At 46.4% G+C, this 140,753-nt stretch overlaps 6 protein-coding genes, 1 non-coding gene and 1 pseudogene across 9 annotated transcripts; 5 read left to right on the forward strand and 3 right to left on the reverse strand.

Annotated features, from left to right (window-relative positions):
* Positions 1 to 15,459: 15,459 nt before the first annotated feature.
* NOTO (notochord homeobox) lies at positions 15,460 to 21,219 on the forward strand. Its single transcript, XM_054586926.1, has 3 exons — positions 15,460 to 15,847; positions 18,679 to 18,893; positions 21,001 to 21,219. Exons 1-3 carry the CDS (start codon positions 15,460 to 15,462, stop codon positions 21,217 to 21,219), a joined length of 822 nt encoding a protein of 273 aa, XP_054442901.1.
* A 2,590-nt stretch (positions 21,220 to 23,809) lies between these two features.
* On the forward strand, positions 23,810 to 35,982 carry SMYD5 (SMYD family member 5). The gene is made up of 13 exons (XM_054586863.1): positions 23,810 to 23,919; positions 27,618 to 27,726; positions 28,451 to 28,590; positions 29,060 to 29,181; positions 29,575 to 29,644; positions 30,248 to 30,352; positions 31,136 to 31,198; positions 31,399 to 31,469; positions 31,783 to 31,889; positions 32,277 to 32,333; positions 33,212 to 33,306; positions 34,180 to 34,250; positions 34,346 to 35,982. The coding sequence occupies exons 1-13, from the start codon at positions 23,824 to 23,826 to the stop codon at positions 34,488 to 34,490; spliced, it is 1,251 nt and encodes a 416-aa protein (XP_054442838.1). The 5' UTR covers positions 23,810 to 23,823; the 3' UTR covers positions 34,491 to 35,982.
* A 188-nt stretch (positions 35,983 to 36,170) lies between these two features.
* On the reverse strand, positions 36,171 to 40,656 carry PRADC1 (protease associated domain containing 1). Its single transcript, XM_054586864.1, has 5 exons — positions 40,497 to 40,656; positions 37,990 to 38,090; positions 37,376 to 37,485; positions 36,935 to 37,102; positions 36,171 to 36,716 (listed from the first exon to the last, which is right to left on the reverse strand). The coding sequence occupies exons 1-5, from the start codon at positions 40,561 to 40,563 to the stop codon at positions 36,596 to 36,598; spliced, it is 567 nt and encodes a 188-aa protein (XP_054442839.1). The 5' UTR covers positions 40,564 to 40,656; the 3' UTR covers positions 36,171 to 36,595.
* A 1,012-nt stretch (positions 40,657 to 41,668) lies between these two features.
* On the forward strand, positions 41,669 to 61,392 carry CCT7 (chaperonin containing TCP1 subunit 7). The gene is made up of 12 exons (XM_054586862.1): positions 41,669 to 41,813; positions 47,989 to 48,142; positions 48,781 to 48,887; positions 52,620 to 52,745; positions 53,522 to 53,574; positions 53,893 to 54,064; positions 57,066 to 57,230; positions 58,019 to 58,207; positions 58,826 to 58,923; positions 59,281 to 59,413; positions 59,887 to 60,093; positions 60,976 to 61,392. Exons 1-12 carry the CDS (start codon positions 41,808 to 41,810, stop codon positions 61,195 to 61,197), a joined length of 1,632 nt encoding a protein of 543 aa, XP_054442837.1. The 5' UTR covers positions 41,669 to 41,807; the 3' UTR covers positions 61,198 to 61,392.
* On the forward strand, positions 49,118 to 49,519 carry LOC129081359 (protein dpy-30 homolog; annotated as a pseudogene).
* A 1,386-nt stretch (positions 61,393 to 62,778) lies between the features above and the next one.
* On the reverse strand, positions 62,779 to 89,271 carry FBXO41 (F-box protein 41). Of its 3 annotated transcripts, XR_008530299.1 has the most exons (16): positions 89,154 to 89,271; positions 86,342 to 86,514; positions 82,759 to 82,966; positions 75,150 to 76,188; positions 73,406 to 73,631; positions 72,878 to 72,951; positions 72,244 to 72,602; positions 71,193 to 71,434; positions 70,837 to 70,952; positions 70,576 to 70,728; positions 70,302 to 70,397; positions 68,760 to 68,878; positions 68,420 to 68,578; positions 66,995 to 67,110; positions 66,334 to 66,852; positions 62,779 to 62,911 (listed from the first exon to the last, which is right to left on the reverse strand). XR_008530299.1 is itself a non-coding variant. In XM_054586866.1 (15 exons), exons 4-15 carry the CDS (start codon positions 76,049 to 76,051, stop codon positions 66,790 to 66,792), a joined length of 2,625 nt encoding a protein of 874 aa, XP_054442841.1. In that variant the 5' UTR covers positions 76,052 to 76,188; positions 82,759 to 82,966; positions 86,342 to 86,514; positions 89,154 to 89,271; the 3' UTR covers positions 64,531 to 66,789. The 3 variants fall into 3 exon arrangements, 2 of the variants coding, with proteins under 2 accessions (XP_054442841.1, XP_054442842.1); XM_054586866.1 differs by lacking the exon at positions 62,779 to 62,911 and having other exon boundaries at positions 64,531 to 66,852; XM_054586867.1 differs by lacking the exons at positions 62,779 to 62,911; positions 86,342 to 86,514; positions 89,154 to 89,271 and having other exon boundaries at positions 64,531 to 66,852; positions 82,759 to 83,000.
* A 7,197-nt stretch (positions 89,272 to 96,468) lies between these two features.
* Positions 96,469 to 98,315, reverse strand: EGR4 (early growth response 4). The gene is made up of 2 exons (XM_054586946.1): positions 98,171 to 98,315; positions 96,469 to 97,769 (listed from the first exon to the last, which is right to left on the reverse strand). Exons 1-2 carry the CDS (start codon positions 98,298 to 98,300, stop codon positions 96,469 to 96,471), a joined length of 1,431 nt encoding a protein of 476 aa, XP_054442921.1. The 5' UTR covers positions 98,301 to 98,315.
* Positions 98,316 to 127,095: 28,780 nt separating this feature from the next.
* LOC129081412 (U2 spliceosomal RNA) lies at positions 127,096 to 127,286 on the forward strand. The gene has a single exon (XR_008530311.1). It is a non-coding gene; the product is annotated as a U2 spliceosomal RNA (small nuclear RNA).
* The last annotated feature ends 13,467 nt before the right edge of the window (positions 127,287 to 140,753 follow it).

Below are 140,753 nucleotides of genomic sequence, written 5' to 3' on the forward strand. Positions count from 1 at the left end.
GAACAGACAGGTAGCCACAGCAGTGATTCTAGCAAGAGACAGGACCCACAGTAGGGTCAGTGGAAGTGGCTGGATGAAGTCAGATTGGGAATATATTTTGAAGATAGTGGCTTATGAGAATTATGCTGATGAACGGGATGTGAGGATGAGAGAAGAGCTGGATCCAAGGATGACTCCAAATTATTAGCCTTAGCAGCCAGAAGGATGAAGTGGCCATTCTCTGGGGTGAGAGGGCTGCAGGGCAGCAGGATGGGGACACCTGAGAAGTGAGGCTCCCCCAGCTCTCACAACGCAAATGTGCACAGGCCTGACATAAGCCCAGCTCTGTGACCCCAAAGCCCTTTGCCCTTCCACACCTGTCTGCCCCAGAGACAGGGCAAAGCAAGAGGGGTCCCATCCCTGCTGTCCTCTGCCTTTACCCCGGCCAAGCATATTCTGGGGAAATTACACCTTCAGACTTTGGATTGTTGTTAGATATTTTTACCTGTTGCATCCTGTGAGCTGACTGCATCTTCAAAGATCCATCCATTTAACAGACAAGCATTATCACTTATCATTGGTCTTAGTCCGTGAGATTTCCCAAATTATTGAACCTGCACTGCCTCCTCTCACAAATCTCCCATTCTATGAAAGATGTAGACCATACAAGGTGTTTTGGTTATCTACTGTTGTGTAACAAACCACTCTAAAACTTTGTGGTTTAAAACAACAACTATTTTAGCTGCTCACAACTCTGAGGGTCAGGCATCTGGGCAGGGCTCAGCTAGGATGTTCTGTTTCAATCATGGCAGCCAGGATCTCTTATGAGGCTGCAATTAGGGCTGGCTTAATGGCTGTGAGACCTATGCAGTTGCATACGTCTCACGTTCAGAGAGACCTTGCAGTTAGTTTAAGGCTCTCCTGTTGCTGTCTTGAAACTCTTAATAATTTTTGAACAATGGAGACTATGTTTTCATTTTACACCAGGTTCCGCAAATTATGTAACCGGTCTGGGTTGCAATCAGATAGATGGTGGCTGGGACTAGAACAGTCAGGATAGTTTTATTCACAAATATAGGGTCTGGGCAGGGTTGGCTGGGAGCCTGGGACCTCTGTCATCCTCTCCGCACGGCTAGGGTTTCTTCACAAGAGTGAACATCCCATACGGTAAAGGGGAAACTTCAGCTCATAAGACCCAATCTGAGAAGGTAATCTTCCTCCACATTCTGTTGACCAAAACAAGTCATAGGGCTGGCCCAATCCAGGAACAGGGGATGGGGAAACGGTCAGGACGCTTCGCAGTAGAGCATATGAGAAGAAAGGTATTATCACAGCCATCTTCGGAAACATAACCCTGCCACACAATATTTATGTCCTGTCTGCCCAACAGGCCCAAGTTTTCAAGAGGACAAAAGAAGGATGTGCCTGCTACTTTTGCTTCTGCCCTCTCCCTGCCTCTGTCGTACTCCCCAGCTAAAACTAGTTGAATTGGTTTGTTGCAGGTAGGGTGAGGGTTCTGTATGGTCTGCTTAGGCCCTGAGAATGACTAGAAGTCTGGCCTTGGCCAGAGAGACTGTGTGAAGCCTGTTGATCACTTTAACAAGTAAGGTGGTGGAGAAAGGGTGGGCTAGGAGAATAGGCATAGGGAGCTTGGGGACATGGCTCTATACCCTGACCCCCGCCCGCCCCACTGAGCAGTGAGGACAATTGGAATGAGGAAACTAAAGCAGGTATAGAGTTGGGCTTCTCAAGGTGCGGTTCCCCAGAACAGCACTAGCTTACCTAGGAGTGTGTTAGAAATGCAGACTCTAGGGATCCATCCCAGAACTACTGACTCAGGATCTACAACCGAACCTGATCCTGAGATGACCTGTCTGCATGTTAGGGTTTGAGAAGCTGGTAGATCTGGAACAGCGGTTCTTACCTTGGTTGCACAGTGGAATCACCTGGGAAGGTTTTACAGTTCCCAGTGTCACACCCCAGACCAGCTAAACTAGCATCTCAGAGGTGGGACCCCGACACTACGGTTCTTTGTCCCTCACTAGGCAGTTTCCCTGGTCAGTGAGGACCCCTCCTTGGACAAGCCCCACCTGGCTCTTCTCCAGGAAGTGGGAAGCCGGGGCAGTCCAACCCTCCCCTCTTCTCAACAGGGGCTTGTGGACATTGATTTTCCCAGGTTATTCTCTGGACCCTGGAAGCTCTGAGTTGGGCCCATAATCCCCCTTCCCACGCCCACCCCTATGTTTGAAGCCTTGACTCCCAGGGAGGTTCTCCATGTAAGTGTGAACAGCAAACAAATCAGCCTGGACACAAACAAGGGCACTTCCTAACAGGAACCTCAGTTGGGTGCTGAACAAACAGGCAGCCTGAGCCCCCCACCCTGCGCCTCGGCCCCAGCTGGCAGCCAGGCCCGGCCGCTGCACCTGGCCTGGATGATGAGGGTTCCCGCGACCTCCAGCCCCCTCCCCACGCCAGTCTTCTCCCAACCGCCCCCCAGCCCCTGGACTCAACCTCCTAGACTTACTGGGCGGTGGCAAAGGCTTGGTGACAACCCCAGAAGCCTGCTTGTGGAAGAGCCTTAAAAAGGTTACCAGGGGCTGAGGGAAGGTCTGGACTGGTATGCAGGGCCTGTGACAAGTCTGTCCTCGTCTCCCTGGCCAACACCACCTGTCATCTCCCTGCAAGACACAGGCCCACCCCCCACCGTCAGTACCACCAGGCCATCATCGCATCGCCATCGCCACCTCTCTCTCTCATTCTCCCTTCTGGGCACAGAAACCTCTTTCCAGGGCTCTCCCGTCTCCAACTCCACCCGCTTACAAGACTCTGGGAAAAGTCGCGCACCTCTCAACTCAACTCTTTTTGTGGCTTTTTATTTCATCAGGGCCCCTGAGTTTTTGGACCCTCGGAGCACGTTCAAATGTTGATGATGCAGGTGCAGAAAGGGGCTGAAGCTAGATAGGCAATGACTTTCTAAAAAGAGCCAATAGGTTTGTTTGCCTCTTGGACTGGTGCTGGAAGTTCAGCCAGCTCTGAGGAGTTAAGAATAGCTAAAAGGATTTACTCTCTCACACACCCTCTTCGCTTACAACTCCATCCCCCATTCACCCTCAAAGGAAAAAAAAATACCCCTTCTTCCTCTAAGAGCTGTGAGCACAGTGAAGGAATCAATTCAATCAAATTCAATTTCAACCATTTAAATGGACACTCTCATGGAATTTAGTGTCAGTCGGAACTGGGTTTGAACTCTAACAGTTCACTAGCTATAAAACAACCCACCTAGCTCTCCAAGACCCAAAATGGGAATAACAGCATGACTGTGGGAATCGGCAAGATGCAGAAATACGTACCCTGCACAGCACCTGGAGTATAATAGGGGTTTGTCTTCAGGCTGAAGAAATAAGGGAGAAACATAATTTAATTCAGGAAATATGCATTCCTGAATGTGCTAGGCCCTATGGTATTCATGGCTCGTAAATAAAGCAGCAAATAAGGTGCTGGCCTGAGTTTCGGGTTGTCACAGGGGCATGGTATAGAGTGAGCTGGAAGCTCAGAGCCCTCGACTGAGTTTTGCCTTTTGGGCAAACCACTCCCCACTTAGATGGACCTCAATGTCCTTCCTTTTCTGTACAATAAAGGGCTTTGACTATTTGCTCCTAAGGTCCCGGCCAGCACCCTGAGTGGGTAGAAAACAAACTGGTCTCACTGCACAAGGGTTGTTTGCCCTGGTCCTGGTCCTTCAGCTCTGATCCCACCTTCCTTCCTCTGCCGCTGCACATCCTTAACATTGGAAGGCCCAGTGGGTCCATAGTATAGCCTTTCTCGCTTCTCTTGTAGCATTTTCTTTCTGCATAATCTCTCCCACTCCTTGTCTTCCTAGGTTTTCCTCTCTTTGGTGGTATCTGCAGAGAAAAGGCCTACTCCAAGGAGCCTTTCTCAACTTTGGAGTTATAACTAATCTCTGTCCTTCACAGTCCCACAGAATCTGCCCCTTTAGGTTGACAGTTGTGTTGCATAGTGGTGGATGAGTCTCTCTGCTCTCCCTCCCCCACCATGAGATTGTGAGTTCCCCATGTACCCCTCATAAACCCAGCACATAAAGTAAGCCTCAAACAAACAGATGTTTGCTGACTCCAGTCTAATTGAAGAGTGTAGAATTTCAGAGAAAGCCTTAAAGGCAGCATACATAAGAAAAAGTTCAGAAACAGTAGGTAACTGCAAAGTGCAATATTTGTTAGCATATACAGTGCCACCTTTGTGTCGCTGTGCATTCCAGGGAGGGAGGAACAAACAGCCTTGTTTGCTCTTGGCTGGTCAGGTGCGCGGGACGCAGGAGGGGCTCAGGAGAGGAGGAGCTTGTGTGCAGGAGCTGAGACACCGGGTCGAGGGAGGAGGTGCTGGGCTCCCCACAAGGTAACCCTCAGGCCCTCGCATTCTGCAGGCAGGGCTTAACCTGAGGCCTTATTGTGGGGGTGCCATGTCAGCTCCAAAGACCTGCACAGCCCCCAGTCAGCACATCTCTTTTGAATGAAAAAACCTCCCTTTGGAAAAATGCAAGAAAAAGAAAGAGATGGAGAGAGACCCTGTAATAGAGTGAAAAAGGAAAAAAGGGATGAGGATTCACAAGGGTTTTGGGAGAAAAGGCAGCAGAGGGGCCTCTCAACGTACCTTCCACAGCTTGCTAGGTCCCCTTACTAGGGGATCCTGAGGGCCCAAAATGTTCATGTGTATAGATAGCTATGCTTCTCACCTCCGCTGCAAGTCAGTGCCATCGAAGTAAAAGCTTGAGCTGACCAAGTATTTGCTTGAACATAATAATTAGAATGAGATTGGGAAGTTGTTTTCAAGTGCCGTGGAGAACTTGGGGGAAAAATAGGAGTCAGGGCCTTACACTCCCAGCTCAAAGTCTAGGTAAGGAACAAGGTCTTATGGGACACATGTTCCCAACCTTGCAGGTCTCTTTCATTAAAATTAGGTAGTTGTTTGAAAAGGACCCTGAAAGTTAGGATAGAGGCATATGTGGGCAGATTCCAGGGGACCTGTGGCCCTTGAGTTTGTAAGTTCTGCTGAATCTCCTTTCTACGGAGAAACAGCCCGTCCAGCCCTTTATGAGAACTTCAGTCTCCCCTCGCCTGAAGGACCCACGATGGCTTTCTGGGGGCAGGGGGCGGGTGATGATCTTGATTTTCTCAGGATCTACCTGTACCACCTTTCTTTGCTTAAAGACTCAAGGCCAAAGGGTGAAGTCCAAAGCACAATCTGTGAAAATGCACAATATTCATCAAGATAATTGCATGATTTTGCCAATTTATATCAACAGAGACCTAGGGAAATGTACAGATATGGATCCTGAAGGTGTGAGATCAGAGTGGAAGGAATATAAAGTCAGATTAGGCTAAATTTCTTTATGAAGGTTCAGTAAGCAGAGATTCCTGATTCACTGTGTTAATTTGAGTGGTTCTAACAGTTTGCTCAGCTGGTTGATTGAAATCTGGAGGCTGAAATGACCGAACTTCTTTGTATACTACAGAAGAAAGCATCCAAAGGCTAAGGAAGATTGGAATGCTAGATTTAACAGATATGACCTGTTTACCTGTTCCCTAGATATGTGCCCAGAAAGGTCCAGAGGATACTTCTTTCACCAAGCCTGTGAGATATACATTCATGAGGAAAGCCCTGATATGCTTGGAGAGCTCTCCCATGGCTATCCTCTATATGCCAGAAATGATAGCAGGAATTTATGCTATTGAACCAGGCTCCCTAAATTCAACGGGGATGACGGGATCCCAGGTTAGTGGGGACAAGTATTGGTACTTAATCACCAAAGACAACTCAGGGTGGTCACTGTAATGCGCTCATGAAAATGTGGATTCCCACTCACCGAGACCAATCTGTCTACAGCCATTGCTGAGAGCACAAGCTGCCAACAACAGAAACCAACCCTGAGCCCCCAATTTGGAAATCAATCAGCCAACTGGTGGCAAGTTGGTTACATGTAAAGGCGGGGGTGGTTTGTTCCCACGGGAGTATCCAGTTATTACGACATGGGTTTGCCTTCCCTGCCCGCAATGCGTCTGCCAGAATCCCACCCGTGAAGTTACAGAATGCCCGATGCACTGTCAGGCCGCTCCGCAGCCATGCCTCAGGTTTCCGTACGTACCTGGGTCTGTTTCTGAGGTCGGCATTCTGTTCCGCTGGATATAACTCCATTTTTTTTGTCATCTTTTGACTTTAATTCTTCCCATTCATTTATGCAGATCTTATTTTATATCCTTCAATAATGGAAGGACATTACAATAATAGACATACATATCTTATTTCTTAATTTAATTGGAAGTGGTTCTGAAGTTTCATGTTTAAATACGATTCTTGCTGTAGGTCTTTGACGACATTTTACTCTTTAGTCTGGTAAAGGGTATGCTTTTTAAATAAATAAATGTTAAATTTTATAATTTTTGTGTATCTACTACAATCATTATATTTTTTTCTTCAATCTATTTATGCGGAGTACTACTTTGATGACTACTTTTTACCCTATGGTTTACCAAGAGTTTTCATTTTTTCAATGATTGTGAAACTTTATCAAATGTTTCCTTCTACATCTATTAAAAAGTGTTATATTTTTCTTTAATCTGTTAATATGTGTAATCCTTAATAGATTTTATGTTGAACTTTCTTACATTCTCAGGATAAACCCTATTTGATCATGATTAATTATTTTTATTTTTTTAAAAGATTTTATTTACTTATTTTCAGAGAGAGGGGAAGAGAGGGAGAAAGAGAGGTAGAGAAATATCAATGCGCAAGAGAAACATCAGTTGGTTGCTTCTCGCATGCCCCCAACCAGGGACCTGGCCTGCAACCCAGGTGTGCCCTGACTGGGAATCAAACCAGTGACCTTTGGGTTCACAGACTGGCACTCATTCCACTGAGCCACACCAGCCAGGACATGATTAATTATTTTTATATAAACTACCACATTTGATTTACTAATATCTTACTTAACATTTTAACTCCTTAGCATCATAAGGATAATTAGTTTATGATTCTCTCTTAAACTATCTTTTTCTGGTTAGGAGATCAAGGTTACACTAGCCTCAGAAATGGTTAGGGCAGCTTTTCCTCTTTTCAACTTGGAAACAGTATAAAGTCAGGATTACTTATCAATAAATCTATTGAAACTGTGTGTATTTTTTGGGAGGGGGGTAAGTGGTTGATAAAATTTTGATTTCCAATTAATGATTAGTAGTATATTGTTTTCTATTTTTTTCTAAAGTCTATTTTAACAATTCATATTTTTCTAAAAAATTATTTATTTCATATAAGTTTTCAGGTATAATAACAATGTTATTCATAGTATTTATTTACAATAGAATAATCTCTATTTTATTTCTAGCCTTACCCTATCATATCTAATAATGTTTATTATGCCTTTTCTCTTTTCACTCTTGATAAATCTTGATAGTAGTTTGTTTATCCTATTATTGTTTCCAAAGAACCATTTTGGATTTTATTGAAGTTTGCAAGTGTATCATCTTTTTTTATTTACTGTATCAGTTTTTCTATTTCACTACTTTATGTTCTTATCCATATTTTTTCTTTTCTTCTGTTTTTTTATCCCTGTTGCTTTTTTCCCTTCTTACTTAAGTTGAACACAATTCCTTCATTGCTGGTCTTTATTTGTATTGTTACTTTTTGTTATAGAAAATTTTAGATATAAACAAAATCAGAAAGAATACTATCATGAAACCCCATGCACTCTGCAGCCAACTTCACAATTTTCAACATATGGCCAATTTCATGTTGGCCAATCACCAATCTGAGATTATTTTGGAGCAAATTCTGACATAATATATTTTCATGTATAAATAATTCAGTAGGTTTTTCTAAAATGTAAAGACTCATTATACTTAAGAAATATTATTATCATACCTTAAAAATACCATTATCATACTTAATAAAACCCCACCAATAATCTTTCATGTCCAATATCCAGTATTCAAATTTCCTCAATTACTTCATAAATACTTACACAATTTCTTTGGCTCCTAGTAAGGTCCAAGTATTGCAATTGGTGAATATGACTCATGACTCTTTTAGCCTATAGGTTCTCCCTTCATCTTTTTTTCCCTTATAACTCACTTCTTGATAAAGATGGATAGTGTGTCCTACATTCTGGATTTTGCTGATTACATCCCTTTGATGTTAAAGATGTTACTCTGGCCATTATATTTCTATGAATTGGCAGTTAGATCTAAAGATTTGACCAGATTTGGGTTTGGGTTTTTTGTTTGTTTGTTTTTCTTTGACAACAAACTTCATAGGTAAAGTTGTATACTTCCATCAGAAGGCACACAAATTCTGGTTCCTTCTATTTGTGCTGTTAGGAGCCACTGATGATTATTGCCATTATATATTATGCTGTTTTCTGTCCTGTCTTTTCGGTTGCCTGAAGTTCTTTCTCTAGTGGATTCTTCAGGCAGAGATGGTGGGAACAATATTCCCTTTTTTATTTTTAGCCCTTCACAAAAGCATCTTAAAAGCAAACTGAAGAACCATGATATTAGGAAAACTACCTTGACCTACCCTCACTCTGGAATAGAAATACTCATCTCACTTAAACATAGGTTAAAGGTCTCTGTCATTTATATTGTAGAGTGAATGCTTCTCTATTTGAACTTTTCCCCTGGTTTTTCATATTTTCTGTTTACCATTTTTTTAAATGTATCCATTTATATCTTCTAAAGAACTGTTAAAATTTTCTACTTACATCTTACCTCTCATTTAAAAATGTTTTGCTGGCTTGGAAACTGGATTGTATTTCAATTCTTAGTCTTTCCCTTTAAGTGTTTTGGTTTTTTTAAACCACACAAACAATTTCAACTGTAAAGTTACAGTCAATAACCACTCCTAATCAGAACATTTCTGCATTAAGAAAATCATGATACACTTATAAAAACAGCCAGCTGTAACAAAATAGCTGGTGTTTTCATAGCTGTAAACTCATAAAAAAGAAATACACCTTTATACAGGTGTAGCTTTAAAATTGATTGTAAACCAAAGAAGGGCATATTGCAAACATCAATTATTTTTACATTAAGTACATAATTTTCCAAAGTGATCTATTAGTTTAATTTAATTAAATTAATGAATTAATTTTTAGAGAAGGGGAGGGGAGAGAGAAAGAAAGGGAGAGAAACATCAATTTGAGAGAGACACATTGATCAGCTGCCTCGCATACCCTGACTGGGGACTGAACCCACAATCCAGGCAGGTGCTCCATCCAGGAATCAAACTGGCGATTTTTCACTCTGCAGAGTGATGCCCAACCAGCTGAGACACACTGGCCAGAGGATCTATTGGTTTTATTTACCTAAGTTTAACTATTGTTTTTGCATACTAATAAATAAAATTGGTCAATATTTTAAATTATTCACCTGTCATGACAATGACCTTAACAGACCCATTGTTCAATATGCTCAATTTTATTATTGCTATTATCGCTTATTATTTTTTACCTAGTTGCTCTGGTTAAAACTTGCAGTACTACGTTCAAACACAGTGGTGAAACTGGGTATTCTCCTCTTGTTCCTGAATCTTAAAGGAAAAGCTTTCAGTTTTTCACCATTGAGTATGATGTTTGCTGTGGGTTTGTCATAGTGGCCTTTATTTTGTTGAGGTACTTTCTTTCTATACCCGTTTTATTGAGAGTTTTTAAAAATCATAAATGTATGTTGTATCTTGTCAGATGCTTTTTCTGTATTTATTGAGATTATCATATTATTTTTATCTTTCATTTTGTTAATGTGGTGTATCGCATTGATTGATTTGAGGATATTGAGCCATCCTTGCATCCCTGGGATAATTGTAGTGTACAATCCTATTAATGTATTGTTGTGTTCAATTTGCTAATATTTTGTTGACTATTTTTACATCTTACGTTCATTAGAAATATTGGCCTATAATTTTATTTTTTTGCATCATTCTTTCCTAATTTTGGTATCAGGGTAATGTTGACATCATAAAATCAGTTAGGAAGAATTTCCTCTTCTTCAGTTTTTTTGAAGAGTTTGAGAAGGGTAAATATTAAATCTTTAAATGTTTGGTAGACTTCAGCCCCGGCTGCTGTGGCTCAGTGGATTGAGTGCTGGCCTGTGAACCAAAGTTTCGCCTGTTTGATTCCCAGTCAGGGCACATGCCTGTGTTGCAGGCTAGGTCCCCAGTTGGGGGCTTGTGAGAGGCAACTGATCAATGTATCTCTCACACACCAATGTTCCTTTCCCTCTCTTTCTCCTTCCCTTCTGCTCTCTCTAAAAGTAAATAAATAAAATCTTTAAAAAAATCTGGTAGACTTCACAAGTGAAGCCATCAGCTCCTGGGCTTTTCTTTGATGAAAGATTTTTAAAAAATAACCGATTCAGTCTCCTTACTAGTTATATGTTTATTCACATTTTCTATTTCTTTATGATTTAGCCTTGGAACTTTTTGTGATCTCTATTAATTTGTCTGTTTTATCTGTGTTACCTAATTTGTTGGTGTACAATTGTCTATAGTACTTGCTCATAATCCTTTTTTGTTTCTGTAGAATTGGTAGTAATGTTCTCACTTTCATTTCTAATTTTAGTAAGTTGTCTTCTCTCTTTTTTCTTAGTCCATCTAGGTAAAGGTTTGTAAGTTTTGTTGATCTTTTCAGAGAATCGACATTTGGTTTCAATGATTTTTTTCTATTGCTTTTCAATTCTCTCTTTCATTTTTCTCTGCTTTAATCTTTATTTTTCCTTCCTCTGCTAGCTTTGGGTTTAGTTTGTTCTTTTCTAGTTCCTTAAGTTGTAAAGCTAGGTTGTTGATTTGACTTCCTTCCTGTTTTTAAATGTAAGCACTTATAGCTATAAATTTCCTCCTTACCACTGTTTTCACTATGTCCCTTACATTTTGGTAAGTTGTGTTTTCATTTTCATTCATCTCTAAGTATTTTCTATTTTCCCTTGTGATTTCTTCTTCAATTGATTTGTTGTTTAAAAGTGTGATGTTTAATTTCCACAATTTTGTGGATTTCCCAGTTTTCCTTTTTTAAAACATTTCTAATTTCATTCTTTTGAGGTTAGAGAACATACTTTGTATATCTATATTTTGAAATCTACTGAAACTTAATTTGTGGCCTAATATAGTCTATCCTGGAAAATGTCCCATGTGCTCTTCAGAAGACTGTGTATTCTGTTGTTGTTGGGTAGAGTGTTCTATATATGTCTCTGTCAGATCTAGTTATTGTGTTATTTAAGTCCTCTATTTCTGTATTTACTTTCTTTCTGGTTGTTCTATTCAATCTAGTGAGTGAGGTTTTGAAATCTCCAACTATTATTTTTGAACTGTCAATTTCTCCAATCAGTTCTGTCAGTTTTTGCTTCGTTTATTTTGATGGTCTATCACTAGGTTTATAATTATTATACTTCTTGCTGTATTGAAACTTTTATTAATATATAATGTCCTTTAGGTCTCTTGTAACCTTTTTTATTCAAAATCTATTATTCATATGTCTCTGTGGCATAATGGGCTCCTAAAATCTATTTTGTCTGATTTTAGTATAGCCAGTCCTACTCTCTTTCAGTTACTATTTTCATAGAATATCACTTTCCATCTTTTCACTTTCAACTTGTTTTTGTTTTTAGATCTCAAATTATTCTCTTATAGACAGCATATAGTTGGCATCCTGCTTTTTTAAAAAAAATCCATTCTCTCCATCTCTGTCTTGATTGGAGAGTTTATACATTTACATTTAAAGTAAATATTGATAAGAAGGGACTTCTGTCATTGTGCTATTTGTTTTCTATGTACCTTATAGCACTTTTGTCCCTCATTTCTTCCATTACTGTCTTCTTGTCTGTTTAGTTGATTTTCTTTTGTAGTGAAATGTTTAAATTCATTCCCCATTTCCTTTTGTGTATATTACATAGTTATTTTCTTTATTACCATAGGAATTACATTTAAGATTCTAATGTTATAACACTCTAATTTGAATTTATACCAACTTAACTTTAATAATATACAAACACTCTGCTCCTTTACAGCTCCATCCCCACCTCTTTTGGTTGTTGATGTCACAAAATTACATCTATTACTATGTGTCCCAAAACATAAAATAATATTCTTTTAAATGAATTAGTTTTTTAAATTATGTAGAAAACAAGATTTGGAGTTACAACCAAAGTTGCAGTAATATTAGCTTTTACACTAATAATTGGGTTATATTGGTTTAAATGTATTAGTCTCTTAAATCATGTAGAAAATAAAGTACAGTTAGATACAATTAATTTTAATAGATTTAATAGATACAGTTAATTTTTGTATATTTTAATCCATCAGTATTTCCTTTATAGTTTCAGATTTTGACTCCACCTTTTAGTCTTTCCCCAAAACCCATTCAAAGATTGATTCTAGAGCTAAATGTAAAAGGTTAAATAATTAAGAATAAAAAAAAAAATCAGGAGACTATCTTCATGACTTGGGATAGGCAAAAGTTTCTCTTCAAGGAAACAAAAGCAGATCATTAAACTTTATTAAAATTAGTAATTTTGTTTATTAAAATATTAAAAAGAATGAAAAGGGAGACTACAGAGTAGAAGATACTGGCTTGTATATATATTGCAACAAAGAACTTGATTCTAAAATACCCATATATACCTATACATCAATATTTCAACAAATTAACAAGGAAAAGATAGCAATCCAACAAAAAAAAAATATAAGCAAACCACTTTAGCAGGCACTTCACTGGATATCCAACTGGGTATCCAAGATGCTCAACTTGAACAGTCTTCAGGGAAATTAATGCAAATTAAAACCACATTTTGCTAAAAGTCACATAGCTAACGGCTTGAACCTACGTAATCTATTAATTTCTCTTGCCCTATTAACTCATATGTAAATTGGGAATATTAATGTTTATCCTCAGGAACTTACAGTCCAAGGAAGAATAAGTGAAATAACAGAAAATAGATAACTGAAATGTCTACTGAAATATAGTTATGTACTGAAAATCCAAAGCTAGATATACACTGATCATATATATTTTACCTAAAAATCAGCACAAGTAGACTTAATGAAATGTTCATAAGCCTTCCATTGTATCAGTTTTGTTGTCTTATTCTTTGTGAACTCTCTTGGTTGCAGGGCTCATGCTGCTGCCAGATTAACCCATTGAGAGTCTCATTGTGTAAAGGACAGAGAACAGACACTATAAATCTGGCCCCATCCTCTCTCTCACTGCACCCTATTAAGAAGCTTAGTCCAGCACGTCTACCATTGTAAATAGACATTTTCCTCCCTATAATAGCTACCACTTGGCCCTGGCTGTGTGGCTGAGAGGACTGATTGCTGGCCTGAGAACCAAAGGTCCCTGTTTCAATTCCCAGTCAGGGCACATGCCTGGGTTGTACGCCAGGTCCCCAGTAGTGTGTGCATGAGAGGCAGACACACATTGATGTTTCTCTCCCTCTCTTTCTCCCTCCCCTCTGTCTAAAAATAAATAAATACATAGAGGTTTAAAATCATTTATAAAAATAGCTACCACTTTGCTACTTTAATACTTAGCTAAAGACAATCTCATTTAATTCTTGGGAAAGTCCCATAAGGTAAATGATCTCACCTAAGAGATCATTTCCATTTTATGAGATTGAAGCAGTTTAGAGTGAATAAGCCACTCATTCAAAGTCACTGAAATGTACAGGGACAAAACTGGGATGTGAAGCCTGTTTGTCCCACTCCCAAATCCACATTTTCTGTCACTGGGCTCCACTGCCACTACCAGCTTGAACTGTTGCATTTGTGGGTCCCAAAAGGTGGGTCCTCGTTCCCCTCTTCGCAAGGCATGCTGTTGGTGTCTTGGCACTGATGTCTTGGGGGCTCCTGGGGGTTGCACAGCCCTTCCTGCTGGGTGGAAAAAGCTCCTCTAAAAGAAACATGTTGAGGAAGGGAGTGGTGTGTGTAGGATTTAGGAATTCTGGGGATGGGAGGACCCTAGAACTTTTACCCAATCTGTCAACTCCCACTGCATCTGATGTTAGGTAAATAAGAGCCCCTCTTTCGAGTTTGCATACCACCCACGTCCCTTCCCCAGGGCTGTCCTTGTTGCTGTTCCCTCATCTCTGACCCAGCAGCCCAGGTGGGACCACAGTAAGCCTAGACCTAGGACCACTCGCTCATCATTTCACCCACTGCATCCGGTTCCAGACTATCTGCTGGCGGGGGCGGGGCGGGGGGGGCGCGGGGGGGAGACTGCTCAGAAGGTGGAGCCAGTATTTGTTGAAGTTGAGCGGGGAGGGGGGGGCGGGGGGCGCGGGCAGGCAACTGCCCATCCAGCAAGTTTCCTCTGGTCCCTACTTGGCAGAGCAGAAGGGGAATGTTTGTGTCCCAGCTGACACCTATTGACAATGACAGGGAACTGCCCTGCACCTGCCTGAGTAGTTTCAATATTAGGAATTGATTTGGGGAGACAGAACGCAGTGGTTACCCTGGCAGGCGGTAATCCCTCTGAGCCCCACGATCACAGCACAGTGCTCACCATGCACAGGCCAATTCTGAATGCTTTGCACGTGGTATTCATAATCTGCACAGCAGCCCCAGGAAGTAGCTACTATTATCAATATTTTACAGGTGAGGAAATACAAACAGTAACTTGAACTTAACCAAGAACAAGAGTAAGTCCTGGTTATATCCGTTTGTAAATAAGGGGATAGAATGCCTGCCCATCACCTACACAAGGCAAGGAGGTTTGTAGGCCGGTAACTCCCATGCATTGACAATAAATTAGCATTTTAAAATCTGGAACCGTTACAATTCTTTCCCTTCCACCTGTTTGGGTATAGGAAAGACCTTTCCAGTAGAGCCCAGGTAATGTGGATACAGAAACTCCCTGGAAAGATCCAAAAGAAATTGGTAAAAAACGGTATTGGTGGACAGAGAAGGTGGCTGGGGGGACAGAGTGGGAAATTTACTTTTCACTGTGCTTATAAACAAAATATTTAAATTTAATTAAAAAATTTAAACGTCTGTGCAGTGACAGGTCAATCTGGGTGGGGCTTCTGCCTCAAAGACGACGCCCAGTGCCGGGTTAGCTCGCGCAAGATCACCAACGAGCTACAGGGTGCCTCCCCCGCACCCACACCCCATGGCACCAGGGTGAGCGTTTTTAAATGAGGAAGAACGGAGGGAGTATGATCCTTGGCGCTGTGCTCCCCTCGACTCGTCCAGGACTGGGGCGTCCTGGGCGCACAGGCTTTGGAGGGTGGGGGCTACGCAGATCACGGGAGGCCCCGCCTAGGCCAAAGATAGAAAAGGCCGTCCGCCCCGCCTTGTCCCGCCCCGCCAAATTTAAGAGCACTTGCCGACGGCTGGGCTGGCCAGCAATCTGTCTCCCTTTTGCAGGGTGTTCCCACTCTCCTCTCGCGCTCCCCTCCTAGCGCCGGTCCCGACCCGGGCCGCGCCATGTCCAGCCCGGTAAGCGATCAGATCCAGCCTCCGCGCTCAGGCTGCTCTCCGGCGCCAGAGTCCCCCGCGCTTCAGCGCCGCTCCGCGGATCTTAGCAGGTCCCGCGCTCCCCGATACCTCGAGTCCTCCTTCTCCGTCGAGGCCATCCTGGCGAGGCCCAAGCCCCGCGCGCCCGCCGAACCCCTGCCGTCCGTCTCCGCCTGCGCCGCCTCGGACATCTGGACGACCCCCTCCCGCCCCCTGGCCCCGGTTCTGCCTTGGGCGTGCACGGCTACATTGCTTCCCACCTACCTGAGCGTGGGGCTCTACCAGCCGTTCCCCGAGCCCCCTGCGCCGGGGCTACGCGTGGCTCACCTCTGCGGCCTCCAGGGCCTCGGCGTCACAGGTAAGATGTGCCCCAGCCACCGCGTCCAGGGAAGCTGGCAGGTAGCTAAAGAGTGGAGCCCATGACAGCAGGCACAGGATAGAGAAGTCCCTGAGTTTGAGAACCACACACGGTTGGAGAAGGAAGTGGCCCTATGACCCTTTACACTGCAGTTGAAACTGAGGCCCGAGAAAAGGACTCGCTGAGAACGGCCCCTGGTGCCAGACCCGTCCTGCAGGCTGCCGAGGTGGGCGAACGTGTGTGTGAGGGCGGGTGCAGAGCAAGAGAGGCGGGCGGGCAGGAGCAGCGCTCTGCAGTCTACAAGGGCCAGCGCTGGGGCTGGGGCTGGGGCTGGTGCTCTGCGTCCCTAATAAGGGATTTGTAGAGTCCTTTGCTCCCTCCCTCAACCCCTCTTTGGATAACGCCCGGTGGCGCAGACTGTTCCTCAAAGCTGCTCTCATAGTGCACCCATGGCCGTGTATTAGCCAGGAGAAGCAGATGCTACAGGTGGTGCTGTTCAGCGGGGAGCTGCTAGGAGCTGGCCAATCCCCAACCCCAACGCCGCTTCCACTGCTCATGTCTGTGCGAGCTTATCTCCACGCTGAACCGCTCGGAGCCTCCTTGCTTAGAGCGCTCTTAGAATGGTACCTTAGGGCTCTAGAGCGCAGACGCTTAAATCCCCATGAGAATCTCACTGTTCAGGTAAGTTTCTCCTCTAACATTTAACATCCACCTAGAACAGTTTTCGCCATTTTTGGCTCTCTGGTTCAGGCTTCCCCTTGTCTCCATGACGAAAACCAGCAACGTTGGTACAAGCCTTATCAACCCACACCAAGTTCATTGTAACACAGTCTTACCTGATTTCTGCTCCCTGCGCTTCCCCCATCTTGTGTTTCCTCAATCCCTTGCAGCTGGACATTCCATCTGTCCTGGAGAGGAAACCTGGTTTCCCACTCCCGTCCAAATCCAAGCCACTGAAGCTGGGAGCTATGCCCGTCATCCCAGGCCACATTCTCCCAACCTCCCTGCTTACCTGAGGTCTGGATTACACTTCACTACTTTATATTAAAGTTGTCTCATTTTCAAGTTAGTTTTTGTTTCGGTATTAATTCATACACTTCAAATGTCAAAATGTTTACTAAGATAGATGGAGTGGCTGAACTCCAGCCACCCAGTTCCCCGCACCCCACAAGCAACTAATGAGACCAGTTTCTTTCCCTTGCCTTCCTCTCTTTTTTTCTTCCTTTCTCCCTCCTTCCTCCCTCATTCCCCTCCTTCTTTCCTTTCTTCCTTCCTTCCTCTCTCTCTTTCTTTCATCTTCTCAAGGATATGTTGATTTTTTTTTTTTAGAAAGAGAAAAGGAGAGAGAGAGAGAGAGATGCTATCGATGTGAGAAACATTGTCTCCCATATGTGCCTCAACCTGGGATCAAACCTGCAACCTAGGTATGTGCCCTGACTGAGAATCAAACCCACAAACTTTGGGTGCACAGGACAATGCTCCAACCAACTGAGCCACCCAGTCTGGGCACAGCAGTTTCTTTATTTTTCCAGAAGTATTTTATGCACATTTAATACGTGAACACACACACACACACACACACACACACACACACACATTTCTCCCCATATTAGACACACTGCTCTGCACCTTACTTTTTTCACTTGACCATATAGCTTGGAAACTTTTCCATATCAACCCATACAGAGTTTCTTTGCATCTCAGAGTGCTCCATTGTAAGGATGTACCATAATTTATTTAATCAGGCCCCATTGATTGTTTCTCATCTCTTGCTATTATGTTAGTGCTTATGGTAAGCCTGGTGGGCCCAGTGGTTGGCATCCTGGGCAGCCACGGTCCTGGCCTCACTCCCTTCACTCCAGCAGTTTGTCTGCCAGCCCTGGAGCCTCCTCAGGGCTAATGGGAATGGAGGGGTCTTAGCCCGGCACTTCCGTTCCTTTGTCTGGAACACTCTATTTTCAGACTGCCCCATGGCTCGTCTTCTCACTCCTTTCTAGTTATAATTTAGGTACTGCCCCCTGGTAGACAAATCTTCATCTCCACTGGCTCACAAAATCCATGAGCTGAATAGCCCCTTTGTCTGCATGAGAAAAAGGCACCCCTTCCTTCAGGCAGGCACAGAACATTGTCAGAGGCAACAGTTGACCTGTGGAGAGTGGGCAGAATTTCAGGCTCCATTTACCCTCTCAGCTGGGTACCCACGTGCAGGACACAAGGTACACATAGTAGCCCGGTTCAAATGTCACCTCAGTGAGGTGGCCCCTCTTTCTAAAGATGCAAACTATCTGTCCCCCCACCGATAAACATACACACTTACCCTGTCCTTTCCTGCTTTATTCTTCTCACTAGCACTAATCACTATCTGACATACTCAATATTTTATTTATCTTTTCTACTGCTTTACAGGGATTCTCTGTTTTGTCCTGGAACCATGTCTGACACATATTAGACATTCAAAAATTATTTAATAAATGAAAAGGGGGAACCCTTGAGGATCCCTTCCCTGCCCGTCCTATGGGGTTTCCTGAGGTAGCTAAGGAAAGGAGTGGAGGGCAAGGAAGGAGGGCGGTCTGGCAGTTTCTCTTAGGGCCAGAGCTTAGGCCACTCAGCTGGAGAATAGTGGAGGCAGAAGGAGTCTCACAACATTGTCCTTTCTGTCTCACTTGTTCATGTTCTGTCATTTCTGCGCAGTCTCTTCCCACTATGCCTCTTGCTGTGTTAACTGGCCAACGGAAGGCAGGGCAGTGGAGCTGCAAGCTTGTTCTGTCTCCTCCAAGATGGGTGGGTAGGTGGGTGCTGGCTGATCTCCCCTTCTGCTGGTTGCTCGTTAGGTTTGGAGCTGGCTCACTGCCCAGGCCACTGGAGTCCCCCAGACTGGGCCCCAGCCGAGGAACTTCAGGACACCGAGAGGCCCCCAAAGAGGGTTCGAACTATGTTTAACTTGGAGCAGCTGGAAGAGTTGGAGAAAGCATTTGCAAAACAGCACAATCTAGTAGGGAAGAACAGAGCCCAGCTGGCAGCCCAGCTCAACCTTACAGAGAACCAGGTAGGAGTGGGACTTCTTCGGGGCCTGGGCCACACCTGAGGACAGACACTACTCTCCAGAAGGCCCCGGGTGGTGGTTGGGAGGAAGACATGGCCTTTCTTCCTCTGTGCCTGGCAGCTGGGGGAGACAGGCCTAATTATTGGCTTACTCCCTGCATGAATGAGGAAAAGGGTCCCATTTGAAATTACATTATGGGGACAAAACATGATATTAATCTAGAATTCTATATCTCCATGCTAAATAAGGAGCTGACAATGAAATTAAGTAGGCATTCAAATAACTATTTAAAAATAATAAACGTTCTCTTCACCCCCATATTCCCATTCCAGGTACTGCACCATTTTTCTGCTCTTTTTACGAACTTCTTAAGAACTAGTTACATTCATTGTCTCCACGTCCTCACTTCCTATCTATTCCTTAACTCATTCCAGTATGAATTCTTCCCCTAACATTCCTTCAAAACCTCTCATCAAGGCCTCTAATGACCTCTGGGTTGCCAAAGTCAACAACACCTTCCTTTCTTATCTCCTCCAGTCAGTAGCGCTGACGGCTCCTTTTCTTATTGAAACGCACTCTTCTCCCGGTTTCCAGACACCTCACTCTCTTGGTTTTCCTCTCAGCTCTCTGCCCACTTCGTCTCAGTTGCCTTTGTAGGCTATTATTCTCTTTGTGACTTCAAATTTTTCTCCCTGGATGATTTCATTTATTCCCATGGTTTTAAATACCATCTATAAGCCAATGACTCCTAAATTTTTATCTTAGCCCCCTTTTTCTAATTCATACATTTTGCTACCCTTCTTGAGGTCTCCACTTGGATGTCTTATGGGCAGGTACTTCAAACTCAACAAATCTAAACCTCAATTCTGACTACTTTTCCTCCCCAAATCTGTCCCTTTCCCCACGTGTGACCCCACCACCCAACCAGCTGCTCACAGCACCTGGTCCTCCTAGGTCTCCCTTTTCTCCCACTTCCTATCCATCAGCGAGCCCTGTCAACTCTCCCTCCAAAATACAGCTGGAACGGCTGCATTTCTCGGCACTGCGCCGGTCCATCTCAGCGCCAGCTCTTGCTGGATCATGGCAAGAACCTCCCAGCTGTCTCCCGCTTCTCCTTTCATCCATTCTTCACACAGCAGCCAGATGTGCCGTTCACTTAACACAGCAATTTTCCACTGGTGTGTCACAATAATTTTTATAACATGCAATACCTGACTATTTAGTTGGGGCACTGGCCTCTTTTTCCTTAGATTGTCAAATGAAAAGATGGCAACAGCCAACACAACAATAGCCCTCTGATGTGACTGAATCAAAGTTATACCGGTTTTTTGGTCAGAGTGGCAACAAAACCCCATATTTTTTGGCGTGACCCAGAGTTTTAGTAATTAGTTTATGTGTGCCACGAGATGAAAAAGGTTTGAAAATTGCTGACTTCACATGTAAATAGAACTATGTCATATTCCACTTAAAAGCCCTGAAGTTGACACTCTTTGCCCCTGGCCTTCGTGGTCCGAGGTAACCTGCCCCCACTGACCTCTCCCACTTTCTCTTTCTTCACTTTCCCCTCTCACTCTCAGTTGTGCCAGCAATGCTCTCCTCCTTTCTGGTCCTCAAATACTCCAAGCTTGGTTCTACCTCAGAGCCTTCTTATAGGTCACACTCTGTCCTGGCCTGCTCTTCTCTGTCCCCACCAGACTGGTTTCTTGCCCTCTGAGCCTTGACTTAAGTGCTGGTTCCTTAGAGAGGTTCAAACCCCTGCTTGTGCCCCCCATTTGTGTTTATGTATTTGTTTGTTTTCATTCTTGTTATTAGCCTCTCTCCACTAGACTGTGGGCTTCACGAAGGCCGGGACCACGCCTCTGTTGCTCACCCCCGTATCACCATCATCTAGGATCGTGCCTAGCACATAAGAGGAGCTCACTAAATACTTCCTGGATGAATGGATGGATGAATGGCAACTGAAATGATAGGGAAAGATGTTTTGGAGGCAATGCTTGCCTTAGAAGGAAGAGCAGATGTTGACCAGGGTGGAGTGGGTACTGTGGGAATGGGAAAAGCAGTGGGAACTGCTTATCACATTCTGATCTCTGCCTACTGCTTCCACTTACAGGTGAGGGTCTGGTTCCAAAACCGCCGGGTCAAGTATCAGAAGCAGCAAAGGCTAAAACCACCAGCCGCGCCTGCCATGGCTGCCTCCACTGATGAGCCCTCCAGCAGCTCTGACACCATCATCCAGAGAGAAGATCCCGAGTCAGGGTGGACAGCTGAGGACTGGGATGGAAGTCAACCAAGGCTGTCCGGGCTAGCTCTTCCTGGGGACACCCACTGAAGCTCCCTGCCCCACATCTTAACAAAGAGCCTCATTGAGGTCACAGGGCACCAGAGGAATCTGAACTGTTGAGAACTGTTCAATATTGGCTCCTGGGAGCTGCAATAATGCAACGGTCAGGAGCACAGGCTTTGGCTTTCAGCTATATCCGTGGCCACATTACTGAACTTCTGAGCCTTTTTTCTTCACCTGTAGAATGTGTGTGTTGATAAGTTAGATCTCCCAGGGCTAAGATAATGTCTGTAAAGCACTTACAGTGTGCCAGGCCCAGTGCTAAGTGTGGGTCAACTGTTAAGGCATATAGGCCCCCTTCACCTGGGGTAGTGGTATCTGTACCGGCCTCGAGCTCTCCAGGGATTAATCTTCTCCTGGCCTGGCCATGAAGGAGAGAGGACCTCTTTGTTTTAATTTTTTTCTATTTTTATTTTCTTAAACCTCACCTGAGGATATTTTTATTGATTTTAGAGAGAGAGGAATGGGGAGAGAGAGGGAGAAACATAGATGTGAGAGGGGAAACATCAATCAGCTGCCTCCCATATGTACTCTGACTGAGGATCAAACCCAAAACCAAGATATGTGCCCTGACTGGGGGTCAAACCTGCAATTTTTTGGCATATGGGATGGTGTGCCCATTAACTGAACCCCCCAGCCAGGGCAAAAGGACTTCTGAATCAATGTTTGGACATAGAAGACTCCCTCCATACAGATGGTAGAGTTGGCAGCAAAAAGGAAGGAAAGTGGACTATTTCCTCACAGGGTTCTTGAAAGTTTTCTTGTTTTGTCTGAACTGTTACCACTCTTGAAAGCAGCTCAGGCCCAGCTGCCTCTTTAAAGCAGACATGCTACGCGGACCATCATCTTTTTCTCTACCTACCCAACTTGACTCCCCAACCCTGTCTTTATACAGAATAGGGAAGATTTGACTCTGCCTTTGCCGGGGCTGGCATTTTTTATAAACTCTGGTGTATTTTCACGGGACAGTTATTATTTACCCCTCTTCACGACTCTGACTCATTGTTCCCTGTCCTTCCCAGGAATCTGCTAAGAAGCCTAACTGATAATGTACTTCAGTGAGGACAGCCAGCAGCATTTCCAGAGCTGATTTCCCTAGCGCTCCACATTCCTGGTTGGTCCTCTGTTGAGGATATGTATTTACTTTCTAGAATAGGTTCTGGGTACTGAGGTGAAGTGATGGACGAGGGCCTGCCCTGCCCCCTGGTGGTGAAAGAGGGTATAGTCCCCACTGCTCTCTAGCAGAAGTGTCCAACTTTGAGTGTCTCTGGGCCACACTGGAAGAAAAGTTGTCTTGGGCCACACATTAAATACACAAACACTAATGAAAACTGATGAGCAAAAAAAAAAAGGTGTTAAGTAAATTTATGCTATTGTGTTGGGTCTCATTCATAGCCATCCTGGGCCGCATGTGGCCTGTGGGCCACAGGTTGGACAGTGCTGCTAGAGTTTTCTGAGAGAAGAAAGGCAGGAGTAGAGTAAGCCTTGGAAAACGAATTGCCTCCCAAGGCAGTGGACCATCCTCTCCTGGACACCAGGCTGCAGGCCCCAAGGAGGCCAGAATCCTTTTCTGTATCTATCTTCAGGGAAATCCTTCCTAATGCTGGACCCAAAATCAACTCTATTAATCAAAGAATCCAGCTAAATCTCATCTGCCTCTTCCAGCAACAATTGGCTCACTTTTTTTTTTTAAATCAACAGTCACTTACATATTCAGCAGTCCCCAAATGTCACCATGACCCCATAGCAGAAGCAGACACAGTTCCCTTTTCAAGAGCACAGAATCTATTGGAAGACAAGGAAACAAGGCATGGCTGTGGGAACACATGCTATAGATCAGCAGTTTGTGGCTTTTTGGGGCGGGCGGTCCTGAATGAGAAAACGGCCCCTCTTTTGTTGTCAGGTCAATGTGCATATGTACACTCACTTCTGAAGACAGTTTTAGGGAACCCCAGACTTGAGGTCCACTATGGATCCCTCTCCACCCCTGCTCCTCACCCTGGCTGCAAAGTCCCTAACCTGCTGAAGAGTCTGAGATAGGCATAAATCCAAGTTGATCATTTGTAGGACTGTCTGCCCCGCTGCCAGAGGGCCCACCGAGAAGGGAAATCTTGTGCCAGACTTTGTGGCATAAACTAGTCCTTCCCTTCAGGTTGAGGGTCAGAGAGAATAGGAGTAACTGCCTGCTGCTATCCTACCCCTTGGCAGGGTCCAAAAACTACTTTACCCAAGACAGGCCAGTGAATGGACAGAGTAAACAACAGACACACAACCATGAACTCAGACACAAATGCACACATCAAAATTATACAGGCACACCGGCTCTCATACAGGTACACACTAGCCATAAAGACAGAGACAGACGCAAAGCTGCACAGACGTAAAAGCACAAAGGAAGTCCCAGCTCCACCCAGTCAACAAACTAACATACTTAAACATAGACCAAAGGGACCCAAATTCCTATTCGCGAGTGGGTGAATTCTAGCAGCCAACGGGACCATCACGCAGGGGGCGGGGCATTGGGGGCGGGGCCTAGGGCGGGGCCTCCGGGTCGGGCCCGGGTCAAAGGTCAGAAGGCGAGGCGCGCCCAAGATGGCGGCCTCCTTGTGCGACGTGTTCTCCTTCTGCGTGGGCGTGGCAGACCGGGCTCGGGTCCCCGTGGAAGTCCGCTTCGTGAGCAGCTGCAAGGTGAGGCCAGAGAAGATCCCCCCTCACCTCATCCAGTCTTGGAGACAGCTCCGTGGGACCCCATGGCCGGAGCCCAGAGGCTCCGACGCTGCGTCCCGGCCTCTGTTCGCGGCCAGGGGATTCTGTCTGTCCCTGCGCACAGGCTTCCGGGGAGGTCACGCGGTGTACCGGGGCCTTCGGAGGCTCCGTGCGCGCCCCCTTCCCACGGAACTGGGCCCGCCCGCCAGCAGCCCTAATGCGGCTGCGTCAGGCGGGGGCTGCAGCGCTGTGAGGGGCCCCGGGCCTCCTGGCCACCTTGGGGACGTTTTGCTCCTGGGTCCCGGGAGCGGTCGGCGGGGATGTGTTGAGCAGAGGGAGCTGAGGTATTAAAATGCGTGGATCCTTAGGGAACTTTGTGAGTGAGATTTGGGCGTGGGTAAGGATGGGCCTGGGAGTGCTAAGGAAGTTGGACAGAAGCCTCAAACCCGTGGGAGGATTTGAACGGTTTGAGCAGGAGAGTGACGCGATTTTGTCGTTTTATTGTTTTTTTTAAAAAGTTCGCTGTAGAAAAAAATTGAAAGTGCATGTAAAGGAAGAACGTAGAAATCACAATCCTATGATTGTGCTAATATATGTATATTAAAGTAGCATTTTTAGAAACTGCTTTTTGATGCAGCAATCTTTTCTGTGTCAATAAACCTGTTTCTCTGTATTCATTTTTAAAAGCTAAGTAATCGTTTTAGTGTATTTCATGGGAGGGCCTCGGTTCTCTCAACCAAATGCTTATTTATAGGTCCTTATGTTGTATCTTATTTTTCACTCTGAGATCAAAGGTCCAGAAGCTCATTTTCTGTGCACATATCCTTTTGTTCTCTCCAGCACTGAGTATTTCTTTTCCTAGTTATCTTTGCCAATTAATATGTGCAAAATGGTATTGTTTTGTTCTTGTTTACATTTCTTTGTTTACTAGGGAGGTGGAATAATATATCCTGTGTAGGGGCTTTGTGTATCTTTAATCCTTGCCCAAGACATCAGCCTTCTAGTCACCTGTCTCCTGCTGTCAGTGTGTTCATACTGATCTAGATGGGCAGCCCAACTTCCATTGCCCTCTTTCCACACAGGGGACACGTGGAGCATTCTTCTTCCATGGAAGGTCAACTGCCCTGTATCCTTAGCTTCCTTAGCCGCAAACATCCCCATCTCCACCGAGGGGCTCTGGAACTCATGATCGATTTACAGTTTGGTGGTGTCTCAGTTGCATCACTCCTGGCATCCCAAAATGTTCCCGTTAACCATTACTTAATCTCCTGTCTCTCAGCCCCCTTCATTCTTCACTTTTTCCCTCTCAGTTCATTACTTCTGCTACTCTCCTTGCCTAATTGTCCTGTACCAGCCTTCTATGAACACCCCAGCTCTAGAAGAATGAGCTGGCCACCCTCTCCAGGACTACACCTGATCTGCTAGAGAAAAATCACATACCTGCCCAGACTTAGTGACAAGATAGATTACCATGAGCTCTTTGCATCTACAGTCATCAAATGAGATTGGTTTGTGATTTTTGTTTTGTGTAATTTCCCCAGATTACCACATCAGTTGTGCTCCTTCTGTTTTGCTAAAATGGAGAAGCTGTACACTGTGTTTGTTACTGAATAGTTTAAATAGCATGAGAATTATTCTTTGGTTTGACAGAGCTGGCTCATAAAACCATGTAGACTAGGGGCCTCACATGGGGTAGTTTTGACCACTTTATTGCTACTATGGACATTGGCAGGAATGCTTTTTAAAAATTTACCAACTATTATGCCAGGGACGTTACCTATCACAACAGAAACCTAACCAAATACTGGGAGGCCAACTAGAATGCCATACTCGTGCACATCAGTCAGAAAACAGCACTGTTATTAGTCTGTCGAGGCTTTCCTACTTTTAAATTCATTTTTGGTAATTTGTATTTTTTAAATACAATTATTTAAGGTTTTTAAATTTACTACATAGTCTTAAGGACCAGTACACTCTTTATAAAATGTATTTTTCAAATTGGAAATATATTTGCATGTTTTGTGTCCTTTCCATTCAGGTTTAGTTCTCTCCAAGCTTCTTGGAAATAAGACTTAGAGCTGTTTTTTGGAAACACTTTCATATATTTTAAAGATGAGTGGTTTTATAGAGGAACAGCTCTGCTTCTTTTCATTTTGTTTTGATTACTAAATATTTTCTACATTTGGTCCTCAAGAAAGAGATAGATATTTATCTAATATTGAGATTTAAGATTATCAAAGGTAGTGCTCATATCATTTCATCACAGAGTGGAAGGCCAAGTTTTCATTTTGCTAGATTGAATCCCAAGGGCTACAACGTGTGGAGGTAGGGCTCCTGGGAGGACAACCAAAGTGCATCCACGGCTTCGCCCAGTGGTTTTGTTCCAGCAGCCCCACTCCCAGAGCTGTTCAGAGTGTTGAGATTTGCGGCTCATAGGTTGCTCAGGGCCTGTCCACGTCTACACTTCCTTGCTGCTTTGACTTTGGGTGGTGCCCCGGTCTAGCCAGAGCTCCAGTGCTAGAAGAAAACAGGTAGCGACCCATGAGGCCATTTGACAGGACATTTCACTGCTGTGCTGATCCATTTTCTCTCTCCCTTTTATGACAGTTAGTATTTGAAGGGGCACCATCTCCTTCTCTAAGTGAACAGTAGGAGTAAGTGCCTGGTGGGGCCAGTAACTTCTCTGGGCTCTAAAGCTGTCTTCTGCATCCCTTTGCACTCCTGAGTGATGGCAGTTCAGTGATTGTTTTCTTATCCTTCATCCCTTTTGTGGCATGTATGGTGCTTTAGACCAGTAGTACTTCTCCAAATTTAACATGCATATGGATCACCTGGGCATCTTGTTAAAGTGCAGATTCTTCTTCAGCAAGTCTGGGGTGGGGCCTGAGATCCCACATTTCTAACAGTCTCCCAGCAGATGCCCAGGCTGCCCGTCTATCCCCTCACTTTGAGTAGTATGGAGCTGCAGCTCATGAAGCAGTCACTTGTGCTATTTCATTGCATCCTGGAAACTACCTGGTTGATACTATTAAACTACTCCCTTTTCTTGTGGGAAACACATGCAAAGAAGTGAAGCAGTTAGCTCAGTGGTTCACAGCAAGTAAGCATTAGGATTGAGGTCAGGATCAGTCATTCCTTTCAGAGTAACCCCTGAGAAGTGGTTGGGTGCCAGGTCCTATGCTAGCTGCTGTGAGTACCAGCCCGACCAGGGACATAAGATACGTTCTCTCCCAAACTAGGCCTCTGTCTCCCATGGCGCAGGATTTCTTTGCAACCCCTACCTGCAGCATCACTGCCAAGATCCTGGCAGGGCATGTGGGTGACTCAAGAGAAGGCTGCCCTGCCGTTACCAGCTCCTGATACAGGAGGCTCCAGGCTGCTGAGCCTTGGCTTTTCTCTGGCCATTCTAAAAATTTTCCTCTGGGTAGTCTGAGATGGCTGACATCCCAGGCCCCCTCCTCTGAACAGGCTGAAAGAAGTATGACTGAAAGTAGGTTAGAGCTGCATTTTCAGAGGAGGCATTTAATAGGGTGCTGACCATGCTTCATGGACCCTCCAGCAGCAGAGTCCTCTGGTGAGAGGTAGCATGTGGGGCTGGGGCTGGGTGGCCCTCTGGGAGCCTTGGAACTATGTGCTCTGTCTCTTCTAATGGCCATCCTGTTCCTTCTCTGCCCTCTTAGGGGAAGGGGCTATTTGCCACACAGCTGATCCGGAAGGGGGAGACCATCTTTGTAGAACGGCCCCTGGTGGCTGCGCAGTTTCTCTGGAATGCACTTTATCACTACCGAGGTGAGCCCATCGCTCCCATTCCTCATGGCTGCTGGACCCAGCTGCCTGTGTGCAGGGGAAGGAGCTGCACACATCCCTACTGGTGGGTGTCTCTGGGATGTTAGGAGGAAAGCCTGTCTTCCCTTGGAGAACGGCCCCTGATAACCGCCCCTCTGTCTGACCTCAGGCTGTTTGGGGCTGGGAGTCTGTAGGAGAGGCTCTTCCAAAGTGCTCCCTGTGGAGGACTGCCACTCACATGCAACTCAGTCTAGTCCCATCATGTAAGGGACCGGGCATCATGCTGAAGGGCTCTGCCAATGTGGAGCCCTGTACCAAGAGGGGACCACGTTCCTCTTGGTTAAAAAAAGGCTGCAATTGGGGTTAGAAGCCGGTCACATGCTTTTTTTCCCCCTACACTTTTCTTAGGCCAGAGATAGACTGTGGAATGAGGGCCAGTTTTTTCCAGAATGTGGGCAAAGGCCAGTCTGAGGAAAGGGACGGGAGCCCCACAGACTACATCCCATTGAGAAGCAGGGTGAGGGAAGAGGGAATCATCTACCTTTGAATGCATGTGAAATTGATGCATTCATTTCATTCTTTAACATATTCATTTACTCCTTTCCCAAACATTTTGAGAACCTACTGTGTGCCCAGCACAATTTTAGCCCTGGGGACACTGCTGTGAAAAGGACAAATGTGGCCCCTACTCCCAAGACACACCTTCATGCCTGGCTCTCTCCCTCAGCCTGTGACCACTGCCTGCGGGCACTGGAGAAGGCAGAGGAGAATGCCCAGAGGCTGACGGGGAAACCTGGCCAGGTGCTGCCTCACCCTGAGCTCTGTACTGTGCGCAAGGAGCTCCACCAGCACTGTCCCCACTGCCAGGTGAGTGTCCCTGGGAAGAGCACCTGAAAGGGACTGATGGGAGAGGCCTTAGCTGAAGTCTCCTTTGGGGAGACAGGAGCGAGGATGGACCTGGTCATGGCCCTTGAGAGCCACAGTGCAGGATGAGACATTGGAAAGGCTCAGCTGCTGCTCAGTTTCACCCTCTCTGTTCCAGCCCCGTTGCCTAGAAAGTGGGCTGCAGTGGGAGCTTGCCCTCTTCCTATGAGCCTGGCTGTGGCTCTCCCCTCTACCTACTAAGCTCTTTTTCTTTCCTGTGGTTTTACAAGCCTGGGTTAGTAGGTACCCCCAGTGCTCTGTGTGCTTTCTCAGGTCACAGTACTGCTGAACTACTGCTCAGGGGCTGTTTGTGGAACAAATGCTGTTAGAGAAGGCAAGTACCACGTGGGACATCTGTGCCTCGCCCCATGGCCAGATCCTGGGGTGCTGACCTCCACCCCCCCCCCCCCAGGTGATGTACTGCAGTGCAGAATGTCAGCTGGCGGCTGCTGAGCAGTACCATCGCGTCCTGTGCACAGGCCCCTCCCAGGATGACCCCCTGCATCCTCTCAATAAGCTGCAGGAGGCATGGAGGTAGGTAGCATTTCAGCTCTTCTTTTCTTTATCTCTCGCTCATTGCCTGCCTGTCTGCTTGGGCTCAACAGATGCAGCCATTTTTCTTAGGCTACCATCCCCCAGGCCCCCCCCCCCCCCGCCTTAACTCTTAGGATTAAACAGAGGTCACATCACCCAGCTGCTGCCTTTAGTCTGAGCTGCCACTCCCACCATCTTCGTCATACTCCCCCAAAAAGCCCCATTAAGGCCAAAAGAATGTGAAGTCCTGTCCAAGTCCTTGCCGATGACTTTCTCTCTTTGGTTATGAGTGAGGTTGATAGGAAGTATTCTTCCTAGCTATCAGAATGAATTTCCTTGAAATCAGCTACTTGGAAGGGAATTTCTAGGCCAAACCTTTTCCTTTCTCCCCAGGAGTGTTCACTACCCCCCTGAAACTGCCAGCATCATGTTGATGGCCCGGATGGTGGCCACAGTGAAGCAGGTGAGCCAGCCTGACGCCTGCAGGGAAGCTGACTCTGGCCTCATTCATCCCTTCGCCTCAGGCTCCTCCTTACCCCAAGACCCTGGCTTGGATGCAGAATTCCGCCCGGGCTCTCCAAAGAACAGCTGTTTACTATGCAAATCTTAGGAGTTGCTAACCATAGAAATCTGTCAGGAGGTGTGGGGGCTCATCTTGCCTGTAGACTTTGACCTCTGAAAGGACTTCTTTTGCCCCAGCAATTCATGCGTTTGGTTTGTACGCACCACTTTTTTAGGATTGTATCTCTTTAAGTAAAGCGAGAGAAGCCGTAGTAACCCCTTCTATTAGTATTATTGCTCCTCAGCCTAGCGCTCCTGTTTCTCCAGGTGTTGTTGAATTGGCTAGATTGGCTTCAGTTGGGGAGATGGTTGGGGTATGCAGGGTCAGGAGGAAGGATCTACCTAGAAGCTCAGGTGTGACAGTATTTCTCTGGTGGCAGGGGCTTTAGAAACATAGGCTACCCCTCCCACATGGGCGACAGTGGCAGTAAGGATGCCGAAGTCTGTGTGTCCATGTGTGCGTGTGCCTGTGTGAACGCGACTCTGAAACATTTGTTCACTGCAGGCCAAGGATAAGGATCGTTGGATCAGGCTCTTCTCCCAGTTCTGTAATAAAACGGCCAATGAAGAGGAAGAAATTGTCCACAAACTCTTGGGGGACAAATTCAAGGTTGGTCGTCTCCCATGACCCTTCCATCCCAATAGCCTGGGATATGCTGTGGCTTCCTAAGGAGCACTCCACATTTGGTCCCTTCCCAGCCAAAAGTCTATTCAGAGCACTCACATTCCTGGCGCTGTTTAACGTTGTGACCTAATCTGGACCTAAAACTGGGAAGTGGGGTGATGACAGAGGAAGGAGAGGTGCCCTGATATGGAAAAGCAGGACCTCATGATAGAACAGCAGTGGGCAGGTCAGGTGTTATGAAAAATGGAAGGTTGAGGGCCCACAGGGTCAGGGAGCAGAACAAAACAGGAGGATTTTAGCTGCCAGTACCCACTTCCAGTGAAAGAATTACAAATTCTCATTGAGGACAGCAGACTTCCACATAGAAGCTGCCTAAAGGTGGAGGCAGGTATGTGAGAGGGCCTCTGGGGCGGGCCTTCCTACACTGAATTCTGAGGAAGGGAGGGGAGAGTCAGGCTGGTCTGGGGGTTGGTTAGGGGAGCCTGGAGGCTGGTGGTGAGGGCAGATGTTCTAAGCTAGGCCTCCTCGGCCCTGCTGGTACGCGTGCTGGAAAATGGAGGCATTTGGGGTTTGCCACCGAGAGTTGCAGCAGGCCAGTAGACTGCCATGACTCTTTGAGGATAAGGACCCTGGCCTTCCTTTATCCCCAGGGAAAGCTCAGTCTACAGAGATGGCCCTTTTCCTTCCCTCACAAGGTCTTCTGGGCCCCACCTGGGTGCTAAGTGGAAATCCTCAGAGATGCAGGTCTCCCTGTTTTCCCTAAACCAGGGCCAGCTGGAACTCCTGCGGAGACTCTTCACAGAGGCCCTTTATGAGGAAGTACTCAGCCAGGTGAGTGTGAGGAGAGTGCCACCAGTGTCCTCCCTGGTCACTCCAGCTCTCTAGGAGCGACTGGGTCAGCGAAGCCAGAGCTGACTTGGTCTCCTAGAGTTGGGATGGGACTGACTCACAGAAGACGCCCTGAACAGAGTTGTGTCAGAAAGAAAAGCAAGTGGCTGTACACTGAGTGCCGATTCTTTTCCCCCCAACAGTGGTTCACTCCAGATGGATTCCGGTCTCTCTTTGCTCTTGTTGGGACAAATGGTCAAGGAATTGGGACCAGGTTAGGAGACAATGTTCTGGATATATTGAATTTGTCCCTTGGGGCTGTGGCGGGAAAGTGACTGAGGAAGGCAGCCTCAGCTCCTTTTAAGATTAGGGTGGGGCAGGGTACAACTTTGTGGCCAGAGTGCTGGACTGCACACAGTGACGGGGACCACTGAGCGGGCGGAATCTGCGCCTCTTGGGAGCTTTGGTCTGTTGGGGAAAATGGGGCCCCCGCCCTGGAGAAAGAAACGGGTTTAACTTGCATGGAGGTGGAGAGCCCTGTGAGCTGGGCCTGCTGCTCTCCAACCATGGCTGCCTGGGACCCCCAGCTCCCTGAGCCAGTGGGTCCATGCCTGTGATGCTCTGGAGCTGAAGCCTCAGGACCGCGAGCAGCTGGATGCCTTCATTGACCAGCTGTACAAGGACATCGAGGCAGGTTGGTGATATGGAGACACCGCCCCCCTCCCCGGTCAGCTGGTGGACACAGCCTTCCCCCGAGGACCTCTGAATTAGTGGTGGGGGACACGATCCTGTGTGCATGTGGAAGCTTCAGATCTGTCCAGGGGACACGCAGATGAGAAATGGTCCTGAGACCTATGCAGAGGCTCGATCTCGGGGGGTGGGGGAGAGCTGGGTGAATAAGAGTGCTATCGTTTATAGGAAAACAAGGCTTGTGCCTCGGATACAGGTTCAGGTGAAACAGTAGAGATCAGGTACAGTAGTGTGGGAGGGGGCAGCAGTGAGGCAGTACCTTTCCTTGCTAACCTAGTTGCGTTTTCCCTGTAAAGTGGGTAGAATAACATCTGCATATTACTTCTTACAGCAACTGGCGAGTTTCTTAACTGTGAAGGATCAGGCCTCTTTGTGCTTCAGAGCTGCTGTGAGTCCTGTCGTTGAGGAGGGGTGGCTTCATGGTCACAGTTCATTCCTTTCGGTTCGCCCCTTCTAGGCCGATGGGGTTGAGTCTGGGAGTGGGGTTAGATGTGAGCTTCTGGGCGAGTCCTCCGGTCCTTCTTGGTTCATCAGTTGTTCATTCATTCATTCATGGGATGGCAGGCGCCTTAATATACGTTTATATATAAAACCTTCCAGTGGGCCAGACCCTGTGCTCTGGCAGTGCACTGAGCTGTGCTTCTCAAAGGAAGCGTGGCTGTGCACCACCACTGCCCTGTGAAATTTGGCAGGAAGTGTCCTGAGAGCCTGGGAGGCCCTCAGGATCCTGGGAGGAGGGGGCTGCGGCTAGCAGGCCGTCCCCACCTGCTGGGGAGGGGTAGAGTCAGCTCACTCTTGTCTGTTCTAGATCCCAGGTTCCCGCCCTCTGGATTCCTCACTGCAAATCCCTCTTCCCAGGTTCCAGGGCTACTCTACCTTCCCAAACTAGGCTCTCAGAGGGCCTGCCTCAGCTGTTACCAGATGTTCAGCAGCAAACAGGACTGAGGTCTGGCATGGGCAGCCCTCTATAGCCCTGTCCCTCCCTTTACGAGACACTGGGACGCACGTGAGAATCACGGTGACCAGTGAGGAGGAAAGCAGTGGCAGGCATGGACGGTGGCAGAAGTGATGTGGGCATGCATTCGTGTCTGTGCTCTGTGGCCTTGAGGAAAGCACTGGTTGGGGAGTCAGGAAACACGAGTTCTAGGACTTGCGCAACCCTGGCTGGGATCAGAAAACAAGAAAGGATGGGACCTAGTGCCTTCCAGAGTTGAGGCTGTCATTTTATGAGTCAGCAGTCCTAATTACCTGCCTCTCATGACCCAGGCAACCACAGCTGTGTCCCCAATGCAGAGACCTCCTTCCCAGAAAACAACTTCCTTTTGCATGTCACTGCCCTGGAGGATATTAAGCCAGGAGAGGTGAGGGGCTGGGAGCTCTGGGGAGCTTGGAGGGTGGCAGTGGGCTTTGCAAGTTCTTTCCAGAGATTGGGAGCAGCAGTGGCTAGGGCTCCATGTTCAGGCTGTTAAGCTGAATCCCCCATGCCCCAGGGAATGGGACTGTCTGCCCATGGGTATGCTGGAACCCCACCCCACTTCAAGAAATAACTCCAGAACACCTCAGAGCAGTGTTTGAGAGACAGCTGTGAGCCAGGTTCTTGTCCCCAGCCACCTTTTTTTCTCTTTTTAAATCCTCACCTGAGGATATGTCCTGATTTTAGACACAGAAAGAAAAAGAGATACATCGATGTGAGAAACATTGATTAGTTGCCTCTCGTATGTGCCCTGACTGGGGATTGAACGCACAACCTTTTGGTGTATGGGATGGTGCTCCAACCAGCTGAGCCACCTGGCCAGGGCTCCAGCTACCTTTTGATTAACCAACCTGCAGATTCTAAGAAAGCAGGCGATGGCTCTTTGTGGCTTGGGCTATAGAGAACTAGTGTGGGTCTAGGGTCTTGGCTGTTAGCGCAGCACCCAGCCAAGCTGAGTCTTCTTCCAGAACACCAAGATAACTTCTGAGCCCAGCCACTGACCTTGTCCCTTAATGCCTTTAACCATGGCCTGAGGCTAACTGCAGTCCCTTCGCTGCCTCAGATGTTAGGTTGTTAGAGCCTCATAATGGTCTGTTCGCTAAGGGCACAGGGGAATGGATCAGGGCAGCCAACCTGTTCACTGAAGGGCAGCTCAGGCCCTTGGAATAGGGCAGAAGTTGGGAATTGGGTAATTGTTGGGGAGGCCCTAATCCCACCTAACAGAGCAGAGACTGTCAGACCGTATTTCTCTGCCCTCCAGGAAATCTGTATCAGCTACTTAGACTGCTGTCAGCGGGAGCGCAGCCGCCACAGCCGCCACAAGATCCTCAGGTGCCGCTGGGGACTGGGTGGGCAGCTGGGCTTGAGTCCTCTGCCCCAGCGGCTGCCTGACTTTTCACCCTCCACCGTCCCCCTATCCCCTGCAGGGAGAACTATCTGTTTGTCTGTTCCTGCCCCAAATGCCTGGCGGAAGCTGATGAACCCAACGTGACCTCAGAAGAGGAGGATGAAGAAGAGGAGGAAGGAGAGCCAGAAGATGCAGAGCTGGGGGATGAGATGACTGATGTGTGATGTCACCCTGCCTGGAAGGGGCCCTACCCCAGATTCTGCCAGAAAAGGGGGTCTTTCCCCGGAGAAGAGGCTTGGAAGGAACTCCCCACTCTTGTTGCCTGCTTCCCCCATTCCAACTCTATCCGCTGGAGGGTAGGACAGAGGCTGGACCCTAGGCCCTCCATTTCCCATCAGACCTCATGCGCTGGACACTGCTGCTGAATGGCTCGGGCTCTGCTCCGTCACTGAGCCTTTCAGAATTATCCTCCCTTTCCCCCGCCCCCGAAGTACTCCACTCCAGAGTGTGAGCGGCTGGAACCAAGATCAGAGCCTAACAGTGTTTCTTGCCCCATGGCTATGCCTACCTATCCCTCCGAGGCTTCACCTCTCTCTACATTCTATGGAGAGGGTAACAAAATGGCAGTCTAACAGCCTTACTTTATGGAAGAAGAAAGGAGAGGGGGTGAGTTGCCCTCACCTTCTTCCCCACCTCCCACCATTGTAGCTGATGAGGCAACTGCCTGAGTATACTAGCACAGCTGGGTGGGGCAGGAAGGAGGAACTGGGCCTCCAGAGCACTTGGCCTGAGGCTTGGGGAACACAGAACCAGGGAGAATTCCCTTCCTCGCCCCACCGCCCCACTCCCACCACTTGGACATCTGGGGGAGTGGAGGTTAGCCCCTTCCCCAAGCTCCAGAATCAATCTATCTTGTGCCTTGCCTTTCAGGCCCTGGCACAGTGTCGGGCCCCATGGGGTATGGAGAAAGCCTCTGCCTCCCTCAGGAGGGGTATGTTGGAGATCATCACCCCTGCCTCACGTCCTCTTCCCATTGAGGACTCTGGCAGCATGGCTGAGACCTAGGGGATGGCAGGCCTGTGCTCCTAACTTAGGATGCTCTAGTCTTCTCTGGGACCAGTTGAACGTGGGTCAGTGAGGGGCTCTCCTGGCCTCCATCGTCAGGATCTCCACAGAGGAACACTGAAGTCTTCCAGAAACCTGGAGGAGCTGGGCTAGGTACTCAGAGATCGGCCCTGACTGTGTCCCCCTATCCCCAAATTAGCACGACCCCTCACTCAGGTTGGGTGCTATGGGAATTATAACCCTCCACTCACAGTTCCTTTCTGCCTACCTTCGCTAAGGGGTCCCAGGAAGGCAGGTGCCGGCCCACAGGCCCTTCCACGGATTATGAGCCGGGTGAAGCCTGCCTCTCTGGCCTGTTGGGTTCTTACTCCTTCACAGCAGCTGGCACCCCCTCCCACCCTTGCCTGCCCGCTGTTCTCAATAAAGTGTGAGTGGTGACAGGCCTCTGAAGGAATGCTTGGTGGAGAATGACATGACAAAATGCCGGAGCACGCAGCAGAAAGGCGCATAGGGTAGACCAGGTAATAGTAGGCGATGGGAACTCTAGCTCCCCAGTTTGGACTCCTCTCTGGTCTTATCTACAGTCCCAGAGCAAGGGTCCTCCATGGTCAAGTTTGGATTCCTAGCACCAGGCAGCAAGATCAGCCTTCTCCCCAGAAGACCGACTCCTAAAATCTTAAGCAGAAAACTTCGTGGGAATCCAAGATAGTCTGAAGGACCTTGGAAAAGTCATTTATCCTCTGGGCCTCAATTTCCTCCCCTCAACACAAGGGCTTTGGGCCAATAGAGACTGAAGCCTTCTCCCACTCGTGTGCTCTTATTCTAGGACACAGTTGCAACCCTGATGAGAGGCTTTATTGCTAAAAAGTCAATGAGGGTTTGTTAAGTCCTCAAACACCAGCTCTTAAACTACTCCAGCAACTGCTGTGAAGGACAGAGGAGATCCTGGGTGGGGGAGGTGGGAGCCAGGTGGGATGCAACAGGTCACAGAGCACTCAGGCCACTTGCAATTTGCTCCTTTTGTTCCAAATTCTGGCCCAGAAGCCCTGGGAGCTGGGTCTTGCATCTTCCCATAGACTGAGATAACCTTGGGGAAGGGGAACAGTGGCGCGGCTTCCTTTAGCCTACCCAAGGGCCGTGCCTTCTTCCTCTACCTGGCTCCGCCTGTCCACAAATGCTATCTCCAAGTCCCAAACAGCAGAATTCCTGGATTTCCCCTTCCCAGTCTAGAGTTGCTCATGGGTAGAAAGTGGAACCAGCTCTTCTACCAGAAGGTCCAGGGCGGTTGCAGCAGCTCAAACGTGGGGATGCTGGTGACATTGACTGGGATGGAAATGATGGCCCATGGCAGCCCATGCTGTTCCAGGGAGCGGCGGATCATGTAGCTGGGAGGGCATGGAGAGAGGTGGCGACGGTCACTTTCTCAGCATCCCATCATGCCCCACTGTTGCTCTGGGAGTCCCAGAGCCCAGGGGCTTTCTGGCCCTCCAACTAGGGCACCCCAAGATGAGGCTTGTGGGAAGGGACTGGTGATTGCCCTTGACCTCCCCAAGTCATGGCACCCAGCCCAGTGCTGACACAGCCAGAGACAAGGAGCCCTCACCCATCTCGGCCGAGCAGGAAGAGGGCGGGTATGTCAGCCGTGCGCTGGGTACTGTCCTGGATCATCTCCACGTAGAAGCTGTCATTGTCAACTGCGTTGTCAGAGATGATCACCGCCCGCCCACCGTGCTCCTGTACCACCCGGGTCTTGGAGAGGAAGGAGCAGCCCCTGAAAGAGATGATAAGATGAAAGGGAAGGCAGGGTTTTAGCTACCCCTCTCCCAAGCTGTCACCCTAGAGAAATGGAAGAAGGGCCATGGGTAATTTTTAATAAAGGCTTATAAATGGCTAAAAGGCATGGATAATCTTAAAGACTTAAAATGATGAATTATTTAAAAACTACTTAAAAGGACCACCACCACCATCATTGATCTTTAGAATCTACCATATTCCTGCCCTTCCCTTTCAGTGCGGGCCCCTGCCAGGCCTGTCTGCTTCTCACCCCCTTTCCACCAGAGCAATCTGGTCCTGGATGAAGAAACCGTTGCTGAGTTCTCCACAGGCCTCTGAAGGTTCCGCGGGGACAAGGTGAATCTGCTCATACCTTGTGTGCTGAAAGACATTTAGCCAGGTCAGAGTGTGATGAGATGCATCTTCCTTAAGACCAGGTTGACGTCCCATTCCATCAATTCCTCACAAGATGAAAAGGAAAGGTGTGGAGTGGTTTCTGTGTGTTGAGCACTTCATTCTCACAAGGGTTACCAAGTGGTCCTACCCCTTTCCACAAGATGGGGGAGTTGATAGGGACCCAGAGGAAGGAAGTAACTTGCCTTAAATCACATAATTCAAAGGCAGGACTAGCAGGGCCCTTGGTTTATCACTATTTCATTTTCTCAAAGACAGCTGGTCCCCCCATAGTTCCCAGGTCTGTATTATGCCCAGGGAAGTAGCTGGAAGCCCTGCCTGCACTGCAGCCCCAGGAGGGCAGAGCTGGATTCTGCTCCCTTCCTTGCCTCAGCACTCAGGTACTGGTTGAAGGGATGAGAGGGGTCATCTCAGCTTAAAGGGGAAAGGATGGCGGCAGGATCGGGGAGGGGGAGCCCTCCCTGAACTTACAAAGATACCACCAAAGTCCTTGGCAGGTGTGGCTGTGAAAATGTATCGAATGTCTCCAGGACTCAGCACTTGGAAGTACAAATAATCATGGATGCGTAAACCTGAAAAATAAAGAATACAGGTGAGAAGCCTCCATGGACCCTATAGTCTTCAGCTAAGCTGCCTATAGTCTGGTCCAGGGACCCAGCTTCAGCCAAGTGGGTCCTCCAGTGGGGTGGGATAGATGGTCCCTGCCCTGAGGAGGATAGAGTTGATGCACAGTTAGTAATCCCTGAGATTAATAGTTGCCGCTGCTTACAGAGTCAAACCAGGAAGACCGAGAGGTGCAGTGTTATCTCTCTGAGGGTTAATCCATCTTAGCTCTGTGTTTCCTCTGAGGATTAATCTGTTTGTGCTCTCAGGTGTACCTGAAAGTTTCAAGGTGGAAGATGTGGTGGTCTAGGTAAAAACAATTTTCACTAAAACTTCAGAGTTGACTCTTCCCTGGCTGGTGTGGCTCAGTGGATTGAGTGCTGGCCTGCAAACCAAAGGGTCACAGGTTTGATTCCCAGCCAGGGCACATGCCTGGGTTGTGGGGCCAGGTCCCCAGTATGGGGCGCGCAAGAGGCAACTACACATTGATGTTTCTCTCCCTTTCTTTCTCCCTCCCTTCCCTTCTGTCTAAAAATGAATAAAATCTTTTTTAAAAGAAAGAAAAGTTGACTCTGATGTAACTTGGTTGAAGTGTCGTCCTGTAACTGAAAGGTCGCCAGTTCAATTCCCAGTTGGGACACCTGCCCAGGTTGTGGGTTCATTCCCTGGTTGGGGCACGTGCAGGAGGCAGCCAATTGGTGTTTCTCACATTGATGTCTCTCTCCCTTCCCTCTTTCTCAAGTAAGAATAAAATAAACCTTTAATAATAATAATAAAAGTTGACTCTCTGATCCCACATAGCAAGATGTGGTGCCATCTTGCTAGTCCACCAATACCATTTCTTGTCCTGACTGGTCTATCTTCCTCCATTTTTGCTCCCTAAGGTTCATTCACCAAACAGCAGCCAAGGATCTTCTTAAAGCAACTTAGCAAATATGACCATGTCACCATACCCACAGCTTCAATACCTATCCACAGTTTCCCTTTACACTTAAAACTAAACCCTTATCTATGGCCTGCAAGGCCTTGCTCCATCTGGCCATTGGCTGCTACTCCAAACTTACCTTCTTACTCGGTTTAAGCTGCACTGGACTCCAGTTTCTTCACTTCTCTGAGTCTTCTTGCAAGCTGCTCTCTCTCTCTGGAAGGCTCCCTACCCTCACGTCACCCCACCTCTACCTATTTACCTGGTTCACTCCTACTCATCTGTAAGGTCAGAGCTGTGTCACCTTCTCAGAGAAACCTGCCCTATGACTGCCCTTCCTTTATGTCCATTCAAAATATACTTTTTCTCCATTGATACTTTCAACGTAACTTGTAATTATGGAATACTCATAGTTATTTTTGTTGTTGTTTAATGTCTGTCTCCTTCACTAGAACAAGGACCATAAATTTGTAGCTTCATACAATGCTTTACCCACGTTACCTAGCATAGTGAATAGGATATGGTACACAATAAGCGTTGTTGAATGAATGAATATTTCCAGTTCCTACTGCACTCAGGAAGAGAATTGCCAGAATCAGATTTTCTTGGGGTGTGGGAACTTCTCTTCAGCACCAAAGTGTAATGTTTCACCTAGACTTGAGTCCCTCGTTTCCTTAGCTCAGGGAGACTGAGGAATGTGGAAGGGTGAGAGCGGCTGCCACGGGTCTATTATCAAGCACTACTGTGTGCCAGGGTTGGGACTGATTATGGCTTTAGTTGTCTTTGTCTACTGCCCAAATCATAGCCATCAGGTAGAGCTCCTCTGTCTTGGCACAGGGCTATGCATCCTTTTATCCTGGGAGTGAGGACTTGCCATCAGATACTGATACACTCTTAGGAAGCCCTCCTGGATTAGCACTAAACTCGCCCCCTCATCTCCCCCACACAGCTTTGTCTGGCTTTTACATCTGCTGATCTGTGAAAATTAAGCGTGGTGTACGTATGTGTATGGCTGTATATGTTTCTGTGCTCTGGTATATGCAAACAGGCTGTCTGTGTAGGTCCGTGTTTGCATGTGAGCACACATGTAGGAGTGTGTGTTCCCGTATATGTATGTTAGCGCTCACGTACATATACGGGAACACACATACATATACAGGAGCAAGCATGTGGGATCTCCACTTGTCCCTTGTTCCTCCTCTTGGTGTCGCTCCCTCAGCCACATGGGTCCGCATTAGTGGGGGTAGGGGAGAGTCTTGCTTCGACGTAGGGAGATGAGGCTCAGAGCCTAACCTCAGGCCGCGCCCAGCTCAAGTTCCTGAGGACCAGCACCCACCCACTCCAGCCGCCCGAACTCGCGGGTCCCCAAGGTGACCTGTGGCCCCCGGCCCAAGGCGCGCACGAACTGGACAGCCCACCCCTCAGCACAGCCCCGCCCGTTGCCGCTCACCGTGGGCCGCGATGCACGTGGGGAGCCAGAGCACGAGACAACACCAGCCCACAGCGCCGAGGACCATCTCCAGGGCCCGGCCGGGCGCCGCGCTTCCTACAGCCGCCCCGCCGCTCCTTGCTCGCGGGACTTCAGCCTGACAGCTGCTCCTGCCTCCCGCCCCCAGATCCGCTCCCGTCGCTGGTTGGTGGGTGAGGACGAGGCCCACGGTTGATTGGCCATGACGCCTGCTCATGTAGCCACACTTTCCGTCTCTGCGCCTTAGTCCACTCCCTATTGGCCAATAGAAGTGGGGCCAAGGGATGGTTGGTCTAAACTCTTAACAGTAAAAGCCAGCCCCCACCCCAGCTCCGCCCCAGTATTTCTCAGTTTGGATTGGACCCCGGAGGACCTTGCGAGTTGTGTGTGGGCTGGAAGATGACCGAGAACTGTAGGGACGATCTTGGGAGCATTCGCTTCAGCCGACGATAGTCCTGGTCTTCAACTCCCGCGGTCTCGGCGGGATTCTCCCTGGGGCTGCCTCGCACGATAATGGTTTTGCCTCCTCCCAGCTACGCTTTTCTCCTCTCTGACCTCACCTTGCAAAAGTGTTTGTCTAACGCCCAAGTGATCTCCTCTTTGCTTTTCCTCTGCCCAGCCCCACCAGCGCTTGCGCGATCCCAGTGGTAGGCGTTGGAGACGCTATCAGATGCATCCCACTCGAGGAGCTCTGGCCAATGCAGAGCCAGAAAGCGGGCATTGCGGCCAGGTTCCCACGCCAGCTTTTCTACGACTTACTGTGCAACTGTGACTTTGGCCACCTTTTCTAGGCTCTCAGCCTCAGTTTCCTCATCTCTAAAGTGGACATGATAGTACCAAGGGGATAGGGTTGTGAGCATTAAATGAGATCACTCACGTTAAAAGCTTTCTTGCCTAAGCTTGCCCCACAGTCAGCGTTCAATGAGTGTTTGTATTTATTTCATTCCTTGGTCTGGCGTCCGGGGGCGTGGAGAGGGAGGATGTGTCGCGGGCCGAGCAAGGATCCTTAATACTCGGAGAGGTAAAAAACACGACCAAAATTTGGCGAATCTTCGTTAACCAACACTTGACGCCAGAGCGCCCTCCGAGACTCCACCTCTGGCCCTTCTACCAACACCGACTCTCTGGTAGCAAACCAGAGAGTGGCGGAAGTGGCCCTCCCCCTTCCTCTCCCAGCCCAACGCTGTTCGAACCTTCTGAGGACTTCTCTGGCGCGGGGGATTGTGGGGTTGCTGGGCGGCCCGGACGCGGAGCTAGGAAGAGGAGAAGCGGGCTTCAGAATAAGCTTTCAAGATGATGGTGAGTGGTGTCTCGCGCATCCTTTACCATCCGCAGTCATCTTCTGGTATCTGGCCTGTGGCTGGCGCCAACTGGCCGAGACCCGTCCCGTGGGGCCCTGTCTGCCTTCTGACTCTGTTCTCGCGCCGATTCCCTATCTATCGGCGGCTCCGGCCCGCCATGGCCTGGCTCGGCCCAGGAACGGAGGAGGGGCTCCTGGCGAGGGCTGTGTTGGGCTCTTGTGGGACCGGCTGGGGACTGCAAATCCCAGGGCCCGCGTTTTTGGAACCCCCACAGTCGTGACCTGTATTAAAACTAGCGCGGATTTACCATGCATAAACAGTCGGTGGCCAGACTTGGAGGCCGCGGCTGCCCTGGGAAATGTGGATGTAAAGAAGTGTGCTTTCTAGAATAGGTAGAGCTTAAGGTCTCAGCTACGGTCTCTTGGTGTACCCCACACCCCTGTTGCTGCATAAAGGAAAACAGACCTCTGTGCTCATATTTTAATTCATTCATTCACTTGTTCATTCATTGAGTAAACACATGTTTAGTGCATACTGAATGTACCACCATGCCTGGCTGGTTGTTGCGGTGCACTCCTCCGCCAGGAGAATGGGCAGAGCAGATGCATCAGAGGTGAGACGGCCTGGGCTCTAACCGGGACTCTGTCTGCCCCTCCGGATTTGACATTAGACCATACTTGTATTAGTGTCAGATGTACAGTATAGGGGTTAGACAGTCATACACTCCGCAGATTGTTTCTTCTGGTATTTCCAGTACCCACCTGGTGCTAAGGAGGTGTTTGAGGCAAAACTCTGACTGAGAGAGATCCTGATTTCTGTGCACTCGCAGTTTGCTAATTCATTTTGGCCTACCACTCAATCAGGTCTCAGGTTATGTTTGGTTTTTTTTTCCTGCTTTCTGCAGCTTCTCCCTGTCCTGGTAGATGTCACACTGACACCTATGACGTATTCATTCTGCTACCAAATGCTATGTGAATTCAGTTGAGCCCAAGATAGAAGGAACCTGGCATTAATGTGTACACCCTCTCCCTGTGTACCTCCAGTACTGCCATTTCAGTTTATCTTTAGTATTGCCTGTTCCTGAAGTCATCTTTATCTTCCATGCCGAGGCAGCATAGTAGGACAGTTGAGAGAAGGGCTTTGGAGCCATGCTGAATGCCTGGGTTTGTAACTCAGCTCTGCCACTTACAAGGTGGCTTTGAGCATGTTGTTAATTTTCTTTTTTAATTACCAATCTTTTTAAATCCTCACTTGAGGCCTTTTCCCCCCACCCCTGCCCCGCCTATTGGTTTTAGGGAGAGAAGAACAGGGACAAGAGAGAAACCTGAACTGGTTGCTTCTTGGAGACTCCTCAGCTGGGGATGAAACCTGCAACCCGGGTGTGTGCCTTGATTGGGAATCAAACCCACAGCCTTGTGGCATATGGGACCATGCTCCAACCAGCTGAGCCACACTGGCCAGGGCAACTTTGAGCATGTTATTTAATTTCTCACCCTCAATCTGTCAGAAGGTGATTAAATTAACTAATACATACAAAGTGTCCAGTAGGTAGTAAGCATTCAGCAAATGTTAGCTATTCTGCTAGGTTGTTGCTTGCTTCTTTTTCTCCCTGTAATCCTCCTGCCAAATCAACCATGAAATTTTTGGTTGGCATTCACCGAACTAGGAATCAAAACCAAGATTCTGTCTGGTGACAAAACCCTTCACCAGGGGCTATAGACCAGCACACTTGGTTTTTTACTGAACTGCCCCCTGCTCTGTTTCTTTGCTGTGTTGGTTGTTTATGTGAATGTGAGACTTTATCACCAAGAATCCTCATTGCTGTTATCGAATTAGTCCTTTATATTCTAGGAGCCTTCTGTGATTTGAAGAGAGGTAAAAGGGTGCCCTGAAACCTCAGCCCTGTGACTTTGGTACAGCTTGTCCTTGCCTTTGGTATTGAGCACTATAAGGCTTGGAATAGAAATAGTTATTGTGATTTTTGTAGAACATCATGTTTTTCAGGAGGATGAACAGGAAGATCATTAAGCTGAAATTCCAAGCCTTCCATAATACCCTGGGCAGATTACTGGATTCTACAATTGTTTTTCTACTGGAGTAGAATGAACAAGATTAAAAAGTAACTCGGGGGCAGAAGCCAGGCCTTCCATAGCAGTGCCTGCCCCTGGGGAACTAATAGAAGAGGATCTATCCTGCTTGACCTGGCTTGGCTCAGTCTATCGCTGTCTGCTACCTTTCCTTCCTCGTAGGATCTGTACCCAGCCTGCTATTTCTCTAGGGAACATACAAAGTATAGGGAACTTGGGGACAATATGGTCAGCTGCTTCCCATCCCTTGTTGCTTTATATGTAAGAATTCTCAGTGAATCTAGTGTCATCATACTGCCAGTGCTTTTCCAAAAATAAGTCAAGAAGCTAGTACTATCTTACGTCATTGCTTCTCGTATGTATATTTAACAGTTGAATTTTCAGCACCAAAAGCTGCTGAGTATTGCTTAATGTGTGGCCAAACCTAGGCAAATGGAGGTTATTGTAGTCCTTACCTTTGGGAAGCTCATACTTTAAGAAGGGATGGCTGGGGGCAGTGATGCTGCAGGTGGGCTTTGGACACTGGAGAAAGGAAGATGGTCCTGCTAATGAGGAAACATGTCAAGGTTCTCTAGGGTGTCCCAGCAATCGCCACTTTTGCTTGAGTTTGGTGTCCTTAGATTTATTTTTTTAAGACAATAGGAAAGGAAGGGAGAAATAGAGGGAGAGAAACATCAATATGTGGTTGAAACATCAATGTGTGGTTCCCTCTCCTGCATCCCCTACTGGGGACCTGGCCCACAACTGAGGCATGTGCCCTGACTGGGAATTGAACTGATGATGACCCTTTGATTCGGAGGCTTGAGCTCAATCCACTGAGTCAGTCCAGCCAGGGCACAAGTTTGGTATCTTATAGATGGGAAGATGCAGCATGATAGCAAAATTGCCTCTGTGGCATTAATTAAACTTCAGGGATTGCATAAACCTGTGTGTCATCAACGGAGTGACTGCAGTGATCATGTTGTCATAAGGAACGCAAGGCACATTGAATTCTCTGGAAACAGATAGGAACAAAAAGTACACTCTTCATATACTGGTTACCCAGGTGGATTTAAACAAGTAACAGCTGCTCACTTCACCAGCAGGATCCAGCGGGAACTGTAAAACTAGCTATTTATGGCATGCTACTAAAATCTTTCCCAGAAGAACAATGATGCAGAGCTTGCATCTTTTCCTAAATAAGGATATACCAGAAAATATTCTCAAGAATTTAGTGGAAGAGCTCCCACAACTACAAAAACTACCCAAACATCAAGATGAGTACACACAAGAAGAAACAGAGGCCTTCCCAAGAGTGTGGTCTCCACTTGAAGATTGCCAGCTGCAGAAGAATGAAAATTGCAGAAAATCACAATGAGGTGATTGAAACTTCTTCCTGATAAGTTTCTCCTAACCTATAGGGCCAAGTGGAACACCACTGCCTTGGACAAGAAATGTGTTATGGGTGCTGAAAATTTGTGAAGAAAGGTCAGGAAGGGATCTTCCCTCAACAGGATATTTCAATAAAATACATTATTTTATAGAATTGCTTTATCATGTTATTGAATTTGAATGTCATCAGTGGTTGTAAGAATAAAGTTGCTTACTTGGCTAACTAGGAAGGAAGGAGGGAAGGAGGGGAGAAAGACGAATGGATGGCAGTATAAAAGTTGTGCACCAGGGGAAGTGTAGAGCTACAGGCTCCCCTGTTCATGATGCCCCTGTTCATGATGCTCCTGTTAGCTGCTGCCGACGAAACTTCCTGGAAGAATTGGGGCTGTGAAGAATTGCTGGCCTGCTGGTAAGAAAGTAGTATTGATAGAAGTGGTAGGTGGCAATTGTACAGAGGGGTACAATTTGGAGGGGGTGAGAAAAGGTCCACAGAAGTGTTGAATAAGCCAGTTGGAGGGATAGAAGAATCTGTTCAAGGCAATAGGGAGGGATTTGAGACTCCAGCTGGTTTTTAATTTAAACTCAGGTCTTCATCTGGGGTAGAGGTAGTCCAGAGAAGACTTGAGGCAGCCATGAGAAATGATTTAGCTGGGACCAGGAGAAGGTGGGGCCTTTCCAGAGACATGTGTTTCCTTGCAGAAGTTGCAAGGAGCCGAACTAACAGTGCTGAGATATAGAGAAGCCATTTCTTACCATGAGACATGGAACCCTACTGTGAAAAAGGAAGGAATTTCCCCCTCTCCGGTCCATGCCTGGTACCAGATTTAAGGGGTTATCTAATAGGTATTCTTTAAAAAAAAGAAAAAAAGAAAAAATAATGTGTGATATGCTCGTTAGGAAAAAACAAAGAAACAAAAAAGCAAATATACAACTCCAAAAAGTGTCAGATCTCTCCTAATACTCTTACTCATTAGAGTTTGTTGGGCATCTTTTTAGCCTCTTTTATGCATTTACACATTATATCTTACCTCATCTTAACTAGTTTACAGTGATATTATTTTTATTTTTCCCTCACTTGAGGACTTTTTTTATTGATTATAGACAGAAAGGAAGGGGGAAGAGAGAAACATCAATGTGAGAGAGAAGCATTGATTAGTTGTCTCCCATATGTGCCTGGTCTGAGGATCGTATATTTCTGGACTGGGATCGAACCTGAAACCTACATATGTGCCCTAACTGGGAATCAGACCTCCAACCTTTTGCTTAGGAGACGATGCTCCAACCAACTGAGGCATACCAGCCAGGGTTCTAGTGATTTTTTTTTTTTTAATGTAGGTCAGACTTTGCCATTCCTCGCTCCAAGTCTTTCCAGGACTTCCCTTTGTAGCGGTAAAATACAAACTCCTTAACACAGTCTACAAGTGAGTGGTCTGTTTCCTGCCTGCCTCAGCCTTATTCCAACCTTCTGCTTACTCACTATGTTCCAGTTTCACTGGCCAAAGGAACTGAACTTTTTATGGAATTGTCCAGTTACTATGATGGTGTCATCCTCATGGGTCACTAGACTTTGTGGTGTGTGAATTCTTGACTCCTTATTGTTGGAACGAGACAGCCCTGTGCTTTCCTGCTCAGACATCTGACGTACCCCTAGGAGTGGACGTGGACAGTAGCTATAATTTTTAAGTCATAACCTAATAGCACACATATAACAAAAGTTTAGGAACAATATTAACGCTTAATATATTGTTTCATACAAACACACAGTTAATAACGGTTGCAGGGAAGACTGGATCTGGTTCATGAGCTTGTCTCTGAAGGTACAAGCTTGGCTGCAGGGACGAAGAACTGTGGTTTGCTCTGCTGAGGAATTACTATCTGCTAATAGTCATGGGGCAGAGGTATTTAAGCAGGCCCTTTAAGCAAATATCCCTGTCTTCCAAAGTTTCTAAAGCAAGTTTGCAAATTAAACCTCCATAGGGATAATCACTGTTTTGGAGGCCATTGCAAAATAGGAAGAGAAAAACTTCTTTGGGGTATCTGATTGGAGATGAGTCACAGGAATCTTTACATAGAGTCGGCATGAGAAATGGAAATATTGCTGTGTGAATTAGATTTGTCGACATTTTGTGAGAGAACAAAGGTGCTGTTTGCCTCTCTGCCTGACTACTTCCCTACAGTAGTCACTCCAACTTAACATCATGGGTAAAGCTGTCTGCCTAGGAATCTGCAGGACAGCCCCTGAAGCACTGCCACCTGGGGTTGTGCATCAGCGTCCCGTCTCCTTCTCTAGGATTGAGCTGTAACGCGGATAAGTGGATGCTTTGCTGGAGGGTGAACGCTGAGTAGGGCCTGCTGCGTCTTCCTGTGCTGTGACCTAATTCTTCAACACAGAATGGGGTCAGAAGTTGAAAAGGCCATGCTCATTCAACTGGGCACTAGGGAACACATTACAAATTTGATATGTTCTTTTAAACAAAACCATTCTTTCTCAAGCCATTTTCTAGTACACCTACCAGGTATGCCGTGGTCTTGGCAATGTTGCTGGAGGTAGAGGTTTAAGGAATGGATGTGGTGGACAGTGGGGGAATATGATTTAAAAATATCTCCAGGTATTTGCTATGGGAGAGATGGGAGCATTTTTCCTCACCCTTCCCCTCTTGCGTCTCATTGTAATAGGTGATTTTTAACAGCAATCAATTGCTCTTTCTTTTCTAGCCCACACCAGTTATCCTGTTGAAAGAAGGGACCGATAGTTCCCAAGGCATCCCCCAGCTTGTCAGTAACATCAGTGCCTGCCAGGTGATTGCTGAGGCTGTAAGAACCACCCTGGGCCCCCGTGGCATGGACAAGCTCATTGTGGATGGCCGAGGTAAGTGCTCAGGATTCCTCCGGCCAGTGCGCAGGACAGGAGGCTTCTGGGAGTATTGGGCTAACAGAGGTTTGCAGCAGAAAACTCACTGCTTTTCAGAGCTTTGAGGGATTTCTCACTCTGAAGTGCCTTCATTTCATGCTTGGTCTTGAATGCTGAGCCCTGTGGGAATACATAGAAGTTGGGCTCAGGAGGCTATTCATTTGTAGAGAATACATCCTAGGAAAGTGAAATAGAACCATCTGGCATTGCCTATGGTCACTGCATTGTATCATGTTGTCCAGGCAAAGAACAAGTTCCTTTTGATATTTTAGTGCATTACTTAAGATGTGAGATACTAGGGTATTAACTGTGTTAAGACTATCTAAATGATTACTCATTCTCATTTTAAAAATATTATCTACATCCAGTAGAGGTGTGCTAAATGCTGCTCAAAGAAAAGTAGGAGCTCATCATCTTCGGACGCTTGTGATTTTTAGGTGGCCCTTTGTAAACAGAACTCTATAAAAAGATCACTTTATTCCCACCATGATCCCCTCTGCCCCATCCCACTAAAGGGTGCGTGCACACCCAGTCCGACTAGAAGACAATTTAAGAAAGGGTCTTTAGATTTTTACTTTGTGTTTGTTCCTTTTAAGGAAAAGCCACAATTTCTAATGATGGGGCCACAATTCTGAAACTCCTTGATGTTGTCCATCCTGCAGCAAAGACTTTAGTGGACATTGCCAAATCCCAAGATGCTGAGGTAAGAAAATCAGGCAGATATGTTTAAATGGAGGTCGAAACATGCCTGCTTGCTCCTTCACTCTTCCCCTCTCTAAAAGCTTTTGATTTTTATACCTAAAATTACAATTTCAAAAGTAATACATGGTTATAAAAATAGTCAGAAGGAATTAATTTTTTAAAATTTGTACCATTCCACTGCTTATAGCTGAGGTCTTAGGACTGTGTGTTGTCATTTATATGAGTTGCTTTATGGCAGAATTGGTTTGTGCTGGGAGTTTGTCACACACTGCAGGGCCCTTAGGAACAGATGGCTGTGGTATGGACTGGTATCCAGACCTTGTGACTCGCAGTCTGTCAGGGAGCCAGGGCAGATGCTGGAGGGACAGGCACAGGTTGCAGAAAGTCCTCTCTCTGAGTATAGCTTCACAGATAATGTTGAGAGGATAGTAGAAAATGAGAAGAATAATGCAGAAAAGTACAAAACAGAAAGCGGATCTCCAGTCTTTGCCAACTCATGCCTACCTGGTTCAGATAGTTGTGCCTATCTTGTTACAGGGACTTGCTGTGCTTGCAAAGGAAAGACCACCAAATCCCATTGAATTTTTAGCATATCTTTGAAGAAACAAGGCACTGTTTAAAGATCAAAACTGACTTATTGGGAAGAACAGAAAAATTTCTAGATTTACATGATTAAGAGGCAGCTTTCATTGCCATGATTTTCTCCCCTTCTTGGAAGTATAAGAACCTTCGGGACAACAACTTGTTACTGGAGTTGCAGAAGAAAACATGTTTCTCATTTTGATTCAATCATAATCCTTATTTAATGAGTATATATGTGCAATTTTTTCCCTCAGATTGCCTTTAACTTTGTTTTTAATTTTTTTAAAGGATTTTATTTATTTATTTTTAGAGAGAGGGGGAGGGCGGGAGAAAGAGGAGGAGAGAAACATTGATATGTGAGAGAAACACACCCCCAGCAGGAACCTGTCTGCAACCCAGGCATGTGCCCTGACTGGAATCAAACCAACGACCTTTTGGTTACAGGACGATGCCCAACCCACTGAGCCACACCAGTTAAGGCTTTTTTAAATTTTGTTTTTAAAATGACCTTCAAAATAAACTGTTAAATGTCAAAAAAAGAAAAAAAAGATGGGGTGGAAATCTGAAGTTTTCCAGTTTCTGTTTTTTTAATGGTAATAAACATAACAAAATTCACCATTTTAACAGAAACCATTTCTAATATTGGACTCTTGATAATAAATGTTGAGAAAGACATGTTTATATTTTGGAGTATTGCAGATATGTCTTGAAGTTATGTAAAAAGGCATATTACGACCAAGTAGCCTATAAAACAGTATGACTTTTCTAAAATTAAAGTGAGAAGAGTCTGGATTTGACCTGTGAATGTATTCAACAAGTGAATAGTATCTTCTGACCAGGAATTTGGTGACTTAAACCCTTTGCTACAGTAACCCTTTTTCCCCATTGAGAATTCTTTACATTATACAGTGGATATACGAGTTCTGTCCAGAAAAAGTCCAGCCATGGTTAATAATAATAATGAGAACAGTTTGTGTGACATCAATGTAACCTGATCCTCAAGGAGAGTAGACTGGAATGCACATGCGTGAACAACAACATCCTCACTGTACTAGTCATTGGGGACCAAGTATGCCATTGAGTGAGCATGTGTACTGTGTGGCCATTGCACTCAAAATGACTGAGCAAGTAGAGCAATGAATCTGCATCAAATTTTGCATTAAGCTTGAACATTCCTCCGCAGAAACTATTCGTATGGTTCAGAAGGCTTTCGGGGACGGGCCAGTGAATGTAGTGCAAATAAGTGTGGCACAAAGGCTTCAGAGATGGTGCAGAATCTGTTGAGAGTGATCTATGTAGGAAGGCCTGCAACAAACAGAACACGTGAGTGTTGACCGTGTGCTGCCTGCAATTAGCAAAGATCGGTGACTGACAGTGCAAGAACTAGAAGTTCATCTGTGGATTCCAGAAACTACTGTGTCTGAGATTTTGACAGAGGATCTTGGCATGGAACATGTCTTGGCAAAATTCATTCTGTGGCTCTGCTGCCAGAGCAGAAGGAATATCGTGCCACAATTGCTAATGACTTGACTCAAACCGCTACCAATGAACCAGATTTCCTCAAGAAGGTCATAACCGGAGATGAGTTCTGGGTCTAGGGCCATGATCTGGCAATGAAGGTCCAGTGGTCCCAATGGAAGTCTTCTGGTTCTCCACACCCAAAGAAGGCACAGCAGAGTCACAGCAACTTCAAGGCCATGTTCACTGTGGTTTTTGATTGGGAAGGTGTTGTCCACCATGAATACAACCCTCCAGGCCAAACAATTAATAAAGAGGACTGCCTCAGTGTTCTTCGTCAGTTGAGAGATGCAATATGATGGAAACTGGTGCAGCTATGGGCAGCTGGTGATTGGCAGCTTCATCATGACAAGGCGCCTGCTCATGCATCATGTCTCATGCAGAATTTTTGGTGAAACATCAAATCACCCAGGTGACTCAGCCTCCCTACAGCCCAGATTTGGCACCCTGCGACTTTAGGCTTTTCCTAAAAGTATGAGTATCACCTTTGAAAGGGAAGAAATTTCAGACTGTTGATGAGGTTCAGGAAAATATGATGGAGCAGCTGATAGTGATTCCAACAAAGGATTTTGCAGTGTTTTGAACAGTGGAAGAGATGCTGAGAGAAAACTGTGTGAGGTTCCAAGGTACCTACTTGGAAGGGGACCGAGGCGTCATTGTCCTATGTACAGTGTTTCTTGTATCTTCTTCAATAAATGTCTCTCTTTCCTATTACATGGCTGGAGACTTTTTTGACAGACCTCATAAGTAAGGTGCAAATAAACTTTTTCCAAATCAGAGGTTAGTTAGTTTTCTTATGAGCTCTTATTCTTTTTCTCCCTCATTAAAATAGGGATTTAGATGTCACTATAGAAAATTAACACTTAAGAAAGATTAGCAGGCTAGTAATCTGCTTATTCCGAATAGTGTTTAACATACAAAGAATTTTGGCTGGTCCTAGGAGATTTGTTTTAGAGGAATTTGGCTAGAAAATATTTTTTTTTTTTGGCTCTGGCTGGTGTGACTCAGTGGATTGAGTGCTGGATTATGAACCAAAAGGTCACCAGTTAGATTCCCAGTCAGGGCACATGCCTAGGTTGCAGGCCAGGTCCCTAGTTGTGGGGGCTTCACATTAATGTTTCTCTCCCTTTTGCCCTCCCTTCTCTCTCTAAAAGTAAATAAATAAAGTCTTTAAAAAATTTTTTTTGTTAACTCCCATAGTACTTTGTACTTCTTAAAGAATATTTATATTATGCCTCTTCTACCGTGGTTATTTGGGACATGAAAGCATTGTATTGTAAGCATGTCTGGAACTGTCTTATTCATTATAGTGCCTTGTGTGTACTAAGTAAGTTCGCAGATAATTTGCCTGTGTGTTCACATCCCAAGGAAGCTTAGCTGTCCAAATCAGTCTTCTTCGGGGAATGAGCCTGGCTGGGGAATTAATTTTGTAGTTCAGGACCCTCTGATGGGATGCATACCTAACTACCATCACCTTCCTTCTACTACTTATTGCCATACCTGTGCTTCTATACTAAAGCTTCACACCCATTTAAACAGTTCCCAGTTTAAATGGGTAGATTGCCTGAAAATGGAGTTTTGGGAATTTATCCGTAAACATGAGACAATGTGAATGTCTGTCGTCCTCTTCCAGGTCGGTGATGGCACCACCTCAGTGACCCTGCTGGCTGCAGAGTTTTTGAAGCAAGTGAAACCCTATGTGGAGGAAGGTTTGCACCCACAAATCATCATCCGAGCTTTCCGCACCGCCACCCAGCTGGTATGTGAGCACTGGCTAACTTGGCCTTGTGCCTGGGCACCTTCATATTTCCCTTAGGATAATACCTTGGCTGGGGTGTAGAGAAACTGGCAAGAGTTTCTTGGACATTTTCTGAATTTTACTCCCTGGGAGCCTCAGTTCTATAATTCAGTAGCTATTTGATTAGATATTTGATAGTCTGTCACGTAGATATATCAGGCTCTCGGTAAGTGAGACCTGTTTTTGTTTTTATCAAGTACTTCACAGTACATCTTGAGACATGGCTTTTATTGACCTTTGACCTTTTTTCTGTGACCTGGGGCAACTCAGTCCCTGTGGGCCTTAATTTCTTTTCTATCTTTGTTTCAAGGTGGTGACATTCAAATGAGATATATAAGGAGATGTGTGTATATCATATAACATGTAATTAATATATAAAATGCTAGAAGTTATTATAGATGTTTTTCATAAGCCAGGTTTATCTTAATCTAGTGTCATAGCTTGTTTTCACTCATTTGTTTTAGTATGTTAGCTGCATATCCAGAGCCAAATCCTGAAAGTACGCTTATGATTCTTTAGAACTATATCTAGTCTCTATTTCAGACTATGGTCGTTTTCTAAACGATAGAGATTTACATTTTTCTGGGCACCTAAGTCTTATAGCTATAAGACTTAGGGATGTTGTTTCAGCTATAGAGTAGAAATGCTTGCGATGTGGGAGTAAACAAAAGGGGCTAGCAGGAGGTTGGGATCCACTTCGTGGCGTGAGAGACTCACTCAACTTCTGTTCTTGGCAGGCAGTTAACAAGATCAAAGAGATTGCCGTGACCGTGAAGAGGGAAGATAAAGTGTAAGTATGTGGTGGGCTTTGTCAAAAGTTTGACTTTATGGGCAAATGGGATGCAGAAGTATGTTGTAATCTCTATAGGGGCCTGGGTTCCTTGGCTCTTGCTAGACCCTTGGCTGTGCCACAGTCCAAGCTGCACAAAAGAGGCTGGTGGATGGTAGTGTAAAAGCTATCTACCAGCAGTCACCATCTATCACTGGTAATACACCCTAAAGATACAGAAGAAGTTGGTGAGGGCAGAGTTTAGAGGCTAGAATGGAAACTACCCCCACATTACAGTAGAATCGGGCAAGAGGGGCAGGTCTCACCCTTGTGTCCTAGGGAGCAGAGGAAGCTGCTGGAAAAATGTGCCATGACCGCTCTGAGCTCCAAGCTGATCTCCCAGCAGAAAGCCTTCTTCGCTAAGATGGTGGTGGATGCGGTAATGATGCTCGATGATTTGCTGCAGCTCAAAATGATTGGTATCAAGAAGGTGCAAGGTGGAGCCCTGGAGGTAATCCTGCAACGGCCCCCCGAGGAGGCTCCTGCTTTCACATTCGCCCTTCAGACAGCTTGGTGTGGGAGGAGAACAACTTTACAGGGGTGGAGGGACGCGTGGAGGACTGGGAGCCGGGCTGGGGCTGCGATCTCCACAGTGCCACGATAGGCTGTGACTGCAGATACGTTATGTAACCTTTGCAGACCTATATTTACCTCTTAGCAGAACAAAGCTGGAAGTGGCTGAGTTTCAGAATCTCAGTGTTGATGTGGGAGGGAGTAGGGCCAGCTCTGATAAATTATCTATGACCCCCTCAGTTAGTGAATCTGAGCAGTACTTTTTAGTCCATTCTTCTCCAAGAGATATAGCTACACTCTTCCTTTTATTCATTTAGTTTGAATAGATGATCCGTAGTTAAAAACTGTATTGAAGGACCTAAAGGAAAAAATATAAGTCCCCTATTCCACTCCTGCCCCAGATTTGACCACCATTAAGTGTGTGTCCTTCCAGAATAATCTGTGCTTCCGTAAACACACATAAATATTGTTTTCTTAAATACAACATTTGCTTATAATACATAGTTTCCTGTCAACTTGCTTTTGTCCATTTAGCAACCTGTTTTAGAATCTGACCCATATAAGCATGTGTAGCTTTTAACCCAGTGCTGCCATATAAAACTTTCTGTGATGGTGAGGCTGTTAAATGTCTTCACTGTCTAGTATGGTATCCACTGGTCAGGTGTGACTACTGAACACTTGAAATGCAGTTAGTACAACTGAGGAATTGCAATTTTAAATTTACTTTGAGCTTATTTTAATTTAAATAAGCAACATGTGGCCAGTGTCTGCTATATTGCACAGCATAGTTGTAGCTCATGCTTTTTTAACACAGTAGTATCTGTCCGGAAACATTCTTTGATGTTGGTGTCTCCATGCTGCTTTGGACCTTTTTCAGTCTCTGGCCTGCCCGCTTGAAGTGATTTGGACAGTACTAGACCTGCTTGACATGTTATAGCCTAGCCCTTCCCTTTTTGTTCTTTGACGTTTACCCTTCCAAGTTGCGCTCGCTCTGTCCTTCAGCCTTCTCTTCCTCCTGTCAGTGCGGACGTAGGTGAGCTGAGGGTCTTTCTATGTAATAAAGCTGTGAGGAATCTGGAAGTCACCTGAGCCATTCCCGTCTGTGGCTCCCAGTACCACACTCATTTTGCAGCCCATTCTCTACATTGTGGCTTGCTGACCTTTTCTTAACCCACTGCCTTGCTAGCAATGTTTTGTCTTCTCCTTGGCCTTCCTACTTCTGTAAACTCTTGGGATTAGATTGGCATTCACTAAAGTAAACTAGACATCACAACTAATAATCTTACCTTGTGAGAAAGCCAGGAGCTTTAAGCCACACTTGGGTTTTCCTCAGACTTTCTCACATTCCTTAAATGCATGTAAACACTAGCAGAACCTGACACACAATTTGAATTGTGAATGAGAGCCCTGACTGGTGTGGCTCCGTTGGTTGGAAATCGTCTCGCAAAGTGAAAGGTCACTGGTTTAATTTCCATTCAGGGCATGTTCCTGGTTGGGGTGCATGCAAGAGGCAGCCAATGTTTGCCTCTCACATTGATGTTTCTCTCCCTTTCTTTCTCCCTTTCTTCCCCTATCTCTAAAAACAAATACATAAAATCTTAAATAAAATAGGATTCGGTGATTGATGGTAATAATTATTCTTCTCAGGACTTAACTGAACTCTCTGATCTATATCTCCAGCTCCCCCCGCCCCCCAAGCCTCATGCTCCGGTATCTTGCTTCTGCTGAGCCCATCAGGTTGTCCTCCAGACCCACAGCATTTCCCGTGTTCCTTGATGTAGTTGGTATCACCACCATTTATTCAGTCATGTGGACCAGAAATCTAGGGTCATCCTTTAAAACCTTTCCTCACAACCTTTCAGTCGTCGTCTCAGTTTTGGCTACCAGTTTACCATTTACTTCTTTAATCTGTCTCTTTTCCTTATTCCCAAGACTGTCGTCCTGGCAGTGGCCACCTTTCCTCTAGCCTTGTTGCAGGGTGAAGCTCCCCAGTTTACCACCCTGTGTGTAAAGCCTTTTGGGATTCTGCACTGCCTGCAGGGTAAGAGGCAGGCCTTAGCAGAGCCTGTAAGAATCTCCTAAACTGGTCCCTAATTTCTACTTTCTATTCCAGCAGCTGCACATGCTTTTTCATTCTCCAATCCCACCACATTGCCTCCACCTCTTGGCCACACCTCTGTCTCCCTTTTTTCTAATTTCTGCTAAGTCATCCCGATTCAGCTCTGGCCTCACCCCCTTAAGGAGGCTGTGGATTTAAATGATGCAAGAATCTGTTCACCAACAGGCTGCAGTATTATAGGTCAGGATTGTAGATTGGCACTGGCAGAGGGCATTCAGGAGTGGGAAATGACTTGGTCATTTAGTAAAAAGGAGATCTGAGATGTTAAGCTAAGTTTCCTTAGAGTGCTGCAGTCAGTCCCCGGTGCAGCGTGCTTCCTTTTACGCCCGACTGTTAAACCCAACCCACAGGAAGCTCCATTACTGAACCAGGGGTAGAAATTCGCGTTTTGAGGGATTGAGATGTGGGAAGCACGATGATAGCCTGGGAACTGTGCAGGAAATTCCTGACACTTGGGATCTTTTGACTTCATCTCCTGGGACAAGGAAGCACCTGGGTTACAGAAAACATGCCTGTGTGTGTATGTGTGTACGTAGTGTGTGCAGGGCAGGTAGGAAGGGGTGTGTGTGGGTGTGAACAGTAGGAGAAGACTGAGGGTGTGGGTTTGAAGGATAAGGCATTGGACAGCCTGTGCTATGTTTTGTATTTTTCCCAGCTTTTATGATAATGGAAATATTTTGTTACAACAGTGAAATAAATATAGACAGTTAACTTTTTCAGGTTCACAGGAATGGACATGCATTAGTCCAACACACCACCAGTTTGATTTTATTTCATTCCAGTACTGAACTATTAAACTTTTTTTTTTTTTTTGAAACAGGACTCCCAGCTGGTAGCTGGTGTTGCATTCAAGAAGACTTTTTCTTATGCAGGGTTTGAAATGCAACCCAAAAAGTACCATAATCCAAAGATTGCCCTTTTAAATGTTGAGCTTGAACTGAAAGCTGAGAAAGATAACGCTGAAATCAGAGTGCACACGGTTGAGGTAGGCCCTGCCAGCTGGCTGTGGCGTGGGAATGGACAGCTTTCTGGGCCAAAGCTTCTGGTCTTGTGGTTGTCTGGGGTCCAGCTCTGTTTGTCAAGCTTCTGTGGATCCCTTTATCTTCCTGTAACCCTAAGTATTGATGTCTAAATACTGAGGCCACTCTTCCCACTCTCTCTAAATGACCTGGACCTGAGGTTTGGGCGAGACAGACCTCCTGAAATACTATCCTCTAGCCGCTGAGAAGGGGCTGGCAGGGGCCCCCTAGCTCTACAGAGAGCCCAGTATTTTAATTCCTTTGGTTTGGATATGGGTCCCTTCCCATTTAGACTGGGTCCCATGCTGCAGAGAGAGGTGTGCTCCTGGCATGTATATAACCGAGGCTCGCTCTCAAGGTGGCATGTCACCCAGCTAAAAGCAGGTAGTCTTGGGAAGTGTGTCCCTAACACAGAATGACGTTTGGGGAAAGGGGGTCTTGTCATTGGGAACTGCATGGGTGAGTGCCTCAGGGGAGACTTGAACTTGTCCAGACTAAACTTTTTCTCACATGTTGACAGTGCCAGCTCTAGACTAGGTTCTAGTCCTGGGGTTACTTTCTGCTTCTTTGAAAGTTTTAGGTGGTTCCTAAGTCACTTGACAGTGTCCTTTTTTATCTGGACTAAGGAGAGACTATTTTCTTTATCCCTATTAATTCCCAAATAAATTAGCATACTTATGTCATGGGAGATGAATTTTAGCCCATCCTATATGCTAACCTCCACTCCAAGGTATCCTCATCCTTGTCTCTTTAGGATTATCAGGCAATTGTTGATGCTGAGTGGAACATTCTGTATGACAAGTTAGAGAAGATCCATCATTCTGGAGCCAAAGTCGTCTTGTCCAAACTCCCCATTGGAGATGTGGCCACCCAGTACTTTGCTGACAGGGACATGTTCTGTGCAGGCCGAGTGCCAGAGGAGGATCTGAAGAGGACGATGATGGTAACCCAACTTCCACAGGCTGCTGCTTTGCCTTCGTGGCCCTGGAGGGGTTTTTCCTTACCTCGGGTGGGCAGGAGTGCGCCGTCAGGTTGGCATGTGAACCCAGCATGCCTTTTTGCCTTAAAGCACTTCAGTCCCAGAGTGTGCGTGTGCTCGGATGCAAGAGTTAGTCCAACCAAAACGAGGCAGGAACTCTGATTTGAGGGAACCTAGCAGTCATGCTTGTGATTAGCTGAATACACTCTAGTATTGATGCTTCCAGCCAGATTTCCTTCCTTCATTGCCTCACCAAAGATGCCTTAAGTCTAAAGCACTGATCCTTCATTTGTTGGGCCCAAAGCACCCTAGTTTTGGGGAGGGGTGTTGGGTGAACCAGTGGTTCTCCATTTCCTTTTAACTAGGCCTGTTTGTCCTTCCTGTGCCTTAGTTCAATTTTGTTTCAGAAGGGGTAAGGTCATTTGGAGGTTGGGGGCGCGAGTGGGTTATCCAGTGCAGAGGGCTCTGGGGCACTGTGGCAGAGTCCAGCAAGGGACTTGGCTTTGAGACTAGGTGGTGGGAAGCTTGCTGGCCTGGCGTGAGCCTTCACAGTTGGGGATCTTGCCCTCTTGTACTCCTCAGGCCTGCGGAGGCTCCATCCAGACCAGTGTGAATGCTCTGTCAGCAGATGTGCTGGGCCGCTGCCAGGTCTTCGAAGAAGCCCAGATTGGAGGCGAGAGGTGAGCTGCAGGCTTGGGCTGCATCTTGGCTGAGCTCACAAGACTTGGCCTGGGTGTGGAACGCAGCATGTGCCACTCTTTTTTTTTTTGAGGTCTTACCTTTTGGGGCATAAAGAGCTCAGGTGTAGTGTATTTTGGGAGGGAATACCACATTTGGTCTAAAGTTTGACTCCGTAGTCTTTGCTGTATAGTGGTACAGGCCCAGACATTGCTAAGATGTCTTGAAAGGTGGGATTGGGGAACCTTAGTGGGAAAGAGAAGAGCAGCTGCTGAGTGTTGGGAGGGTTTGCTGAGGTCAGGACACAGCAGGTTGGCAGCAGACGGTACTTTAAATGTATGGTTTGACCCTGGATATAGGTATAATTTCTTCACTGGCTGCCCTAAAGCTAAGACTTGCACCATCATCCTCCGCGGTGGCGCTGAGCAGTTTATGGAGGAGACAGAGCGGTCCCTGCACGATGCCATCATGATCGTCAGGAGGGCCATCAAGGTACTGGGCCGGGGGCTTCCTGCCCACATAGCCCATTCTCCCTCCCAAGCTACTGAGACCCTGGATTAGTGTGATGAGGCCTTCCCTGGGAGGCATCCAGGCCCTGATGTGCCTCGCAAATCATAGAGAAACAGCCTCAGTTTCTCAAAATAAGTCATGTTGCCTTGATGGCGAAGACTTGCTCTTGTGAGCTGAGACTGTTCTTGTGACTGGAGCTGAGGGAGTCAGTCATACTAGGGACTGTGCCAGTGTCCTCAAGCTGCAGGCAACCTTGGAGGTGGTCAGAAAGTATACAGTTCACTGAAGTTGGGACGTGCTAGGCAAGTGCCATGTATAGACTTCGTGGGGCTTGGGATGGGGAAGAGAATGAAGAACCACGTTCTGGGCCGTGGGTCCTGTCGGCTGAGTGGCCCAGTTTCTCTGTGGCTGGGGCCCGGACCGCTTGTGCTGAGAGATGGGTCTGGTCTCTGCAGAACGATTCCGTGGTGGCTGGTGGTGGGGCCATTGAGATGGAGCTCTCCAAGTACCTGAGGGATTACTCCAGGACCATTCCTGGAAAACAGCAGCTGTTGATTGGAGCATACGCCAAGGCCTTGGAAATTATCCCACGCCAGCTGTGTGACAATGCTGGCTTTGATGCCACAAACATCCTCAACAAGCTGCGGGCTCGGCATGCCCAGGTGGGTGCTTGCTTTTTGTGTGTGTCAGGGGGTGGGGTGGGGGAGTCCAGGGATTTGGGTGGATGGAGCTAGATTCTAAGTGTGTGCTATGATGACTTACTCTGTGCTCTCAGCCCAGGTGACAGTGCAGGAACCAAACTCAGTCCCAACTAACTGTGCTGCCTCCAAGGCAAAGCCACAGTGCCAGGACTGGAGGTCCAGGGTGTCTTCAGTCCTCCTGAGTGTGATCACTCCTCCCGCTGCGATGGGAGGAGGCAGAGAAACCCCGTGGCCCATGCCTGGAAGCACCCTGGCGAGGCACCCCTCAGTTCTGCTGACCTCAGTCCAGCCATGGCTCTGCCACCTCCCAGTTGTCGCATCTGAGAACCTCATTTGTTACTTAGCACATACTGGTTTTAGTGCTGGGCACTCTAACAGCCGCAGTGCTCAGTGAGTGACCTTGCTTCTGGCTTGGGTTAGGACTTTTCTGCAAATCACTTTCTCTGCCTCGGTTCCTCATCAAATGGGCACAAATGGAAACAGTAGATGATACAGTAAGATAAGGGATCATTCCTCTTGAGAACCATGGTTTGATAAATGCAGTCCTCAGGTGGGACTGACGCGAGGCTTCCCTGAAGCAGCAGCTTTCCAGGGAGAGCGCCAGAGCGCTGCATGGTCGGCGTTTCCAAGGTTCGAAGAGGGTGGTTGGCGGGGGCAGCGGTGGGAAGAGGTGGGCTTCCAGGTTCCTGTCCTGAGGCTGTAGGCCGATGCCATCTTCCGGGAAGTGTCGGCAGGTTGAGAGAGCCAGGATTCCTACCACGCCCAGTCTTTTGGAGGGAGAGTATACAAGAAGAAATTTGAAAGCAGGTCCATGATACCTTGTCCCCTGTTCTGATCTTTCAGGGGGGCATGTGGTACGGAGTAGACATCAACAATGAGGACATTGCTGACAACTTCGAGGCCTTCGTGTGGGAGCCGGCAATGGTTCGGATCAATGCCCTGACTGCAGCCTCTGAAGCTGCGTGCCTTATCGTGTCCGTAGATGAAACCATCAAGAATCCTCGCTCGACAGTGGACGCACCCCCAGCTGCTGGCCGGGGCCGAGGTCGTGGCCGCCTCCATTGAGAGGCACCCCACCCTTCACACAAGTGGCTGGCAGGCTGGCTGCAGGGTGCCCTTACTCTCCCTGTCTTGTTGGGTAATTGGTATTACAAGGAAGATGTAGTGATTGGCCCGCTCTGTTCTAACTAGGGGTTATTTAAATAAACTTAAGGCTTCAAATTCACTTTGCAAATTACTTGGAGACAGTTTTACTCATGGATGTGTTTAACTAGAGAATGTGTTTACTGGAGCTCAGCATTTTAGTTTTGTGTGTACACACCCAAAAAATTGAAAACTTACCCTCGTGTGTGCTGTCTTTGGAAGCCTCTCGTGGTGGTTCAGGCAGAGTGCGGGTCACGCTGCCTGCAGGAGCTCCACCTGAGCGGCCCACCCCGAAGTTTCATTCTGGCATCTTAGTCCCAGAAGCGACTGGGAGATGTGGAGTCCCTTTCCTTTTATTCTGTATTTGGCCTGGACTGGCAAATACAGACACTCCCAAGGTTTCTTTGGGCTTGAGTAAATGTGTTATACGACCTGTTTGCCCCTTCTACCTCTGTATTCTGTTGGTTGAGTCTTTTGGTCTCTCAGTCAAGATCCTGAGGTTGAGGTCTCAGGGAGGAATGTCTTAGGCCATATCCTCTTTGCACTGCAGTGACCAGGTCCGTTGAGGTTGTGGCTGAAGGAGCGCCCAGCTGGTCTCACTTTGCTCTCTCCTGACCAGTGCAATTTAGGATTGGCCACAGATCAACTGGAAATCAGGGTCTAATTGTAATTGATAATTGTGAAAGCTAGAGGTAAACCCTGAAGATATTGAGCCACTAAAGCTTTTGCTGCTTGATACTGGGAAGAGATCATTTTTAAATTTCTGAGTCCAACCATTCCTGGTTAGACAGACTGACAAGTGGAGTAGGGTAGAGGACAGGTCCAGCCTTTGGAATCCGGCATCCCTCCTGACTTGATGGTCCTTGGGGGAACTATTTTTTTCTGAGTCTCAATAGTCCTAAATGTATAATGAAAATAAGAACAGGTGGTTCAGAGTTGTGGGGTAAATGCTCATCTGCTTGTTTGGTGCTAGAGCCACACACAGTTTAAGCCTAAACACCTGTTTGTTTTTCTGATTTTTAGTGTTTTAAGACCTGAGTAATAAAATCGGTGGGCAACCCCATTTGGTAAAATGGGGAAGTTGAAGCCAGACCATGTTGGGCAACTCAGTCTCTCCCAGGCCGAGGCCTGGTTGGCTGGTAGTGAGGAGGTGGCAGGCCAACAAGGGACTGGGCGGTGCCTGCTGCCCCTGCCGCGCCCGTGCTGGGGCCACCCTTAAAGAGGGCTGAGAGTCGGGTGGCGCCCCAAGGCTTTTTGTCCACATGCAGACACTGGAAGGGAGTGAGCTGGGGCGAGGTGGTAACCTGCAGGGCCTTCCTCCAGCTGCTGGGTCTGCCGTCCAGAGACGGGTCTTCAGATGATTTGTTCACCCTGTCGATGCCGATCGGGTCACCCACCCGCCTCCTTCCGCTTCAGTGCACTCTGGCTGCAGAAAGGCTCAGTGACATAGACCAACAAATACGACCACCTACCATTTAGTTCCCTGAGGCAGATATTCCCGTTTCACCATCTTTTATTGGATACAAAGCCATAAATTCTCCGATGCCTGTGTGATCCTCTTAAATACATACACTCAGGTACATTCAGCAAAGGGCATCTATGGGTGACATGGAGCAAAGTGCTGGGACGGTGATGCCTGGGTGGGGCAGAGAAGTGGGGCCAGTGAAGGCCCCCTGGAGGCTGGAGGTACAGGCACCACTTCAGAAACAAAACCAAAAAATTCTCTCCACCCCGCTGCCTGATGTGCTTGGGGTGGGGGAAGCTACCCTCTCACAGCTCAGGCCCATTGCAGCCTGGCTGTGCAGGGAAGGCAGGGCCTGGGGGTCAGTTGTGGAGGTCCCACCAGCAGTGCCCACTAGAGCCGAGCCACCTCGTGCCAGCCACGAGGCAAGCCTAGGGCTCGTGGTGGGGAAGCCTGCCTGATTGTCGGGGCGGTCCTGGGACTGGCCAGGTTCCCAAGGGTTTGGGGAGGGAATAGGAGCTGGCTGCCTTAGTTGGCCCTGGTATTCTGATCTTCACCCAATTCTACACCTTATTCTCAGGCAAGAGCTGCAGAATACACTTGTCCAGGAATAAATACATACACACGATACACAGCAATATATACAGAAATGCAGGCCTGGGACAAGGCTGGGTGAGAAAGCGTGGCCACCAGGGCTAAAGAGATGTGCCAGGCCCCTAGGAGACGGAAGTTAACGCCCATCTGGGACTGACAGGCTGGGGCAGATCCCATCAGTTTGAGTCAATTGTGGGCACTTGGGCCCTGTACCCACTCACCATCTCTCCTGTTATCACCCCAAGTCCAGCAGGAACTGGGTCTTTGGCACCAATAGTCACTCTGTTAAGGTCTTCAGTTTAGCGCCTTAGAAGGACTGGGACCTGGGCAGCTCCCCTCTCGTGGCCCAAAGGACTAGAGACAGGACCACGTAGGCAGGCAGGACACAAAAGCAAGGGACAGAGCCAAACCTTGGAGCAGCAGGCCTTAGGAAGGAGGCGGGGCGGGGGGGGGGGGAAGCGGGTGTTTTCTTTGAAGCACTTCCTGAGGGGCTGGCTCAGACTCCACTCATGGAACTAGGAAAACAAGAGCTGACTTGGTCCTTTGGTGGCCTCTTCTGACCAGTAAAAAGCCATGGTTCTGGGCAGCCCACTCCCTCTGGCATCCTGACATCCACAGCATCTCCTTTGTTCTCTGCAAGTGCTGGGGCAGCCCTAATAAAGGAACTGCTCAGCCAAGTATGCTGAACCCCCTTGGTGCTGGGGTTGAGCTGTATGGCTGGGAGGTGGTAGGGACATCAAATGGCCACCACTGAGTGCCCTCTATACATGCCTGGGCCCCTTGGAGCAGGGCCTGCCTTGGTTTACTCTCTAAACCTCTGCATCTTTGTTAGGTGTAAGATACGGGTGAGTGAAGGCAGGCTGGCCCCTCCGTCCGTTCCCCTCCTTCAGGCCCTAGCTGCGTGGTTGCCAAAGTGAACAAATGGCGTTAGTGCGGGTGGGGGCTGCAAGCCTGCCAGGTCTCAGGGCAGGCATGACGTCTGGGCTGCGCAAGTCTGTCAGCCCCCAGGGCAGGTGTGCAGTGGGACACGCTGCAACCCATGTTCCTGTTGGCAGGGGCCCAGGCATGTGCAATAGATATTCCCACACATCCTTCACTTGGCTGGAAGACACAGGGCAGGGACTTGGTGGGTTTCCTGGAAACAGCCAAACCCATGAGAAGCAAACTCCCCCCCCACCCCAAGCAGGAGAGGAGAGGGGGCCTTGTTCGTCCTGCTGCCCGCAGTGTGGGCGGCGTGCAGCGCCGTCACGCAAGTGAACCAGCCCATGAGCCTACCACCGGCATCAGTCCTTCCGGCACCACTTTCTCCCGCTGAGCTCCCTGCCCATGCACCCTGACTTCCTTTTCCCAGGGCTGATGCTGGGCATCCTGGTGGGCACCCAACCCACGGGGAAATCGCCAAGAGTCTGTATTCTGGGATGGAGGCTTCCTGGGGCAGAAAAAAATCTCTCAGTAGGGCAGACTCTGGCCAAGCAGGCATCCCTTTGTGCTTTGTCCGGGAGACAAGGAGGGCAGCACCTCTGATCCTGGGGTTATGGGGAGCAGGGGCTATTGAGAGTACAGTTGGAAGGCAGGACTGATGCCCCCAGGGCAGCCAGACCCTAAGTGGACCTCCACCTCCCTTCCAGGCCAGCAAAGTTGTGCTTCCCATGACTCCTGGGGACAGGGCTGGGGAGGTGGGAGTCCATAGAGCCAGTACCTCTGGGGTGGGGACGCTACAAGGCCAAGGCTTCGTGCAGGACAGGGCGGGGAGTTGCCGACATGTCTGGGGTCTTCAGAGGGCAGGGCCAGAAGAACCCATGGGAGGGAAAGTCATCAACAATGAGAAGAGACGGGAGAGCTGGGTGCGGAACCCTGGATGCTGGGTGAGTTGCTGAGTCTGGGGCCCACCTCTGGAGGACTCATTGCCCAGGGTAACCCAGGGCTGGGTCTTGATGTCCAAGCCAGGTTGTGGCAGAAAGCTGGGTCCCTGGAAAGCTGAAACTAGAGGAAACTCGGCCCCAGCCAGGACCAGCTGCCTAACGGTTAGGGCTGAAAGCCGGTCCTGCACAGGAGAGAAGAAAACCCTAAGATGAATCTAGGTGAATGTTTGAAAGAACCTTCCAAACGAAGATTGGCAAGACCCACGAGCTCTGAACCCCTGCGGGAGTTCTGAGGAGGAACTGGGACACCTGAGTCTAGCGCCTTAGTGCCAGGGTCAGTGAAAACTCCCGTTGCTTTCTGTGGCTTCTAAGCCAAGAGGCTCTGGCCTGGGCCCCAGAACTGCTCCCAGGCAGAAAACTCCCAACATAGCCCTCATCCCATGGGACCAGCTGAGGCTGAGGAAGGGGGCGAGTCCCATGAGGGTGTTCCACCTCACTCCCAGCCCCACACGCCTGGCTGCGTTCCAGGGCCGCAGCTTTCAGCATGCTGGCCAGGCAAGGAAGTAAACCAAACCACCCTCCTCCCGGCTTCCCGGGGCCCCAGCACAGAGGTCAGCCCAGTGACTCCCTCCCACACAGCCGCAGGGACCCGAGGGCCATCAGAGTCCTGTTCAAGCACCTGGATTAGAAGAACATTCCTGGAGGACAGGAACTGCTTCTCACGGGTGACAGGGTTTCCCAGGGCCCCTCCAAAGGCTCGGGATTGCTGACGGGTGTGGAAACATGCACCTTTTAGCTCAGAATTTAGCTCTGGTGTGTCACGGGGTGTGTTTGTTCGGAGGAGGGGCTTTGTTTATATCAATTAAAACTTTTTTTTTTCTCTTCCTGGCAATTTCCCGCTTTGGGAGGGATGGTCTCAGTGTCCTGGGGAGAAGATCCGGGTGAACGCTTTGCCCTCCAAGCCCACTCCCACTGCCTCAGTGCGCTCCCACCCCCCACCTTTGGCTGACCACTTGCCCAGATCCCTAGGCCTGTGGGTTGTCCCTAGAGAATGTAGACCCAGAGCCCAGCTGGGCTGTTGGAAGGGGTGCCCCACAGAGGGCTGACACGGAGTAGGGCAGGGAGAAGAGCCCTCCTTACCAAGTCTGAGCTGCCTTGAGGAGCCCCCTCTGGCCTGGCGCCCCGCAGAGGACCCTGACCGGGAGGCTGGGCCTCAAGAACAGCAGGTCTGCTAGAGCAGCCTGAGCAGCCGTGGAGCCACTGCGTGGTTATTGCAGATCCTCGGGACGAAGACACCAGGTGCTGGTGGTGACTCAGCTCCTCGCTGGCTGTGCCCAGAAGGCTGCTCCAGCTGGGAATTGGGTGAGGGCCCTGGGGCAGCTTCTGTCCAAGCTCCTGCCATGGAGAGGCAGTGCCCAGGGTCAGGCCTGTTGCTCGGCTGTCCCAGGAGGAGGACAGGAAACCGTCAACCCCTCCCTGGAAGCCAGAGATGACACCGGGCCTCCGAAGGTCTAGTCCAAATCAGGGTCTCTCTGGAGGTCCAAAGAGAGCGCCCTGGTGTGGGGCTGGCAGGAGCCCTGCCGCCCCTCACCCGGGTTAGCAGCCACCTTCCACCTTGATGTGCAGGATCTTAGAGAAGCCGGGCCTCCGTCGCAGGGCCTGCAGACCAAACCTGGGTTAGTTTTCCTCGGGGCCGAACCCTCAGGGTCACACAGGTGAGGCCTTCCCACCACACGTCCAAGTCACCAGCCCCAGCCTAGGGTCATGGGGGTCTTGGGCGGCCTCAAAGCCAATTACTCACCTGAAGTTTGGTCACCATGTCTTCAAATAGCTTCTGGGCTTCAGGACTACTCGGCTCTTTGAAATAATCAGCAATCCCAATCTGGACCACAATGGATTTGAGGTTCCGGCAAATGCCTGGGAAAAGGTGGGTAAGGTGTGTGCCTGTGTTTGGCCTGGGCAATGGGGCTGCCTCCTCTCCTCTCACTAATAAAATCAGAACCCAACTGTGAGACAGTCAAATGCCAGGCCCTGGGGACATAAAGTGGAGGGCTGACCCATGCTGCTCAGGGGCTCCACCGGACACCGGGAGAAGGCGGAAGGTGATGGCGAAGAGTGGCGTCTGCAGTGATCGCTGCGGGGATGAATGGGCAACAGCTGTGCAGGGGCTCTGGGAAGTCCCCCGGCAGAGGGGACAGGTGCACTGCGGCCTGGGCATTTGGCAATGAATAATGAGGACAGGGCAGCTGAGGTGAGGCTGCTGGGTCTCGGCGGGAGCGTGGAAGAAGGGAGACAGGGAGCAAACCAGTGCAGGCAGAGGGCTTAAGGGACTGGGTGTTGCCATGAAGTCAGGAGAGGAGGAGGAGGAAGGCCAGGAGGCTGAGAGGGTCCTGAAGGTCATGATTTTGAAAGCTGAACAGTTAATTCTGGTGGTTAGTCCAAGGCAAGGCCACAAGGCTGAAGGGGCGGGAAGAAGTGGGTCCTGGAAACGATAAGGTCAAGGAACCCTCAGCGCTCAGGACGCGGGGTCCTTCCAAGGGTCAAATGGTCTTGAGTGATGGTCTCACTTGATGGGTGTGCGAAGCCCAAGCTGGGCACTGGTGTCCTCTGTGAAGGCAGAGGAATGACTGAAGGTGGAGAGTGTGGCCAGCGGGAGGCGGGGCCAGGGGAGCCACGCCCTGGAGTCCGTACCTGGGAGAGGAATCCTCCCTCTGAGGACTGTCCTTGGGGGCTCACACACCATCTCATTTAATCCTCCCATTTGTCCTAGAAAATCAGCCTAGGAGATGGGGTACAAAACTCCGAGGAGTATAATAACTTGCCCTCAGTCACCCAGCTAATAAGCAGCAGAGTCAGAATTGAGACCCAGGTCAGTACAGCTGTGAAACCTGTGCTCTTAATCTGTCTGTTCTCTTGCCTCAGCCCTTGGCTGGAGGCTCACATGGGGGAAGACGGTGCTGCCTTGCTCTTGTCTCCAACGTGAGCTGAGCGCAGGGCAACAGATGTCTGTTGACCTCAACTATTTGGACCAGATGCTGGAAGGCCCTGAATGCCACACTGGCCTCAGAAGACACTGGTGGCAAAGCCAGGACTAGAACCCCAGTCAGTCTAACTCCAGCACCGGTGCTTGCTGACTAGGAGTGACAGGGACCTGGTTATGCTCCTTGCTGACAAGGCATGGTAAGAGGTGACACTTGCACCCCACCCCCCGATCCCCATTGCTCACTGTTGAAATGCAGCAGGGCCTTGGGCGTGACGGGGGTGGCCGTGAGCACCAGCATCTCCAATCCTTTCAGGCCTTCCCGGCAGACCTCAGCCGCCACCTCCTGGGTGATCTCCGACACGTGGTCCAGCTCCAGGACCTGCAGCCGCATGCAGTTTCTTGCTAGGAAGAGGGAGGAAGGGGGAGGTCCTGCTGATGAGCTCCCCAGGTCACCTCCTGCCCAGCCCGCTAACAACACTCTTGCCACCACCCAGGCTGCAGCCCAGAGCTCCTCTGAGATTTTAGCGTCACACCCATGCCTGTTTCCCGCTAACCCCCACCGCAGTCCCAAGGAAAGACTCACCGAGCGATGCCAGGCCCTGCACCCCACAGCCGGCGCCCCCAACCCCCAGGGCCCTAAGGTGGGGCCAACAGCGACCGATCATCTGCAGGCAGCGGTTACTGAAGCGCGTGGGCTGCTGGCTGAAGAATGGGGGGCAGGGAAGGTTGTCAGGAAAGCATCTGGTTGCAGGACATCCCAAGCCTGCTCCTCCTTCAGCCCCTGCCTCGGGCAAGGGCCCCACCAACCACCCCAGCTGCTCAAGCCCAAAACCTGGGATCATCCCCGACTCCTCCTCCCTCACCTCCTGCCAAGCCCCATGGATTCTGGTTCCTAAATTAGTCTTCAACCTACAGTTCAGACCACCGTCAATATTCACCTGGACTACAACCAGGCTCCCTGACAATTCATCCTCCCAGCTGCTGACAGTGAGCCAGTCATTCCTACATTCTCTCACTCATTCAACAAACGGTCGTACGCGTCTACTACAGTCAAGAACAACTGAGTTAGGCCCTGGGGACATAGTGGTGACCATACAGACATGGTCCCTTCCCTGAGGGAATGGACAGTGAGGTGAAGGGGGAACAAAGAATGTTATATGTCTGAATGTAATTAAGATCTAAAATCCCCCAATTGCTTCCCAGCACTTTCTAGATAAAATGCAAAATCTAAACCCCTTCCTGACCTTGTCCCAACCTGCCTTTCCATATGCACTGCCCGGCACTGCCCAGCTCTGCCCACCACACACACCAAATTTGCTGTTTCCCTGAACACTGAATCTCTCAACGCTCGCCCAGGCCACAGACACTGCCCTGGCATCTGTCGCGCACTTGGTACCACAGATGTGGAAATGGACATTTACAGCCTCTGCCCTGAGAACCATGAGTCTTGGGGAGACTGAAATATTGAGAAACTGTTGCAAAGTAGACTACAGCCGGGGTCAGGACAGGTGCAGTAGGGATGAAGGCAGGAGAGCAGTGACAGATTCTACCAGGGTGTTACTGAAGAAGCACTGGAGGACCCGGGAGGAGTTGCCACGCGTGGACAGGGCTTGTGGGGCAAGGCTCAGGGAGCAGAAAAGCCTGACATGTTTGAGGAGCTCCAAGGAGAACCATGAGTCACCTCACGCCCTGGACTCTCCAACAACCAGCTTTCTTGTCCACTACCCACTGACCGCCCTGAGCTGCCTTTCACGTGCCAAATCAACCTATCTACTTCTAGCTAGTGTTGACTCGCCACTCACTGTGGGCTCTACAGGCTTAATGGGCACATCTCATTTGAGCCAGCAACAGTCCTAACAAGGTCAACAGACCCCTAATATCACCTTCATTTTGCAGGTTGAGAAACTGACGCACGATTGGGTTGCTCAAAGTCACACAGCTGGTAAGCCGGGACACGCCCCCAGGTCTGATTTTAAGCCTGGTTGGTACCTAACACTTAAATGCACCAATTGATGAATGTGACTCTGTCTCCCAAGCCAATTAATGGAGTGGGCCCAGATCTGCTCAGTCCTCAGCCCCAGGCCCCACCCAACTCTGTCCCCTCCTCACCCCTGCCAGGGCTCACCAGGGGTGAAGTGGCGCCACCTGAAGGGAGACAATCTCTCTGCAGCCCGCGCCCAGGGCCCAAATGACCTCATGGCCAACGGGATCTGTGGCGCTCCTGTTGAAAAGACAAAGCTGGGGCCACCCAACCCTGGTGGCCTCTGCTCCCTTCTCTGGGGCTACAGAGCTCTTGGGTTCCTCTGCCTGAGGGCCCAGGGGAAAGGGTACACAGAGCCCCAGGATCCCTTGGGCCCAAAGCCAGCCCTCTGTGGTTGCATCTGGTGTGGCAGACCTACCTGTAGGTGACAGCCTGCAGGGCACGGCAGTAGCAGCTGGCCAGCCAGAGCGAACGGTCGGTGAGGATGTTGGGACAGTGGGAGATGCGCAGGATCAGCAGGTTGCCCCCCGCAGCCTTCAGCAGGGACTCCAGCCCTGCTTCCAGGCAGCCACTGGGGATAAGAGGTCAGGGGTGGCTTGTACCCACCTCCTGCTCTGGAAAGCATCCCCACGTACTTCTGGGTCAGCAGCCCAGGGGCACCCACCCACCACGGCCTCACCGGGTGTTCCGGGCATACTCCTCCTTGCTCTCCTTCTTGCCCCGTTGCCGGGGCTTCAGGTTCTGCAGTGTCAGCGAGTGGGCCTGCGTGCACCACTGAGCCAGCATTGCCAGGAACTGCAAAGAGAGAGGGGTTACCTGGGGGTGAGGGGTCTGAGCTTGGTTGGCTGGAGGTGGACCAGCTCCAGGATAGGCGGCCCCATGAGAACATTTTGGGAAGCCGGGCAAGAGCTGGGGTCTCATAAGGTTTGCAAAGACCAGGCCTGGAGGGGCCATACGCTGGAGAAGGTAGGGGGTGGAGGTGAGTTCACAGCAGGGACGAGTGGGAGGGCAGGGGCAGCAGGCAGAGACAGGCACCTTGGAACAGACTCGGGCATTCTCGAGCAGCACCCGTGTCCAGACGGCAGGGTGGCGGGCCACAAAGCGCCAGTCCCGGCAGACCTCGGCGGCATGCAGGAGTGTGCGCGTGTCCAAGTAGGTGAAGATGCAGAACAGAGCGGCTCGCATCTTGAGAATCTCTGGGCTGATGACCTCGTTGGAGCGTGAGGGGCTGCCCCTCTCTGCTCGCCGACCCCGCCCACTGCCTCCCTCAGAGCGGGCTGCACAACACCAAAGGGTCAAAGGTGAGTGTGGAGGGTCAAAGGCCAGCATGGGGATGTGGGTGGGGAGCTAGGGGAGGTTAGGAGCTACAGGACGAATGGGCATGAGACCCATGCCGGGGGACCGGCGCCTTGGGAGGGAGGACAAGGGGCCTCTGCTTTCCCCTCCTCTGCATCATCCTCATCCCTAATTTTGCAAAAACAAAGGGTACCCTGTCCTCAAGTACATTCTTTTTAACATAACATATCATCACATAGTCTAAACTCATCCCCTTGATGAGGCAACTGAGTCAAGATTAGAGAAGAAAAGGGTCTGGAGGGCCACACTACGGACCGATAGCAATGGAGCCTCTGTGAACAGAAGGCAGGTGAGGGGCTGCCCGAAGCAGCCAGAGGGGTGTGGCCATAGGCCCTGACAGGAACCCTCTCACCCCCTGACCCCAACCCATCCACATATGTGCACAGCCCTGTTTGTAATGTGGGGGGACGCCCTCCCCAACTGCTCCAGGGGCCTCAGAGTCCGGAGTCAACACTCAGCTACCCTCCTGTAAGTGTCCATGACCCTACCACGTACATGGACCCCCTTAGATGTGGCATCCTTGTGCAAAACCATCACTGCCCTGCCACACAATTTCCTGTCCTGGGCGTGCAGGGAACTGTGTGGGCATTTGTCATTCTCATCGTCGGGGGTCTGGGGCAAGGGGAAGGTGGCGCAGGAGCCTGGAGGGGTGCTGCCTCCGCCCTCTGTCTTCTGAGAGGGCCTGTGCCTGGGAAAGCCTGGCCTCTCTGCTCACCCCCCTAGGACTCACCTGAGAGCCGGCAGCTGCTCAGTGGCCCAGCCATAGCAGGCCCAGGGTGGGGGACGTCCGAGGGGCCCTCAGCCTCTGACTCGGTGGTTCGGGAGCCCACATCCGAAACGTCACCCTCCTCCCCTTCTGTGCTGTGTCGGCGGGGTCTGCGCTGCCAGTTTTGAATGGCCTGGCGCCGCAGGCCTGAGCTCCGAGGGGCCTGAGCGCGCTCTGAGCCACCGTTAGCAGCCTGGGTCCTTGTGCCCAAGCCTCCTGGCCCACTGTCCTCAGGGACCCCCTCTTCTGGTCGGGGCAACTCCAGACTGTCACTGTCATAGCAGCCTGAGCTCTGGGATGCAGCTGGGACACGGCTGGAGGCCCTGGGGTGGGGTGGACCAAAGGGGAAGGGGTGAGAAGCGGGGGGCACCATGCCTGTCCAAACTCCCCATTCCACCCCTACCACCGCCAAGGGCGACCCACCCACCCTACTTCCCAAGAGCCCCCTCTGACTGTGGAAAGGCAGACAGGCAGAGGTGACCCAAGGAGGATGGGGAGAGGGGGGCCAAGCCTCCAGACAGGCCAGCCATCCAGTGGGCCAGTGGATTGTTCCCGGGTGAGGGCAGGCTGTGTGGGGCGGGCCGGGCGCGCGGCTTACCCTGTGCTGGGAGAGGAGCCATGCCGGGACACTGCATATGTGCTAGGCATGGCCAGGCCCACGTGGTGCTCTCGCTGTGGGACCCCAGAGCAGGAGGGAAGGAAAGGTGGGCGGAGGAAACAAGAGGATGAGAGGGAGCAGGTAAAACAGGGTGCAAGATGGAGAGAAGAGGAGAGAGAAGAAGGAAAAACAGTTGGGAAAGGTGGATAAATAGACAGACAGCCCAGAGATGCAGGCTCACCAGCCCCTTCCACACACCCACCCAGCACCCCAGACCCAGCACGTGGCCCCCTCGGCTCTCGTTTGCAGGGATGGGCCTCTGAATCACACCTCACTATAGCCTCAAGCGCCTGCACTTCTGCCATTTCAGAGGGGCTCTCCTGTTCCTGGACGTCCTACTTCAGGCCTAGTGTATGCTCATGGGCAAGAGCCAAAGGGAGCATTGCAGGGGAATGTCAGGCCACACGTAAGGGGAGTTTGTGCAAGCCAAGCGTGAGGGTAGAGGACGGAGGGCAGGCGGGCGCTCACCATTCGGCCTGGGCCCCGGGGCGCAGGTCCAGCGTTATTCCCCCCAGCTCCACGGCCCAGGCTGGCACTTGGCGTGCTGCCACAGCTGCTGCTGATGACCTGCAGCTGCCGTTCGGCGCGGTCCGCCCGCTCCAGGAGCTCCTCGATGAACTGCTGCAGCCGCAGCTTGGCGCTGGCCTCCCGTGCCGCCGTCTCCTTCAGGAACTGGTCGATCTGCACCACCTCCCTGGGCCCGGAGCAGTCTCTTACCCCAGTGCCTCAGCCTGGCTGTTCACCCACCCTCTGGAGGAGGCCCTGGCCAGTGGGGAGGGACATGGGCACAGAAGCCCACAGTGTCTGCTCACGGCCGCATGGGTACACACAGAACACAGACCCAGGCACGCCATCCCACACAAAGGCACACATAGAAATGCCAGCATGTACTCTGAGTCACACACTCACACCTCACCCATCCAGCCCCACACACACAACTAGACACACATGCTCCTTATGGCTATCCTCATAGGCATATTCAGTCACACACAGTCACCTCCTGCCTCCAGACACACTCACAGGCACGCACAGTCACACAGCCAAGTACGCCAAGTCCAATACAGAGCCCCACACTCAAATGTGTACACTCATATCATGTTCATTCGCAGGCACACATAGTCTAAGACAGGCGCAGTCCTACCAACACAGACCCTCCTCCCCAACACGCACATATCACACACATTTTCAGAAACATTCTCAGATGCAGAACTATACTTCCAGTTGCATCGCCACCTTCCAGGAGCTGCACGTACCCACAGCACACTTAAGGGTCATAGGAGTGTTTACTCCCAAATGTACTGAGAGTTGTTCATGCATCCACTCAGCATTGACTGAGCACCTTCTCGGTTCCAGGCACTGTTCTAGGTATAGGGGACACAGCAGTGAACAAAACAGAAAAATTCCTGTCCCCATGAAGCTTATCTCACTAGGGAGAGAGAGATAAATAACATCTACATAATTCTATAATTCTACACTTAAAGACCAGAGAAATAAGGAGAAGCCAGCAAAGACGAAGAAGGAACAGCCAAAGCGCTATAAGGAGATCCCAGGAAAGTGTTCTGGAAGCCAAGGGGAGAAATGTTTCAAGATCAGCTGTGTCAAATGCTGCTGCCAGGCCAGGTATGATGATGGCTTGGCCTTGGCACTGCAAAGGTCGTTGGTGACATGGAGGGCGGTGGAGGAGGTGGACACCTGATCAGAATGGGTTCAGGGGAGAAGGTGGGGAAAGAAATTGGAGACAATGATAAACAATATTTTAAAGAGTTGTTCTGCAAGGAGAGAAAAGGGGCAGCTCAAGGGGGAGGCAGGGTGTGGCAGATGAGAGATTATGTTTGTCTGCTATTAGGAACGGAAAATCTGGTAAGGGCAGAGAGAGAGGGGAGAGTTGAGTGCGCAAAAGGGAAGAGGACCCAGCGTCATATGTGGGAGCTGGCCTTGGCTAGGAGAATAGAGAAGGAAGAGAAACAGTCTTCACAGACAGGCACACGGTCACACTGCCATGGACTGACAGTCCTAAACACACATTGTCATGACACTCTTGGCCCCACATGCATCACCATTACGTGCTCATGGCCACAGATCCCATAAGCCACGGCCACATACACACTCATAGCCACACTTAAGGTGGTGGCAGTGGCACAGTGACACACACGGTCACCCACTCTGGAACATTCGCGGGCACTTCACCCACAGGGCCCTGCGGGCCACTCACTGCTGCTTGCGGCTCAGCTCCTGTTCCTTGTGCACCAGGTCCTGCTTGAGAGAGGCCAGCAGTTCCACACTCACGTCCACCTGGCGCGAGAGCTCAGAAGCACGCTCCTCCAGCTCCTCCTTCTCGCGCCCCAGCCGGGCGCTCTCCTGCCTGGCAGTCTCCAACTCCGCAGCCTTGCGTTCCAGCTCGGCCTGCAGCCGGCCCACCTGCCCTGCGATCTTCTGCTCCACCTCCTCACTCAGCCTCTCCAGCCGCCGGTCCACCTCCAGCTTCTCCAGTGCGCGGATCTTGAGGCGGGCCAGGCCCTCCTCATAAGCCACGTCGGCAGGCGACGGTGAAGCGGGCGAGGCGGAGGTGGGCCCGGGACAAGGGCCGGGGCCGGGGCCGGGCGGCGGCGTCGAGCACGCCGAGGAGGCCACCGACTTGCGGGCGAACAGCTCCCCCAGCGGGATCTCAATCTCGCGCAGTGCATAGCGCGCGGCGGCTGCGGGCACGAGGCCAGGCTCCGCCAGCTCCTCGCAGGGCAGGCTGGCGGGCACCAGGTCGCCGGGGAAGTGGGCGAGGGGCGCGTGGTGGTGGTGGTGGTGCAGCAGGTGGGGCGTGGCGGGCGATGGCCCAGCCGCCTGCTCCTTGCCCTGGAAGGACGTGCTCTCGAAGACCTCGCGCCGGGCTCCGGGCACCGCCAGCAGGGCTGCAGGCTCCGGCGCCAGCGGGAAGCCAGAAGCCGCGGCTGCCGCGGCCGCAGCAGCTGCACCGTCACAGATGCTGTTGGTCTTGGAGAGGATGTAGAGTGTCTCGTACGTGTGGCTGTACTCCAGGTGCGCTCGTAGCGACGACAGGCTCCGGAAGCGCTTGTGCTCCCCGCAGCGGGGGCAGCGGTATGGCAGGTCGAGCGAGGCCATGGCCCCGCCGCCCCCGCGGCGTCCGGGCTCCACCGCGGCCGCCCCGCTGATCAACCGGGCGCACTCATGGGGGGCCGCGGGCGAGCCCCCCTACGGGATCAGGAAGGCTCAGGGACCCGCAGCCAGGGGCGAGGAGGCTAGAAGAAAGGGAGTAAGTCTTAGGAGGGGTTGTCTCTGTTCCCCCTCTTCACACCCTTGAGGAAGCTATGTTCCCCGGAAAACAGGTGCCCATAGAAGAGGGCCGAGGGGAGACCCAGGGCCGATCTCCCATAGGGCGTTGGCCTGCCCGCACTGGAACCTGTGCGAAGGCCTGTACCTGTATGAGGGTAAAAATGTGAGAATTCTTTAAGAAAAAAAAAAAAAGGCATCTGCTTTATTTATAATAGTTACTGGACATAACCCAAGTGCCCATCACCAGTAGAATCAATAAACTGGTATAATCATAATGGAGTATCACCCAGCAATAAAAAGGAACCATTGGTACATGCGACAATGTGGATAAATCCATTCCATGTTGTTACGTGAGCCCTGGCTGGTGTGGCTCAGTGGATGGAGCACCAGCCTGCGAACTGCCGATTTGATTCCCAGTCAGGGCATATGCCTGGGTTGTGGGCCAGGTCCCTGGTTGGGGAAGTATGAGAGGCAACTCTTTCCTTCTCACACAACAGTGTTTCTCTCCCTCTGTCTCCTTTCCTTCCCCTCTCTCTAAAAATAAATAAATAACATCTTAAAAAAAAAAGTGTTATGTTACATTGAAAGAAGCCAAATCAGAGTGCCAACTGTAGGATTCTATATATGTGGAGTCTAAGAATGACTAAATCGAAGATGACGAAGTTAGAGTAGAGGTTACCCCTGGGTGGCTCTATGGACCGGAAGAGGCGGGAGGGAAACATGTGTGACACAGGTAGATACATATAGAGATAGTCAAGCTGTACGCTTAAGATTAGTGTACTATATATACTTGACTGTACTCATGTTACATCTCCAAAAAAATATATCCTTAAAAGAAGATGCTTCTTTCCATGCCATGCAAACCATACCCATAAAACAGGCTGGACCATTGGTACCGTGTTGTAATGACCAAGATGTAGCCTCACCTGATAATACCTCTGTGTGTTTCACTGTTTGTTCCTGCCCCTGCTTCTCGAGTGCCTATCCCTGCCACTCCAGGCACAGAGGTGCTTTTCTCAGATTTCTTTGCCAGGTTGGTGTCCAATATGTGGCCCTGTCCTGCCCTTTGCTCCAAGGGCCACTCTATTTGTCCTCCTCAGGCCCCTTCTGGCACAAGCCACCAACCTTCCTGAAATCCCACCCCTGGTCACCCTCACTCCCACTGTCCATCCTCCATCATCTCTGGCTTCTGGCCACCCCTCCCCTGCCTTGCGGGGTCTCTATCCCATTCCTCACTGTCATCCTCTTCCTAGCGGCCTGCAATCAGGCCTCAGCCACCTCTGCTGTCAGCGTGCTCCACCAGATCACAGGCCACCTGCCAGTCAGACAATTCAGTTGGCATCAGCGGTCTTCACCCACTTGGTCCCTGGGCTAATACTCCTGACCCCTCAGTCTTCATAGGCTGCCATTAAGGTGCCCAGTTTGAGTTCTCTGACGTCCTCTTCTTGCTGTTTTCCTAATCGTCCTGTCTCCTGATGGGAGGCCTTCACACGCCCTTTGCTTCTAGCTTCTCCGCAGGCAGTCTGATTCACTCCCCTGGGTTAGCTCGCACCTTAAATCTATTAAGTCTCAGCTCTGCCTCTCCATCCTGACCTGCCCTTGAGTTCCATTTGCTTTGGCATTTCCACATGGAAGTGTGGGTGTGTGATGTCTGTTCCTTTGTGGCCCAGCACCCAGTCCTCCTCCTGAGAACAGCACCCTGCTTTGACCCTGGGGAACCATTCTTCTCAGTCCATGTGGTCTGGGTGGGGGTTGAGGGTCCACCCCAGGTTTCAGGGGTAAGAATGTGATATAGGCCTGGTCGATCAGAGGATTGGGCTGGGCACACATCGCCCAAGTTGAATCAATGAGTCTTTTCTCATTGAGTTACTGAGTTATTTCTCCAGGACTTCTCTGGAACTACTGGGGGAAAGCATCCTCTTTGGGCTCAGGTTTATAAGCTGGTGGGGAGGGCCAGGGCTTCGGGGGTCATCTTTGGGAGGAACCACCTGAGAATGAAGCCAACACAAAGAAGCAGGACTGAGAAGGAGAAAGAGAGATGCCTCCCCAACACTGTTGGAGATGCTGGTCTGTTCAATTCCGTGAGCCAATCAATTCCCTTTTTAGCTTAAGCCAGTTGGACGTGGGTCTGTGTGACTTGCACCAGGGAAAAGTCCTAAACCAGAAATTAGAATCAGGAATGGAATTTTTTAATGTAATAGACCCTAAGAAGGAATAGGCTGAACTAAGGAGAGAAGTAAGAGTACCGCTCCACCCACTCAGAAGTTGGTGAACCCTGCTTCAGAGCGGCAAGGCAGCTGACTAAGCTCTCCCACTGCCTCTGAAGCTCAGACGATGCTCCCACCAAGGCTGGAACTTGAGGAGGCTTGTACAAAAATGTCACAGTGTTGGGGTGTGACCTCAGTAAGGTCCAATAAGAAAGAGACACACTCTAGCTGCAAGGGGTCCATCTGAAAGCAGAGAAGGAGAAAACGCTGCTGTGCCCAGAGAGGCTCTTTCTGCCTGAGGCCAGTAATCCAATATGGCTGAGAGTCAGATAATTAAGAGTCGGTTCTCTGCTTCTAGCTAAAGTCAGCTCAAGCAAAGACAGGGAGGCAGGGAACACAGAGGGAGACAAACCTGGGGCCCGATGGGCTCTTAACTCCCCAGGCCCTCCTGAACCCTTCCTGCTGTGCCCTGCCAGCTCAACAGAGGCAACCAGTGCTTTCATTATAAACAGCCTCCCACTGGGATGCAGCTGGAGTGGGAAGGGGCAAAGGCACAGTGCTTCCCACCCTAGGGTAGGGATTTGAATTGCCCTATGGCAGAGGCCTAGCTAGAGGCCACAGAACCATGGGCTCCTGAGATGTGCAGAGCACCAAGGCCTGTTGCTAAGAGACAACCCCTCCTCCTTCCCCAACACCATCACCAGGGACTCCATTCAAGAATTATAACTTCCAGTGAGGTCTCTAGTTTGGTTAATAGCTCTGGGGATGACTGAAAGCAAATTGACTGAAAGCTTCCTAATGATTAAGGGAATTGTATTGCCAGGAAAAAAACCGCACCACAAACTTGGAAAACAAAGGCCAGGGAATATTAGCTCCTATAGTTGCCCGCCCACCATATCCGTACCAATGGGTGGGGACTCCTCAGGGTGCCTCAGTGGCCTCAGAGCACAAAGGACAAGGGTGACTGTCTGAAATAACAGAACCAAAACAACCAATGAAAGGCCAGGGAACCTCGTCCTTGCCAACTGGCAGAGCATGTGTGGCATGCTTCAGACTTGTGACTGCTGAGTACTTTTCCTCATTTCCTCTCCTCAACAGGGAGGGTGTTTGTTCTTTCAGCTATTCGATTTTTCCTCCCTCATTGTAGTCTGGTCTACACCAAAAGATCATGAGGGGATAGCTCAGCACCTTGCCAGACAGCCCACCAACAAGATCCTGAAGGGTGGCTGGATGTGGTAACTGGGTGAGAACTTGGAACATCTCCTTCCAGAGTGAGGACTGTGTGTTTTAAGTTCTGTGAGGGATAGTTGCACTATGATAAACACATTTTTAAAAAAAATAGATCTTAGACAGCCAAAAGGTGGAATGTAGGGGACATGTATTTTTTTCTGCTGCTCAGTTCCAGTTTCTCTTTGTGGATAGACCCCCAATTTTCCCTTAGAGAACCATTCCCCCAACTTTGAATGGTTGTTCAGGTAAGGCTGATCCCACCTTCTAACTCCAGGTGAGCACATGAGACCTCAGCCTGCTCATCAGTCACAGCAATCATTCAGTAACAGGTCAATTCAGCCTCTCAAGCACCTGTGCTCAGCTGGTAAACCATAAGCCTGGATCTGCTTGTAGCCATTTCAGTCCTCTCTTTGGACAAGAAGGAAAAAAAACAAAGACTTCTGATGACATCCCTTGAGCATCCAGATCCTGACGTGCCTGAAACTTTAACCCAAAGCTTGTCTATTGTGAGAGACAGGAAATTCTTTTTGCAGCTTAAATCATTTGAGTCGGTTGCCAGTCACTAGTAAAGAGACTCTAGACTAACACAATTACCCCCAGTGTTAAAAAAAACAAACCCTAAAAAACCCCAAACCTTGGACTTCCTCTCGCCCACTTCACTGCATCCCTATTTCCTTCAACAGCGCCACTGTCCTCCCAGTCACAACACACCCCCCGGCCATCATGATCTTGCTCTCTCTGCTAACCATCAAGACCTGCTGATTTTTCATTCCAATTGTTTTCATGCCTCGTGCTTCCCTGGGCCTCTGCCTCCTCACACCTGGGCTGCTGGCCCAGCCTTCAGTCTCGCAGCTCTGCTCCGTCCTGTATTAGGCACCAGATCCCTCTGTCTACAAATGATTCCGGCTCGTGCTCTTTCAAAGGCTGCCCATCATCTATTAACTGCAGCCAAACTCCTCAGCTTCACACTTTGGACTCACTGTACTCCTGCCAATTTGAACATGAAAAATAGCCTGGTTGTTTCACTTGCATTTCTTGGATTACTATGGCTGGACATTTTCTTTCACACATTTATCAGTTATCTGTATCACTTGGTGACTTGCCTATGCACTACTTTGCTTATTTTTATACTGAACATTCATATTTTCTTATTGATTTGCCAAGGCTTTTAATAATATTGATCCTTTGTCATTTATATACTACCAATATTTTTCTCAAGTGTGTTGATTGGCTTTTACTTTTATGTATGGTCTTTATGGATATACTAACGTTTCAAGTTTGTTTCAGTAAAATATGATTTCTGATTTTATTGTCATGCTTAGAAGGTCCATCCCTACCCAAAGTTTATATATGAAGTTACATATGGCTCTAGCTGGTGTGGCTCAGTGGATTGAGCACCAGCCTGCAAACCGAAAGATTGCCAGTTTGATTCCTGGTCAGAGCACATGCCTGGGTTGCAGGCCAGGTCCCTGGTTGGGGTCATAAGAGAAGCATCAATGTTTCTCTCCCTCTCTTTCTCCCTCCCTTCCCCTCTCCCTACAAAGTAAATAAATGAAATCTTAAAAAAATAAAGTTACACATGTTTTCTTTTAGTACTTATGATTCCTTTTGGTAAAAGTACAGAAAAAAATTATTAATTAAGGGCTTTAAAAATAATCTTAAAACAACGAACTTACAATGACTTGCTAGCATGCAAATACTTCAGGCTGTGTAACCTTTTAGACACTGGAGTTTTAATCCATCTAACAATGTTTGGTATGTGTAGTGAGTCAAGAATCTAAAATACCCAACTTTTTGTTATGGACATTTTCATACATATTAAAAAAAGGGAATGTGATGATGAATTCCTATGTACCTGTCTTCCAGCTCCAACTGTTTTTAACTCATGGCCGAGTTTGTTTCACGTGTTCACCTCTGCCCTGCTTCACACTTGCCCCACCCACCACTGGATAATTTTGAGAGAACCCTAAATATCATATTTCTTGACCCCAAAATACCTCACCCTGTATAACACAGGACTTAATTTTTTAAAATAATATTTAGTAATTGTTCTAACATCGTCTTCCTTTAGCTATATTAAAACCCCAAAAGTAGTCTCGAAAGGTAAATACAAAAGATATTTCCCTGAAAAGACCAACAAAATTAATAGCCCTCGGGTAAATCTATTCAAAGAGAAAAAACAGAAAGAAAACAAGTAACACTATACTGAGAAAAGGGATATAACTGACAGAGATGGTTTGTTCAAATTACTGAACTGCTATCAGGCACAACTCCTGGCCCAAATTTTTGAAAATCTGGATGAACTGAACACTTTCCTTGGAAAATGAACAAAATTGACTCAAGAAGAAATAAAAAACCTGAATAACTATAGATAAAACTGAAGAAGTTGACAAAGTGACCATGGATATTATAAATAGAATTCAGCTCACATATACAACTGTCCAGGAACAGAGTTATTCTGCACTTATGGTCAGCATGGTGTCAGGACACCCTCATGTGCCTGCTCATCCCAGCTCAGTGCTGGTCCCGCCTGTGGAGGCATCTTTAGGGGCTTCTAAAGTGGTCAGCCTGCCTCCCTTCCCCGTGTGCTGCCTGCACAGAGTCCTGCTAGGATAGGGGAAGTGAAAGTCTGGGAGTGCAGGCCTGTGTGTGGATGTGCAAGGCAGAGGAAGGAAGGGGCTTCTAGGGTCCACATGGCTCTTCAGCTGAGGCCAGCCTCCCCCCCACCCCAGGGTTCCCCTCCATCTGCTGGAGCTGAGGAGTGACTATGAATGATTCCCAGGAATACTTTTGCCTAGATGTACTACCTCCTCAGCATGAGCATCAAGTTTCACCTGAATTCAGGCAAGGGTGATGGAGGCAGGGGAAGAAGGGAAAGGAAGTAAAAGAAAAATAGAAGTGTTGTTTACTCAAACTCTATCACAATCCTGTCCTATGAGCACCAGGACAGAACAGCCAGAGATAAATTTTCCTTTGTCTTCTAATCTCCCCAAATCAGCAGCCCTGCAGCCCTAAGAACTGGCCTCCCTTTTCAGCCCAGCTCTGCCTCCTCAGCATCCCCAGGACCTGTTCTGCTCCTTCCCCATCTGAGAGGCCTACCTCAAGTCTACTTTTATTTATGTCCCATTCAAGGTTTTCTCTGGGCAGAAGAACCAATCAGAGGCATAATCTTCTTCTTCTTCTTCTTCTTTTTTTTTTTTTTAAGGCTTTCAGGTATGTGAGCCTCATCTCCTCAAATAAGGCCAACGATCTTAAGAAGTGTGTCTTCTCTGGCTCCTGTCTACTGTCACGTTCTCACATGTTGACTCTGCCGGAAACACAAATAGCCTTACATAATCATGGCTTCCACTACACTGTGGTCACTGAGAATTCTTGCAGGGAACATTATTTTTATCTGCTCAGCAACATCTTGTCCTTTCTTTGGTGAGCTACCGCTCCCCACTCCATGTGGTTCTGACAGGGCCGCCAATCCTAGTAGGGTGGACATGTGACCCAGGCCTGACCAGTCATAGTACCCCCATCCTGTTAGCCATAATGATTAACCCCAGGAATGGGCATATTCCTCAGGCTAAGCCAACAGAGTCCTTCACTGGGAATTTATATGAAAGATTAAGGAGTCCCCTTGTCCCTCCGGATCACATGCTAGGATGATAAAGCTGTCTATGGCCTTGTGAAAACTCCACCCACCACAGGGAGACAAATCATGTGTGGTGGGGAGAAATGCGCCAACACTCAGAGTGAAGCTGAGCTAAGGGATGGAGAGAGAGCCCTCACTACATTTTTGAGAACCTGGGTGCAGTTATGACCAAGACCCATTCATCTCCCTTCTTCTCCATTATATGAATTAGCACCTATCTCTTTTTTTTTTGCTTAAAATAGTCCGAGTTGAAGTTCTGTCATTTGCTATTGAAAGTCCTGATATTCCTGCAAATCTTTATTTCTAACTTAGCATGCTCTTTTAAGCTCTACTCAAACATGGATTCATTCAACGTACACTTACTGAGTACCTGTGCTGTACCATAAACTACGCCAGGTGTGCTAGGTATGTTGCGGACACAGACTGACAAGATCCAGTCCTTGCCTTCAAGCAGCTTGTGATCTCCTGGGACAGACTAAGGTATTAGATGACACGGCCATGAGATAAATGGCTGGCACAGGAACCTACGCTTAACTTAGCCTGAGGAACCCCCAGGGGCGATTTCATCTAGACTGACTCTTGCAGAAGAAAGTAGCTGGGTGAAGAGTGGCAGTTAGGAGTTTGGGGAGGGGGAGAAAGGCATCCTGAGCAGCAGAGACAGCATGTACAAAGGCAAGGAAGTGAAAAAGGATATGCCTCCCTCCTTCAGGGAAAGAAAATGTAAGCTTCAGAGGGTAGAACGACTGTCTCAATTACTGCTACTTCCCCAGCTCTTACGACAGTGCCTGGCATGGGGGAGGTGCTCAGGGTGGTTGTGGAATGATGGAATCACAAGGTTTTAATCAGAGGGACAGTTTAGAGAATGGACTGCAGAGGGCCAAGGTCAGGAAGAAGGCTGTTGGGACACTGGAAATGGACATTGTTAGCCAAGGTAGCAGGAGTGCAAGCGGGGAGAAGGATGGCTATAGAAGCGATTAAGGAAGGACAGTCAAGAAGGCTTAGTGGCAGAATGACGGTGCACATTATGAAAGGAAAGGGTCAAAGGATCAGGAATAGGCTTGGGCTTTGAGCTAGATACATGGGGTGTGGTTCAAGGGATTTTGGGGGGTGATAATGAGTTTGATTGTAGATTCCATGAGTTCGGGGTTCCAGTGGGCCTTGGAATTAGTGATATTCAGTAGTTTGCAATATGGAGCTGAAAACACAGTTTTGGCAATTTGTGCATAGAAACAAAGGCGGATGAGCAGGACCAGGGAGAAGGTGCAGAGGGAGGAGATACGGGGGAAAAGGTAGACGCTGAGAGAGACAGAGAAGGGAGAAGTCAGAAGTTCCTAAGCAGCAGCAGCGGAAATGGGAAAGCTGGCAGGAAGTCTTAGAGAGGAGAGGATGTCAAGGAAGGAAGGAGCAGGCAATTGTGTGAAAACAGTGTAAACAGCAGGAGTTGACAGCTCAAGTCAGAGCAGAGGTGGGAAGGGTCTGCTGGTGACCTTACAGAGGGCTGCTCTGATGAGCCTGGCTGATGGGGGCTGAGGAGAGAGTGAGGTGAAGAGGTGAGTAAAGACAGCGAGTGGACACAAGAAATTCAACGGTGAAGGCGGGGAGGCAGCACAGGAGAATGCAGAAGCAGTAGTTAAGATGAGAGACACCTGAACATATTTAAGGCTTCTTAGCAATAGCCAAATTCCAACCGTATCATCACTTGCGTGAGCCTGAGGTGCCAATAATTCAATGCCTTAGACCTGAAATTTATAGCAATTTTTTTAAGGGCTTCTTAAAAACAGCACATAGAGAGGGAGCAGATATAAAGGATATTTCAGTGTAATGTGCTAATAAGGAATTCACAATGCCACAACACTCACCATCAAACCTACTTCTTTCTCATGTTTCCCATCTTGACCAGCATCTTCATTATCTACTCAGCACTCTGGAGGCAACTCTTAAGGCATCTCTGAATTCTTTAAGTCCCCCCTCAGATCTCATCAATTGCTGATTTTTGTCAATACTATCTTATAAAGAACTGACCAGTGTGGTTCAGTTGGTTGGGCATCATCCCACAAAGCGAAAGGTCGCTGATTGGATTCCCGGTCAAGGCACATGCCTGGGTCGCGGGTTAGGTCCCCCTGATGGGGGATGCCTACAAGAGGCAACAGATGGATGTTTCCCTCTTACATCGATATTTCTCTCCCACTTTTCCTCCCTCCCTTCCCCTTCCTCCAAGAATAAATAAATAAAACCTTTTTAAAAATAAAAATAAATAAATACTTGACTCTATGTCTTGCTTTGTCTGTGGCCACGGCTCGAGACCTACTATCCTTCTATCTGGACCATTGATACTGTTTCTAACTGAAGTCTCTAACTCTGTCAGCTTTGAAGTCTCATGATTCTGCAAATAGAGATCCAGTCATGTCACTTTTCTTAAGGAAAAAAAAAAAATCTCTGAAGGCCATCTTCTGAAAGGTGAAGCCCACCCTGCTTTGCGTCCCCCTAAGGCTGGCTGAAATCTGGCCACCACTCTGTCTTGCCAGCCCTTGCTTTTGCCTCTGCTTCCCACCTGCATCCTTAGTGAGCCTTATGAGGCTTAGCTTCACTGAGAAGTGCCATATGCTGCCACATCCTCAAGTCTTGGCTCATGCTGGTCCCTCTTTCTAGGACTCCCTTCTTCAGCTAATGCATTCTGCAGGCCCATCTCTAACGCTACTCTTTCCATGAAACCTTCCTTGACCCCGCCACCGCCCCCCCCAGCTCAAATCCCCACACAGCATGAATCGTTCCTCATCACAGCTCTTCACATATTGTAACGGGCATGACATGCTGGATGGTCATGAACCTTTGCACATCAGGTCCCACCCTACACATACATTGAAGGGCAGGGACAAGGCTACTGACTCACACCTGCCTCACATACAGTAGAAATTAGTATATTCTTAAAGGAACCACACTGAATAATGGGTGAATTGATTGATTTATGTAACCAAAGTGATTTCTACTATTTATTCTCATGGAACTCGATGAATTTGGTTACGATTAAATCAATCCAAGAATTACCTCCAGTAACAAGTGCTTCCCTGGCTCTGCTCCTCGCCCACTAGGAGATAAAGACTTGCTGTGTCTTCACGACATTGTTGCTCTAGCAGAGTTCCAACGCTTAGGACTTGTCTGCTTCATTCTATTTTATCCACTCAACAAAAAGATGTCAAACACAAGGCCTGTGCCAGGCACTGGGGACACAAAGATGAATAAGTCAGTCATGTCTTCACAGTGCTTGCAGTCTAATAATCAAACAGTGCCCATTGCCCTGGCCGGGTGGCTCAGTCGACTGGAGCATCATCCCATGCACCAAAAGGTCGTGGATTCAGTCCCTCCATCAGGGCACATACTCGTATCTAGGTTGTGGGTTTGATCCTGGGTCAGGGCAGGTACTGGAGGCAACTGATCGATGTTTCTCTCTCTCTGTCTCTCTTTTATCCTGCCTTTCTCTCTCTCTAAAATCAATAAACATATCTTCAGGTAAGGATTTAAAAAAAGAAGCAAAGAGTGAACTTTTACCTACTAATTATTCTGGTTAAACCTCATACTTCTCATTTAGTCCTCAAGACTGTGCTGCCAAGTAGGTGGTAACATCTCTACTGTAGGCAGAGAAAATTGAGGCTCAGAGTGGCCATATCACTTGCCCAATGCCCATAAGTGACCATAACAAACTGTTGCTTTGGTGGCTCCCAATGAGTCCTGCCTCCTAGTATTCTTGCACTTACGTGATCCCCTCCCACACTAACTCAGAGCTTGGCCACATGACCTACTTTGACCAATAGGACATTAAAAAACCTGAAGCAGGCAGAGGTTTGACAAGTAGTTGTACCTTAGGGCTTATCCTCTGAGAATATTTCCTCTTGGGATAAAGGTGCCATGTAAAGAACTTGGGCTAGACTACTGAATGATTAGATGCCATGTGTAGAGAGACCCCAATGGATGAAAGGCCATCTTGATATTCCTTTGCAGCCAGTCTCTTAACTGAATGTAGCTGAAGGGTACCAAGTAAGCCCACAGTCACAGTGAACCCACAGATCATGAAAAATAATAAATTACTGTTGTTTTAAGCCCTATATTCTGGGAAGGTTTGTTACATACCAGTGAAAAACTGAAACAATGACAAGCTAGGATTTGAACCCAGTACTACCTGACTGACTTTGAAACCCATGTTCTTAATGTCCTGACACTTTGATCCTTCTGTTTGGGAGTGGAATGTCACACCAACCCTATTATAGTCACAGGTTGGCCCACAGTAGCACTCAACAAATATTTTTTGAATGAATAAGTAAAGGGTGTGGTATGCGCCCAGATGGTGCGAAAGTCCAGGGAATTCAAAGGCAGCATGGCAATAACCTTTCAGGGACCATGATCCCCCTTCCTGCTACAAATATTCCGAAAACAAAAGCAAGCTGGGCATCCCTAAATCTAGAAACAAGTATGTGGCTATCACCAAACTCCCTCTCTCTGTCCCTTTCCCTGTTAAATGAAGATCTGGCAAAATTGAGAAGTTAGCAGAGTTTGGAGTGTGCCGGTTATTCTCCCTGCCCCCAACTTCCCACCCCGCTGCTGGCATCGCCTCTCCTTCCAGCTTGGCCTTCTGGGCCCCGCAGCTCTTCCTCCTTTTTCACATAAAACCCACATGCAGGAAAGGAGCAGAGGAGGTAGAAATTACAGAAATGGGGGGTGGGGGGAAGATTTGGATGTTAATACATGGCTTCATAAGCCAAAGAAATGAAGCTCTAAGCTCAGTTTTTTCATCTGCTAGCAGATAGAAGAGGTATTCTAAGGCTGGGGAGGCAGCTGGAGGTGTCCCTGTGGATGGGGAATAAAGGAAGACCTCCGGACTCTCTAAATCCCTCTAAATCTCCCAAGAAGGCAGAGGCTTCAGCTCTCCTCACCTCAGGCTGTGGCCCCACCATGTGTACCTCTCAGCGTAGTCACTGCAGCCTGGTGAAGACCCACCCGAGTCAATGCATCCAGGCCTCTGCCTCCTGGCAGTCCTTACACTGCCTTTTCTGTGCTAAGCTCCCCCTCATTCTCCAGCTCCTGCAAACATGCACACACCTCCCAAGGTCACACACACATGGCTCCAGCACCTGGATCCCACACCCAGAAAACCATCTGGGCCCCTCGCTGCACACTCAACCTAAAGAGAGGGCAGGCCCCACTGCTACTCACAGGTAGAAAGTGGGAAGTGCACATAGGTCCGTATCACACACACACACATGCAAAGCAATGCAGTGGGGCACGGGCATCCAGATCACTGTGGGCAGAGTCACCAGCGAAAGCACTGGGATGTGAGGGCACAGAAACACAGGGACACACACATGCACACCTTCAGACCATCACACGTGCACACCCGCACGCACACAGACACCGAAACCCTCCCACCCTCAGATACCCGCGCAGGTGCCCAGCCAGGCCTCAACACCGAGCCCCTCCCCCACCCCCGTTCAGAGGCAGGTGGGGAGGGCTGAGGTTTGAGGGTGCTCCCCCTCCTCCTTCCCTCTGGCCCCCCCGCTCTCCAAGGTCCAGAGTCCCAGTGGTGTAGGGAGCCCGCCCCGCCCCCAAACCAGGCTCGGGGAGGGACTGGCGAGAGGGGGGGATGGGAAGCCTGGTCTCAAATTGTTCTGATTTTAATTCCTTAAATTAACCCCTTCCTTGGCTCTGGCTAGGCCTGCCCAGAATCCCTCCCGGCCGGGTCTGGCTGTCTCCGGGCCTCCAGAGGGCTGTAGGGGAGAAGGAAGAGGAGGAGGAGGTAACGGCTGGGGTACTCCCTGCCTCCTTCTCTCCAAGAGTGGCCCCACAGCGCGCCCGCGACTCGCCTTACCTCCTCCACCCCGCCGCGAGGCCAGGCCCCGCGGCCCTCGGATGGGGATGCACAGGCAGCCCCGCGTGCCTGGTCCAGATGCAGGGCCGCCTCGGGCCCTCGGATCTCGCTCCCCTCCGCAGCCTCGGGTGGCTGCCGCGGCTGGCGCCCCCGCCTCCCTCTCGGGGCGGGGGCGGCCAAGCCTCCCAGCCAGTCGCAGCGGGAGGGGCCCACAAACCGGGTGGGGGAAGGATGGACGAGGAAGGAGGGGGCGCGCGGCCGGAGGAAAAGAAGGGAAGGGGGAGGGAGGCAGTGAGGAGGTGGGGCGGAGCCGGCCCCTCCTCCGGGGCGGGCTCTCCTGCGAGCTGGGGAGCGGCAGATGCCGCCAGAAGCGGCTGCGCCGGGACCCCACGTTTTTCTGTGAAGGTGGCTTAGATGGGGGAGGGGCCCGCGGCGCCGCCGTGGGGTTCAGGGACCGCTCCGGCGGCGCTCGCCCTGAGGCGCTGCCTTCCCAGCTCCCCATACCTCCCAGTGCACTCTCCCTGTCCTGGGCACCTGGGGTTGTAGCTTCTGCCGCCCACCTTTGATCCGAAGCCCTCCACCCTAACCCCATCGCTCTGGCTTGGGCCTCCCCACTCGGGGCACATCCCGTGGTGGGTGGTTCTGAAGGATTGGAAGAGGAAAGGCGTGCTGCACTGCTACTGGGATGCGTGCCACGGTCCCTAAGCGGCCTAATAGGCTGCACGCCTGGGTTGTGCACTTGGCGACTTTCAGTCAAAAGCGTGGTCGTGGTCTTCGCGGAGGCTGCTTGGTCGGTTTCCACTGGCCATCCCTAGGGAACCAGGGGATCTGGGAGTGACTCAGAATCTTGCCCTTCAAGGTGCCATCAAGGAGCACACGTCTCCATCACAAATCCTATCCCAGACTTAGAGGAGAAGGAGGAAAGAAGCAGCGGCCACCAGCCCGGGTTCCTTCCCACGCACCTCCACCTCGAATTTAGTAGATGAGAAGTCCTGGCTCTTGGCTTGCCTATCCAGGTGTTGCAGCATGAACGGTCTGGCTGTCCTAGGTTTGGAGGAAATCCACAGCGCTGCGTGGGGCCTGAGAAATCAGGGCATTGAGGCTACCAAGCCCAGGGATAAGCTGACCTTTGGATGAGGAGAAGGAGAGATGGCATTTCAGGCTACGGGTAGTGAAGGGGTAAAGGCACAGAGACCAGCTTGGGCAGGGTTGAGCACCAAGGCCATGAGGGGCAGTTCAGCCACAGCAGAGCAGAAATCCAGCACAGCCCCAGGATTCTCTAATAGGTAAGGCTGATTGGGACTGTCCTTGACCCCATCTTACTCCAGCTAAGGCAGAGGCATTGGGCATTTAGTGTCAGAAACGATAATTTTTAGATTTGTCAGGTGGCTCTTGGGAAGAGGCAAATTTAGTAAGGACTGAGGCCGAAAGGTGGCCAGATGGGTCAAACTCCCCCCTGCCGCATGTCTCCTCTTCCTTCCCCTGGTCCCTGAGTTCTTCCCTCCTCCAGAAAATCTTCTTAGCTTGAACAAATAAGAAATCACTTCTCCTAAGACCTAATGATAACAGCTCCTATTAACCAAGTGGTAAGCATCATATTAATCATTTTTATGCATTCAATCATCCTAATGAACCTATCTAGCAGATATTATTATTATCCCCACTTTACAGGTGGGGAAGTTAAGTTCAGAGCTCAAAAAATGACACAGTCAGGACTTGACCTCAAGTTACTTAATTCCAAAGTCTATGCTTAAATATAGTGGCTTCCTGCCACCCCTTTGCTGTATTAAGCCTACTGAGCCTTCTCCTGCCCAAATGCTGATTACCTAAATCCACCTGCTTTTAAAGAAAGCCAAAAATACCCATATATTGCCTTGATGTTACCTCTGTCCTAGTGATGTATGTTTGTCTTCACTCTGTGCTTTCTGTATGCAAAAACAATTTGGGGCATGCTTGTGTGTATATATACATGCTTTTGTGTATGTGTGCATGCATGCATGTGCATGCAGGTATATACCTTTACGAGCATGTGCATGTCCGAAGGCATGCATGTATGTACATGTGGATGTACATTGTGTGTGTGTGTGTATGAGTGAATGCACATGTGTGTGGGTGTGCATATGTTTGTATATGTGCAGGTATGTGTGTGTGAGCATGTGTGCCCATGCTACATTTCAGACAACAGTTCCTGCTTGGTTGTTATGGGAACCACAGTTCTAAAAATGTTAAACTGAATCCCACTCCATGTGGGCCAGTGAAACCAAAAGACAGAGAACTGAACGACAAACACATCTGGGGGCCCAAAGCTAAGGCAGAGAATCATGGGCTCAGCAAGAATTGAACAGTCAGAGGTGTGGTCCCACTCAGGGGACCCAATGGCTTGGTTCAGGACCTCAATCCTGCTTCTCCCCGTCTCTCCTTCTCATCCTTTCCCTGCTTCATGCTCTCTAACCACCTTTCTTCCTTCCTCTTTACCCCTTCTCCTTTTTTTTTAGGTGGTTAGCCATCTCCACTCTTTTGCCCATGGGTCCACACAATAATTAAGCATCTAAGTGTGCCAGACAGTAGGCTTGGTGATAATGGCAGCCACAGTGTGAATAAAACAAGGTCTCTGCCCTGGAAGGAGCTTGAGGGTGGGAGGATTTCAATAATATACGAGGGAAGGAGAGAGGGCAAAGCAAAGGGAGAGATGACAGAGGAAGGTAGAAGATGAATTTGGGTCAGATATGGAAGGTTTTAAATGCAGTGTATTTTTTTTATAGGAAGATGGAAGCTATGGTCAGTTTGGGATAAAACACCATGAATAATGTTTTAAGGAAATTACAGCAGTAGTGATGTGCAATGTGGAATGGAGGGAGAGAGAAAGGAGGCGGAGGGACCACAGGAAGAAATGTGATATAGTGCAGGCTTGTTTCAAACAGCGCGCAGGGGTTGGAGTGGAAGGGGAGGAAATAGAAGACATTCTCATTTGCTTTTTCAAACTTTCCCCCATATCCCACCTCCTCAAGATTCTTATTCCTCTTCCCTGTCTCTCCAGGGTGAGAATCAGGACTCTGCGTGAGCCTTTGTTACTGATGTGTGTGTATCAAATTCCTGAGGTGCACTGGAAAGGAAAAAAGTTGGGAGCAACTGGCCCAGCAAACGGTTGGCACTCAATAATACTTGTGGGATGTGGGTATGCACTGGTCGTGGAACTAGAAGGTCCAGATTCAAGACCCACTTAGTATCTCTTAGCATCTGTGTGCCCTTAAGAAAATCCCCATATCTGATGGGCCTCAGTTTCCTCCTTTATACAATGAGGGGTCAGATAGGATGTTCTGATAAGCTTCTCCGAACTACCTGTTAGTATGAGATTCTATGTGATTGTCACAGCCAACGTGTTCATGAATGTGGAGGGTAGCACGGACTTAGGTGTTGGCAATAGGCGCAGAGTGGATAATGTGGGAAATGTTTTAATAGAGAAATCATCACCTTCTGGCTTCAGTTTTCAGCAATATTGTTGAAGAGATAACCTCCAAACCCTCCTGCTACATGATATGTGGACTGATTCACAAAATATAACAGACACTGGAAATGCTTAGTAGAGCTTGCAAGAAAGGAAAGGAAATCTACATGCAGCAAAACAAAGAAGCCGAGACCAAGGAATGTGAGCATGTGATGGGCGGTGAGTGGCCCCAGGAAGTATGGGGAGGGAGGAATACACGTAATTCCTTGTCTGTCCTGACCTGGGTTCTGCTTAGAGTAGAAGGAGCTGCCTCTGAGAATTTATAACCGCATGAATTCGAGTTTGAACTCCACACCTGCATGGTACAGGAACGTCAGGCCAAGAAATTAACATAAACATTGGTCTCCATTAGTTGATATGCTTGGAGTCCTTGACACAAACAAATAAAAAATTGCTCAGGAGAAACATACCCCCAACCCAGGCCACAGAGTATTACTGCCCAAGTAAACCCTCACTGGAGATCAGTATACCAGATAAAAATTACAACACATAAAAGACAACAATATGCCATGAACGAAAGTAGGTAAGGTCCTGAAGAACTTCAATGAGATTCAATAGGTGTGAGCAACAGACTGGATGTGGGGGAAGAGGGTCAAACGTGAATCCCACAGAAACAGTTATTTAAGTGAGTTTAGGGAATCAAATAATGGTCACCATAAGCAAAAATTGGGTATATGGAAGAATGATTTGATTTTAGACAGATTGTACTTGAAATGGTGGTGGGACACCCACACAGAGATTCATCAGTCAGAGCCACGGGGCTGCAGCTGGGGCAGGGACCAGGGCTGGCTGACTTAGAAGCCATCAGGGTGGCAGTGATAGATGAATGTGCTCTCCAAGGAGAGTGTTGAAATAGAGAAGGAGAGAGCTCAGAGCCAAATCTAGGAGACACCCGCATTATGAGGACCAAATTAAAGAGAGAAGCAAGTGAAGAAAATGAGCTCTCTGTTAATCCCTAATTCTGCTTGGGTCCTAGGTTTGGGTTGATTTTCTGATTGTTTGATTTTGATTCTTTCCATCTCCTGCTTAACATTCTTTTCTATCAGAATCCCTAGTGGACACTCTAGAAAATGCAGCAGTTTCCCTTGGAAGTAATAGGAGAGACACCTCAGCTGAGGGTTCTAGACCTAGGCTGGGCTCTGGCATTAGCACTACTACTAAGTCAATTTTCTCATCAGTGATATTAGGCCTAGATGAGTGTGAAGACGAGATGGGGCACGATAAAGCAGGCAGCACTTGATGGAGTGCTGCTGAAGCAGGCAAGGGCGAGGTTGGTGGATGCCACCCACCCACAGCTGGTCTGCCCTTCTTCCTTTGTTCAGGTTGTGTGTTTTGGGACCCGTTGCTTGAAATCTGAACCTTTGTGTTCTTCCTTACTTACACAGCGTGGAAGGTGAAGTCAGGTGGTCCATGCCTATAAATGAAAGGTGTGGTCACTTAAACAGTAAGATAATAACAGTCATCATTTTCTTGTCTCCATGCATCATTTGAGCCTCTCTCTAGGGTTAAACATTGCCCTCTGCAGGCTACTTGTTAAAAAATGTTAACTCTCCTAGAAGAGGTAATATTGAATTCTTTATCACAAACTGATTTATTAGATGCAAGATACTCAACCATGTGAAAGCACTTAACACTTGGGAAGAGAAATGGGTAAATCTTCTGACTTGATAATTTTGTCTTGGCCAACTGGACTGTGGGGCTGGAGGGTAAAGGGATAAAGAAGCGAAAGGATCAGAAGCTGAGTAGATCTGGCACCACAGGACTGTAAGGCTCCATCTTTAAAAAAAATTTTTTTTAAAGATTTTATTTTTTTAGAAAGAGGGGAAGGGAGGGAGAACAAGAGGGAGACAAACATCAATGCAAAAGAGAAGCATTCGGTTGCCTCTTGTATGCACCCCATCTGGGGACTGAACCCAAACCTGGGCATGTGCCCTGACTGGGAATCAAACAGTCAACGTTTCACTGTGCAGGATGATGCCCTAACCGACTGAGCCACACTGGTCAGCGCTGTAAGGCTCTCTTAATTCAAGAATAGCACACCTCAGTGGAGAAAAGAAAGAAGCTCCCCCAAAGGCCCTATCCTTTCCTTAGCAGACAGGACTTGTTGGAGAGGAGAGATGGAATGCATGATAAGCTTTTAGTGTCCCAAGATTTGCCAGAGGTGGCTAGAAAGAGCATAAAAATTTGGGTTGAGAGTTCAGGGAGTGAAGAGAGGCTGAGTGAAACCCCACCTTCCCCATTACAGGATCACGCTTTCCTCACCACCCTCTTAGCTGCCCCCTCCCCTGCAAAGCCATGATAGAATTTACCTGGAGAAGAGTTAGAGAAAAGGGGTATGGCAGGTGCAGAACAGGGCAGTAAGGGGGCTGCTGCCTCCTGGGGAAGATCCTCTGTGGAAAGAGCAACTAAGGTGGCTATGACCTTCTGGCAAGCGCCCTCTCTTCTCTAGGCTTGGGTCTGCCATCAATAGTCTGGAATCAGGGGTGTCCAGCCTGTGGCCCAACACAAAACTGTAAAATTAATTAAAACATTATGAGATTTTTTTTTCCTATGTGTCACAATGTATTTAATGTGTGGCCCAAGCCAACTCTCCTTCTTTCGATGGAGCCCAGAGACACCAAAAGGTTGGACACCCCTGGTAGATGAATGCTGAATCCCTTTTGGCACTGATAGCATGTGAGTCTCATACAGATGCACGGGCACCTGCTGGAGCCTCTGTGACCACCAGCACACGGGTGGTGCGCAGACAGCACTGAAGTACTGCAGTCTTCTGCTGCTGTCCTTACTGCCTGGGGCTCCCTCTAGCTGTGGAACCTATTTCACCTATTGGTGGGAAGCCGTTCCAAACAGTGCTATTAAGCTGAGTCTCTGCCATTCTGGAGGGCAGGGGGCGGTGGAAAAGCACTGGCTTTGAAGCTAGAGAGATCTGAGTTTGACTGTGTCTGTTCCTGGCTGGGTTACCCAGAAAGTAAACTATTTTGTTTCCTGGATCTTGGAAATGGAGCATATGAACGCTGGACTCAAGGCTGTGAGGATTTAAGGGGGGTTAATGTATGCAAAACTTCCAGAAACACCTTGAGCCCTTAGGCTAGCTGTGATTAAATTCATTTGTCAACTCAGTACACATTTATTGAATACCTCCTATGTGCCACAGTGCCTGACAGGAGGTGGGAAATGACTCCATGAGTGTGAGGAACTCCTCGCTTTTCTGGCACATGTTCTCTGGGAGGGAAGGGGAGTTTGCGGAGAAGGGTCAAGAGTTTGTATGGCAGATTCAGTAAGCTTTTAGCACAATAATTTTAATTGCAAAAATAAACAGTTTTGCCAACTGCTTGAGAGTAGCGTCTGCTTTACAAAAATTAACAACAAAAGGAAATAACCCCAAAGCAAAACGTTACATCCAATGGCTGCTGGAAACGACATTGCTGTACAAAATACCGCTCGAGACCGGCTCGGCGCTGCCCCAGCCTGTCTGGGGGCGGGGCGGGGGACTAGGGGACGGCGTAGGGCGTGCGCCAGGTACGAAACGTGGTCTTGAATCCCGAAGAAATGCCTGCTTAGTTGGGTGGTCTGACAGGACTCCCCCGAGCGCGGCTCACGCGGAAACAGAGCCTAGACGGCGGGAGCTGTCCACGGAGCTGGTGCTGAACGGAAAGTATGCGGCGGGAGCTTCAAAGGAACTTGGAAGCCAGACTAGAGGCCAGACCCAGGGCGGGCCGAGAAGAGAAGAGAAGAGAAGAGAAGGGGGACGGGTCTTGTCCTTTCTGGAGCGCTTGGCAGCGGCGCCCCAATCTACACACCTATTTCTTCTCACAGGGCAGCGAAGGAGAGGCCCAATGAGTAAAAGCCAAGGCCCTTGAGCCGCTCTTCTGCGCGCGCCTTCTGCTTGAGGTGCACCTTGCTGTGCCGTTTCTTCTCATCACTGCGCGCGAAGCGGCGGCCGCACACGTCGCAGGCAAAGGGCTTTTCGCCTGTGTGAGTGCGCACGTGTGTGGTAAGGTGGTCGCTGCGGCTGAAGTTGCGGAGGCAGATGCGGCACTGGAAGGGTTTGTGGCCCGTGTGGATGCGCAGGTGACGGTTGAGCTCGTCGGAACGCGCAAAGGTACGCACACAGCTCTCTACCGGACAAGCAAAAGCCTTGGCGTGCGGCCGCGGGCAGAAACAGCGTGCGCTGCACTTGCCGCCCCGGCGCCCTTTGCGCCGCGCCTTAACTGGGGGGAATGGAGCCGGCGGTCCAAGAGGTTCTGGCACGCCACTGCTCCCAGGGATGTCCGCCACCAGAGGTTTCGGGAAGTCTGCCGCGGCGCTGCGGAGGCCCAGTGGGGAAAGCTGAGGCTGAGTAACGGCCAGAAACTCTTCGCCGTCGCCGCTACTCCCTCCTTCCCCACTAGGAGGGGTCAAGAGCCCCGGGAGGCCCTCAGCCCCCTCCCCTAAGTTACCCGAGACCAGCGGGAAAGCGTCGTAAGCCCCTGTAGGGTAGAGTCTGTTGGCCGAGTCAGCTGGCAGCTCCGCGGGGCAGCTGATAGACAGGAGATCTTCAATCTTGGCCCCCATCGAGGGGAAACGGGCTTCGGAGGCGGCCTGGTAACCTCCCTGGGAGCCACAACTCCCAGGGAGCAGCTCCCAGGGAGCGTAGAGACCTTTGAAGGCCGAGGCAGTGTCCAGCGCTGGGGAGGCCGGAGGAGCCCGGCGGCCTGGCTTGACGTCGGGTGGGGAGAGCTGAGGTTCATACAGGCACTGCGAGGGGGCGCCAGCCGACGGCGAGGCCTCCCAGAACGCCTCTGGGAAGGAGGCAGCTCCCAGATCTGGGGAGTAAAGGTCCGGCGGACCCGACAGCAAGGCGTCGGGGCCTGAGGGAAAAGAGGCGTCCAGTGGAGACCGGGATGTTGGCACATCAGGGCCGGGGAAAGGTGCCAGGCCTAGGATGCCCGACATGAGGTTGAAGAGTGACTCCGGGTCGTGCGGGTGTTCGGGCACTGCCTGGATGAAGAAGCTACCGCTGTAGCTGAGGCTGGGAGGGGGTGTGGGCGCAGGCCCCTCCAGGAAGCAGGAGTCGGCTAAGTCTCCCCCGGTGCCGCAGCTGCTCAAAGCCCAGCTCAAGAAGTCGCCTGCTGAGGAAGGAGCAGGAATCAACTCTGGGCACAAAAAAAGGGCGCGCCTCAGAGTCTGCAGACCTTACACAGGCTCTCTTGGTGCGCACTGACATATAAAGTGCCTTTTTGCACATTCTGATCCAGTAGGAGTCGGCAAACGCCCCAAGACGCACACAAAAACATGCACACGCAAAACACACGTGTACAGGCAAAAAGGACACCTTGATACACGCACAATTTCCTGTGGAGGCGCTGGCGGTCCGATGGGGGTGACAATGGCGGTGCGCACCCCAAGAATCCCCCGAGCTTCCTACGATCCCTACCCCCACACCTGCTGCGTCCCAAACCCTGTCTGTTCTCAGGCACCGTGCGCCCCCGCATTGCGCCGCCGTCTGAGCAAGCCCGGCCGCGCTCCTTACCTCCGGTGTAGCCAGCGGCCGCGTCCCTGGCCGGCAGCCGGGGCAGGTCGTTGCTGGGTTCCGAGCAACAGCCCTCGGAGGACTTGACCAGAAGCGCGTCGGGGCCGGAAAACTCGTTAAGGTGGAGCATGGCGCGGCTGCGGCGGCGGCTGCGGGGGGCCGGGGGCCTCTCCCGCTGGGCTTGGGGACGCGTGGACGGCGGGGAGGCCGGCTGTCGGGGCGCTCCGCGCCTCGCAGACCCAGGCGCCCGGGCTCCTGGCTCCGGGCGTTCACTTCAGGAAAAGGGGTCGGGGGGCCGTGGCGCTCTTACTCGTTGGGACGGGCCTCAAGAGGCTGCTTCTCGCTTCTCCAAAGCGCAGCCGGGCTCCCCCCAAAGCCCGGCCCCCCCACTTATATAGCGGCGGCTGCGCTGGCTCAGGGCTTCCGACTCCCGGGGCCACTGCCATTTCGGGAGGCCCCGGCCCTGCCGCTGTGACGTAAATGCCCAAACATGGACACAGGATGTGTGCCGGGGACTCCCGAAAAGGAAAGCTCGGGCTGTGACGTCGCCGCCGCCGCCGCCGGGCCCGCGCCGCGGCGTGCGCGCGCGCTCCCTGAGCGTGGAGCTCCGTGCGCGCTGGGGCAGCGTGTGCCCCTGGCTGGGTCGGTCCGCCGCGTGGGGAGGGTCGTCCCGTAAGTGCATTTTCCGCCTGGAGGCAGAGGACGAAGGACGGCGAGGAAAGACAGCGTGGGTTTGGGGGTTACACGATTTGGGAATCAAATCCACTCTTTGCCACTTACTGGTTGTGTCATGTAATCTCCCTAACGTCAGTTTTCCCACCTCTTAAATGGAGCAATGTGTATGTGTCTACATAAATTTGTTATACAGAGTGACTGTGTTAGAGCATATTAAGTTATAGGCACTGGGGCACTCGGTAAGCCAGAGAGATTATTGTCATTATTCGTAATTTGCTTATACGTGTGTTTTTAATTTTCAAAATAGTTTTTTAAAGTTTATTCTAGGAAAAATAACATTTAAATTATAAAGGATTATACTACTTGCTAATGGCGAGAGAAAGTCAGTACCGAAGGGTATATTCTTAATTGAAAAGTAAAAGTTTATCTCTATTCTACCCTCCTACCTCCTGAGGTAGCCGCATCTAAGCTTATTGTGTATTCTTTCAGAAGCAAATATGCATATATAAGAGTACACACTGTCCTACAATATATTTTTTCCAGTTTATAATAGCTGAGAAATTGTTCTAAATCCACATATGAAGAGCTCAGTCATTCTTTTCTAAGGCTGTGCAATACTCCTTTGTAACAGAGGTCAATTTATCTACTATCCATGATTATATAGGCAGTTTCCAGCCTTTTGCTTTTACCCACATTGTTGTACTCAACGATCTTTACTATATATATGTGAACATATCTATGAGATAAATTGCAATGAGTATAAATTGGGGTCAACTGCTGTGTAGAATTTTGAAGGACTGCTGGCAAATTGTCCACCAGAGAAGTATGGCCAATTCCTGCTCTCTCTCCCTTCACCTGCAAGGTGTGAGAGAATTCTTTAGAACTTTTTTCTGCCTTCGTATAAATGAAGGGATGTTGTTTCCTGCAACACACAGGATATGTTTCCTTGGAATCAGGGAGTCACTAGGCTCCTTTTGAAAAGCTTAAACAAAAACCCAAAACCTTAAAGAGGCTGTGAATCCTGGCTGCATGTCAGGCAACTTCCACAAAGAAGTGTGCCTACTCTCCTGATCTTATCCTGCTGTGGTTTTCCCTCTGTCTTATTTTCTCATCTTTTTTTTTTAAATTAAATTTTATTTTGTGTTATAGCTCACTTACCTCCTTTCTGGAACCAACGTAGGGGATTAAATAAACACATGGGGTAGCATATTTTTCTTTACAAAAAGCATCAGTTCTTAGGATTCTGGGTGCCAGAAGGTGGGGAGGGCAAGCCTGGGGTTTCCTCCTCTACTCTCCTAAGAATGAGAACAAAGCCATTCAGGGTGATGGGCTACAGCGTGACTGGCAGTGTATCTCCCAGCCTCCCTTGTTGACCGATACTCTCCTTCTCAAGAGAGAGTGCCAAGATTACCCAAACCCCGCCAGATTCTCTGACTTTTCACCCAATGTCCATCATCCAAACATTCATTCATTCCGCTTCTCAATGTTCATTCCTTAAGTGGCTACTCTGGACTACAAGGTAGACTTTGTTTTTTATTCTGCCAGGACCCCAAGATACATTGCTTTTCCTCATTGCTCATTCCCTAACCTGTAAGGACCCTACAAGTGTGTTCTTGGAATATGACATCACATGATCACTTGCAAAACACATCCAGGCACACGTTCATCTCCTGGTGTCTGGAAATCATACAAAGGTTTTCTCTGAGTCATGCACATGTAGCATGTTCTGACAAGTGCCACACATACAGTTTTATGTTAGCAGCACATATATTTGCATGTAGGAAACACAGAAACCCCACACATGTCTGTAAGGATTAGACACACAGAAGACTATTTCTTTTAAACTCTATTTCAGACCTAAGTTTGAATATAATCCAACTGCATTGCCAAGACCAGGTGAGCCCACACCAGACATGCAGGGCACACATGTCTCAAATCCATTCTGGCATTTTGCTGCCTAGGAGGGAGGGGGAGCAGGGGAGTTTGGCTAGGCAGGTGTCCAGGGCTCCCCAGGTTTCCCCGTCGGGCCAGATTGGCCAGCCCCAGGTTCCCTGTCCCTTCTGCTGTTCTGCCCTCTGCCACAGCATTCCTCTTCCATCTTAGTCATGGATAATTCCCCTACTCCTTTGGCAAATTCCCAGGCCATTGCTACTCTCTGCCAAACGCCCTTGGGTTAGGTCTGCATTAAGACAAGGGTCCAACTCCCCCCAACTTTCTCTTGTTAGAGGCCAGGCCTGGGGGCAGAACTGGGGAGGGAGGAGTGAGTAGGAGAGGAGATGGGGAACACAGCTTGTTCTCTGAGTGTGGGCTGGCACACACCCTCTTATCAGCACTCACTTTCAGTGGACACACAAACACACTCATACACAGATGGTTACCGGTGGAGGGCAGTTGCATCTGCATTTCGTTTCTTGAGGAAGAAGAGGATATATAAAAGGGGAATGGACATTTTGTGGTCCTTCCCAGAACAACCCCTCTTGTCCGCACCCCCCAATTTTAACAGTTTAAAAAGAGATTCTGGGCCCAGATAGAATAAAAGTCATTGGGAGGGGATGGAAGAGAGAGGAGTTTAGACCTATGAGCTACACGTTAATTCACACTTCAGATATAAAAACACAAATTTATGCAATGGCAAAAAGGGAAATCACATACCTTGGGCACTTCACAAACATTTCACTTAATCATCACAAAAGCTCTATGGAGAAAGAAATTGTAGACCCATTTCACAGATAAGGAAACAGGATTCAAAAAGGTTAAATAACTTGCTCATGGTTACTCTTCTATTCATTGGTGGGAGTGAGAGTCAGGCCCAGGCTAACCTACTCCACAAGATAATTTAGGAAAAGATCATTCATTTTACAAAAGGATTCACTCTAGAATGGCTTTACATGGAGGATCTCCTGCTAGCTTTTCAGGTAGGGTATAATGTGCAAACTCGACCTGGCTGGTGTCCACCCCTGCAAGAATCCCTGGAATGACTGCCATGCATAGCAACACTGCGGGCCACGTTAGACGTGTACTGAGGAGGAGCGCCTCCAAGGTCCTTGGAAGCCAATGTGAAGTTGGTGGTGGTGGTGGCAGTGATGGTGTGTGTGGTCTTTGGGGGAGTGAGAGGAAAGTCCCAATTTCTACAGCAAAAGGGAGGGGGAGGAGAGTTTACCTTCTAGACAAGCACTGAACAAACAACTGGTGAATGAATTAATGAATGAACAAATTCATTCATCAAATGTTCATTGAGCACAGCCCTGTGCCAGGCACTAGGAGGGCCCTTCAGAAGCTGATGCCGCACTGGAAGTTCTCAATCCAGGGAGGGAGAAATGGGAGATCAGGAGGAGTAAGCCCAGCCCCTGTCGTTTGTTCTGGTAATGCTACTGCCCTTCCCCCATCCACCTTGATCTTTCTGCTCTAAATATCATTGTGTTCAAATAATAGTGTATGTATTTTAAAAGACTCCAAGAAGACAGCTGCCTCGGCGTATTAATCATGAAGAGGCCAGCACTCAGTCTCCATGGCGACTCCTGACAGAGCAGAGGAGCAGTTCCACATCCCTCTTCCCGGGGCCATGGAGATGCAGGAAGAGCATCTCCCAGTCTTCTCTGGCGTCTCTGCCTCCCCTCTCCCCGCTTTCCTGTCAATTCTTCTTTTCTCCCATCCTGCCCCCTCCACTCCCTCTTTTTTTATCTTCCTAAAGGATTTATTTAAGAACAGGGACAGAGGCAGGATCCAGCTGTCAAAGGAACAAGGAGCAAGGAACAAGGAACAAAGAACAAGGAGTAATGATGAGGCTGCAGCTGAGATGAAATTTGTCTCCAACTGCAACCTCTGCAGTACACGACTACTCGCCTTGAGGCCCCTGCCAGACGCCCAGCCTTCACTGACCACTAGGGAAGAATGAGTCTGATCATCTGTCCCTGAGGAAAGGGACCAATATCAGGGTCCTTCCCTGTCCCTCCCTCTCCCCTGCCCAGGGCCCATTGGTTTATGGTTTGAGTCCTTACTGTCATTATTTTTTTTTAATGCCCACTAAAATAATACAGCCTCATTGGAAAAAGGCAAACATGTTAAAGTTTTTAATGCAAAAAAAAAAAAAAGAAAATATCTTTCTCAATTCTATACCCAGATATATGTCTATTTAAATGCTTTCAGGTTGATTTCTATAGGTCTTGCACATTCATTCAACATTCATCTATTCAGTCATAGCATCATTGTCATCATCACTATTTATACCAATGGCAGCATACTATACACCCTCTTATAGTTAACATTACACCTTGCATGGTTTTTCTTTTCCCCTGATCATGGTACAGACTAATCTATAGTTTTGTTAACAACTGCCCCAGAATATTTCATTATGTAGCTATACATAAGTTTTTAATTTGATAGTTTCCCGTTTTTCATTGTTGTAAAGAATCTGGTTCCGCACAGCCTTTTATGTATACTTGGTGCACTGATGGGGTAATAATAATACAGTATGCTAGCTAACATTTATATACCACTCACAATGAGCACTATTTATCAGGTATTGAGAGCTTTTCCAACTGCCCCCCAAATACAAGAGATTTTAAATTCTCTATTTTATTTTGACTGTATACATTGTTTGAATTCTTCAAGCAAGAGAAGCAAAGTTTCTATAATACATTTGTTACACTGGCAGGTTGGAAGACAGAGCTGTGAAGTGGTCGCTCCCTTCGGGATAAAATGTGCATGTGCGATGCAGTACCTGTCTTCACTGGCACAGAGAAGGCCTGGTGTATTTCTTCAGCCGTGGCTCCATTTGTTGCTGCCCACTCTTGTCATGGTGTTGGAGTGAAGTCTGTTTGGCATGTGACTGGGTGTGTTTCTCCATCATTCGTCTGTGAACTCTTTGAGGGCAGGCCATGTTCACAACCTCAGCGCTTATGACTTGGTCTGACACACACCATTTTTCCAAAGATGGTCAATAAAAATCTGCTAGGAAAGTAGGGAGAATCTTCTTCTGAGATTGTACAATTTTAATGGCTCAGTACTTAGATGATTAAGACACAAGATATTCCAAGGACCCACGTTTCCACTTATTTTTGAATCTGCCAGACTCTGTTCTGGGCTTGAGAGCTTTACATATACTCACCATTTATTCCTCATAACAACTTGATGAGTACTATTATTATCTTGATTTCACAGATGGGGAGGTTAAGAAAATTGCGCAACCTTACAAGGTTAGTAAATGATGGTGCCGAGATTTGAACATACAGTATAACCATAGGATAGGTTCCAAAAAGTGAAATTTCTAGTCAAAGGCACAACATTTAAAATTATAATCTATATTGTCAAACCTTCTTCTAATAAGATTGTTCCAATTTTGGGGCTGCATAGCACATATGAGAGCAAACTGGCAACACAGAAAGAGGCATTCCAGTGATATTTTAATTTACATTGTAAAAATTATCAGTAAGGACAAGAATCTTTTCACAGAGCCTTGGTATTTCCCTTTCTGGGTGGCTAGTGCTTCACCCAGAGACACCTGAGTAGGAGGCTTCCTCACGCACCTCCTCCCCTCAGTGGGCACTGGAGATGAGGCTGTTCTGGCTGGGACTGGGGTGGGGAAATGCATGTGAAACCTTCTGTACTCTCCTTACTTTTGTCCCTTCTAGTTTGGGTCATTAGGGAAATGGAAAGAAAGAGAGCAAGGTGACTGTACACTAGGAAAAAGCTTCTCAGAGTCTTCCAAGACAACTTCTGAGCCGTTTTCCCCCGGGAGAGATGGAAGTCATTCTTTCTCTTGTCTTCCGGTCTACGTCTCACCTTGGACAAAGTGCACACTGGGCCGAGCTGAGAGGTAGATGATCACAGAGGAGGTGTGACTAGGACGGACTCTAGCGGGGTGAGAGGCAGGGATCGGACACAATGACCTACCCACAGCGCTGCCCACCCTGGCATTTGGTGGGAGCCTCCCACCACCCCTTTGTCATCTAAGCCTGGTTTTCCCTTTTTGAGCAATAATGGACTTGAATCTTAATAGATGTTTTTATTTGTTTAGGTCATGGTGTTCAGAGTATCGATTTTCAATTCATGAGTTGAGGAGGTGAAAAAGAGGCTAAGGGAGTAGAATGAGAAGCTATAGCTGTAGAACAGAACTGAGGAAAAACCCCTGCTAAGCCTACCTGGCATGTTTCCCTTCTCCCTGGGTTCCTCCTGCTTTCTCTCACCTGAGCTCATCTTACTGTCTTTTTAAATTTTTTTTTTTTTTTTTTTTTTAGGAAAGGGAGGAAGAGGGGGAAAGAAACATCTATCGGTTGCCTCTCGCTCGCCCCCAACTGGGGACCTGGCCCACAACCCAGGCACCTCTCACACGCCCCCAACTGGGGACCTGGCCCACAACCCAGGCACGTGCCCTGACCGGGACTTGAACCAGTGACCTTTCAGTTCCCAAACTGGTGTTCAGTCTACTGAGCCACACCAGCCAGGGCTCATTTCATTGTCTTTTACCTTTCCTTCTCCCTATCTTGCAATGGTTTTCCCTGAAGTCCTTTGAAGTGGATTGGTCGGTGTACTGGGATTGCACAATGTAACTGCACAATACCCTGGCAGTTTATCTACAGGGGGGCCATTGAGCCATAGCCTGTGTGTCCCTGAACCATTAGGCTAGACTTATGGTTGCAAGTAACAGAAATGCAACCTAAATTAGTTTAGACCAAAAAGAAAGAGAGAGAGAGAAAGGAAGAAAGAAAGAAGGAAAGAAAGAAAGAAAGAAAGAAATGGAATTTATCAGCTCACAGAACCTAAGGGAGTGTCAAACTACCAGCCTTCAAGGGTTTGGGGACCCCCTCAAGATCTAGTGGGACCAGGGGCTAAGAGTTTTCTCAATGCTCTCAGCTCTTCCTCTTTTCTGTCACTGAAGACTGAAAATCTGGCCCCTAGCGGATTCTGCGCACTTTATGTCAGACTGCTGTGAAAAATAGATTCTTGTTCTCAAATTCCCGGGGAAAGGCCTCTGCAGTCCCTCCTAGGGCAATTATCTGGCTAGAGGGCAGGGTAATATATAGCTGATAAGACCACTAGCAGCTTTTGGTGTGCAGGACAACACTCAAACCAACTGAGCCACGCTGGCCGCGGCTCCTAGGGGCTTTTGATTGCGTTTGGAGGGCCACTGCCAGAGAAGAGGAAACTGCTGGGGGCCAGGAAGTCTACTGAGAGGCCTCAACCTGGAGCCCTGAGGGCAGGAGTCAGGTGGCAATGGACTCTGGCATGTTCGCATAGCAGGGGTAGAAACGGATAGTTCCCTCTGCTAAACACTGCCCCTGGAGCAAGTTGCCTACTCCATCTGCTAGCTCCAAGGAACGCAGCCCGAAATAAAAATCCCTAATTAGCAATTCCTGCAATCCAGAGCAAAACAATGTATTTGTTTCCTAGAATAATCTGGAGCCATATTCAGCTTGGCAACCGGTGTGTCCCACACATTTATGCAGTGTGCCACGTGAAGACTCCAACAGGGACCTTTACTAAGTCGGCATATGAGGGGGAGGGCTCCAGGGGTCCCCTGCCCAGGCAGCAGCAAGCAGGGGCCCAGAACAGAACTGGCTTTATCAATGCTGTACAGCAGGTGTCTGTTACAGGGTGGATAGGAAATGAAAGGAACTTTAATGGGACTTCTAAACACCAGTTCCTATAAAGGCCAAACCAGGGACATGCGGCCTTCAGGCTGCTAGAGAACCCATTGTTGAGGACTGATCTCCAGCCCGGGAGTCAGGGAAACTGATTCTACCTGACCTCTGTTATTAGCTTGTTTTGTGACCTTGAACAAATGGTCAATCCTTTCTGTGCTTGCATTTTCTCACCTGTGAGATGGGGTCATATTATTTGCTCTACTCACAGTCTGACAGTTAAGAGTTAGAATTAACACATTAGGCAGCTGAAGCACACGCACTTACGGCAGCAATGAGAGGTGATGGGAGAAGCAGCCTATCCAGTTAAGAAATAGTGGATAACACTGCCCACCCCCATGTACGCTCCCTGTGTTTTCTGGCCACTTTCTCTTAGAGGGGTGGGATTGGTCACCATGACCTGAATGTTATGAGTAGCTTTTTCTTTCCAATGCTTGCTCTCATTGATTCATTTATTCATTCATCTAAATATTTATTAAGGATTTAGCATATCAGACACTTCAACAATTATTACAGAAAAGTTTGATACACGTGACAGTAGGGAAAGGACAGGGTGGTGTGACACTGTCTCTTTTGAGTTAACCACCTTTATTAATTCTATCCCTTTGGATTAGTTTTGCCTGGTTTTGAACATCACACACATGGAATAATTCAATATGTACTACTTTGTGTCTGATTTTTTTTGCTCAAAACAATGTCAGTAGATTTATACCCTCCATGTTTTGCATGTATCAGTATTCTTTTTTTTTTTTTAAATCATGGAGTAATGTTCCATTGTTTGAATATACCACAGATTGTTTATCTAATTTCCTATGAGGGAAGTAGGTTTTTGTTATTGTTGTTTGCTTTTATGTTTGTTTTGAGGATATCAAAAGGAAAATAATTTAAACATAAATGATAATGAAAAGACATGAGTTACAAATTTCTGTGACCAAAGATTTAAAAAATATTTTTTAAAAGTATGAACAAAAGATCAAATTTATCTACGAAAACAACTACAACAACAAAACCTTAAAAAATCTAGTAATAAACTCAAGAGTGTGCCAGATGAATATGAAGAAAACTATAAAATTTTCCTGAAGAGCATTAAAAATAGAATAAATAGGGAGAATTGTTTTGGGGATGAAAAGACTCAATATGAATTATAAATATGTCAATGTGTTAGTGTTAGTGGGTTCTCTGTGAGGCAGACATTAAGATGGAGTTAAGGGTGTAAGGGGTATATTTGGGAGTAACATGTGTGGGAGATAAAAGCAAGACTGGGCAGGAGAGCTTCAGCCTGCAAGGTACATCTGACAGTTTCAGTGAACCCAGGGATGAGCTCTAGGCAAAAATTGCCCATGAGAAGAATCTTGCTGGGGAACTGGGAAGAAATGGCCAGTTCCCTGGTACCCTCTCTGTGCCCACTTCTTGGTGGGGGCCTTCCTGGAAAAGCCATGGTCTTAAAATGGAATGTAAAAGACAAAGAAAACAAAACAGTTTTAAAAATTCTATCATTTTCCAAGACAACAAAAATATGAAGTACTGAAGTATAAATATAACAAATAGTAAAATCTTTATAAAGAAATTGATATTTTATTGAAAGATATTATGCAAAGATTTAATTAAATGGAGAGATACATCATTTTCACATATTGAAAATTCAGAAATTTTAAGATAGCAGACCTCCCCAAATTCATTGATAATGTAAACAAACACAATATTAATATTTCTGTGGTGGCTCTTGACAAGTTGATTATGAAATATTTATGAAACTGCAAAGAACCAAGTCAAGATGCTTTTTTGAAAACAATGAGGATGGACAGGGAGAATCATGCTGCTTAACATCAGGACAAGTTATAAATCTAGAGTAAATAGTGAAGTTTATCACAAGTAGCAGAGAAATGTAATAGACTAGGAAGTCTAGAAATGTACCTATGAATTAAAAAAAATACCAGTAAGGTGTAGGGTTGTTTTTTTTTAAGAATTGGGGTGCAACTTGACAAATTCTAAAATGTGTCTGGAATATGAAATTATCAAGAGAATTTTTAAATTATGACTAATACTCTATTAAATATCAAAACCTATTGAAATAATGTAATGCTAGAGCAAGGATACCCAAATGGATCAGTGGAATAGTAAAAAAGAAAAAAACCAATCTAAATATGTAAGGAATTTAGAACAAGGTAAAAGTAGAATTTTATAGTAATGGGAAAAATTTGATTATTGAATAATGCATTGAGAGAACTAGGTAGAACTGTGGGGAAAAAAGTAGAATACATATTCTATAAAATATTCAAAGGTAAATTCCAGTTGTAGAAAAAAAATAACAACAAACCTAAAGCTGTAAAATAGCAAAAAATGTATGCAAGAGTATTTTTATAATATTGGCATGAGCACAAAATGAAACTCAGAGGCCATATTAGAAAAGATTGGCAAGTTTTTCAATGTGAAAAATTTAAATGTTGTTTGACAGAAGGCATCCTAAACAAAATTTAAAACAAAGGACAGTCCTGGAGAAAAAAATGCCTCTCTCTCTCTATGCAATAGACATGGTTTAATATTGAAAGAGTGATTACAAATAAATTTAAAGAGATAACCCAATAGAAAAATAGCCAGAGGATATGACAGGCAACTTAAAGAAAGAACAACAAAAATGATAAACGACAAAAAAAATGTTCAACCTCATTGTTAATATGATAAATGCAAATCAAACAACGAGATGTAAGAGACAAAGATTTTTACCCTTCAGACAGGCAAACGTTTCAAATGTTTATAACATTCAGCACTGGTGTTAAAAAAATAATGAGGTGAATCTAAATATACTTATTTATAGTAATGCTCACTATTATACACTTTATTTTATTTTTTAAGTTTAAAAGCAACATGGAAGGATAGACATGAAATGATTCTATTTTTGAAAAACAAACAATTAAATGTATGTGTGTGTGTTTCTGGTGTGTCTGTGTGTGTATGTGCATAGAGAAAGGCCTTGAAGGCCTTCACATTAAACCGGTAAGAGTGTTTAACTCTGGGGAAATGCGTGGGGAGGGATTTTGGCATTTTACTTTACATAACTCTGTGTATAAAATTTTTAAACAATAAGAATGCATTTAAGAATAAAGCTTAATACGTAGGATGTGAAGGTAAGAGGGAATAATAGAGGGAAGGTAGAACTAGAAGACTGAAAATTAGAAAGAAAAGGAATAAAATAAAAAGTGGAGGATAGAAGAAAAACAATTAAAATAGTCCACATCAAGACAGCAACAACAAAAGACCAAAAAAAAAAAAAAAAAAAAGTTCAAAATAGCACTGAAACAAATGTCTATTAAATAAAATAGATCTTTGTCAAAAGAAGATGGAAAAAGACTGGAGGTCAGTTGAGGTGAGCTCTGGTCCCAGGGAGAAAGGATCTCTTTGAAGGCCCGGCGTGGTCAGGCTGAACTCTCATGACCTTTTGGGGCTGCGGCTGCTTTCCCTGCACACCCTGCCTTTGGAGGTCCCATCTCTTTAGCTAATATCTCTTCTCTCTCTCCCTCCTTCCCTCCCTCCCTCCTTCTCTGTCTCTGTCTCTGTCTCTCTCTCTCTCTCTCGTTCCCATTTTCTTCTCCATGCTAATTCTAGCCTTCTGCCAAAGGAAATCTCTTTGGACTTTGCCAGATTTACCCACGTGTTTCCTGGTCCTTCGGCCATCACAACTGGGCCATCACAACTGGGCCATCATCCTTGCGAGGGGAGAACAGAGCCCTTCGAGCGACTTCTTGTGGAGGCCATTTTGCTACCATGCAGGTTAAGGTAGGAAGTGGTCTGGGAATTTGGTGGGCAAGTTGTGAGGACTCCACAACTCGCTCTATTTTGATAAATGCATCCTATCAGTACATGGATTCCTTAATTTCTCTGGTTTAATCTGCTCACCCTTATGGTTGTTTTATTTCAACAACAGTGATTAAGAAAAGAATCAGTCATCATCCCAAGCACAAACTGTCCATTTCCAAATGAGAAAGCTAGCTGATTCACTTCCCTGGACAGCGCTTTTGGGCTGTCTCACTCTTCACTGGGTTGTTATTATTTCCACTCCTGGAGCCCTGTTGCTGAGCCCCAAACCCCCACCACTGTGGAAGATCCAGAGTCTCCCAGGACTGTTTGGGAAACGCATGTAAGCAGAATTCGCCCAGCTGCTGGGCGATGGCAGTGAATCCTCCCAAGCAGCAGCGGTCCAGCCAGGCAGGAGCTGGGCTGTGGGTGGAGGTGTGAGAGGTGAACCTGGCAGTCTTTCAGTTACGTTGTTGCTAAGTTCTGCTTTGTTCCTCTCCTGGTTGGCTCACTCTAGAAACAGTCACTTTCTTGGCAGCTCCTTACACCGACTGCAGGCAGCCAACACCTTTGCCTCTGAGCTCCCAGCTGCCGTGTGGTTCTCCTGCCTTCAACGGCCTCATGTCTCTTGTGTTATCACAGGCTGAGCCTTTTTCCAGAGCAGCAGGAGTGTCGAGTCCCTTCTTTGGAGTGTTAGCTTTGTGGGAGCGGCTGGAGGAGATGGAAAGGTGGGTGGAAAGAGAGGGACTGAAACTTGGGATTGAAAATATTTAGTTTCTCTACTTGTTTTAGAAAATTAAAGAATGGTGGAATGGTGGGGTCCAACCTGATTGTTCAATGGGGGGATGAATGAGGTCCCCGCAACTTTTGCCTTCCTATAGGGCATCGGCCCCACTGCTGGGGGGTGGTCTGTGATAGAAGTCTGCTCCATCTTTGATGTAGAAGAAGCATTAATGGAATTTATAGAGAGATTGAGCCCCAAATTCACTGGCTTCAGTAGTCGATGTTTTGACCAAGTGAATAAATTGACCCTGTGATATAGTGAATGGATTTTTAAAAAACTCAGTGGGGATAGAGATAGAGTGGGCACTCAGGTCAAATAGCCAGAGAATAATCCTAGCTAATAAAGACTGCTAACTATGTGCTAGCACTTCATATTTGCCAACTCATTTCCTGCTCATCACATTTCTAAGAGGTCAGTAATTTTATTGTCCACATTTTATAGATGAGGAGTCTGAAGAACAGGGAATTTGTGTTTTAACTCAAGATTAAGGAGCTAGAAAATAGGAGATCTGGGATTAAAACGCAGAAGTTGAGTTCTGGATGCATGTTCCTAACCACTACACTTTGTGGTCTACGCTTCCTCACTTCCCATGCGGCACCTTCCTACCAGCATCCTGACCCAGGCCCTGCCTTGGCTCTCCGACCAGGGAGCCTCCCACCTAACACCAGGCCTGCCCTCCGGGGACAGCCTTCCCAGGTGCTGGGTCCCAGGGCTGATGCAGCCCTTTATCTTTCCCGGCATCTGTGCCCAGCCCTCCTATCACTCGGGCCACAGTTGCCTGATCCTTAGGGACCCTTGGGCCTTCTGGAAAGCCCAGGAGCATGAGTCAAATTCAGAGGCTACCTTTTCCCATGTCCTTCGTCCTTGCTGCTTCTCACCCACCCTTTGTAAGTCTGCAGGCATGTGGTATCCTTGTCTCTTTCCCAGGCTCCTCACTCATAGACTTCTCCAATGAGGCTCTCCCTAGCTTTTCCTTCAGCACCCAGCACAAGGTGGCTGAAATTCTCAAACAGATTAGTCCTTCCCCTTCTCACTGTATGTTTGTTGTCTGCCCCCTCCCCCCTCTTTTAAGTCTTGGTCAAATTCTGCATTTTATACAAGTTAGCTGCTTGTGTAGACACCTGTGTCCCCTATGAGGCTCCAAACTCCTTGAGGGTAGACACCAGCTCTTGTTCATCTTTGCAGCCCTTTCAGCAGCCAGTCCAGGGCTCAGCACACATTAGACACAATGCACATTTGTCCAGATGCCTTGCCAGGGGGGTACGAATTATTTTGGGCTCCACAGTTTACTCACCACCCATTCATTGAATAACTGCTCTTCCACTTGCTCCTAATCCTTGTATTGCAGGCTCATGGGAGTTCCGGGTTCTGGGACTATTCACATCACTTAGACTCAGACCATGACGACTACATGTGTGTAAACACATCTGAAGATTTTAAAGGGAAGTTTTTACCAAGTGGATGGAGGGAGTTGAGAAAGTTGAAGACCTCCCTGTTATATTGCCGGTTTATGTTAGGGAGTTCCTGCTTCAAACCTACAGAGACCTCCAGGATTTGGAGTATGGTGGGTGGGAGAGACATTTATAATTTCCACATCCAAAACATGATAGGATTATCGAGATGCTTACTCTTTTGTGTCTCTTGTATTTTCTAGACATTTTTAAAAATCCCATTTAATAGATAACATGGAGCTGCCGACGGCTCACTGACTCTTCTGTCTCACCCCTCATCCTCATTTATAACTTACTTCAATTAATTAATCTTAATAATGCAATATGAACCTACAAAATTACCACTCCAAACAAAACGAGGCCCTTGGCAGTAACCCACATCCAACCGTGTGGTTCCCTCATCCCAGCCTTTCACCTTCCCTCGCCCAAGGTGACTTTCAATGCTACGCTCAAATCGGATTTGGAGCCAGTGGCCTGTCCTGTTATATCACCTCCTCGTCTGTCCCTGTTGTCACTAATAGGGCAAATCTGCTTTGCAGGCTTAACGTTTGAAATCCTTAAGTGGCCTCACTTGGCAGATAATAAAGCTCAGATTAAATTCCTCTTCGTGTAGCATAATTTTCTATGTTTAAGAGAAGCTCAAATATAGCTGAGATCTTACTCGTCTTGAAGCCATCACCCATCAAATTGGATATAACTTCCGTTGTCACATTCTAGAAATTCTTTCCTTAGGGCAGGACCAGGGCAGCTGACTAAGAGCTCCCCAGTCCACATTCCCCGCCCAGCTCCTCTCCAGTACCTATTAGTGTATTTCCCTCAGTTTCTGTCATGGGGTGGAATGGCCACCGAGTGACATTCTCCTTCTTGGCTCATGATTTAGAGGCTGCTGTATGGAGTGACACAGGCCGCCATTAGTCACTGCTCCCAGCAATGAGTTTGTGTGTGTTTTGTAGTTACAGACATAAGTAGGAGTCCTAAGACACATACCCGGGCTTGAAGAGGGGGTAAAAAGAACAATAGATGTTTTGGAGCCTCCTTAGTTCATCTTTGCCCTTGTTGGGAGAGGGTCTCTTAGAATAAAAATGAATTCTGGGAGATGACTTGGATTAGCAGGATAAAGGCCTGTTTGTCTTATAGATGTTTTACTCTGAAGAATATGCAAGTCCTAAAGTTATGCAGGTTTTATAACTAAGTGTTATAAGGAGGGTCCATCTGTTACCCAAAGAATGCAATCTCTAAGACATCGACCACAAGGGGCTCTGTCATAATGGAAGCCAGGGTCTAAAGCCTGGGAACCAGTTAAGGGCGGGGGTAGGTGGGAGCAGTGGAGCAGAAAGAAGAAAGGGAGGGAGAAGAAGGGACTTGGGAGCTTCTCACCTAAGGCTGATTCTGTCTGCACTGAAAGGCTATAAAAAGTGAAAAGTAAGGACATGTTTAGCATTACCCGCTGGCTCTAGGTATCCTCATGGCTGGTCACTGGAAAGATTGTTTTCTTTCTGGTCAAGGTGTTGTAGAACATAAGAACAGGGTAACATAAGGAAGATCATAAGCATGAGCAAGTGGTTGGCTTGGCCTTCTGCAGGACAGAGCTGTAAGGAGAGGGTGCACTATGGCTTATGATGGGCCCTGTGCTAGGGAACTGTCCGGGTGGTACCCAGCCCGCAATTGCTCTTTGCCTGAGAGCTGACCCCAGATCATAGCAGTGAGGCCTAGTGACCAGACCTGTGTTCTTTATATTTTTTCCAAGGCAAGTAATTGGTTCAGAGGAGGAGACCTGGTCCAGTTGTGCCAATTGTATCTTATCTTCAGTGAAGATCAGACTATAGAGCAGAAAGACACATGAACTGGGAGTTCCTACAGTGGAGTCATATCAATGGTGATGTTCTAGAGGGAAGTGGATCTTCCAGCCTCAGTTAGCCTTTCAGGCTGGCATTGTGACTTTAATTTTATGTAACATTAACCGGAGTCAGAATCACCCACCTAAGCTGCTCCTGAATTTCTGACCCATAGAAATTGTATGAAATAATAAATGCTTTTTATTGTTCTATTTTTTTTGCAATAAATAACCAAGAAATATGTATACATCTTTGTATCAATGAGGAATGTTTTTGGCAGCAAGTAAGAGAATACTTAGTCACAGTCTTAAATATTGGGGTCACCTAATACTGTATCGGCTTCGAAGGGCTGCCATAACAAAGTGCCACGCTGGGTGGCTCAGAACAACAGAAATGGATTGCTGCACAGTTCTGGTGGCCAGAAGTCTGAACGTGCAGTGTCAGCAGGGACAGTCTCCCTCTGAAGGTACCAGGTGAGGCTCTGTTCAGCCTTCTCTCCGAGCATTCCCTGGCTTGCAGGTGGCTGTCTTCCCCTTGGGTCTCTTCACATCGCCTTCCTTCTGTGCATGAGTCTGTTTCTGTGTCCAAATTTCCCCTTTTTATGAGGAGAACAGTCACATTGGATTAGGGCTCCCCCAATGACCTCATTTTAACTTGATTACCCCTGCAAAAACCCAAAGAAGGTCACAATCCAAGGTAGTAGGGGTTAGGGCTCCAATATGACTTTTTATGGGGTACATACTTTTTTAAAAAAATATTTTATTTATTCATTTTTAGAGAGAGGAAGGGAGAGAAACACTAATGTGTGGTTGCCTCTTGAGCACCCCCTACTGGGGACCTGGCCCACAACCCAGACATGTGCTCTGACTGGGAATCGACCCAGTGACCCTTTTGTTTGCAGGCCAGCACTCAACCCACTGAGCCACACCAGGCAGGTCTGAAGTACATAATTTAACCCAAGCAAATGGTTTCATATCAAGGAGTCTGGAGGGAGGAGGCCTCGAGGTTGATATGGCAACTCTATGATGCCATCAAAGACATAGTCTCCTTTTATCTTCTTTCACCAACCTTAGCTTTGGAGGATGCAGCTTCTCCATTTCTGCTTTTCCCTTCCCTGAGCAGAGGCACGCATTGGTATAATTCATATTCTTTCTCCAAGGAGAATGAAGTGACTTCTCTGATCAGTGAAGCTAGGTAAAATAATCTGAATGTGTGCATCTTAGCTATTTTCCTCGTGGGACTCTGCTGCCAGCAGAAAGATCAAGTGCTCTTCTCCCCTCATAATGTAAGTTTTGCATGGGAAGGGACCTTGCCCCCTGGGTGGGCCTTCAGTTTGGAAATGTGCAATTTCAGAAACTTAAGCATCTGGGACATTGGCCAAGAACATTAAGAAATAACCCGAGTGGATGTGGAGGAACAAAATATTCACGTGGGAAAGCTTCCAGTGGGCCAGGTTGTGTGTGTGGCTTGTTGTCTTATATTCTCATTACAGTGGCTTTTAAGGAGGAAGCTCTTTTTCTGCACTGATTTTTATCCTACAGAATTTAGCTCTTTATGTGACTGTAGCTTATGAAGGTTTTGTCTGTACGTGAGTCACTGTTTCTATAGAGCAGTGGTTCTCAGCCTCAAATGTGGATGGAATCACCTGAAGGGCTTGTTAAAACACAGATTTCTGGGTTCCTATCTTTTTCTTATCTTCTCCACAAGGGGCTACTGTGAGGCAGGATCCTTCCACCACATGGCCTTCCTGGAAGATAATCCTGCGTGGCTGAGCAACAAGCAATGTTTTATGAAGCTGTGGGGAGCTTGGTAGTGGACCAGTTTAGGTTTGCTTCCCCTCTGTCCCTGCCTCACTTTTCCCTCATTTTTGCTGTTCTGGGCTTGTGCCTCTCAATAAAGCACCAGCCCATCAGCTTTGCCTTTGGTTCTTTTTGCCAGAGAACCTGGGCTAAGAAAAGGCAAAAAGGGGAATGAAAATTAAAGGGTTATGTATAGGTAGATTCTCGCCACAGAAATAATGTACTCCTAAGTTATGTCTTAGCAAAAGAGCCCCTATCAAGCCTGAACACTTTATTGGCATGGACTCAACTAGGGATGTGGGGACTGAAATTTGAATTTCCCTTTGTGTCCCACGTGACCCAGGAGCACTGCCCGTGGACCACGCACAGGAGACCAGGCTCCTACTCTGTGTCTACAGCCACCTGGATCTCTAACCTTAAGAAATTCACTTAGTTTTTGTAAGTCATAATTCTATCAAATCACAGAAGTTGAGAAGTAAAGATCATTTCACAGGTAGGTTTGTGTAGGGTGACGAGCACTGGACTTAGAATGAGGAGAGGTCACTAGACCCTTTGAGTCTTAATTTCTGCCTTTATAGAATGAGGGGGCAGGAATAAATAAACTTCAGGACTCCTCACTGTAAATCATGGAATTCTAGATTTTGAGACTTACTTGGGGTCACAATATGAAGTAGCTGGGGACTAGCCCTGCTTTTTGCCTGTCCCCAGTCTGAGATTCTGGTCTTACTGCTTGGGGATTGAACGTGCTTGTTGTCTTTGACTCTAGCTCTGTTCTCTCCGTGACTCTTCAGGGTTGGGCTATGTAGGTTTTGTACTATGTGGGATTTGGGGTTGGCTAAGTGTTTTCCAAACTTTTCCACGCCTGAGGGGACATTGTTTATAGACTGTGTACTTTGTTTTTAAAATTTCATTTTCCATTCAATATTATTTTATATCAGATATTGGTTACACAACCATATACTTTACATTTGGTGTAAATACATATATTTTATGGTACCAGGTAGACACTGATATTTCCAGTACCCACTTGGCACCATACAGTTATTATAATATTATTGACTATATTTCCTGTGCTGTACTTTACATCGCCCAGACTTGTAATTACCAAGCTGTTCTTCTTTTTATTTTTGATATTTTTACTGTTGTTCAATTATAGTTGTCCCCATTTTCCCCCATTACTCTCCGCTGCCCTACTCACCCCCACCTCCCACATTCAATCCTCCCCCCACCATTGTTTTTTTACATGTGTCCTTCATACATGTTCCTTGATGACCGTTCCCCCTGTTCCCCATTATCCCTCTCCTTTTTTCACCTAGTCTCCCAACCCCCTCCCCTCTGGCAACCATTAGTATGTTCTCTGTGTCTATGAGTCTGTTTCAAATTTGTTCTTTAGCTTCCACAAATAAGGGAAATCATATGGCATTTGTCTTTGTCTGACTTATTTCACTTAGCATAATATCATCTAAGTCCATCCATGCTTTTGCAATTGTAAGATTTAATTCTTGTTCATAACTGAGTAATATTCCATTGTATATATGTACCACTACTTTTTTATATACTTGTCTATTGATAGGCACTTGGGTTGCTTTCATATCTTGGCTATTGTAAATAATGCTGCAATGAACATAGGGTGCATACTTTTTCAAATTAGTGTTTTGGGTTTCTTTGGATATATACCCAAAAGTGGGATTGCCAGGTCATAAGGCAGTTCCATTTTAAAATTTTTGAGGACCCTCCATACTGTTTTCCACAGGGGTCTGCATTTTCACCAACAGCGCATGAGGGTTCACTTTTCTCTACATCCTCATCAGCACTTTGTTGTTTGTTAATTTATTGATGACAGCCATTTTGACAGGTTTGAGGTTATATCTCATTGTGGTTTTAGTTTGCATTTCTCTGATGATTAGTGACTTTGAACATCTCTTCTTTTGTTTATTGACTATCTGTATGTCCTCTTTGTCTATTCAGGTTCTCTGCCCATTTTTTAATTGGATTGTTTGTATTTTTGTGTCGAGTTGTATGAGTTCTTTATACATTTTGGATATTAACCCCTTATGGATATATCATTGGCAAATATCTTATTTCAGGCAGTACGTTGTCTTTTTGTTTTGTTGATGGTTTCTTTTGCTGTGAAAAAAATTTTTAGTTTGATGTAGTTTCATTTGTTTATTTTGTTTTTTGTTTCCTTTGCTTGAGGAGATACACCAGAAAAAGTATTGCTAAGAGAAATATCAGAGATTTTACTGCCTCTGTTTTCTTCTAGGACTTTTGTGGTGTTGAGTCTTACATTTCTTGTATATGGTGTAAGAAGATGTTTTAGTTTCATTTTTTTGCATATATTTGTCCAGTTTTTCAATATCATTTATTAAATAGATTATCTTTACACCATTGTATGTTCTGGCCTCTTTTGTTAAATATTAATTGACAATAAAAATGTGGGTTTATTTCTGGGCTCTCTATTTTGTTCTATTGTTCTATGTGTCTGTTTTTATGCCACTGCCACGCTGTATTGATCACTATGGAATTGTAGTATACTTTGTTTTTTTGAATTATATTTTATTATTTATGCTATTACAGTTGTCCCAATTTTTCCCCCTTTGTCGTCCTCCATCCAGCACCCTCCCCACACTCCCGCAGGCAATCCCTACACTGTTGTCCATGTCCATGGGTCATGCATTTATGTTCTTTGGGTACTCTATTCCCTGTGTTGTACTTTACATGCCCATGACTATTCTGTAACTATCAATTTATGCTTCTTAGTCCCTTCACTGTTTTTACTTATCGTCTGATGCAACCCCCTGCCCCAATCTGACAACCATCAAAACATTCTCTGTATCTATGATTCTGTTTCTGTTCCATTTGTTTACTTTGTTTTTTAGATCCAGTTGTTGATATATACATATGTAATAGTTTACATATATTGTATATATCAACAATTGGATCTAAAATTTACTGATATATATTTATATATATATAAATTGCCATTTTATTGTTTATATTTTTTATCTCTTTTTTTCTTAAAGTAGACTCTTTAACATATCATATAATACTGGTTTGGTGGTGATGAGCTCCTTTAGCTTTTTCTTTTCTGGGAAGCTCTTTATTTGTCCTTTGATTCTAAATGATAATTTTGCTGGGTAGAGTAATCCTGGTTGTAGGTCCTTGCTTTTCATCACCGAATATTTCTTGCCAATCCCTTCTAGCTTGCAAAGTGTCTTTTAAGAAATCAGCTGCCAGTCTTATGGGAGCTCCCTTGTAGGTAATTAACTGCTTTTCTCTTGCTGCTTTTAATATTTTCTCTTTGTACTTAACCTTTGGCCTTTTAATTATGATGTTACTTCATGTGGGCTTCTTTGGGTTCATTTTGTTTGGGACTCTCTGCACTTCCTAGACTTATAGGTCTATTTCCTTCACCAAGTTAGGGAATTTTTCTTTGATTATTTTTTCAAATAGGTTTCCAATTTCTTGCTCTCTTCTCCTGCCAGCACCTCCATGATGCAAATGTTGGTACACTTGAAGTTGTCCCAGAGGCTCTTTACACTATCCTTTTTTTTCTGGTCTCTTTTTGCTTCTTGCTGTTCTAATTGATTGTTTTTGCTTCCTTATGTTCCAAAACACTGATACAATTCTTGGCTTCGTCCTCTGGACTGTTGATTCCCTATCAGTTGTTCTTTATTTCATTAGAGTGTCCTTCATTTCTGACTGGATTTTTTTATCTGTTGAGGTCCTCACTAAATTATTTGAGCATCCTTATAATCGATGTTTCAAACTCTGCATCTAGCAGATTGCTTGTCTCCATTTTGTTTATTTCTTTTTCTGGGGTTTTGTTCTTTCTTTCATTTGGGCCATGTTTCTTTGTCTCCTCATTTTGGCGGCCTCTGTGTACTTTTTTTCCCCCCTTCTTTTTATGTATTAGGTAGAACTCTTGTATCTCCCAGGCTTGATAGAGTAGCCTAATCTAGTAGGTGTCCTTGAGGGTCCAGTGGCACAGCCTCCCCTATTACCCAAGTTGGGTACTGAAAGTGCACCCAATGTGTGGACTGTGTATACCCTCTTCTTATAGTTGAGCCTTGATTGCTGTTGGTATGTCCAAGGTCAGCCACCACCTGTGTTCTGTCCAGGGTCACAACAGCATAAGCTACAAAGTGATCTGCAGATAGTTGCTACTTATGCTGGGTTTAGAGGCGCCCAGGAGAAGCCAAGCTGTGAACCAAAGCTGGCTGCTTCTAGTGTCAGGCCTGGGGCAACTTAGTGAGAGGTACAGGGCTGTCTAAAGCCAGGAACTCCTTGTTTGAGAGAATTTAGGAAATCTGAAGGATGGGCCAAGACAAGCCATTCATATGGAAAAGCCACTGTAAAAACCTTGGGTGGGCCTGAAAGTTGGGAGGGGCAGGGACTCAGGGAATCACCAGGGTGAGGCAAACAGTGTAAACCAGGTTGATGGAGTCTCAGATATGGCGTCCACCTGCTGGTTCTGTGGCACTGTTTGGGGAGGGCTCAGAAAAGGAACAATGGCCTCTGCCAGAACTTTTTTCTGGGAGAAAGCAGCCCCTTAGCTCTTGCCCTGATGCTGGGCAATTCAGCTCCTTCCTGTATGTCTCTGATGCTGTTTAATCTGTTGTCCCAGCACTGGAACTCAGAGACAGTGAGTCTAAGTAAGTCTGTGCATGGGCCCTTTAAGAGGAACTGCTGGGATTCCAGAAGTTTCTGTCTTCCACAACCTCAATTCCTGCTGCTTTTTACAGATGAAAGTAATGAAGACTTCTCTTCCTGGCACGGAAACCCTGAGCTGGGGGGCCCGGTGGGGGCCTGGGATCCTTTGTTCCTGAGATATCCTTCCAAATTTTTATCTGACACATGTGAGTGTGGAACCATCCCATTCCATGTCTCTATCCCTCCTACCAGTCTCAGTGTGGTTTCTTTTTTAATTCCATAGTTGTAGACTTACATTCAGCTCAATTTCTGACAGTTCTGAACAATGGTTGCTCTATAGTTTAGTTGTAATTTTGATGTAGTTATGTGAGGAGCAGAGCGTTGTTTACCTATGCTGCCATCTTGACTGGAAATCTCTGTAGTATATTTTGATATCCCCAATTATGTTCTTCTTTCTAGAGATTGCTGTGGCTATTCAGGGTCTTTTGTGGTTCCACATAAATTTTTGGATTATTTGTTCTAGTTCTTACCATTATACCATTATTATACCATTGGAATTATACCATTGGTATTTTGATGAGAATTGCATTGATTTATAGATTGGATAGTATGGACATTTTAATGATGTTTATTCTTCCTATCCATGAACATGGGATATGCTTCCATTCACTTGTATCTTTTTTAATTTCTTTCTTTAGTATCATATAATTTTCCAGTATGGACCTTTTATCTTTTTGGTTAAAGTTATTTCTATTGAGTAGGTATTTTATTTATTTTTTATTTTTTATTAATTGTAAATGTGGTTATTTTAGTTTTTCTTTCTGATAGTTTATTGTTGTTGTATAAAAGTGCAATTGATTTCTGAATTTTTATTTTGTATCCTACTACTTTACTGAATTCATTCATCAGTTCCAGCAGTTTTTTGGTGGAATCTTTAGGGTTTTCTCTATATGAAATCATGTGATCTGCAAATAATGACAGTTTTACTTCTTCTTTTCTAGTTTGTATGCCTTTTATTTCTTCTTCTTGTCTGAATCTTGTGTCTAGGAATTCCAGTACCATGTTGAATAAGAGTGATGAAAGTGTGTATCCCTGTCTTGTTTTTGATCTAAAGGAAAACGCTTACAGTTTTTTCCTGTTGAGTATGATGTTAGCTGTGGGCACTTTGTACTTTGGAAAGAGCTTTTATGTATGTTACCTGGCCAGAACCTGACATTTTTTTTAAGAGCTAAGTATTTATATTCACTTTCCTGATGGAAATAGACTCTTGGGGAAGTTAAGGATTCAACGTTCCAAGGCTAGTGATTTGGGGGCAGAGCTGGGCAAGAAGCCAAGAGTTATTTACTTACAAATGGAGAGGATGGTGGGGAGAGGTTATTGTGGCTCAGTGGGGGGAAGCAGAATGTGGAAGGAAGAAGTATTGCAGTAGGACTCACAGGAGAAAGAACAAGGTGGTTTCCCAGGCAGGCTCCTCTTCGCTGTTGCCAAGCCAGGCTAATTTCTCTGTTTTCTTTCAATCACTGCCTTTTTGATTGAAAGAAAGCCATGTTGGCTTTCTGTAGAAGCCATATTGGCTCATCATAAATGATTTGATAAGAATAAAATGGTAGAAAGTAACATGAAAAACTCCTCTGCTTTGGCCCATGTCAAGAGCCCTCTGAGAATGTTTCGCAAGTGTCTGGATTAGTGTTGCCATCCTTTCTGTGGTCCCTGGCATGAATCATGTCTTCTTGAAATGCTTGTGAAGATGGCCAGGTCTATCCCACATAGTCCCTATTTCGATTTGAGGTGGGATTTTGGTGCCTGGATCATAACACGTATCCCTTATCCATTTTAGGCTTCCTTCAGCTATGTACAGAAGTGGGAGATGCAGCGTTGCATTATTAATAGAGCACAAGTAGATGTCACCTGCCGGAAGCAGGGTTTCTCTGGGCTGGAGCACAAGGCTTAGTTCTGAAAGTCTAAGAGGGGCTTCCTATCCCCTTTCTTCTGAAATGACGATAATTGACCCTGCAGAGCCCACATACTGCCCTCCCTCCCCTGGGTCCAGCAGAGAAGATAGAACAGAGGAGTTGACCAGAAGGACAGCCAAACCTGTGCTGCATGGAGGCAGGGAGTGAAAGAAAGAGTGGAGCTCAAACTCTCACCTGTTATAAAATACAGTCATTGTTCCTATCAGTAAAACATGGCTCAGGAATTTCCTTGGCTTTGAGCAACTCCTCTTCCCTCAGAAAGGACTAATAATGTGGCATTTCCTTCCTTAGGGGCAAAAAAAAAAAAAATGGACATATTAGTAAAGTTAGTAAAGCACTAGAAATATCCCTGCCTTATACATAACTGGGTTCCCCTATTAAAGCAACACATTTTATTTAGGGCACAATCCTTCTAACAGCCCCACTTGAACAAACAAGTACCCTTTGAGCTGAATATGTTGATACCTACTGTTTAGGAATTGGGAACCAGAGATGACAAAGATGTAGACTCTGCTTGAGAGGATCTTACAGACCAGAATGGGAGACAGACACTCATGTAATAGGGGAAATAAAGTTCAATAATAATAACAATGACAATGGCTAAATGTCCATGAAACAATTACCACATGCAGGTATTATGCCGACCACGTTACATACTTTATCTTGTTTAGTCCCCACAACAATCCTACTAAGGTATAGCATTCCCAGTCTTCAAATGAGGGCGTGGAGGCTTAGAGGTTAAGTAGCTTGCCAAAAGTCACACAGATAGCAAGACGCAAGATAGGAGAGTTGTACCGAGTTCTTATAAAAGTCATCATGTGTAACCATGGCATTATATGCCTACAGTATAGGACAGCACAGGATGCTACAGGAGCCTAGAGAAGAGCAGTCACCCTGGTTGCAGAGGTCAGGGAAGGATCACAGAGAAGCTCACACATCACTCTATTAGGGACCAGCCAGTCAAATGGAGGAAGCAAGAGGGAGCATTAGTAGGTCAGGTCTGCACAGGATACCTCAGTGGGGGAGGGAGGGGAGGAGGATGCTGAAAGTGGCAAGAAGAGAATGGAAAGGGGTGACACGAACGCTGAATTTCCTAAGTGTGTCCGATTGAGCTCATTCACCTCAAGGTTAACTTGGAAGTGTTTAAGAGTGACCACGATTGAGGCTGGTTGACATAAAAATATTTATTTCAGAGGAGAACACAAGTGAAAATATCTAAGAGAGGAGGGAGGGGGAGACATGAGGGCATCAGGAGCCGGAATCTCAACCATCTGGAATCCTGCTGAAATTTGGCAGCCCATTCGAGAGTCTCAGGTATCTTGCCAAAATATTTTTTTAAAGGAGGAAAAAACAATGATGCTGCCTGCTATAATAATGCACCAGAAACTCCTTACATTGACATTTACAGATTTCTTGCCAATGGCCCGGAGAGCACATAATGGACTGAGAGCAAAGGCAGCAAGGGGGAGAAAAAGCAACGAGTGATTGAGCTGTGCCTCCTTGGGTTTTTATTATCATTGCTGCCTTTAGCCATATGCTTTTCTTAGGCACTAACAAGCCTGGACCTATTTCAAAGGAATTCCTAAACCCGGATCTCAAAATCGTCATTACATCTCTGGATTGTCAGTGCTCTGTACAGGAAATGCACATTTATGGAAGTTCTTAAATGTTTCTCCATAAATGTTGATCAGCCTCTCCTGTCATTACATGAGATGCCTGGGATGTTGAAAATAGATGCTAATAAATTGCCAATCCAGCTTATTGCCAAGTAATGAAAAGCACTTCTCTTCCTTGAAACAGGATGACTTACCACTTCAGTGTGTTCTAGAAGCTGCATACAAAAGAGAATAAGATGATTTCTTTTTTAGTCTGTTTGGTTGTTCCTTATCACCGCCACCCCCCTACCACTTTCAAAAATGGAATGAAAACAGGTTCAGGCTGCTGGGAACACAGGATTTTAAGCACAGCATGGGCCCTGTTGGTGCTGTAGCTGTCATTCAAGACTTTTGTCATTCTTTGCCACCGCTGGATATCCATATGGTTATGGCTTTTCGCCCATTTCAGGTCTTCTGCCATCCTTTTTCTTGTCTCCCTTCCACATACCAACCTTGCTCAGTTTCACAAATAGAGTAACTAAAACAGAGGAGGAAAGGTCAGGTGGTTGATGAGTCAGGAACAGAGACTGGAATCCCCTAAAGCCAAATGAGGCGCTGGAACTCCGCAGTGTCCCTGACTCCATCTTCATCCCGAAGGACAGCATCCTGCTTTGCAAGAATGGTGGCTTCATACCAAAGGCTCTGGAAAACTAAAAGCCACAAGTACACTGCGTATTTTGTTAAGGCTTGTGTAACTGGAATAGAGACAAAGGGATAATCCTGTGAAAATACATGTCTCCCACTTTAGAGAAATTTTTGGGCTGCTGGAGTACACGGAGATGTGGCATAGGCTAGGATATTTCATCCAAAATGAAAGGCAAGTTGCTTCACCTTGTGCCTCAGCACTGAGAAGACCAGTGTTTCAAGGGCACCCTTGAATGTTGGAGGCAGCTTGGTTGCATTTTTAAGTGTCTCTTCCACACCACAATTGGATCACACTAAATGCTCCTTCGGAACCAGCACAAAGTCACATTCAGCTTCTTGAGAAGAAAATACGGAATCATTGAACTCGGGGTGGGGGGGTCACCTATTGCATGTGAGGCATTTTTCTAAGTACTTGATATATGTTGACCTATTTGATCCTCATAATGGCATACAGGTTTTATGCAGAACTAGCATTTGAACCTAAACATGTGGCTCCCAAGCCCTTGTTCTTCATCACCATGCTTTACTGCTTTTAATTTCAGAGCTGCTGGTTAATCTTGGAGACTGCAGTTTCCAGGTGATGCCCATTCCTCATCTATTCTATCATAATTCCAGTGTTCTTCAACCTATGGAGTGAATGATAAATTTAAATACTGCCTACCCACCCACTTACAGTAGTGAGAGGTGGGGATGAGTAAGAGGAAGAAATTTGCCATACTTACTATTTTAAAGAAAAGGAAAAAAAAGTAATTATTTAGTCCTCAAATACTCTGGAAGCAGTACAGAAATTAATTAAGAAAATGGTAATTCACACATATGAATTTTGGTCCTTTTTCTTTACTACCGCAATCGGGATGTATGTACCTTCAGGATCTGGAGATTATTTCAGTAACCAACAACTTTTAAAACAATATTTTTTCAGCACTTTCTTTCAGAATTGTAACTTCAGATAAAGGAACGTTTCTCATTCCTTTCTCACACAACCTTGAGTTCTGGTATGATTCTCCCCTTGGCTACACTTACATTCTACTTGTGTGAGAAAACACTGCTCTCCCAGTCCTGAGCCACCTCCCCAACCTTTCCTTTCACTGCTTAATAAAGGGAAGGTCCCCATTTTAGGGTTTACTTTGGAGAACTCCCAAATGTAATAGAACAAAATTCACTATTATTTTTAATCTCACACTGCCCTCTAAGGATGGTGCGGTCTTCTGTTTGCTAAATTCAAGTGACGTCATTTGTCTCTGCTATAATAACCTTCTATATTCTTGAGGGTAGGATTTAAATACTGGGGGGGAGGATGCTGTAGGTATGTAATTTTGGATACAGAAACTAGAAGAGAGCAAAATTACTGTGTTTAAGGAATTAGGAACCATAAAATAGAGATAATAATAGCTTCAAGACATAGGATTGCATTGAGGGCTGAATGAGGTAATTTGAAGTATCTGGGCACAGCTCTCAGCACATAGTGAAGACTGAACCAAGGTTAAAACGTTCTATACTGCTATCATTTTGTTGTTGGTGTTATATAAGCCTTTCTTGAAAAAAATATGCTAATGATAGAAACAGAATTAAGAAGAGAAAATAGAGGACTACAAATGATATTTGGAAGTGTTACTTGTAATATGAATTTAAACATAGAGTTAGGAATGAATGCTAAAGAAACTAAGGTTATAGAACAAAAGGTATATGCTATAAACTTGGACAATGAAAAGTGAAATAACATATACCAAAAGTCAGGGAATGGGAAGAAGTATGTATGCTAATTTGTTTTAGATTTGTTTCTAGAATACAGCATAGAGTTGACTTTGTGAACCAATCTGAAAGTCTTTCTAATACCTAAATTTTGCTCATTTATATTAATTAATATGAGGTGTTTGGCTTTGTTTCTGTAATATTTTGCTTTATACTTTCTGGTTTTTAGCCTTAAAAATATTTTGCTATGTGTTTGCTTTGTTTTCTTTTTCACTGCAATTTCATTGAGATAATTATAAATTCACATGCACTTACCAGAAAAAATACAGAGATCGCTTCTTGGCCTTTTGGCTAAGATCAAGTGTAGTATCTGTTGTTATAAGTTTAATATCTGATACGTCCTCTATCTGAGGGCATTATATTAAAAGGATTTTTGGAGCTGGGATATGGAACAGGAGCTTGCTCCATCCACTCTGTGCATCAATCTAGTATTGCAGTACTGCTGGGAATGGGGCACAAAAAAGAAAAAAAACAGAGACATCTCAGGTACCCTTTACCCAGTTTCCCCCAATAGTGACATTTTGCAAAGCTCTAGTACATTACCACAACCAATATACTGACATTGGTACAACCACCAATATTATTTAATTTTTCCCAGCTGTTTGCTTTGTTTGTAGTGTGTGTTCTTTTAATAATTTGGAAATTTTATATTTTATTCTAGATTCTAGTTTTGTAATTTTATGTAACTATCTTTTTAAAAAATTGAGATATATTGACATACAACATCATTGTATTAGTTTCAGGTGTGTAACATAATGATTATATATATGTAGATATATTACAAAATATTCAATAATTGCCAGAATAAGTTGAGTTAACATCTATCACCACACAGTTACAATTTTTTTTTGTGATGAAAACTTTTAAGACCTACTTTGTTAGCAACTTTCAAATATACAATACAGTATTGTTAACTATAATCATCATACTGTATACTATATCCCTAGGACTTACTTATCTTATAACTCAAAGTTTTTACCTTTTGACCCCCTTTACCCATTTAGCCACCCCCTGTGCTCCTGCCTCTGGCACTCACCAATCTGTTTTCCTGTATCTATGAGTTCAATTTTTTAAAAAAGTTTCCACATATAAGTGAGACATACAGTATTGTCCTTTTTCTGACTTACTTTGCTTAGCATAATTCCCTTAAGGTCCATCTATGTTGTCAGAAATGGCAAACTTTATCTTTTTTTATGGCTGAATAATATTCTGGGGTGTGTGTGTGTGTGTGTGTGTGTGTGTGTGTGTGTGTGTGGTTTATCCACTCATTTTCTTTATCCATTCCTCCATCGATGGACACTTACGTTGTTTCCATGTCTTGGCTATTGTAAATAATGCTGTAACAAACATGGGGGTACAGCTATCTCTTCGAGAGAGTAATTTCATTTCCTTTGGATGTATTCCCATAAGTGGGGTTGCCAGGTCACATGGTGGTTCTATTTTTAATTTTTGAGGAACTTCCATATTGTTTTCCATGGCGACCACACCAATTTATATTCCCACCAACAGAGTGCAAGTATTCCCTTTTCTTCATATCCTTGCCAACCCTTGTTATTTTTTTGTCCTTTTCATATTTATGTATCTTAATCTTCTACTTCTTAAGATAGAATGTATTGATTCCTATGAGCAATAGTGAAACTAAAATATTTATATTTCCTTCCCTTTTCCTCTACTCCTTTTCTTCCCCCACATAATTTTAATTTCTAATCTTACTTTCTTAAACTTTGTACTGTAAAATATCCTTCTCTCACTTGTTGTTGTAGCTTTTGTAGCCCAAGCTATTAGAGATGAAAAACACATTTATACCACAATGTCTTTATAACTTATCTTAACTTTGCACCCCCTTGCCATCTGAATTTTTGTCAGTTATATAATTTCTGGATTAGTTACAATCAATCTAATCTTTAATCATAGTCACTGCATGTGTTTTATCTTGGTCTACCATAATATTTATCCAATGATTTCTGCCAGTCTTTCTTTGTTGCAGCTTTTCCAATATTCTCTTGGTAGGCCTAAGTTTATTCTCTAATAGAATCCTCCATTTTGAACTGATAGGAATTTTCAGAATTTTTTTTTTTAATGTTAGAAGCTGTTTATCTGTTGCCTATATACTTCAATGACAGCTTGGCTTGGGATAAAAAGACTGTGCTTATTTTCCTTAACGCTTTTGTGATTCTTTCTTTGCAGTCTAACAACACTTAAAAAGTTGCAGTAAAGTCATTACTTTTAATGACAATAAAATTATTATTCTCAAGGAAAGGGGGAGAAGAGATGAGGAAAGAAAGACTGAGAAAAACCAGGGAAGTTACTGAATAATATGAATAAAAAAGTTATTTAAAATAATAAGATAAAATATTAGGTATAAAAACATAACACTTGAAATAATAGATGGGATAAATAGCAGGATGGGTTCATCAAAAAAATCAACTAGTAAGTCCGAAGATCATATTAAGAAGTTCTTTTAATAGGTAGCAGAAAATGTAACATACACAATACAAGCTAAGATATATAAAGAATAGAAGTAGAAATGCTAATAACATCTAGACAGCAGGAATCTCAGAACAAGAGAAGAATAAAATTAATGGAAAGTTATGTTTGAAATAATAATGATTATAATGTTCCCAGAATTGAAAAGTCTTAGTACATGTCAAACTGGGTAGCTAAGGGAAAAAATCACATTTGTACACTTTATAGTGAAATTTAAGAACATCAAAGAGAAAGAGAAAATTCTAAAATCTTCCAGAATTATCAAAGACAAAAAGTCTCCAGAGTTGATAACCTGCAAAAGTATAAGAACAATGTTGCATCATTTTTTTTTTTTACAGAAAAGTGGATCTAAAAAGTCAATGGAGTAACAATTTTAGAGTATTAAAGAAAAACAACTTCATTTCCAGAATTCTTTATGCATCTATTATAATCTAAATGTGAGACTATAACAAAGGCATTCACAGGCACAAAAGGCCTTAGAAGGTTACCACATAAAGAACACTTTGGAAATGTTCTTAGGGGAAGTATTCAAACAAGAAGAGAAATAAACCAAGAAGATGCTGCCAGCTACATGGGACATGGAGGGGTGATTAAATAATTTAGCAAATGTTATCATTGTCTCAAACCTTAATGTCCAAAGGATGAAAAGAGAAAACGTATATCTATAACAACGTGGAACAAATTTTCTAGACAATATAAAATTTGTCATGGTTCTAAGGGACATAGGAGTATATTAAATTTATCACTTTTTTGAGGGTAATATATTGATAAATTAAATACATTAATAGGAGTAAACAACATAAATGTCAAACAAAATAACATGACAAAAATAAAAGCACTAAATTTTATGTATCCAGTGGAAAACAGGAAAGGAGAGAAGTGAAACAAAATGAAGTAGAGTACTTGAAAATATAAAATAAGTTCCAGACAGTTCAATAAACATACTAAGATTTATCAATTAAAATCTTGAAACTCTCAAATAAGATAAAAAATAAAATAAAACAAGGTCCAACAATATGCTATGTATGTGTGACACTCTGAAAGCAAAATAAAAGAATAGGTTGAAAATTAAAGACTAGAGAAAGATCTGAACAAAAAGGAAGTTGGGTAACAATCTTTCTATCTGATGATATAGTTTCCTAAACAAAAATAATAAGAGACAAAGAGGATATTTATGTGCTGGGAAAAGGAACCACAGAACTAGGAAATATATAGCTATCCTGAACATATATGCAGCAACATAACCTCAAAATATATAAAATAACAACTGGCAGAATGCTGAAAAAGATTATCAGTCATCATCAGGGACTTTAACTATAAATTGATAGATCAGCAAACAAAAAATAAGCATGGATATAGAAAATCTGAATACTTTAAATAATATCTAGCTGCTAAATATATATATTGAACTGTATATATTGAACTCCACACTTAATTGAGAAAATATTTTTCTTTTTTAGTATAAGACAATATTTATAAAATTTTATCATATACTAGACAAAAAAGGAAGCCTTAAAAAATTCTGGAGTATCAATATCATACAGACTATTTTCTGTAAAGAACCAGATACTAAATATTTTTGGCTTTGCAAGCCAGATGGTGTCTGTCTTAACTATTCAATCTACAGTTGCAGCACAAAAGCAGCCATAGACAATACATAAATGAATAGAGATGTTCCATAACTTTATTTACAAAAGAGTGTGATTGAACAAATTTGAAGCATGAACTGTAGTTTCTTGACCCCTAATATAGATGAATGTGGACATTTAAGACTGTACTAGTATAATTTGTGGTTTAGTAATCCCACCCTGCATATATATTTCAAAGAAATTCTCTCACAGACCCATACAGGGGGCAATCTGGAGATTGCAATACTCTTTGCAGGGATTTGGGGGCAATCTAAGTGTTGATCTTAGTGGAATTGTGTAAGTAAAATATAGTGGATAAACCCCAGGGAAGACCATGTAGCATGTAGGAGCAAAAAACTAGATGTGCTCAAGCATCATGAATATATATTAATATTCAGTATGTGATTTTTTTTGACTTGCCTCTTTTCACTCAACATAATGTTTTCAAGGTTCATCTATGTTATAGCATGTATCAATACTTCACTTCTTTTTGTTACCAAGCAATATTCCAACATACAAATATATTAAATTTTGTTTACCCATTCATCAACTAATAGACATTTAGGCTATTTCTACTTTTTCACTATCATGAATGTTGCTGCTATAAATATGCATGTACAGGTTTTTGTGTGCACATATGCTTCCATTTTTCTTGGGTAGAGCCTACAAGTGTAATTGCTGGGTTATCTTGGGGTCGATTGTATTTTCCTAGTATCCTATAGATCAGTGATGAGGGGGTACTAAAAGGAACTATATCACTACAAGTTTTCTATATTTTATATGAAGTGGTTCAAGGTTAACTTTCAACTGTACAATTGAAATGATTAAAATGACAAATGTTATAGATATTTTACCACAATGAAAAAAATTAAATATAGAGTTACCATATGACCCATCAACTCATGATAGCTAAGTGAAAAGGAGCAAGTAATAAAAGAACATGTATGATTTCATTTATATGATATGTACAGAATAGGCAAATCCATAGAGACCAAAAGCAGATTGATGATTGCCAGTGGTTGGGGATGTAGGCAAATGGGAAATGACTGCTAATGAGTCCTGGGTTTCTTTTGGGGGTGGAGCAAATGTTCTCAAATTTCATAGTGTTGATGATTGCGCAATTCTGTGAAAATAATAAAAATGACTGAATTTGTATACTTTATTTTTCTTCCTTTTTTATTAAGTCTATTGGAGTGACACTGGTTAATAAGATCATGTAGTTTTCAACTGTACCTTTCTATGATACATGTGTATATTGCATTGTTGAAGAGTGAATTTAAAAGGGTGAATTGTAAGGCCTGTGAATTACATCTCATGAAACAATTATTAAAAACCTGTGCATATGCATAGGAATGTATATAGAATCATGTTCACCAAATGTGTGCAATGTTAGGTGCTTTGTTGCTTGTATATATCACTTGGATTTAAAGATAAGGAACATTAATTCATTTTCATAAAAATAAGTGATGGTTTTCAAACAAGTCATGGGGCCAAGTCAATCCAGATCATGTAGATCTCAGAACTTAAGGACAGAGAGTGATTTTTCAATGGTAAGAGGAATAGATTTTGGAGAGAAAAATCTTGTTTCCAAGGGCTACCTGCTGTGCCTGTGCTTGCTGAAGAAACGCAAACTTCATTAGCATGATTGCAATTAGTACCATAACTTCATTTTTATGTTCTTTTAAGCTGAGTAATTTTCAAATGAAACACTCCTCATCATGCAATTTTACTGAACTCAAAGAAGATCTGTTGGGACAGATAATTGACTGGCAGAAAAGCCACTTTCAGAGGGGCAAGAACAGAAATATCTCCTTTCCATGGTGTACCTTGGATTTAATCATGGAAAGCATGCCTGCAAACATTATCTCAGCAGGCCTATCCATAATTAGAGCTCTAATTTTCCTCCAGGCACTTTCTCCTGAATTGTCCAAGGGACCCAATAAGAGGTGCCCATAAAACCATGATAATGGCTCTAAACATTTCCAGCACCAGCATGACTACAGAGTCGATGTGTGGGAAGTGGGAAGCTGCATGGTGCTGCAGGAGAAAGCAACCGCATGACTGGTAGGCTTGCATCCAGGTTCCTCCCCCTTGGAAAGGTTAGCCAGGAAGACCCACAGATACCCCGTAAACCCTTTCTTTGAAGACAGTTTCCTTTGAGGCACACAATCTCAGAGAAAGTTCGCCTTGGTCATCTGTGTATTGGCAACAGGGTAAAGGTAATCAGTAAAACTGAAAGTTTGGGAAACTTTCTCTGTTGCAAGAGTGATAAAAGTTAGTAACCAACGACAGATCAAAGGTCAAATGTCTAAACCTCTGTCACCACTGGTTTCTGCATACCTCCAATATCCTGATTCCATGCATCCCTTTCTTTGACTACCACCTCTTATCCTCCCAGTGTGCTTGCTCTAGTAACTATTCCAGCAATTGTTAACCACACTGAGATCTCAATCCTTTGATTTTTCACTATCAACCAACCCTTTTATTATCTCACTTCAGTTCTTACCCAGCCTGAGCATATAAGACGCAGGGAAGTTATGAATCAAGATATTTATTTATTTTTAGTTAATTTCTTACAATTCACCTACCTCTAAAACTGGTTTGAGATGGATTAAAAGAGCAAAATACTTATGACAGAACAAAGTACAGATTTAGAAAAGGAAATAAAAATGATATGAAGTGTCAATCAAGAGTGGATTTGTTGTGTAATTTGAAGAGGGAACCCCCTTTCTCACCTTCCTTTTTGCTGTCAGAGAACAGAGGAAGGACGCGCCTTGGCTAGTAATTTGTCTGAGGATTAATAAAAAGGGCAATCCCAAAGGCAGTTCTTTGTGTAACTAAACAATAGTTACTAAGGGGTATGTAGCTTAATCATGTGCCCTGACCTTGGGCTCAGAACACTAGTGTTTGAAGGGAGTGGGGAGAGGTTGAGGGAGAAAGATGAACAAGAGGAACTCACACTATTCTGTATAATTTTAGTTCCTCTGTCCCTGAAATTACCGGAGTACCTTGTGGCTAGGAATTGTCGTGGAATTTGGGTGGCACTAAGAAAAGTTCTTCTTCCGCAATATTAATTTAACTGGACTATCTCCAAGAAATTAGCATTTGGATGGAAGGAGACTTGACTTGGGGTGGTGAACACACAATACAATGTAATGACGGTGTATTATAGAATTGTACACCTGCAACCTATATAATTTTATTAGCCAGTGTCACCTCAATAAATTTAATTAAAAATAAGTAAAATAAAACAAAAAAGAAATCAGCAGTTGTTCATGGGAAACACATGTGTTTGTGGGTATGTGTGCATTTGATCAGTTATTACTTATTGGACATCGGGAAGACAAAAGAAATAGCTACAACTCATTCCATGAAATGGACAGACCCTATGGTGGCTCTTATGCTTTCTGCTGGCTTTAGAATCTGGACCCACTTGTGATGCAACTCCACTATATTCCCATCAAGCCCACAATCTGAACCTGGGTTCCTTATCCTCTCCTGTTCCGTTGCTTTCTCCCAATTGAAATCAGCATCCGCATACCATCACTTATTTCCTATTGATTTCCAATCATAGTCTTCAGTTTCATCTGGTCCCTCAGACCTACTCATTAAACATTCCGTATATCAGAAGTTATGCCTTTCCCATCTTTCCAGCAGTCAGTCTAACCTCTTTGCTCTTTCCTCAAATCCTTTCCCCCATTTACTCCCTCTCAACAAAGGACCTGCCTATTTCACTGTGAAAACTGAGGCCATCAGGGAAGGACTCTCCCAACTCCTTTCCCAACCACCTACAAACTAAAACCTCTCTTCACCTGTCCTGGCCCCTTCCCTCCTGCCTCAGTGAAAATGGTTTCTCCCTCCATGAGGCTTGGGAATTCCTCACACTTTCTTAGGCATCTGTTCACTCACAGTCTCCTTCCTTCCCTGTATCTTCAATGTCTTCTTCACTCACAGCACATTTCCTTCAGTACTTGCTCAAGTCAAATCCTCTCCAGAGAACTCCATTGTTCTATAGCCAGACTATTTGAGAGAGTGATCCACAAGGACTGTTGCCAGTTACTTCACTTAAAAGCCATGGCAGCCGGGCTTCTGTCCAACCACTCCAGTGGAACTTTTCTCCCCGGGGTCACTCATGGCCTCCAGGATGCCAAACCCAATGGACCATTTGCCTTTTCTTCCTATGTGACTTCTCACTTTATTCCTCCTTGAAATTTGCTTGTTTCTTGGTTTCAATGACACTATAGTGTCCTGGCATTTCTCTTCTCTGTCTGATCCAGCCTAGCACTTTTAAAATCTCCCTCCTCACTCTGACCCTGAAGCAAAGGGCTGCCATTACAACCTAATGTGATCTGTTGTACCAATTTCTTAGACCAATGATTCTCAAAGTTGTGTTCCTGGATCAGCTGCCTCAGCATTACCTGGGAATTGTTAAAATGCAAATGATTGGGCCCCACTTCATATCTACTGAATCAGAAATTCTGGGGATAGAGTTCAGCAAACTGTGTCTTAACAAGCGCTTCATGTGCTTCTGATGCAAGCTCAAGTTTGAGAACCACTACTTTAGGCCTCTGCTTCCTAGCTCTCTACCCTCAATTAAAATATCTTCATTTATGTGGTTATATCTCTGGGGGTACTTGCAACTCATAGCTGAGAAAGCAAGGATTGGAAGATGACAGCCTCCATTTTGGTTTTGGCATGATGCCAGATATTTAGGCACAGCCTTGAACATTTTCTGGCATTTAATGGCCAGCATCTTGAGTGTCCGTAATACTGTGGACGATAGCCTGATGCATCTATCAAAACTGACATCTCAGTAGCCAAGTATTCCAGACAGTCCTCACTCCATGCTAAGTCATTTCCTTGGACCAGCCAAGGGACGTGGGGGTCTGATAGTTTCAGGATCTTGCTCTGTCCATCCCAGAGGTGGGCACACTTACCAAAAAAGGGGCCTTAACATGGAGTGGGGCCTCCAGGGTCAAAGACAACCAGAGACTCCTGGAGATAGCCAGATTCTCCCAATGATTTATTGCTGACATTTTCCACTCTCATCACCCCAATAATGAATTTCCAAAGGAAGGTAACCTTGGGTACTGAAGATTCAAAGTACTTATGACCCAAATCTCTATCCTGGACAGGTTTACAGGTCCGCCCTCTTCCATGGCCCTTCCCTGCTTCTGAATTTTGGTTTTGCTACTTACTAAGCAGGTAAATTTGGCCAAGTTGCTTAACCAGTTTGAGCTTCAGTTTATTCATCTGTAAAATAGATATAAAAATACCTACTTCTTAGTGGTATCAGGATTACTTAATGTTGAACATTTATCACTCTGTCTGACAAATAGTAGGCACTTCACATTCAGGATCTAGTAGGATTATTATTACTTAAAAAAAATAAACCACCTACTCTGGTTTATGGATGAAGGTTTTGTGGCTGTGTACCTTATAGACAGAGGGAAAAAGCCAAACACTGAGAAAATATGCAGAGAAACAGAATAGTTTTAAATTCAGGTTTCAGCAGAACACTGGGAAAGGAATATTAGGTTCAGAGAGATCAGATGGGAGAAACAAGATCACACAACAGGAAAGCTCGAGCTGAAGCCATTTCAGAATCTTAGTTTAATGCTTTGCTTAGCAGATTGATTTTTCCATTTTGCCTAATTCAGATACCATGGGGAGAATAAAAGATTACTCTGATAGAATCAGGGAACATATAAAGGAATATTTAATTCTGAATAGATTTCCTTTTTTAAAAAACACTTTTAAACCTAAGTAGAACATGTTTATTGTAGCAAAATCAAATAACTCAGGAAGGAAAAAAAAGCAAAGCTCATAAAAACACCACTCAGAGACAACCATTATTAATATGGAGTTTTGGAGTGAATCCTTCCAGTTAATGTAGTTGAACACACACAAACATACCAAAAACACATACACATACATACATTTTTTTTAAAAAATGTACTTGCACTGAATATACTATTTTGTAAACTGCTTTTTCCACTTATCAAGATGTTCTGAAAGTTTCCCATAGACATTATTTTAAATGACAACACAGTATTTAATTTCATGGATGTACCCCAATTTATTTAATGAATACCACAATGGGTAAGTCCAATGACTTTATGAACGATGCAATGATGAACATTGTTGTATATATATGTTTTTCATTAATAAAATTATAATTGAGATATAACATACATACAAACATTCAAAAGTGTGTAACTCGATAAACCACCAAAAATAAATATACCCAGGAAACTCCACCCAGCTCAAGAAATAGAACAACACCAGCAGCCCAGAAACCCCTCTATGTACTTTCTCAATAACTTCCCTTTTTGTCTTCCCCAGTTTGAACCACTGTCCTGATATCTAGCACCATAGGTTATGATTGCCTGTTTTTGTACTTTATATACAAGGAATCCTACAATATGTATTATTTTGTGTATGGCTTCTTTTGCTCAACATTGTAAGTATGAGGTTGATTCACGTTGGTGTAGCATTGGTTTGTTCATAATCACTGGTGCATATTATTTCATTTCATGAGTATATCTTAATTTATTGATTGATCTTATTAATGGACATTTGGGTTTTTCCCATTTTTGTCTATTAAGAAAAATTTTGTTTGTGAATATTATTTTATGTGTCTTTTGGAGCACATATGTATACATTTCTGGAGTATAGGAGTAGGAGTAGAATTGCTGAATCATAGTATATTTTAAACTTTCAATTTATTTTCACTTCAATTTGTATCAACTTATACGCATGAAAGTTCTCACTGATATTCTCTCCAACACTCTATTGTCAGTCATTTTAATTTTAGCCATGCTGGTGGGTGTGAGATAATATCTCATATTTTGCATGTGGTTGTACCCTTAATATGTTTATTGATGATTTAGATATTCTTTTTTTGTGGAATGCCTATTCAAGTCTCTTGATCATTTTTCCTTTGGATTGTTATATTTTTCATTCTAAGAGTTCTTTCTATAATCTGAATAATCATCCTTTGTCAGTTACATGTGTGTTATGGCCTGAAAGTTTGTGTCCCCCCCAAATTCACATCTTGAAATCCTAATTGTCAATGTGATGGCATCAGGAGGTAGGGACTGCAGGAGGCGGTAAGGTATTGAGAGGGGAGCCTTCATGAATGGGATTAAGGCCCTTCAAAAAGAGACCTCAGAGAGCCCTTACCACTTCTGCCATGTGAGGACCCAGAGAGAAGCTGCCTCCCTATGGATCAGAGAGCAGAGTCTCACCCTGGATCTCCAGAACTGTGAGAATAAGTGTTTATTGTTTGAGCTACCCAGTCTAAGGCAATCTAAACTAAGATAATGTGTTACAAATATCTTTGCCACTATATGGCTTATATGCTATTATACTTTCTATGGTGCTCTTTAGTGGACGGCAGTCCCCAATCTCAATGAAATCCAGTTTATTAATCTTTCTTCGCTAAAAGCTTTCTGGGTCCTGTTCAAGAAATTTTTACCCTCCCCGCAAGGTCATGGAGATACTCTCCCATGCTCTCTTCTAAATGTTTCACCTTTCGTATTTAGATCTGCAGTCCAACTGGAAATGATTCTTGGGTGTGGTGGGAAGTAGCATCAAGTTTCTTTTGGGAGGTAGTTAAATTCAATTGACAGTACCATCTACTGAAAACACTATCTTTTTTTTTCTATTGCTCTGCAATGCTACCTTTGTGATTGATTCAGTATCCATATTTGTGTAGTACTGTTTCTGGACTCTACTCTTCTCCACTGGCTTATTTTCTATCTTTTCACCCAGACCACACTGTCTCAGTTACTATAGTTTTATAATAAATGTTTATACCTGATTGTGTAGGTCCTCCCACTTTGTCTTTCTCTTTTAGCAAGTGTTGATGAGACTATGTAGCAAGAGGAATGTGAGTGAGAATGTAAATTGGTACACACACTTTGAAAAACAGTTTGGCAGCCCATGCTGAAGATTCATATATGCTATGACCCAGCAATTCTACTCCTATGTATATACCCAACAGAAATGTATGCATATGTTCACCAGGAAGCAGGTCCAAGAATACTTTAACAACATTATTTATGAGGACTAAAATCTGGAAATAACTCAAATATCCACCAAGAGTGGAACAGGTGAATGCATTGTGGTATAGTCCTCTACATAGCCATGCAAATGAACGGCTGAGTGGCTGTGTCCTTCTACAACCACAGCTCCTGTTGGGTGACTCCTCCAGAGCTCCAGCTCTTGCTGGGCTCCAGTAACACGATTCTTCCTCTTGTTCTTCAAGCTTGGGGAGAGGGGAGATGGGATAGCTTTTCATTTCTGTGAGTCTGTGAGTACAGTAATCCTGCCCACACCTCTGTTTATAGTTCTTCCATTAAATCCCTTCATTAAACTATATATGGTGAATTCTTTTTCATGCCAGACTCTGAGTGATACACACATGCGTGCACGCTCACACACACACACACTTTTCATATGAATGCATAAATGTGCCCATATATACAGTTGTTAAAAGTTTTATGCAATTAAATCATTCTAATATAATTTCTCTTTCTTTTTATTTAGATTATCAGGCTCTAGAACTCATAGGGACTTTAAAAGCCAACCTGTCCAATCCCAATTTTGGGTAAGTAACATATTGACCCCTGAGGTCCAGAGAGGTTAAAATTCTTGCTCCAGGTCACACAGCTCCATTGGTGGCTAAGTGGAAACTAGAACCCAGGTTCCTGACACTGAGCACAATGACGTGCCATTCCTCTTACATGCTGGTTTTCAAACTTGGCTGCACTTTGGAATCACCAGGGAGCTTTAAAGAACACTGATGCCTGGGCCTCGCCTCCAGAGAACGTGCCCTAACTGGTCTGGAATACAATTAAAGTATTGGAAGTTTTTAAGAATATGTTTTATTATAAAATCAAACACCATTGCAGAATACCACAAATAAAATATTCAAATAAGCTACATGGCATACTGAAGTGTTTTAAATGTAGCACCGTCCAAATAAAAAAAGAAAAGTAGAACTCTGCTAGCCAGTTCCGAAGCCCCTTCCGTGTGCCCCACCCCATTCATACATGCCCTCTTCCCATAAGGAACTACCATCCTTGCTCTTACAGGGACTGTATTCTTACATTAAAGAAAATAGTTTTATCACCCAAATGTTTATTCCTAGACACTATAGTTTACTTCTACCCCGTCAAAAAGTATATCATGTAAATATATTTTAATCTGTAGGCTCCTCTTCCAGCCTTTCCTTTGCTTACGGGATTTTTGACTAGTACAATCTGCCACAGGCTGGATTTTGTTATTTGAATACTCTTGGTGCAGTTCAGTGTATTCTTCTGTCCTCTGATGAATCAGATACACTTTGATCTCTTTGGCAAAAATTTTAAGTATTATCTGGCAAGGCCACAGGAGGCACACATTGTCTGGTTGTCATTTTTCATCTTCACAGATGGGTAATGTATATGTCTGTTATTCACTGGGGTGAGGGGTGCCAAATGTTGATATTCTGATACTGTCGTTTCTGTTTCATTTTTCAGTTGGAATAGTTTTATGAAAACACACACATTCCCTCATCCACTGGTGTGTCATGTGGTAGTAAAGTTCATATAGAAAAGCAGGACAAATGTTATATTTATTCCTTTTATTTACCAGTTTCAAAATAATAAATTGGTTCCTATCATCCTCTAAAGGTGACTAATTCCTATTTTTAAGGCTATCATTATAAACTTTTAGATTTAGATGTATTTTATGACTTTTAACCCATTGCAATAAAAAAAAATTATCGTTATTAAAGCACAAAAAGTTTTAAGGCCAACAAGAGCCT

Source organism: Pteronotus mesoamericanus, unplaced genomic scaffold, assembly GCF_021234165.1.
Source record: "Pteronotus mesoamericanus isolate MK-2021 breed Mesoamerican mustached bat unplaced genomic scaffold, CSHL_Meso_final contig_98, whole genome shotgun sequence".
Classification (NCBI taxonomy): domain Eukaryota; kingdom Metazoa; phylum Chordata; class Mammalia; order Chiroptera; family Mormoopidae; genus Pteronotus; species Pteronotus mesoamericanus.

Excerpts from the sequence above, each read along its gene's own strand:
- CCT7 (XM_054586862.1), top strand. Across the intron at positions 53,575-53,892 it reads GTGAAGAGGGAAGATAAAGT|GGAGCAGAGGAAGCTGCTGG; the intron begins GTAAGTATGTGG and ends CTTGTGTCCTAG. Across the intron at positions 58,924-59,280 it reads GCCCAGATTGGAGGCGAGAG|GTATAATTTCTTCACTGGCT; the intron begins GTGAGCTGCAGG and ends CCCTGGATATAG.
- NOTO (XM_054586926.1), top strand. The coding sequence starts at position 15,460 with ATGTCCAGCCCGGTAAGCGATCAGATCCAGCCTCCGCGCTCAGGCTGC. Across the intron at positions 15,848-18,678 it reads CCAGGGCCTCGGCGTCACAG|GTTTGGAGCTGGCTCACTGC; the intron begins GTAAGATGTGCC and ends GTTGCTCGTTAG. Across the intron at positions 18,894-21,000 it reads TCAACCTTACAGAGAACCAG|GTGAGGGTCTGGTTCCAAAA; the intron begins GTAGGAGTGGGA and ends TTCCACTTACAG.
- PRADC1 (XM_054586864.1), bottom strand. The coding sequence starts at position 40,563 with ATGGTCCTCGGCGCTGTGGGCTGGTGTTGTCTCGTGCTCTGGCTCCCC. Across the intron at positions 37,486-37,989 it reads AGGACTTTGGTGGTATCTTT|CACACAAGGTATGAGCAGAT; the intron begins GTAAGTTCAGGG and ends AATGTCTTTCAG. Across the intron at positions 36,717-36,934 it reads TTCCTGCTCGGCCGAGATGG|CTACATGATCCGCCGCTCCC; the intron begins GTGAGGGCTCCT and ends ATGCCCTCCCAG.
- SMYD5 (XM_054586863.1), top strand. The coding sequence starts at position 23,824 with ATGGCGGCCTCCTTGTGCGACGTGTTCTCCTTCTGCGTGGGCGTGGCA. Across the intron at positions 29,645-30,247 it reads TGGTGGCCACAGTGAAGCAG|GCCAAGGATAAGGATCGTTG; the intron begins GTGAGCCAGCCT and ends TGTTCACTGCAG. Across the intron at positions 31,470-31,782 it reads GGTCAAGGAATTGGGACCAG|CTCCCTGAGCCAGTGGGTCC; the intron begins GTTAGGAGACAA and ends TGGGACCCCCAG.
- EGR4 (XM_054586946.1), bottom strand. The coding sequence starts at position 98,300 with ATGCTCCACCTTAACGAGTTTTCCGGCCCCGACGCGCTTCTGGTCAAG. Across the intron at positions 97,770-98,170 it reads GGCCGCTGGCTACACCGGAG|CAGGCGACTTCTTGAGCTGG; the intron begins GTAAGGAGCGCG and ends CTCCTTCCTCAG.
- FBXO41 (XM_054586866.1), bottom strand. The coding sequence starts at position 76,051 with ATGGCCTCGCTCGACCTGCCATACCGCTGCCCCCGCTGCGGGGAGCAC. Across the intron at positions 70,729-70,836 it reads GAGTATGCCCGGAACACCCG|TGGCTGCCTGGAAGCAGGGC; the intron begins GTGAGGCCGTGG and ends TCTTATCCCCAG. Across the intron at positions 67,111-68,419 it reads GGCCCTGCTGCATTTCAACA|GCATTTGCCGGAACCTCAAA; the intron begins GTGAGCAATGGG and ends ACCTTTTCCCAG.